General features: G+C 39.0%; 1 long non-coding RNA gene and 2 pseudogenes across 1 annotated transcript, besides 3 other annotated features; 1 reads left to right on the top strand and 2 right to left on the bottom strand.

Moving 5' to 3' along the window:
* Positions 1-34,984: 34,984 nt before the first annotated feature.
* On the bottom strand, positions 34,985-104,104 carry LOC107984373 (uncharacterized). Its single transcript, XR_001748081.2, has 3 exons — positions 103,978-104,104; positions 37,526-37,655; positions 34,985-35,783 (listed from the first exon to the last, which is right to left on the bottom strand). It is a non-coding gene; the product is annotated as an uncharacterized LOC107984373 (long non-coding RNA).
* Positions 119,176-119,754: an enhancer, noted in NCBI's record as "H3K27ac-H3K4me1 hESC enhancer chr11:127282086-127282664 (GRCh37/hg19 assembly coordinates)". NCBI's record gives its function as "activates a minimal SCP1, AML or CMV promoter by ChIP-STARR-seq in naive H9 embryonic stem cells {active_cell/tissue: H9 hESC(naive)}" and the evidence as "EXISTENCE:reporter gene assay evidence [ECO:0000049][PMID:30033119]".
* Positions 120,027-120,527: an enhancer, noted in NCBI's record as "H3K4me1 hESC enhancer chr11:127281313-127281813 (GRCh37/hg19 assembly coordinates)". NCBI's record gives its function as "activates a minimal SCP1, AML or CMV promoter by ChIP-STARR-seq in naive H9 embryonic stem cells {active_cell/tissue: H9 hESC(naive)}" and the evidence as "EXISTENCE:reporter gene assay evidence [ECO:0000049][PMID:30033119]".
* RN7SKP279 (RN7SK pseudogene 279) lies at positions 123,797-124,094 on the bottom strand (annotated as a pseudogene).
* RN7SKP121 (RN7SK pseudogene 121) lies at positions 125,613-125,917 on the top strand (annotated as a pseudogene).
* Positions 138,912-139,470: an enhancer, noted in NCBI's record as "OCT4-NANOG hESC enhancer chr11:127262370-127262928 (GRCh37/hg19 assembly coordinates)". NCBI's record gives its function as "activates a minimal SCP1, AML or CMV promoter by ChIP-STARR-seq in primed H9 embryonic stem cells {active_cell/tissue: H9 hESC(primed)}" and the evidence as "EXISTENCE:reporter gene assay evidence [ECO:0000049][PMID:30033119]".

The following is a 144,179-nucleotide window of genomic DNA, read 5'->3' as shown; positions in this document are numbered from 1 at the left end:
TAGATTGACTGGTTGTGAATTGATACATATTTGGAGCATGAGAGAGAGAACAAGAAAAAGAGAGTAAGAGTGAGATAGAAAGTTTGCACCAAGAAGCAGGGGAGGAATGTACTTAAACAAAATGTTAAAAACAGTTCTCTTAGATAGATTTATTGATTATTTTTATTTTCATTTGTTTTCATGTGGACTGCCTGTACATTTTCTTTGCCCATTTTTCTTTTGGCATGTCTGTCTTTTTTTCTACTTAATTATGAGGGCTTTTGAAATTCTAGAAATTTTCCTTTGTCATGCGTGCTGCTTACATTTTTTTCTGAGTCTGTCATTTGTTTATACTAGTTGTTTCTATTCTGAAGTTTTTAATTTTTATTATATTAAATTATATCGGTCTTTTCCATTATGGAAGATTTTTAAAGTACATCACTGATTATTATTTTCAGTTTCATATACAGATGCCATGACTCAACTATTCTATAAGTGCTGTGTAGGAATGTGGTATGCCTTCTTCTTCCCCTGTGCCTTTTAGGATGTCCTTGACACATATTGAATTCGTCACCCAATAACAAGCTGTGAAGTCGAATAGCTGGCTTGAAACTGAGGAGATGACAGTTGCAAGCAACAAGTGAAACATTAGCAAAAGCACTGGCTTCCTGTCCACAAATGCCTAAGTGGACAGGAGAAAACAATGCACAGGAAAATTAGCTGGTTTCTTTTCTGATAGCATTTTTATTTTTATTTATTCTGTCTGCTTTTTCCTGAAATGCTCATCAATTCTTAAGGAAGGCTTCTGTTATATATATGCACACACACATTTGCAGAAATGTAAAATAAGTAGTACTCACAATTAGTTTCTGAGTAACTGTTAATTCACACAGATGTAGGGGGCAGGTTTCCTACAGCTGCATGTAATTGAGTTCAGTTCATCACCAGATCTCAAGGAATACTTTAATATTTTACCCGCAAGCAACATTTTCGATGGCAATGACTTCTCCAGATTTACAAAGTCTAGAATGCAAAACCCCTTGTTGAGAGCTTTGACACTTATCCTGCCAGGTGTAGTTGATAAAGATTACTTGAAAGGTGATGCAAATTAAATCTCCATTGCAGTTATTTCTGCAATGATGTTTTACCATTACATGGTACAATGTTCTTCTTATGACATGCTCATGCACATAATTTTACCGGGTCCTTCAATATCCCTTTGAGACAGTAAGGCGGTTTTTATTTTCCTCATTTATCAAGTGAGACAAAAGAGAGTCAGAGTCATTACATGACTTGTCCCATTATATCTGTCAAATATTTATTGAGCATATACAATAGGAAGACTGAGTTGACCATCCTGAGTTACAGTCCCAGAGAGCAAAGCGCTTACCACTACCAATTAGAGATGTGATCATTATGCAAATCACTCTATTAGATGGCAGAGCAAGGGTAGCTTTTATGAGAAGTATAAACATCCCACGATGTTCATCATGAAGGGAGAATTTGAGCATGTGGTTTGGAATCATAAAATGCCAGGCTGAATACGTAGGTGATGGGATGGTCTGTGCAACAAACCACCATGGCACACGTTTACCAACGTAACAAACCTGCATGTCCTGCACGTGTACCTCAGAACTTAAAATAAATGTTGAAGAAAAAAAATTATGTTGGATAACAATTTTACATATCTAAACCTCAGTTGCTTCATCTATAAAATGAAGCTTCAATGGGTTGTCAACAAAACATCTTAGAGTCTGAATATTTTTGTTTGCAATCTGCCACCACTGCTTACCAGCTCTATAATCTTTATTATGTTACTGAACCTTTCTATACTTTGGTTTTCTTTCTCAGTACATAGGAATAATAGTACCAAGTCATAGATATTTTGTGAATATTAATGACATAAAGCTTTACAGTTCCTGTTGCCTAGTAAATTCTCAGTGTATATTAGTTGCCATCATTATTACAGTACTAATAATAGAATGTTGGAAACTGAAAAAAGTGGGGGGTCTTGATTGACAATATGACATTGAATAGATTTGAACTGTGGGTTGGATTATGATTGACAGAGGGTGGGGAAAAGGCACAACTTGAAATGAAGCGTGTGCTGAAGAATACCAAGTTATCCTCTGTAGTGTGACATATATTTATGGCAGGTTAATAGAGGGGCAATTAGTCTGGAGAATTGTGATGCCCTTTGAATGGTAGTTTAGAAGTTTGTAGTTAATTTGGTAGCCATTTAGAGACCCCTAGCACGTTGTCATCAACAGTTGATTTTGCCAGACTTTGAAATATTTGTCAGTCTGATTGGTGTAAAATTGTATATTGTGGTTTTAATTTGTTTTTTCTTTATTACCAATGAGATTGTAATTTTTTTTTGAGATGGAGTCTCGCTGGTATCCCTAAAACCTATCACTGTTTCTTTGTGTGCATAATCGTTTAATAAATATTTGTTGAATAAATGAGTAAATATATGAATGACTGAAATGAGCTCCAGGTACACATATCAAAGGTACTTTTAACACGCATGTGTAGAGACCATGTGCTTACCGTCTAAGCCAAAGAGGTAACTTCGGTGATGACCCTCTCAGGCTGAGGGAGATGTAACTGTGAAAGACCCATCTGAGACATTCTCTTAGGGGGAAAACTTTTAATCACACTATACAGGCAACCACCTCTACTAGATATATGAAGAGATGGCCCTTTCCAGAAATGAGCATTTTAACCCAGGGCGCAAGGATCACATGATTGAAAGAGAATTACGAACCAGCTGTTTTAGCATGAATTGATTCTAGCCCAGCAATGCCAGTCCTTAGCAAGAGGGTCTGCTATTTCAAATGGATTCCTCAGCTTTTCCCTTTCCTTAGTGCCTAAAAGTACCTCAGAGGAGGGAACCTGTTTTCAAATATAGGTTTTATTATTATACATGTTTGCCCAGGTCAACAGATGAAGATGATTGCCATTGAAAAAAAAAAATTTGTTATTGTCCCAGATCCCAAGAGAAGGGAGTAGACGATGCTACTGGTAGCCTCACGGGAAGCACTGGGGTTGATAATAAGGCAGAGGGAGAGGGGAAAATGATGGCTAGGAGGCTTCCTTGTGGCTTCCACAGAAAGAAACCATGAGGCAGGGTGAACAGGCTCAGGATTGGCCAATTTGAATAAATTCAGCAGGCTCTGGGGCACAGGGAGTGTCCCTAGTTGTCTGGTACTTTAAAATCTACTATACACTGGACCTTGAACTAGTTGCCTATCAAATCTTTTCAAGAACTTGGATGTTATAGTATCATAAACAAGTACTCTAGATTGTCTCAGACATTTTCAATAGTGGGAAAGCATAGAAATAGTCTGTGAGATCCAAAGGCAGAACAAGGACCAAGGGGTGAAGATTATGGGAAGACAGAACTCAGCCCTACATATATGGAAGTCATCGCACAAATAGAACTATTCAAAATGGAACCTCATGTCACGTGACCTAAAGAAGCCATCATGAGATGTGCTAATTCTATTGCCTGACATTCAGTTGAGAGAATTATTGCCCTGGCTAGATTTTTAAATATAGTGACCCCTAGGGTCTCTATTGTCTTTAAGCTTTCTAAACAATTTCACATTCAAAAAAGCCTTGACAATTCGAGGCAATTGGAAAATATAATTTGGCTGAATGCTGAATGACTGGGAGTTAAAGTCAATTTTTGGCAAAAACTTATACTGATGAACTTCTAGGATATAGGAAAAACATAAAAATGTTGTCTCTCTTTCCCCTCCCCCAAAATTAGATGATACAAGGAAGATATCCTGAAATTTAATATTGACAAAGTAGTCTTCTCAAATGGAGGCGCCAATTCAGTTTAACGTTTCTGCCAAATAAAAATTTTAAAGTTAGAATTATATTCAAGATTTAAGTTACAGCTAATGCTCCCCTAAACATTTTACTGAATAGTATGGTAACCTCACCCCTTCTCTACACCAATTTCTTATATTCTACATGTTTGATTAAATTACTGATTAGAAGTATAGTGTGTTAGAAGGAAATTTTAAATGATTAAGTATGCACAGCCTGCCCTTGCTAAACCCAAACTGAAGAAATTTAAAATTTTAACATGTTTTAATGATTCTAAGAACATTTGCCAAGTTAACATTTCTACTTCATATTGCATCATTATTTTTAAGGATTAATCTTATTAAAATACAAATTTATCTTCCACCATGAATGTCCATAGCTTAATAAGTGAAAGTATGCAATTTTACCACAATTCATTTCATATTCATGGTGAAATTATATTATTTCTTTGGAATAATTGCCTATTGGTCTAATGTACCTGAATTTTTCCGCATGCATAGCAACCTCCTAGCTTATCCCCAGAGGAAAAATATTTTTTTCTTAACTACCATCATTTGTCCTTAAAATCAGCAGTCTGTGTACATTATATATGGTAATCCATTACCTCCACTTATCATCTTAATGCTCTCGGTTCCCTAGAAAAATGTCTGATCCATAAGAGGTACCAATAAATATGTAGTGAATGTCAAGTAGCCACAATCTTTGTCTCATTTGGTAGATCTCAAAGGTCAAGGGGGGAAGAACTTAAACCCAAAAGATGTGGAAATTTATTTCATTCATTTATTTCACTATGTGTGATTACCACTCGATTCCCTGGCAGTAATGTCTCCACATCATCAGCCCAGACTGGACAAGAAAAGGGGCAGTGGGGCAAAATTGAGGGATAGTTCTGTCTTCTAAACTGGAAGCCAACATCAGAATGCAGGCCACCATGACTGAGAAGGCAGAGCCCATCTGACATCTCAGGGCCCTCTTTATGTAAGCTGTCATCCACTCCAGGGCTACCTTTACCTCTTGTGGGACTCAGATTAACTTCAACAAGGACAAGATCATAAAGATCAGTCTGGCTTAAGCTTAATCTTTTTTTTTTTTACTTTCATGTTGCCTCCCTGGACTTCATGGAATTTAAGTCAATGGATTTTTTTTCAACTAAACTTCAAAATGAGCATTCAGAACATGACTTGTAATAATAACTATTTCCACCATAATGTTTAACCACTTCCTTTTAGTTTTAATCTCCTTTCACTATCACAATAGCCACATCATACAATAAGGTAGGGAGAACATAAGAAAGATAAAAAGCTGCATTTTGAACTCAGAGATGTTTTTCCTCAGATTTTTCAACCTATCATCACCTTCTTGGATCTTAGCATCTTGAGACCATGTACCCAGAAATACTGATATAGGCCAGGATTTTCAGCTTCTCATTTCACTGATGCTGTGGTTTGGGGCCTCTACACAACGACCACAATCAATGGACTACACACATATTGAAATTACAGTGATTGCAAATATTGAATGGGAGAACATGAAGGAAAAATATTCTAACTACAAACTGATAAAGTATGAGATTGGTTTTGTTTATTTGGTAAACAAATGCATGAGTCTTCAGTAATATTTTTGAAGAAATATTAATGAGAGTATCTTTGATTCCAGACACCTGTCTTATAATTACAAATCCTGTATTAGATCCTAAATGATTATCTAAAGTACCATGATCAGATAAAAGTAAGAAAAAAATGATGAACTAAAGGACCCTTAATAGTCAAAGCCAAGAGTTTACAGTAAGAGCAACAAGAGCTATGTAGGATAAGGAGCCAAGTAACAACTAAACTGCCTTTGAATAGAAAAAATGGGCTTAAATAGCAAAAGAACAACAAATGTTACCACATGACTTTTTGCTGTCTACAGTGGCTTTCTTTTCTATTTATTTATTTGTTTATTTATTTATTTTCAGCAGTTTCTCAAGAAGCCTCTGACATTGACAGGTCAATGTCAATTTATCATCAATTCTTTGATGATGATGTGAATGATGACAATAAAAATAAAGATACTGATGATGACCCCTATCACAATGTATGTTAAACACTGTAGTAAATCATAAATATTCCAGGCCACCTGGATTTTCCTCCCCTGGAGGGCTAATGTCATAAGCTGAAATTATTAGCATGTACAGTGTAGTTTTCAAATTCTCTTGGACCTATCTCCTATATGTGAATACAGCGTAAAGCTTCAGATATATAGTCAGTCTCTCCTCAAAATATATATTTACATTTGAATATGCATATATATAAGCTGTATACGCAAAAATAAAAAAAGAATATACCACTTCTACAAGCATTACATAATTTATGCTTTAGAGAAACAATGTAAGGCAAATATTTTAATCACCATGTTATATACAAAAAAACAAAGACTCAAGCAGTGTTGACTGACTTTCAAAGACTAGAGGTAGTCTCCAGTAACAGCAGTCAAATAGAGGTATCTGTTGTCAAGTCCTGTTCCATCTAAGAGGCAGATAGTTTTTAAAAAGGTCAGGTTTTATCACTATAAGCTTCCCCAGGTAGATGGCCAAGTTATAGCACTAGTTTGTCAGGAAATTCTATCCATATAGAGTTGATCAAGCTCTCACCCTAGAGCTGAAAATAGAATATCATTGTAAAGCAAATATTTAAACGTGTGACCAAGGCAGCCTCAGTTTTTTTCTCACCTGTAGATATAATAATACCCATTTAATAAATTCATGGTGAGAATAATATATACAACGACTGATGTGATGATGAGGGGTGTAGAAGGCTTCGTATAATGCCTTATATTTTGCAAATAATCATTAAAGTTTAAACACAATTACTTTTATTATTGTTAATGTGATTCAAAGGGTACATCTTGTGCCAACACTGCAGAGAATTTGTGATGTACCCTAGAATGAAAGCAAGATTTTGCTTTTACCTCTTAGGGTTAATACGGATGACATGGGAGGAAAGTGGGCACTAATTCTCCTTAACTTACTATGAGTTGCTACATAGCCAAGAAGACAAGACCCTGCAGTGTGTGTTGTAAAAATAGGCATAACCTCAGATACAGAAGTGCCACAGGCTGAAAAAAGAGGGGCTAATTTTTTCATATAAAAAGATGCAGGATAGATATCTAGAAGAAGAGAAGAACTGACACATTTATGGGTGCTCTGTGACACAGGCTGCATTTAGCCCCTCTGCTGCCTTGTGCCAGTTGATTAAGGCTGGGAACATTTTCCCAAGTTGTGTGAGAGAAGCACAGCTGTCGTGTTCAGGAACTTGAGCAAGAAACGTATGCTTCCTGCCAAGCTTTCACTGGGTACAAGCTCAAAGCTTCACAAAACAGAATGGTTTTAAAAATGATTGGAAGGATTCATTCTCGCAGACAGATGGAAAGTATCAGAGATGAGGGAAGTGTGCTTGTGTGTGCAGCATATATGTGTATATGTGTGTGTGCACACCCACGCTCAAAAAATGCATTTGGTGAGGAGGCTGTCAATAAAACTTGGAAAATTTATTAAGAGCATTGAGCTTCTGTTACCACGTTGTGTTTTCTCGCAAACTAATTTTGTTTTAGGGAACAATAATCACAATCAATTTCCTATGAACCTGAATGGCTGCAGACTAAGAATTTTCCCTGGCCTTGACATACATACATACATACACACACACACACACACACACACACACACACATATACACACATATATATATATATGATAATACTTTGTAAAACCTGTTTCAAAAGCTTAAAACACTCTCATACACAAACACAAAAAGTACACAGACATACAATTTTGCCAGCCTGTCATTATAAACCCAAAAATGGCATACCCACTCAGCTCTAAGATATTAGAAAACTTCCCAGAAAAAGTAAAAACCAGACATGATTTTTTTTTTCCCCTAGATCCAGCTATTCTTTGGATACTTTATTCTCACCCCCCATGTGGGAGAATTATACCAGTCAAGGTAACGACGGCAACAGTCAATCCTAGAGTTGCTGTGTTGGCTGCAGTCTAGGCAATAACCAACTGTCTCATTGCCTCTTTGACTGTTAGCAATTATAGGAGCAATTGATGAAGGTTTTATATGCTCCATGTGACCATTATAATTAAGGCACGTTTTAAGGTATACTTTAAGTCTTTCATTTTTCTGGAACCTTAAAGCTAACTTAACAAAATATTCGTGTTGGTGGAGTCAGGAATTATAAATATACATGTGATCTCAGGATCAGAGGATCACCCTTGGAATAATTTTTCTTGGCTGCCTGTTGGATACCAGATCATCAGTGACTGCACTGCAGTGACAAGATGGCAGTACTTGTTACCAGGTTAATAAAGCTGCAAAAAGCTGAGGCCCAGGTTTATTAATGCTTATAAGCATTATTTCTATGACAATAATCCTTTTGCCTATAAAGAAATAAGTATCACTAGTGCAAATAAAATTAGAATGGTCACTTTAGCTTTCAGGAAAAGTAATAAGATGAAGATCTTTGGGGAAAAGGAATATGATCTTTGGGGAAAAGGAATATTTCAGATTCTAAGATTTGGACCTAATCCCATAACACTAGGACAAAGACATAGGCAAGAAGTCATTCTTTATAAATGATTTATTGTCTTTGATGGTAGGAATATTCCTCGATCTAGAAATGGGAAACACGAAGCTCTCTAAACTCTGCAATCGAAAGCTCTGGAGAGCTTACTTAGAAACAGAGCCAAACCAGACGAAGATTGAGTAGTACTAACGCTGCAAGCCAGCATTTTCCAAGATTATTCCCTCATTAGATTAAGATGCTCATCTTCCTTCTCTATATGCCTAGCAGACAAAACGGTGAAGTATTTTTCATAAAAATAATATCTTTTGGAACCTCTACATTTTTAAAACACAATATTCAACACTTAAAATGAAATTACCAGGCATATGGATCAACAGAACCAAATAATTGATAAATGAGAGAAAAAAAGATAAAATAGAACACAAGTTAGCCTCATTTTAAGGTTAGCAGAAAAGACTTTCAAGTAACTCTATGTAATTTATTTTTAAAATAGAAAAATAGTTGAATAGGTAGATGAACACATAGAAATTTAAATAGAGCACTGAAACATTAAAATATTTAAAAATTAAAAATAAAGAAAACTAATGTTAGAAATCAAGAACGTAGAGATTTTTGCTTCTTTCTTTGTTTTGGATGGGAGGAGTAATGACTATAAATATTATTTTAAAAAACAAGCACCAGGCCAGATTTAGCCTATGCACTATAGCTAGCCAGTTCCAATAATACATTTTAAAATAAACCAAATTATGATTATCTTAGTAGATGCAGATAAAATATTTGATTACATTTAAGTTAAAAACTATTAGCAAAGAGGCAGGACTTCCAGAATAGCAGAATAAGAAATTCAGCAAACCATCTCCCCAGCAAACAAACCAAAAAAAAACACCCAAACTGAAAATTATTAAAAAGCAAAACAAAAACAATCATTCCAAATATTTCTGGAACTGTCTTAAGATCGGCATGCAGGAAATAAAGAACTTTCACTTAAGAAAATCTACTAAATCTCAGTAAGACAGTGATAGTGTTATTGAGGCACGACATATTTCCCCACTCCCTACTCAGCTCTGTGTTGTGGAAGCTCTATCCTGAGTTCCTACTTCATAGAAGTGTGGCCAAGAAGATGGAGGCTCCCTCTTTCCCCAGCTCCCAGTCTGAAGATATGGTTTCACCTCAGAAGGAACAGGCTCCCAGTGTTTGCCCCCCTCCAGCCCCATGTCGATGAAGCTCTATTCTGAGCGGACATTTAGAGAGGGCCAATTTCCTTTCTCCCACACAGATCCTACTCAGAGACGAAGCTTTAAGACATGTGCTGCAGGCCAGGAATACGGGGGTTTGAATCACCCTAAACCCAGCTAATTCGTAGGGGGAATTCCATGCCAGGAGGATCAAGATGAAAGGACAGGCATTCTTGCCATCCCCATCCAATGCCCACTCACAGAGTATAGGTGTCACTCTGGGGAAAACAAATACTCACCCCAGCTCTGATGCAGTGTTGCTGAGGGTCTGCCCACCAGGAAGGCAGCCCAGAAGGATGAAGAAGTCAGCTCAGGACCGACAGTATTTGGAACAGAGTATGGAGGACTCCAAGCCAAAGAGCATTGTAGTAACAATGGAGAACTTGTGGAGGGCATTTAAGAAGAGGCTGGTATCACTTAAACAAAATGGCAAAGCATCCAGGAGTTTATTAAGGAGGACCGTGGAAAAAGATAATCAAGAAGAGCCCTTGGAATTTTAGTCAACTCTGAGATTCAGGAAGGCTGAATTCACTCAGAAGCAATCAGAGGAGATGGGGCAGACTTACATGGAGTGGATGCTTAACTAGCATAAGAAGTCTAAACACAGCTCCTGACCAAACACTCACTGGACAGTAAGCTACTCTGACTCAGAGGAGATTCCTAGGAAGCCAGGCATAAACATAAAATGACACTTACTCTTGGCAGTGGGGAATTACGTGACTGTGTTATGTTGTGCCACTTCAGAAGTGAGTAGAGAAAGAATTTAAAACTATGAGTTGCTGGTTGATCATGTGGCAAAAAGTGTAAACACCCTGAACTGTGAAACAACCTCTAAGTCTCCCACATATTCAATGAGAAACGGTAGAAATATAATATGCTAAGGAAGCTTAAACACAACCTTTGAACAATAACTGAACCAGAGGCAACCCCTTGGTATCCAGAGTAAGATAAAACAAAGGAGGGAAATCTGACTACAGGAACCAGAGAGTGCCCATTACGGGAGGAGGGGAAACAGAATTAAAAGAAATAACTAACCAAATCACTAAACAAACTAAAAAATGGCCAAACAAAAACAATAATAATATACCCGAAGGAGAGGTGTGAGAATCAGTATACATATTTGCCATGATATATTATTTAAAATATCCAGTTTTCACCAAAAACTGGGACGTGCAAAGTAACAGAAAAGTATAATGCATACAGAGGGAAAACTAGTAGGCAAAGAAAATACCTTTGAAGGAACACAAATGATAAACATTGGGAGATAAAGACTTTAAATTGGATATTATAAATATGTTCAAAGAACTAAAGAAATCAGTCGAGCACAGTGGCTCATGCCTGTAATCCCAGCACTCTGGGAGACTGAGGCAGGAGAATTGCTTGAGGCCAGGAATTTGAGACCAGCCATGGCAACATAATGAGATCCTGCCTCTATACAACATGCAAAAGTGAGCTGGGTGTGGTGGCACATGCCTGTAGTCCTAGCTGCTCAGGAATCTGAGGTGGGAGGATTACTTGAGCCCAGGAGTTCAAGGCTGCAGTGAACTATGATTGTGCCATTGCACTCCAGCCTGAGTAACAGAGCAACATCCTGTCTCAAAGAAAAAGAAGAACTAAAAGATTCTGTACATATAGAATTAAAGAAATATGCAAAAATTAATCATCAAATATAAAATATCAGTAAAGAAGAAATTATTGAAAAGAACCAAATGGAAATTCTGCAGTTGAAAGGGCTACATTCAAAATGAAACAACTCACTAGAGAGGTGAATAGATTTGAGCTGACAGAAAAAATCATCAGTAAACTCGAAGATAGAGCAGTAGATATTATACAATTTAATAACAGAAATAAAAATAACAAAAAAAATTAACAGAGCCTTGAAAAAAATCAATTAATTAAATAGTTGGGGAGAGATTTTTATGATCATTGACAGGAAGACTCACAATGTTAAGATACTAGTTTTTCCCAAATTGATCCATAGTTTTAACACAATTCAAATAAAAACTCCAGTGTTATTTTGGTATATTGACAAAGTGCTTTTATAGTTTATATGGAGAGGCAAAAATCACAGAAAAGTCAACACAATGGTAACAAAAAGGACAAATTTGGAAGACCATTACTACTTGACTTCAAGACTTACTATAAAGCTATAGTAATCAAGAAAGTGTGATACTGGTAAAAAAAAAAATAGATAATAGATCATTGGAACAGAATAGAGAATTCAAAAGTATACCCATACAAATAATAGTCAACTGATCTTTGACAAAGAAACAAAAGCAATTAATAGAAAAATAATAGTCTTCTCAACAACTGATTCGGAACAACTGGACATCCACATGCCAAATAAATAAATAAATAAATGTAGACACAGACCTTATAACCCGCACAAAAAATAACTCATAATGGATTACAGATATAAGGGTTAAATGCAAAACTATGTAACTCTTAGAAAAGAGCATAGGCGAAAATCAAGATGACCTAGGGCATAGCAATGATTTTTAGACACAATCCATGAAAGAAATAATTAATAAATTGGATTTTGTTAAAATCTACAGTTCTTCTCTATAAAGGACACTGCTAAGTGAATAAGAAGGCAAGCCACAGACTGGGAGAAAACATTTGCAAAAGACATATCTCATAGAAATAATTGTTATCTAAAATATTTGTTATCTAAAATATACAATAAACTCTTAAAACTCTACAATAAGGAAATAAACAACTCAATTGAAAAATGGGCAAAAGACCTCAACAAACACTTTACCAAAGAAGACATATTTATGGAAAATAAGTATCTAAAACGATGTTTAACATACTATGTCATTTTAAAAATTTCAAATTAAAACAATAAGATATCATTATAGATAATGATTCTTCTGCCATTCTGCGAATGGTAGAAAGCCTCAAATCCAAAACACTGACAACAACGAATGCTGGTGAGAATGTGGAGCAATGGGAATTCTCATTCATTGCTACTGGGAATGCAAAATGGTACAGGAACAAAACCAAACATGCCCTTACCATAAGACCCAGCAATCATTATCCCTGGCATCTGCACAAATGAGTTGAAAACACAGAAATTTGCACTGGGATGTCCACAGCAGTTTTATTCATAATTGTCAAAACTTGGAAGCAACCAAGGTGGCCTTGAGTAGGTGAATGGGTAAACTTTGGTACATCCAGACTGTGGACTAGTATCTGGTGCTAAAAGTAAATGAGCTGTCAGACCATGAAAAAACTGGAGAAATGTTAACTTCATATTACTAAGTGAAAGAAGCTAATCTGAAAAGACTACATACTGTATGTCTCCAACTGGAGATAGTAAAAACGGCAAAACCATGGAGATAGTAAAAATATCAGTTGTTGTCAGGCACTACTTGAGAGAAAGGGATGAATTGAGTGGAGCCAGATAATTTTTAGTGCAGTGATATTATTCGGTATGATACTATAATTGTAGCTACATGCTATATATTCTTGTCAAATCCCATAAAATGTAAAATAGGAAGGAACCCTAATGTAAACTATGAAATTTGGGTGATAATAATATGTTGATGTAGGTTTATGAATTATAACAAATGTACCACTTTGGTGCATGATGCTGATGATGAGAAAGGCTATGTGTGTGGCAGGGGAAAGGGGTATATGAAATCATCTGCACTTTCTCTTCAATTTTGTCAGGAACCTTGAACTTCTCTAACATATAAAATCTATATTTAAAAAAATAAAGGAGCCCTATTGAAATGTGGGTTAAATGTACATCAACATACACATAATAGGAGTTTCAGCAGTAAAAGACAAAAAGTGACAGAAAACATATTTGAAAAAACAACAGATAAAACTACCTAGATTTGATTTAAAAAAATTAACTTGTGCATTCAAAAATCTCAAATAACTTCAATCAGGATAACTGGAAAGAAATTCACATCCACATACACACATTATAGTCAAACGATAAAAACCAAAGGTACAGAGAATGTCTTAAAAGGTGTAAGAGAAAAAATGACACATTATGTACAATGAGAACTCCAAAAGATTAATAGCTAATTTCTCACCAGAAATAAATAAGGCCACAAGACACTGGGTTGACATAGTCAAAATACTGAAAGTAAAAAACCTGTCCACCAAGAATTTTATGTTTAGCAAAATTATCTCTTTAAAGTTATGGTAAGATAAAGACCCCCCTTGGGTAAACTAAAACTAAGAGAACTTATTGGTACTAGACCTGTCTTACAAAAATTTTGAAAAACATTCTTCAAACTGAAAGTAAGTTGATGCCAGAGAGTAATTCAAATGCACATAATAAAACAAATAGTTACAGCAAATACTTACGTAGATAATTACTAAAGACAATATAAATCCTCATTCATTTCTCTTTCTATGGTTGACTGATTTAAAAAACAATATATTGCATTTCTCTATATTGTTAGGACTATGATATACAGGAAGGTACTGTGTTCAATAATGTCAGCATAAAGGAGGTGGGTGGGAACAAAGTTGTACTGGAATAAGTCTACAGGAGGAAATGAAGAGGATCAGAAAGAATAAAAAAGGCTAATGTAATAAATTATATAAATTTTACTTGATCTCTTTTATTTGCTCAGCCTTTTAAAGCATACATAAGATTGTATACAATAATAATTAAAACAAAAGATTGTATTTGTAACATGTGTACACCTAATATGTATAAAAATGATAGAACAAATATATGTATAATAGAACAAAGGAGAAAGAATGGAGCTATATAGAAGTAGAATTTGTAGACATCATTGGGAATATATATAAATATTAAATTGATTATGATAAATTAAGAACAATTCTGAAAGTTTGACAGAAATTGTTAAGAAAATGACTCAAAAATAATCTAAAAATCATTAAAGGAATTAAAATGTTACACTAGAAAATATCCAATTAATAAAAAAGATGACAATAGTGCAGGATCAGAGGAACAAAAAGGCATCTAACTTATAAAAAACAAAATATAAAATCCAGAGGCAAATCAAACCATATCAACAACAAAATCAAATGTAAACGAATTAAATAATTCAATCAAAATTCTGACATTGTCATATTGGACTAAAAACAAAAACAGAATTAAAGTTGTTAAAATGACCATACTACCCAAAACAGTCTACAAATTCAATACAATTCTGATCAAAATACGAATGACAGTCATCACAGAAATAGAAAAAATCATCCTAAAATTTGTATGAAACCACAAAAGACCTTGAATAGCCAAAGAAATACAAAGAAAAAAGAACAAAGGTAAAGGCATCACATTACCTAACTTCAAAATATATTACTAAGTTATGGAAATAAAAACAGCACAGTATTGATATGAAAACATACATATGTAGACCATTGGAACACAATAGAGAACCCATAAATACATCTATGCATTTACATCCAACTGATTTTCAATAACATTGCCAAGAACCTATATTGAGGAAAAGACACCCTCTTCGAAAAATTATGCTGGGAAAACTGGATATTTACATGCAGAAAAATGAAACTAGACTCCTATCTCTCACCATATACAAAAATCTATTCATGATGGATTAAATATATAAGGTTAAGACCTGAAATTTTGAAAAGAAAGAAAACAGGGGAAACACCTTAAGACATTGGTCTACACAAAGATTTTATGGCTAGACTTCAAAGGCACAGTCAATAGAAACAAAAAATAGACAAATGGGACTATATTAAAACATTTCAGCATAGCAAAAAAAAAAAAAAAATCAGTAGAGTGAAGACGCAACCTGTAGGAGGGTGTAAAATATTTGTGAACTATCCATTCAACAAAAAACAAATATCCAGAATATGCAAGAAATTCAAACAACTCAACAGAAAAAAAAAATCCCACTGAAAAGTGAGCAAATAATCTAAGTAGACATTTTTCAAAAGAAGAGATACAAATGCCTAAAAGATATATTTAAAAATGCTCAACATTTAAGCTTATCATCAGGGAAATGAAAATGCTCCACATTTGATATGCTAATCATCGGGGAAATGAAAATCAAAACCAAAATGAGATAACATTTCTCCCCAATTAGAATGGCTATTATCAATAAGACAAAAAATAACAAATGCTGATGAGAATGTGGAGAACAGGAAGCTCTTACACACTTTTGTTGATAATGTAAATTAGTACAGCCATTATGGGAAAACAGTTTGCAGATTTCTTTAAAAACTATAAATTGCACTAACATATGATGTAGCAATCCCACTCTTGGGTATTTATTTAAAGAAAAGAAAATTAAGATTTGAAGGAATACCTGCACCTAATGTTTATTGCAGCAATATTCACAATAGCCAAGGTAAAGAATTAACCTAAGTGTCCACCAGTGAACAAATAGATAAAGAAAATGTGGTATATATACAAAATGAAATTCTATTCAACCATAAGGAAGAATGAAATCATGTCATTTATAGCAACATGGAGGGGACTGGAAGTCATTATGTTACATGAAATAAGACAGCCACAAAAAGAAAAATATTGCATGTTCTTACTCCTATGTGGGAGCTAATAGTTTTTCTCATGGAGGTTGAAAATAGAATGATAGTTACCAGAATATGGGAAGGGTGAGAGGCAGAGTAAAGAAAGGTTGGTGAATTGGCACAAACATACAATTAGAAGGAATAAGTTCTAATATTGGATAGCACAGTAGGGTGACTATAGTTAACAATAATGTATATTTCACAATAGCTAGAAGAGATTTGAAATGTTCCTAACACAAAAGAATAATAAATGTAAGGTGATGGATATCCTACATCACCTGCTTTGATAATTATGCATGTATCAAAATATCACATATACCCCACAAACATGCATAATTATTATGTATCAATTGATCAATCAACACATTCTTTAAAAAAATCCAACTGTATACAAGAGACACAATTCAGAATCAAAACTACAAATGAAAAGTACAATAATGAGAAAAATAAATTATTAAAAAAACAAATAGAGTAGCTAGCAGATGGGGAAGCAAAATAAACTGTAAACCAAAAACTTTTAGACATAAAGTAGGACCTTTTATGGTAATAAGAAGAGTTAATTCATTAATAACATTAACATTATTAACATAAATGCATTTATTAACAAAATTTAACAATAATAGTTGGGGACTTTAAAACCTCAATTTCAAAAATGGATAGAGCAATGAGGCATAAGATAAACAAGGAAAAAAAATGAACAACATTAAAAACAAACCAGACTGAATAGACATCTACACAACTCTCCACATCAAAACAGCAAGCAGAATACGCATTCTTTTTTTTTTTTTTTTTTTTTTTTTTGAGACGGAGTCTGGCTCTGTCGCCCAGACTGGAGCGCAGTGGCTTGATCTCAGCTCACTGCAAGCTCCGCCTCCCGGGTTCACGCCATTCTCCTGCCTCAGCCTCCAGAGTAGCTGGGACTACAGGGGCCCGCCACCACTCCCGGCTATTTTTTTTTATTAGAGACGGGGTTTCACCGTGTTAGACAGGATGGTCTCGATCTCCTGACCTCGTGATCCACCCGCCTCGGCCTCCCAAAGTGCTGGGATTACAGGCGTGAGCCACCGCGCCCAGCCCAGAATACGCATTCTTTTTAAGCACACAGAGAACATTATCCAGTTTAGATTATATGCTAGACCAAAAATAGAAGCCTCAATATATTTAAAAGAATTAAATTTATGGTATATTTTCCGATGACAATGAAATGAAGTGGATTAAATTAGAAATCAATAACAGGGAGATATCTGGGAAATTTACAAATATGTAGAAGGTAAACACCACACTCCTAAATAACCAATAAGTTAAAGAAAAGTTTGCAAATGTAATTAGAAAATACTTTGAGATAAAGAAAAACATATTTACAACATACCAAAAGTGCATTAAATGCTACTAAAATAGTGTTCACCAGGAAACTTATAGCTGTAAACATTTCTATTAAGAAACCAAAAGATTTCAAATCAATAAACTAAGTTTATACCATAAGAAAATTGGAAAGTGCAAACAAAACCCAAAGGAAGAAGTAGAAAGGAAATAACAATGAGTGAAAATAAATAAATGAAATAAAGTATAGAAAAACAATAGAGCAAATCAATAAAGCCAAAGACTAAATTTTTGAAAATGTTGTGAAACCTGACAAATTGTATCTAGACTGACCAAGAAAAAAGAGATTTAGTTACTAAAATCAAGAATGAAAGACGAAACATCAATTAACAAACACAGAATTACACACATTCACACACACACATATATATATATATATGAATACTGTAAATACTATGAATAACTGTATGCCACTAAGTGAAATGGACAAATCCCGTGGATAATAAATTACTGAAACTGACTCAAGAAAAAATCAGAAAATATAAATTTACATAACAAATAAGATGAGATTAATAATTTCAAAACTTCCTATAAATAAAAAACAAGGCCTCGATGTTTTCACTGCTGACTGAATTCTATCAAGCAGTCAAAAACTTAGAACCAATTGCTCTGAAACACTTAAAATATAGAGCAGGAAGGGACACATCACAGATTATTCTATAAGGCTTGTATTATCCTGATAATTAGACAAAAACATCAACAAGAAGACTACAAATCAATATCTCTTATGAGCATGACCAAGAAAATCATAACGAACATTAAAAAAACAAATTTAGGAAAATAAAAAGAAAGTATTGAAAGTATTATACACCTTAACCAAGTGAGATTTATCCCAGGAATGAGAGCTTAGTTTAATACCTAAAAATCAATTAATCATAGTAGTGGAATAATGAACAAAAGCTATATAGTCTCTCAAACAATGCAGAAAAAGCATTTGAGAAATCCAATACTTATTTATAATTAAAATATTCAGCAAAATAGAAATGGGAAAGAACTTGCTCAAGTAGTTTGACGGCATCTATGAAAAACAGACGAAGTTAATATCATACTTAATATTAAAAGACAATGCTTTATCTTTCTCATTGAAAATATTATGCTAATTGAAATAAGCCAATCACAAAAAAGCATGATTGCCACCTCTATTCAATATCAATACTGGAGTTTCTAGCCAGGGCAATTAGGCAAGAAAAAAGATAAACAGCACCAGACCGAAAAGGGAAAAATAACATGATCTTATGTACAGAAAATCATAATGAATCCACCAAAAACTCTATTAAAACTGAAAAGCAAGTTCAGCTAGATTTCAGACAATGAGACCAAAATAAAAAGTCAGTTGTGTTGCTTTAAACTAGAAGTGAATATTCTGAAGATAAATTTAAGAAAATAATCTGTTTACATAACTTCAAACAGAGTGAAATACTTAAATATAAATTTAACAGAGGAACTGAAAGATTTTTACACTAAAAATACAACACATGGTCAAAAGAATGTAAGGAAGGTTTGAATGAATGGAAAAGCATCCCATGTTCACAGGTTAGAAGACTTACTATTGTTACCAATAATAGACAGAGCCAAATCATGAGTGAACTACCATTTGCAATTGCTACAAAGAGAATAAAATACCTAGGAATACAACTTACAAGGGATCTGAAGGACTGCTTCCAGGAGAACTACAAACCACTGCTCAAGGAAATGAGAGGGCACAAACAAATGGAAAAACATTCCATGCTCATGGATAGGAAGAATCAATAGCGTGAAAATGGCCATACTGCACAAAGTAATTTATAGATTCAATGCTATCCCCATCAAGCTACCGTTGATTTTCTTCACAGAATTAGAAAAAACTCCTTTAAATTTCATATGGAACCAAAAAAGAGCTCTTATAGCCAAGACAATCCTAAGCAAAAAGAACAAAGCTGGAGGCATCACGCTACCTGACTTCAAACTATACTATAAGGCCACAGTAACCAAAACAGCATAATACTGGTACCAAAACAGATATGTAGACCAATGGAACAGAACAGAGGCCTCAGAAATAACATCACACATCGACAACCATCTGATCTTTGACAAATCTAACAAAAACAAGCAATGAGGAAAGGATTCCCTCTTTAATAAATGGTGTTGGGAAAACTGGCTAGCCATATGCAGTAAACTGAAACTGGACCCCTTCCTTACACTTTATACAAAAATTAACTCAAGATGGATTAAAGACCTAAACCTAAGACCTAAAACCATAAAAACCCTAGAGGAAAATCTAGGCAAGGACATGAGCATTGGCAAAGTTTTCATGACTAAAACACCAAAAGCAATGGCAACAAAAGCCAAAATTGACAAATGAGATCCAACTAAACTAAAGAGCTTCTGCACAGCAAAAGAAACTAGCATCAGAGTGAATAGGCAACCTACAGAATGGGAGAAAAGTTTTGCAATCTGTTCTTCTGACAAAAGTCTAATATCCAGAATCTACAAGGAACTTAAGCAAAATTACAAGAAAAAACAACCCCATCAAAAAGTGGGTGAAGGATATGAACAGACACTTCTCGAAAGAAGACATATGAAAGCAAACATATGAAAAAAGGCTCATCATCACTGGTCATTAGAGAAATGCAAATTAAAACCACAATGAGATACCACCTCATGCCAGTTAGAATGGCAATCATTAAAAAGTCAGGAAACAACAGATGCTAGAGAGAATGTGGAGAAATAAGAATGCTTTTACACTGTGGTCTGGAGTGTAAATTAGTTCAACCATTGTGGAAGACAGTGTGAAAATTCCTCAAGGATCTAGAACCAGAAATACAATTTGAACCAGCAATCCCATTACTGGGTATATACCCAAAGGATTATAAATCATTCTACTATAAAGACATGTGCACACATATGTTTATTGCAGCACTGTTCACAATAGCAAAGACTTGGAACCAACCCAAATGCCCATCAAAGATAGACTGGATAAAGAAAATGTGTCACATATACACCATGGAATACTATGCAGCCATAAAAAAGGATGAGTTCATGTCCTTTGCAGGGACATGGATGAAGCTGGAAACCATCATTCTCAGCAAACTAACACAGGAACAGAAAACCAAACACACATGTTCTCACTCATAAGTGGGAGTTAAACAATGAGAGTACATCGACACATGGAGGGGAATATCACACACTGGGGCCTGTAGGGGGGTATGGGGCCAGAAGAGAGATAGCACTGGGAGAAATACCTAATGTAGATGATGGGTTGATGGGTGCAGCAAACCATCATGGCACATGTATACCTATGTAACAAACCTGCACATTCTGCACACGTATCCCAGAACTTAAAGTAAAACAAAAAATATGACAATAATTCCCAAATTGAATTATGGATTTAATGTAATGCCTATTAAAGCCTAGCAGGCTTCTTTGCAGAAATTGACAAACTGATCCTATTATTTGTATGAGAATGCAAGGAATCCACAATATCCAAAACAATCTTGGAAAAGAACAAAGTTCAAAGACTCATACTTCCCAATTTCAGAGTTTGCTATAAAGCTATAGTAATCAGGCATTGTGGCAACTAGCAAAAAGATAGGCATATAGATCAGTAAAATAGAATTGAGAATCCAGAAATAAACCATTACATCTACAATTAGTTTTCCACAAAGGTGGAATGAATAGTATCTCCAACCAATGGTGCTGAGAAAACTGTAAATCCACAGAAAACAATGGACATGTACACTTAACTCACAATATATACAGAAATTAATTTCAAATGAATAAAAGGACTTAAGACCTAAAACTATACAACTATTAGAAGAAAGCATTCATTTCCTTGGGTTAGGCGGTAGTCTTAATACGACACTAAAAGCACAGCAAATGAAAGAAAAAAATAGATGAATTGGACTGAACTGCATAAAAATTAAAAACACTTGTTCTGCAAATGATATTATCAATAATGTGAAAAGACAATCCACAGAATTAGAGAAAATACTTTTAAGTTATACTTCTGATGAGGGACTTGTGTTCGTATATGTAAAAGACTCTTACAACTCAACTATTATTTTAAAAAACAGATTATCCAACTTTAAATTGGACAAATGATTTGCATAGACATTTCTACAAAAGGTATAAGCTAATGGCCAATAAACACATAAAACCATGCTAAAATTATTAGTAATTAGGGAAATGCAAATCAAAACCTTGATGAGATACCACTTTATAACCATTGATATGACTACTTAAAAAGGCAGGCAAAAACAAGTGTTTGTAAGGATATGGAAAAATTTGAATCCTCATCTATTGCTGTTGGAGATGGTTGGCAATTTTTCAAAATGTTAAACATATAGTTATCATATGACCCAGGTATTTTACTCATAAGTATATACCTGAGAAAAAAATATACACACAAATATGCTTACAAAAATGTTCACAGAATTTATTAAATGTGGAAATAATCCATATGTCCATCAATTCATGAATATGTAACCAAAATGTGGTATATTCATCCAAATGAATATTGTTCAACAATATAAATAAATCAAGTACAGCTACATGCCACAACTGGATGAACCTTGAAAACATTCTGCTAATTGAAATAAACCAGTCACCAACCACCACATGTTGTTATAATTTCACAGGCAAATTTATAAAGACGGAAGATAGATTGGTTGTTGCCTCCGACTGGGGTGAGAGGGGCATATATGTAGTTACTGCTAGTGGGTAGAGGTTTTCTTTAGAGGCGATAAAAATGTTCCATAATTAGATTGTGATGACGGTTGCACAACTCTGACAATATACTAAAAGTCATTGAATCCTACAGTTTAAATTGGTGAATTGTATGGTACGTACATTGTATCCCAACTAAGAGCAAGAAAAGAGTCACAATCTCTTCTAGCCTAACCATGAAAGTTACATTATTTTAAATTTGCCATATTCTATTGGTGAGAAGCAGGTTAGCAGGTCAGCCTGCATTAAAGGGCAGGAGATTACACAAAAGTGTAAATTCCAGAAGGCAGGGATCACTGTGGCCATGTTAGAAATCTGCCCACTACAAAAAGCTTTCCTTTTGATATCAGAGAAAAATGTAATAATTATCATGATCACTACTGCTATTTGACACTTTACTGGTGGTGTTACCAACAATTAAATATGACATTCCCCAAAAATGGTATAAGGATAGATCTGAAAGAACAAATCTCTCATTATTTGTAAATGAAATGAATGTGCAGATAGAAAATGCACAAATACCTGCAGATAAAAAATTATAATAAAAAAGCAAAATAAAATTGCTACAAATTAGTATGAAGAAATTTATTATATTCCTATATGATTTAGTTTGAAGATGAAATTCTAGTATATTGTATAAAGAAATGGCAAAATATATAAAGTATTATTAATAAATCTATACAGAAAAAAATATGAAAAATTTTAATAAAAAATTCGCCCAGGCATGGTGGCTTACATCTGTAATCCCAGCACTTTGGGAGGCCGAGGCATGCAAATCACCTGAGGTCAAGAGTTCCAGGCCAGCCTGGCCAACATGGTGAAACCCCATCTCTACTAAAAGTACAAAAAACTTAGCAGGGCACGGTGGCGGGCGCCTGTAATCCCAGCTACTCGGGAGGCTGAGGCAGGAGAATCGCTTGAATTCGGGAGGTGGAGGCTGCAGTGAGCCGAGTTCGTGCCACTGCACTCCAGTCTGGGTGACAGAGCAAGACTCCATCTCAAAAAAAAAAAAAAAGATAGCATGGTATTGGTGGAAAAGTAGACAGATAAATGAATGGAACAGAACAGAAAGCCCAGAAAGTGACTTACTTTCTGATAGAGTTGGTATTTAAGATCAGTAGGAAAGGATACACTTTAAAAAAAATGTTTCTAAAACAACTGGATAGCCTCGTCAAAGGAAGAAAGGAAGGAAAGAAGGGAGGAAGGGAAGAAGAAAGTGAAGCACTATCTCACATCATATATAAAAGAAATTTCCAGATACATTAAAGAAGTTAATATAAACATTAAAATTATAAAGATCTTACATGATAATACAGGAGAAAGTCTTCATTATCCTAAGATAGGAAAGAATACCTTCTGCTCATGAAAAGATACCATGAAGAAAGTGAACAAAAAAAAATAGACAAAGTGGAAGACTCTGTAATTTATACAACTGGCAAAGGGCATGCATACAGAATAGGGGAAAATATAGAAAATACGAAGTGAAATGAACAAAAGCTGTGAATGGGTGCTTCACAAAAGCAGAAATCCAAATGATTAATAAGCATTTGTAAAAAGTGTTTCATCTCATTAGTGATCAGAGAAATGCAAATAAACCACAATGAAGTACTACTAAACCACAGTGAGATACCACCAAATTGCCAAAAACTAAAACATCTTAGGGTTCCATGGAGTCCGTGAGAGAAGCCTGGCTCAAAATAATACATATAATATGATTCCAATCATATGGTTTGCAAAATGCAAGCCAAATACATATATAACTTTCTACATAAAAACATATACACATAATTTTGTAAGGGATGCATAAACAGATGGAATAAGATTTTAAAAGAGAAGCAGGAAATAGCTATCACTAAATCCAGGAAAGTGAGATTGTGTTCACAGAGGAGTACAATGAAAGAGACATACAAACAAAAGAAATAAAAATAAGTATTAGTTTTATAATTAAGTGTTAAACTAGGAATATGCTTTATTTTTCTGTACTATATTATTGATACCACAAAAGAAATTACAATAAATACTTAGAGACAAAATTTACCTCTTGTTGGAGGTAAAAGAGAGCATAGCATGGAGGAAGTTCCAGTGGCTACAATGATATCTGCAGTTTATACTTTTTAAGCTGGTGTCAGATACACATTTTTTCTTTTTAATATTATGTTACATCTTTTATATATGTTAGGTATATACTTTTAATGTGGAAATTATTTTATGATTAAAAATCCTAACCCAGAAAAATCGACTGCACAGTATTGTCTCTAGTGTTCAAGAGCCACTTAAAAATGTTCAGTTGTTATTTGAAATTGCAAGTTAAAAACGAATTGACTCTCTAAAGCAGGGGTGAGCAAACTACAGCCTGCAGGCCACATCTGGCCTGCTACCTGCTAAGAATGGCTGAGAGCTAAGAATGGGTTTTACACTCAAAAGAATAATATGTTATGACAATGAAAATTACATGAAGTTCAAATGTCAGTGTCTATAAATGAAGTTTTTTGCAACAGAGCCACAGATATATTGCTGTCTGCTTTCTCTACATCGGCATAATTGAGTAGTTGTGAAAGAGGTAGTAAAGTCCACAAAGCCAAAAATATTTACTACCTGGGCCTTTTCAGAAAAAGTTGGCCTACTCTGTTCTAAAATACTTTATGGTTGTCCCTTGCTTTCAGAAGCCAGAGGGATGAGTGGCTCCCCATGTGTTCAGCTGCCTGAGGAAGATGCTCTCCTGAGCTGGGGCAGCTTGCATGGAAATGAGCATCATCACCTACAACAGGGGCTGCTTTTGCAAATTACCTACAGCCTCCATCTCTTCATTCCACCCTCCACCAGGAGCCCTCACAAGGGCTGACAGGGAAGCTGGGAGCCCTCTCCAAGAGCACAGTAAATTTTGATTCCTGTAGGGGATGCTGCTATATGGAGCTTTGGGCTGAGTTGAGAACTGAGAAAAAGCCAAGGCTTCTAGGTTTGAATTGTAACTCTGTGGTTTATCAGTTATGAAATTACAGGAACTTTGTTTGTTTTTATGGTTTTTGGTTTCTTTTTCCACAAAAGGACTAAGACCCACTTTAAAGAATTTTTATGAGAATTAGGGATACAACATGCAAACTTTCTGCAAATAGTAGGCATTCAATTAAAAGAAGCTATTAGTATTCACAATTATCAATTCAGGAGGTATCAGCGCAAAAGAGAAAAATTCAAACTAGCCTCTGCGGTATTACTAGATTTCAACTCTAAGTCCTTAAAGACCTCAGGTGCCAGGAAATGGCACAAGAGTGTAATTAATTAATTCAGGAAGACAGGGCTGGGAAGTCCCCAGCCAGCTCTTTTATCATCCTAAGTGATTTACCAGCCCCTTATCTAGACTCTGGTCTGAATTCAGTTTTATAGGGCCCCTCCCAAGGCACTTAGGCACCTCTTACTCAAATATCTCAACTCACTTTACAATTTCAGGTGATCCTCATTGTATCTAGGGCACTAAGGTTAAGAGCCAAAGTCTCAGCAAGTTACCAAGAAAATAAAAGTCTTCGAAAATACATCACTGTGAAGAGAATTCCTCAGACAGAGGTTGACCTTTTAGGGCCATTCAGGAAGAAGGGCCGTTTCAACCTTAACTATAAAAGAAGATGAGAGTCCATGGCATTATCTGTTTATTCATATTAAAATACTTGATAATTAGGATAAAACATGGATATTTAAGAATGAGAATGACTGTAATTAAGATGACACTGAATTCAGCCTGCTTTCAATTTAACTAGGTATAAAATTAGATTATTAATGTATTGAAACATGACATAGCAAATTATCCCTGTTGCCAATTCTTGGAGTCTTACATTAGCTGGCTTATTTGAAAGGATTAGAAGTAAGTGAGAAAATTATTTCAACATTATGTCAAACAAAGCCGGACATCATGTAGAGAAAAATGAAAGGTCCTTATTTCTGGGGAGGTGACGGTGGATTAGGAGATAGAGTTGTAAGAGCCCCACCCACACACAAGGTGAAGAGCCTCCCAGAGAACCACAGTTGGAGGCTTGGACCACTGCCAACAGAGTTCTCCTTGCCAGATGTCTAGGAGTGGAGTCCAGACGTAAAGTCTGTGGAGATGCCTCTACATCTGTTCCTCCTGGGAGAAGCCTAGAATAAAAACACAGGCTCCCTTTGCACTTCTTACTCTTCATGGATGAAGGAAGAGCCGATGGCCTTTTCAGATACCTCAGAAGTCTCAGAGATAATAATGGTGAGAACAAGAGTCACAGCACTCATAGTGTCCAGGGGGTGTTGCTGTGCTGGGACTTGGGCTAGGTATTTCACAGGCAGTATCTCATCTAATCTACAAAACAACCTTATGGGAGCCTAAAAATGTTCCTGTTTACACATGAGGAAACTGAGGCTTGGTGAGGAGGAGTAAATTCCCCAGGGTTCCACACCAAGCAAGTGACAGTTCTGAACTCTGTCTCCAAAGCCCATGGTGTTTGTCTTTACACTATTGTTGCCCTCAGACCCTCCTCATGCACCTCCCTGATACACTCTCACTATCACCCTTGTGGTGGGCAATGGTTCCATTCCATAAATGCATGTCACTGCAATATAAGAATATCTGCAAGTCCTGGTTTGTTTTAGTTTCACCTGGTTTTTTGTTTTATTTCTTTTTATGATCTGCATCCACAACTGTCTGTGACACTGGCTATTTATTTCTCAGTTCTTGGAGATCATAGACTGTATTTACAGAACTTTCCTTATATACCATTTAGCTAAGTGTCACACACTAAGAGATCAAGAAAACATATTTTTCTGGTCAGAAGGATGTGCCTTTGCTCTATTCGATACCTAATTCTACTTCTCAGGGAGAAGGATAGAGAGTCCAGCCATTGTCCAACATGGAGTGCCTGCCCCTCAGATGATGTTACTCTGAGCAAGTCAAAGAATTTGGCTGTGTGACAGAAGAATAGGTGGCTTTCAACTTATTAGGAAACTGTACCCAAAAGACTCATCCCGTGTACCATAGCAGCCTAGACCTAGGATTGAGTTCTGGCTTGACCGCTTACTGCATTCCTAACTTCGATGGAGTTACCTAATCCGTCCAAGCCTCAGCATTCTCATTTGTAAAATACAGGTCCGCTGGTGATTTGACCGCTTGTTCTCCAGGCTGGGTCAAGATCAGCTGGACCACTCTTGCTGACCAGGCTCACTTTATCTCCTCTGGCACTGTGGAAGCCCTTTTGGTCCTGGACTACATTCTTCATCACTTCTGAGGTTTAGACTAAACACTTTCAATGGAGATGCAATGGGGACATCTCTCAGCCAGACTCAGCATCTCACTGGCAGGCCCCAAGCCTCTGAAATCAGCCACCTCTGCTCTTCCTGAAGAACATTCAGAAGCCCATAGAGGCTGACTCATGTCTTCTCTGCCTGAATGTGCCACATTTCCACTTTTGCTACTGATGCCCATGGTGCTTGTGAGATGACCCTGAGGAGTGGCTCCTCGTAGATGCACTTAAGGAAGGGGCATTTACTTCTTCATCTTTAACTCTCCCATCAACCTGCCTAACTCTACCCTTCCAGGATTTTCCCTAAAGCAGGAATACGAATCCTGAAACCCATGCTTCTCGGATGACTGCCTCTTCTGCCTCACATGTACTGTCTCAAAACTGGAAAGGCTTCCTTTTCTCTCCCTTCTTCATGGAGATAATCTTTCCTATAGCGCGTCCTCCTCGGCAAGAGGTGGCTCGTGCCTTAAGGTTCTCAAGGATCCAAAGGGCAGGATGGCTGTAGGGGAACAGGACTTGTGATTGGGAACATGGGGAAAATAAAACTTAGTATACATTTAATATCTTGACAATATTATTATCATCATGTACTTTTTCATCTAACAATCATGGTAATCCAATGAGGTAAGCATTATTCTCCTTTCACACAAAAATACTGAGGCCCAGGGAGACTCAGTCTCTTCTCTAGGTCACATAGCATTTGACCTCTGTTTTGCCTAAGTACAAAAACCTTGCTTTTAGCACTCCACAATCCCATCTCACACCACTGAAGATATCAAGCAGAGGACAAACACTCCCTTATCTTGTCTTATTCAGGTGGTTAAACTAGTTGTTAGAAATTTGAACTCAATGACCTCTGAGGTCTTTCTAAGGCTGAAATTCAATGTTTCTATATTTCTGATTCTCTGTTATGTGAGTTTACAGATTCCTGTGACTCTTTTCCCTTTTCCATCTTCTCTTCAAAGAATGTCTGAAAAGCCCAACAGAAGTGGATTAGGTCCCCTTTAAAACTCTCTGAAGGACCCTACAATCACATCATAGCAGCCACATAACTGTCCTGAGGGGAGGTTTTCTCCATAATTCACTCCATGCACTGGAGCTGGATAAGAGATACATAATTTATACAGGCAATTACACATCAATTGGTTATTAAAAGTGCCCTCATTGAGATGTACTGTATTGAGGACACAGAGATAAATCTGGTTCCCCAGGTAACCGGATCTAGCTCGCAGATGGAAGACAAATTTTCTGATTTGGGATTGGCATAACTTCTCCTGACCCTGCTGGTCTCTGCCTGCAGTGCGGTGCTCTGCCCGTGTGTGGGTGGGTGAAGGCGGGAGCAGCCGTGAGAAAGCCACAGTATCAATACTACTCTCGCAGTTTTCTCGGGGCTCTTTTCTCCTAGGAAAAATAATTATTTTTCTAATTAATTAAACATTCACTCAATCATTCATTCATTCATTAATCCATCTATTTAAATAATAAATAGTAATACTAACTACCGAGCTAGATGCTGGGGAGACATAAGAATGAAAACGGTGCTATTCCTCCCTTTGAAGAACTGACTGTTAGCGAGGAAAGACACAAGCAAACAAATAATTGCGAATATTTTGAAAAGTACAGAAGTGGAGTGAAATACAAATGAAAATGTGGTGGAGGGAGCCATTTGCTCTCTCCAGGGCAGCTAGAAAAGGCTTCACATAGGAGGTTAGAGATGAGCAAAGCCCTATGGTAATAAATGAAAGATCGCCACACAGATAGTGGAGAGGCAATCTAAAAAGAGGAACAAGGAGGTGCAAAAGAACAAAGTTTTACATCTAATTAAGGGTATAATGTATATCTGGAGGAAATAACTACAGGTATACCTTGGAGATACTGCAGGTTCAGTTCCAGACCACAGCAATAAAGCAAATGTCACAATAAAGCAAGTCACACAAATTGTTTGATTTCCTAGTGCATATAATAGTTACATTTATACTACATCATAGCATATTAAGTGTGCAACAGAATTATGTCTTAAAAATGATATATATATCTTAATTTAATAATACTTCACTGGTTTAAAATGCTAACAATCATCTGAGCCTTCAGTGAGTAGAAATCTTTTTGCTGGTGGAGGGTGATGCCTCTGTGTTGATGGTTGTTTACTGGTCAGGGTGGTGTTTGCTGAAGGTTAGGGTGGCTGTGGCAATTTCTTAAGATAAGACAATGAAGCTTGCCACATTGACTGATTCTCCCTTTCATGAAATATTTCTCTGTAGCATGTGATGGTGTTTGGTAGCATTTCACCCACAATAGAACTCTTTGAAAATTGGAGCCAATCCTTTCAAATCCTGCCACTGCTTTATCAACTAAGTTTGTATAATATTCTAAATCCTTTGTTGTCATTTCAACAATGTTCACAGACAGCATCTTCACCAGGAGTAGACTCCATCTCAAGAAATCACTCTCTTTGATCATCCATAAGAAGCAACTCCTCATCCACCAACATTTTATTATGAGATTGCAGCAATGCAGTCACATCTTCATGTCCCACTTCTAAAAGTCTCTCACTATTTACAACACATGTGCAGTTACTTCTTCCACTAACATCTTGAACCCTCAAAATTATCCATGAGAGTTGGAATCATTTTCTTCCAAACTCCTGTTAATGTTTATATTTTGACTTCCTCCCATTAATCATGAATGTTATGAATAGCATCTAGAATGGTGCATCTTTTCTAGAAGGTTTTCAGTTTACTTTTCCCAGATCCAACAGATGAATCACTATGTATGGCAGCTGTAGCTTTACAAAAAGCATCTTTTAAATATAAAGACTTGAAAGTCAAAATTACTCCTTGACCCATGGGCAACAGAATGAATGTATTAACAGACATGGAAACAATATTAATCTCCTCGTACATCTCCATTGAGCTCTTCAGAGACCAGGTGCATTGTCAATGAGCAGTAATAGTTTGAAAGGAATCTTTTTTTCTGAGAAGTAGATCTCAACAGTGAGCTAAAAATACTCAGTAAACCATGCTGTAAACATATGTGCTTTCATCCAGACTTTGTCGTTCCATTTATAGAGCACAGGAAGACTAGATTTACCATAATTCTTAAGAGCTCCAGACTTTTTTGAATGACAAAGGAACATTAGCTTTATTTTAAAGTCACCAGCCACATTAGCCCCTAACAAAAGAGTTGTTTTGTCTTTTGAAGGTTTGAAGACAGGCATTGGCTTCTCCTCTCTAGCTATGAAAGTCCTGGATGGCATGCGTATTAGTCCGTTCTGCTATAAAGAAATATCTGTGACTGGGTAATTTATAAAGAAAATAGTTTCAATTGGCTCATGGTTCTGCAGGCTGTACAGGAAGCATAGTGGCTTCTGCTTCTATGGAGACCCCAGGAAACTTACAGTCATGGTGGAGGGTCAAGGGGGAGCAGGCACGTCTTACGAGGCCAGAGGAGAAGAGGGAGACGGGGAGGTGCCACACACTTTTAAATGACCCAATCTCATGATAACTCACTTGCTCACTATCATGAGAACAACACTGAGGGGATGATGCCAAACCACTGGTGAGATCCTGCCCCCATGAGCCAATCATTTCACACCAGGCCCCACCTCCAACACTGGGAATTACAATTTGACATAAGATTTGGGTGGAGACACAGATCCAAACCATATCAGCATTGTCTTCCAATTAAAAGCTGTTTAATCTACATTGAAAAATCTGTTGTTTAGTATAGCCACCTTCATCAGTTATCTTAGCCAAATCCTCTAGACAACTTGCTACAGCTTCTACGTCAACACAAAACTACTACATCTTGTAATTTTACGTATGAAGATAGCTTCTTTTATTAAACCTCATAATCAACGTCTGCTCTCTCCAAACTTTTCCTGCAGCTTCCTCACCTCTGTCTATCTTCAGAGAGTTGAAGAGAGTTAGGGCTTTACTTTGTATTAGGCTTTGGTTTAAGGGAATGTGGTGGCTGGTTTGATCTTCCATCCAGACCACTCAAACTTTCTCCATATCAGCAATAAGGTTGTTTTGCTTTCTTATCATTTGTGTGTTCACTGAAGTAGCACTTTTAATTTCCTCCATGAACTTTTTCTTTGTATTTACAACTGGGATGTTTCTAGCAAGAAGCCTAGATTTTGGCCTATCTCCACTTTCAAAATGCCTTCCTCCCCACATTTAATCATTTCAGGGGTTTCCTTTAAAGTGAGAGATGTGGGACTCTTCCCTTAAACACTTAGAAGCCATTGTAAAGTTATTAATTGGCATAATTTTAATATTTTTATGTCTCAGGGAATAGGGAAACCTAAGCAGAGGGAGAGAGATGGGGAAAACGCAGATCAGTGAAGCAGTCAGAACACACATCACATTTATCAATTAAGTTCGCTGTCTAATATGGGACTGGTTTGTGGTGCCCCAAAACAATTACAACAGTAGCGTCAAAGATCACTGATCGCAGATCACCATAACAGATATGAGAATAATTAACAATTGTAAACATTGCAAAAATTACCAAACTGTGGCCCAGAGACACGAAGTGAGCACATGCTTTTGGAAAAATGGTGCCAACAGATTTGATAGACCCAAAGGTTGCCACAAACCTTCAATTTGTAAAAAATGCACAAGGTATGTGAAGTGCAATAGCGTAAATAATAAAATGAGGTCTACCTGTACAGAGGACATGCTGGTGCATTTATACCTCTTGGCAACAATAGGTGTAGAAAAATTTAGTAATTCTATTGCTAATGAACTGGATTCGCTGCACCAACATCTTCTGAGAAGGTTTTGTTGTTGTTGTTTTGTTTTGTTTTGTAAATACAGAAATCTTGATTTAGCAGGTCTAGGGCTGGACATATGAATCTATGTTTCAAAAATCTCTCTGAGTGATTCTTTTGAAAATGAGGCTAAGATAACACCTGAGAAAAAATGTGTTCATGTCTAGGCTGTTACCTTCCTAAGTCCTCTTTCATATACCTGGGCTGGACCCTTGAGGCCTTGTTTAGTCATCAACTCCCAAGCAATTTGCTTAATGTCATCTATCAATTGTATCCCCAGAAGAGCCTATGTTTTTCCACTTGTGTTTGAGATTCGGGAAGGTGCCCAGACATACTGACAGTCCTTTGGCACCAGCTCCCAGGGATATGGCAGCAGTGAATCTAGAGACCCAGGCATGCCAGAGGTGCAGAATAGCAGGATGCCTCTGCCTTCCCCATGTAAACCTGACCCAGAATTCCCATGATGGGGCTCAGGCATAAGACTGATGTATTCTATGCTTTGGGATTTAGGGGAACTTCTCTTCATTAAGCACAGCATGTGACGTTTAATAAAATGTTAGAAACTCTTCATTAAACAACCTGTGAACAAAATATATTGGCCACGTCCACACAAAGCAGTATTATAAGTCACTATGGAAAATACAGGTAGCTTTTATAATCTAATTGGAGAAGGAAGTACCCTACACACATGTGAATAGTAGCTGTAGTAAGTCAATAATCAAATGATAATATTTTTTACTTGCCTCTGATAAGATAGGTTAATGGCCTGGAAAGTAATATTTAGTGATGATATAGTTTCTTTGAGTACTCAGAAGTAAGAAACTGTTAAGAACTCACAAAAGAAACAATACTTACCCCCTAGGAGCTATTGCTGTGAAAAATGCGTCACTTTATAGCTTGTTTCCCCCTTGGTTTTATTGCCTATCAAAGTTAGAAGAGAAAAATTAACATTTGTAGAATGCTTATTATGTGACAAACAACAGGCTCACCACTTGTGGCATGTATTACTTTGTTTCAGTCTCTCAAAGATACAGTGAAGTTGGTACTTTTATCATTCGTTAGAGGTTGGGAGATACATGCACTTTGCCCAGGGTCACCAACCAGGTAGTCAGGGAAAGAGCTGCAATGACCCAGCTGGTATGCTTTCCATGACATTCTTCTCTCTCTATTAGTGGCTTCCTCGGATATTGTCATCCAGTACAGTTAAACTAGGTCGGTAGGGGGTTTGGAGAACCCCTGAAATTCTCTGCATTCATTCTGGGACAAGAAGAGAATGTAGATAAGATAGGAACTCTAGGCCGGGCACGGTGGCTTACATGTGTAATCCCAGCACTTTGGGAGGCCGAGGCAGGCGGATCACCTGAGGTCGGGAGTTTGAGACCAGCCTGACCAACATGGAGAAACCCCGTCTCTACTAAAAATACAAAATTAGCCGGGCACTACTAAAAATACAAAATTAGCCGGGCGTGGTGGCACATGCCTGTAATCCCAGCTGCTCAGGAGGCTGAGGCAGGAGAATTGCCTGAACTCAGGAGGCGGAGGTTGTGGTGAACCAATATCACATCGTTGCACTCCAGCCTGGGCAACAAGAGTGAAACTCCATCTCAAAAAAAAAAAAAAAAAAAGAAAGAAAGAAAGAAAAGGTAGGAACTCTACAACAAATTACTGGCTTGAATTCAAACTTTCTATAAATACTCATTTTGTTTGTTGTTTTTCACAATAAATATTGTACTTCCTACACTGTTTTAGAGGCTTGGGTTATAACAGGGAACAAAATATTTGAAAATCCCCCATCCTCATGGAATTTCCATTCTAGAAAGAGAACTAACACAATCCAACTAACACCATAAATGAGTAAATAATGTAACATATTAGAAGATCAAAGTGTTATGGAAAAAGAAATAGTGCTGACATCATAGCCAATCACAGCTCTGATCAGCTTCAGATAAGCAGAACTGCCACTTTGAACCAATTCAATTCCAAATGAAGGAAAAAGACACAGATATTGTAGTTCACCTGTTGCACTGTTCCTCAAATAAACACATATTTTTCATGTTTGAAATAGTAAAAATACTTCACAGGCCCTCTAAGGACCTTTATGAATGTGTAGGTTGGCTTTCCTTTATCTGTTGGTCTCCATTTTCTCTACCCTAATTAGTCATCAAAACTTAGGTACAAGAGAATCATAAATGAAATATGAAGAACCAAGAAAAAATAAAAAACCAAGAAGATGTGAAGAGTCAAGAGTGAGTGGGGCTAGGCTGTGCACAGTGGCTCTCGTCTGTAATCCCAGCACTTTGGGAGGCCGGGGTGGGCAGATCACCTGAAATCAGGAGTTTTTGAGACCAGCTTGAGCAACGTGGTGAAACCCCATCTCTACTAAAAATACAAAAAATTAGTTGGGTCTGGTGGCAGGCACCTGTAGTCCCAGCTACTCGGGAGGCTGAGGAAGGTGAATCTCTTGAACCCGGGAGGCAGAGGTTGCAGTGAGACGAGATTGTGCCACTGCACTCCAGCCTGGGCAACAGAGCAAGACTCAGTCTCAATAAAAAAAAAAAAAAAAAAAAAAATAGTGGATAGTGGGGCTCAAATGCATGCCTAAGGCAGGCTCCCTCCTTCACTAAAACTCTGTCCTCTACTCCCTTGACCAAGACTGAAAAATGAGTAAAATCTTATCCTGTGTGCAGAAGACGAAAGGAGGTGACTGTTCCAAGACACAGCACCCATACAGTGCACTCATCCAAGAAATCCAGTTTACTCTCAAGGATGTTTATTTTCCAGAAACAGTTGCCCCAGGAACCTCTGAAATTATAAAATCCTCAACCTTGAAATTAGAGTTAGTTCTAGTCACTGAGCTACTGAATCGGGGGCAGGCCTGACATTCTCACCAGCCCCTTTCGGTGAGTTGTGTGTGGGGAGTCTTTGGGCAGCAACAACCTTAATAGCAGAGATAGACTCAGAGAGGATCACAAAGATAAAGTGAATCTGATGAGTTTCTGGACATGAGGACTTTTCCTGGGGTCCTGAAAAGAAATTGAGCTGCATTTTCTTTCTTGGGCCAGAGAAGAATTTGCTCCTCTCTTTAACTCACCCCCACCTCTTCCAGAAACTGGTCTTATCTCTAGAGTATTTCTTTAAGGATACATAAGGAATATAGAATGAGACCTCAAAAACCTACATTCCATATGAAAGGAGATAAATAAGCTGATTTTTTTTCCTGAAAGTCTCTAGTGGTTGCAAAGGGACCCGATTAACAAGAGAAGGTAAATCAGAATAATTCAGTTTTCTCTTCCATTTCCCTGTGGCCATCCTCCCAGGACTGTTTGTCGCTAGGCATTTTTGAAGAGCAGGCTCCTCTTGGACTCTGATCCCTTTCATCCATCCCGGTGCTGGGCTAGGGATGCAAACCGTGGCAGGGGAGATGACAGACACGCATCACTGGTGCCGCTAATGCAGGAGGTGCAAGGCAACTGCAGGGCTGGGTGATGTGATTCACGGTGGCCTCTGTATCTGAGACCCCTGTCTCTCCTTCTCTCTGATGCTTTTTCATTTCTGCAACATTAATGGGAATGAATACAGTCATACTTTAAAATAAGATGTTTAAAAACTCCCTCTTCTGGAATGACTAACCGTTTCCTCTCCTACAGTCCATGGGTTCCAAGTTTTTCTCAAAGATCCTCTTCTTAATGGACTCATCCGCCCACTCTAGCTGGATCCTCCCAACCCTCTTCTTTTGACTGTCTAACATATTCGCCAGTGTCCACATTTCCATGTCACTCTTTCCTGGTTTTCAATGAGTCCTAAATTGATAACCAGGCTGCAGAAACAATTGAAGACTGGGAGTGCAGTAATTCTTCCGGCATCACCATTAAAATCTAAAACAAACAGTTTTCTACATAGTCAGGGTGCGTATAATGGGTACGGGGTAGGTATGTGTCGGGGAGACGGTAACTAATCATAAATAGTTTACTGGGTCTCACAAATGACCTCAGTTAGCACACATTCTTCAGGCAAATCTTGTAATATTTCTCTATCTTTCCTGTTTTCACTCTGTCTATAGCCAGCATTGATGATAAGATTTCCCTGATACCACATTCGATGAAGTCTTCAGTTCATCCTTGATACTTGCTGCACTGACATGTATTAACAAACAGCATCTCTGTTCTGTCTTTTGGAAATGTTCTTCCCCATCACAGTGCTCCCTGTATCCACCTTCCCCATCACAGTGCTCCCTGTATCCACCTTCCCCATCACAGTGCTCCCTGTATCCACCTTCCCCATCACAGTGCTCCCTGTATCCACCTTCCCCATCACAGTGCTCCCTATATCCACCTTCCCAGAGAGCCAGCAACCCTCATAGCACCCACAAGACTGGCCTGCAAGATCCAGCATCATTACTCCCCTCTGGACTTTCTCACCCACAATGCCCCATTTGCTCTTTCCCATCTCTAAGCAGTGGGACTCCACTGATGTGGGAAAAGGAGAAGGAAAGAGACCCAAGGCATTCAGGACAGGCTGATTCACCTACATGCTTTTCTCTCAAAGGCCACTCTCTAACTCCAAATATGCTTGGATAAATGAAAGCTATAGCAAGAGGTTTGGCTTTTTTGACCTTCATGCTTGAGAACCTACAAGAAAGGTGTTCATTAACTGGTACCCTTAAATCACTCCAAATGTGGCCTTCTGCTGGAGCCCCCATCACAAAGTGTAATTATTTATTGTGTCTTTAAAGATTCTTGTTACCTTCACTGTCTTCTCTTACTCTTTTGCCCTTGAGAGCTGAATTTGTTGGAAAAGAAAGAAACCCCACTTCAGGGGTGCAGTGGTTCCATATGAGTGTGAAGTTACATCAGAGACCCTGAGCAAAAACAACCCTATAAGTTTCCCGAAAAAGCATAAGAAAAACATTGCTATTTAAGACTTTCTGTGACTCAGGAAAGCTAGCAATTTTACCCTATATTTGCATAGTTATCATTTACAGGTATTTTCCTCTAATTAATTTGGTTTAATTTATTTCAGCCCATACAGGTATAAATGTTATCCACTTTATATATAAGGGAAACTGAGACTTTGAGAGGTAGAGTGATGTGCTTAAGGTCCCATACTGCTAGATGAGACCAGCTACAGAATTTGCAGAGTGTCTTGTTAAAAACAAATGAATAAATAAATCCAAGAATTTCAAGACGACAATAGCAGAGCATTAAACCAACTTGTAGTCCCTCTAAGCAGGGAGCCCATGTGACAATCACGACCCGGCTACTAGACAGACACGGAGCCAGGAATCACATGCAAACCTTTGAAGTCCAAGTCCATCTTTCTCATCACCCTCTGGCTGGATTAGGATTCAGTCCCTGGCTTTCCTCCATTCATGGCTGTGACATTGCCCATACACTGCTTAAGTGACATGGATCCCAGCTTCTCCTCCTATAAATCAAGGGATTAGAGAAAATTGTCACCGTAGTTTTATAATCTTTTCCCCCTAGATCCTTGAGCTCTAGTGGACAACTATCTCTACCATGATTCTGTGAATGAAGGAAAAAAAATTCATAAATAAATGTCCGTATTTTTAAATAGTCAATGTATCTTACATTAGTTTGAAATTCTCTATCTCATATCCAGCTCCTCCTCCTACTTGGGTTTATTCTATTCTTTAAGTCTGATTATTTGAAAAGGGAAAATAAAAGAAAGACAGACAAACAGAGAGAAACAGAGAAAGAGAGAGAAAGAAAAGAAGCCCTAAAGACGCTGGCTGTGCAGATGGCTCCAGACCTCCACTTCTACTCTATTATCAGCAGACTTCACTCCAGGGATGATACACTCTGCAATTTGTATGAGAAAGACACGTTTTTGAAACCATAGTGGTTATTATTGCAGAAGCTCCTGCCTCAAGCAGCCGTTTTAATGTTTTTCTCCCTGAAATCTGAACATATTCATCAAACTGTGTTGTGCTCCTGGACTCGCAATTAATCACGGCTCATTTCAAGCTTTGTTAATTAATACCAAGGCCAGGGACCCAGTGGAGGCCGCAAATTTAATCTGCAGTGTTTTAAAATTATTATAATCTGCTAAAGGAAGAGCTGTTGGATTTTAAATAGTTTTTAAAAAAATTTCAACACTGCATTGCCAAAAAATTAAAAGCGATTTATGATAATCTTGGTGAAGGAACCACCCTGAAATAGCATCTTTTTGTTATTGTTAGCTGACATCTGGCCAGCAGAGGGAGTAGAACTGAACTAGAGGCACCATGTTGCCGGAGCTACAGACTTAATAATGTAAAGATGGAGAAAGAAACCAAAAGGAGACCGACCATGAGGTATGTTCTGGCAATAACAGAATCAGCATGAGAGGGGAGGATTCCCAGTAGGATCTGGTGTGGTGAAACTAGGGTAAAATATATTTCTTTTTCTCACCTTGAACTACTAAATGGGAAGAATCTCTGAGTATGAACTCCACTTACTGAGAGAGAGGGCATTGCTAAACTAAAATGATTTCAAAGGGATGAGGAAATAGTTTGTCTGGAATTACACTCAATGGAGTGGTTTATCTCATTAGACTGAGATTACTGTTGTGTTTCATGCTTTGTTTTTGGGGGCTGCACTCCCCCCTAATCTGGAGGAAGGTACTCATCCATTTCTGATGAGTACTTTATTTCATGATCCGAACATCTGCAGCAGCACCATCCAGCCGTGATTTCTACATTGCTTCCTACCAGTGCTTCACATGTTAACTCAGTTGTTGAACATTTTGATTTTGAAATAAACCTCAAGAGGACCAATGATCTCAGGTTATTAATAGAACAACACCAAAATATTCCAGAAAAATATAAGAATTTGTGAGTAAATAAGTATTCATGTGTAAAGACCTTGAAGGAATGACTTTCTACAATGCTGAGCATGGTATACACAGCTTTCTAAAAACTGTCTCTGGTGGAACCTGCCTACATCACCTGCCCCACTTTCAGTCATTCCAAATTTCCTACATCCCAAACACCTTGATTTGTTCAGTCATCCCAAATACCTCACATGATGTTCCCTTAGCCTTGAATTCCATCAAGATTCTGTTCATACTTCAAGATCCACACAAAACTTACCTTTCCTCTGAGGATGTCCTCATTTCCTGCAAGAGTTCTTATTCAACAATTGCACATGTTTGTGTGCATATGTACGCCCACCCTTACCATGCTGCTTTCTAAATAATGTGTATATATTTTTCATTACAGGTACAGATACTTACAATACATTATATTAGATAATAAACAGATAAATAAAAAGGCATAAGGCTCTGCCTGCAGACTTTAAGTTGCTGGAGTGGTGCCATTGCCATTTCCTTCTTTTATATTCTCAGCCCCTAGGACGGTGCCTTTGATGTAGTAGGTGCTTGATACTTTTTTTGAATGAATCACTTACATGATTTACTAGAGGTCACTCTAGGTCTAGTCTTATTTTATAAAAAGGAAACTGAAGCACTAGCAGGGCAAATTGCTTGTGTAAAGTCACATAATTAATTATCAAACACATTTGGCATAATTCCAAGCCACAGAGTGCTCATTTCCTTAGGTAGACAGCCTCAAACAAATTCCTGTTCTTTAGAGCTGCATAATCTTCAAGAAACCACATAATTACAAGCAAGGCAGGACATGGGGGTGGGGCATAAAGAATACTGAAGTCATCTATAAGCGATATGCAGAGCCACAAATAGAGCCCACAGCTAATCAATTTGGGGGTGGAGTACAAATTAAGAGTGAGTATGAAACCAGTCCGATTGTCCCATACAACTAATATGTATGCTTTTTTTTAAGTAAACATAAAAATTGATTCTCCCTGGTCTTAAAAGTTGTAGCTTAGATTGTTTCATTTGAGTTCCTTCCTCAGGAAACCAACACTCAGCCAAAGGAGTGAAACTTACTAGATCACCACATCCAGACAATGAGACACCACACCCCTCATCCATCATGATGACTTCCTTACTCCCCTCTAATTCCTGTTTTCCCACGTCCCTGCTATATAAACCTCCCAATTTTATTGGTCAGAGGGATGAATTTGAGACTTTATCTCCATTTTCCTCAGCTGCAGCACCCTATTAAAGCCTTCTCTTTGATAACACTTGTTGTCTCAGTGATTGGCATTCTGCGCAGTGGGCAGCAGAGCCTATACTGAACTCTTGGTGTTTTGGTAATGAGTCTAGCTGGAGAGCTCTCACATAGGTTGAAAGCTCCAGGTCAGTGTTAATGAGTCCTGTCTCTGCCCACTCTTCTCCATTTTTGAGACCTAGGGAGAACAATTTAGAGATTCAGATTAAAAAAAAAATTAAAGCAATCTGAGGTATTATTTCCACAAGCAAATGCCCACAGATATTTCCCAGATGGGGAAATGGACCAGCTCATGTGGCCCATGACTATTCTTTTTAGTCTAAATCATGAAAGCAAACATTTGTTTGGGGCCAAGAGCAGAGGCTACTGCTCTAAGACAAAATTGTAATGCTTTCAAGGCCCTTGAGGGTAATATAAAAGTGAAGAGCTGAATGTGAGAAGGGAAAGATGCCAGAAACCTGAACTCAAGGGTAGATACACCTAGCCTTGCCTCAATGTCAAAGACACAGTGAGAACTTGAGGTGGGTGGTAAGCCTGCGAGCTGTCAGGTTGCAAGGGAACAGCACATGATGATGTGGCTCAATGTTGCTAGATATTTCTATTATACGAAAAAAAAAGCCAAAACCCAGATATGTGTGTGTCCTTTCTTGATTTTTTTAATACTCAACAGCTATTTCTCTGTGTGGATCAACTCAGAAAGAGACATGTCTTCAGGCTGTGAATCACAGAAGCATGGCCCCTGTCTGAAAGCTACACATTTCTCAAGGAATGCACTTTGCTATTGGGCCGAGGAAGAGAATCTCATTTCTAAGAAACTTTTTTGGGTGGCAGATGTTGGGGAGGAGGAGGGGGGATTTTATGCATTTTCCTTTGAGTAGTTTAGGTAGGAATTTATACAATTTCTTCTACATATTGTCAGGAAAAATAAAACCTCTGCCTCAGGAAAGTAGGCCAATTTATAAATGGTAGATTTTTGAAAAGATCTCAATTTAAAATTTTCTTTATTGTAGTCAAATGAATCACTTCTTTGTGGCTTCTAAGAGTCACAGAACACTGCAAGGTGGGAGTTGTCCACAGTGGGTAAATGGCCCGGGGTAGGCCAGTTCTGGTAATGTAGACAGCTGCTAGGTAGTCACTGGGAGAGGTCCTGCTTACTTTGAAGGAAGTCCTCTCTGTCCCAGAAGGTGCTAGGAGAAAGTGGTGGCAACAATGGTTCTGGACTGAGCAGCTGTCTCTGCAGAGGCCCCCTGCCTATTGGGCAGTCTTTAAACAATGGCTCCACTCCTACCCAGCATCTGGGCATGCAATCACTGCTGCTTCCAGCTCAGTGCTCTCCCACTGGAGAATCCTGACCTCCTTTCTCATCTTTTCTCCTATGTCTCACTTCCCACCCACTAACATAGAGACCTTGTGTTTTTGCTATTCATGGAGATGGGGGAAGGAAGCCCTTTCTCTCTTAAATGATTCTAGATATTTCCCTTAGAGCTACTTACAAAAAAGTAATGTTTATGCTTCTCAGACGCTATTTCATAGTACATGAAGGCTGAGCAATCCAAATACAAAAATTCAAAATCCATAATTTCCTAAAATCTGAAATTTTTCGTGCTGACATAACACACAAATAAAATGCTTTTTGGAGCATTACAAGTTTCAGGTTTTTGGATTTGGGATGCTCAACCAGTACATGTAATGCAAATATTCTGAAATCCCCCCCAAAATCCAAAATGCTTCTGGTCCCAAGTATTTGAGATAAAGGATACTCAACCTGTACTATACTATATATAATGGTATAATATTAGCATATAGTCTGCTTAATAGTTTGGGAATTTGGAAACTCCAAAGTCCCGAGATTCACAGGCTACTTTTTGCTATGTGCCCTGTCACAACCCCCCCTGAGCCATATCCAAACTTGATTATCTGCTAGAAATTATCTGCTTCCATGGGGAGGCAGGTAGAAGGAATGAGATAATCAGTAGAAAATAAAAATATGTATAATTATATTTTTAAAATATTGTCCTGGGAAGAAAAAAAAGAGAGGAAAAGGTAAACACCAGTTTCCTTCCTAAAATAAATTAGATCTATACCTTGGGTCTGGAGCTTCAATAATGGGCCCAGAGATTCTGCACTAAAACCAGAGCTTATCTGTCCCCCTGGACTAAGTGCAAAATCCTATGTACCCATGAGACCTGATAGCTGTCTGAGAGCTTCCCATTCTCTTCTCTGTCAGGCAGAACCAAGCACAGCACCCACCATGCAAATAAAAGGCCTCCAGAATTCACCTCTGCAAATCTCTAAACAAGGTTTTGATTGGGTCTGTCTGTAAATGTCCACAAAGGAGGCTGGTTCAAAGCAATTGAGATGAGGGAGGCGCAAAAGGGGTGGGAGTGGGGAAGAAAGGAAGCTGTGAGCCCAGGCCTCAGCAAAGGGCCTCTGTGGGTACACCTGATGAGGGCGACTGTTTTCTCATCCTAACTGGCTCCCTCCTCATGCAAAGGCCTTGTACAAATCCCACCTTCTCTTCTAAGCTTCTTTATTCCTGGAGTCTCATGCAGAGTCAGGAGAAAAAGCAACTGCTGTGTAAAGTAAACAGCAAGGCAGAAAGGAAGAGAGCACAGAGCAGTCAGCTTTTGAGGACACATTAAAGATTTCACCGAGCACCAGCAGTGCCCAGCATCACCCCTTTCAGTCCACAACGCCTCCATCTTCCCCCACCCAAATGGAGAGAAGTGTGTTAAGAGGCCTGAGAGCTCTGCATGTGAATTTCAACCTGTGATTTGAGGGTTAAATGAAGACCCCCCCAACGAACCCTCAAAATAGACTCCTACTGCCCAACTGATATGATTTACCAATGTCCCCACCCAAATTTCAAATTGTAGCTCCCATAATTCCCCTGTGTTGTGGGAGGGACTTGGTGGGAGGTAATTGAATCATGGGGGTGGGCCTTTCCCATGCTGTTCTCATGATAGTGAATAAGTCTCATGAGATCTGATGGTTTTATAAAGGGCAATTCCTCTGCACATGCTCCCTCTTGCCTGCCGCCATGTAAGACATACCTTTGCTCCTCATTTGCCTTCCGCCATGATTGAGAGGCCTCCCCAGCCATGTGGAACTGTGGGTCAGTTAAATCTCTTTCCTTTATAAATTACCCAGTCTCAGGTATGTCTGTATTTGCAGCGTGAGAACAGACTAATACACCAACAGAGAGTTTGCCCATAAGAAGGGCTTTGCTCTTGGATGAGGCGTCTGTCTCCATGGACCCCTGTTAATATGTAGACTGGCGTAGTCATCTGAGAGAGCCACATGCACACACATACATACATACACACGTACTCCACACATACACACATACCCAAAGATGTGGCTCTGTGTTTTGAGATTTTAAAAAAACAAATAAAAGACAGAAATTGCTTCTGCCTTCCAGAAGCTCACATCTCACTTAAAATCAAAATACATTTTGCAAGTGATATGTATTTGTATTTATAAAGTACACATCTTGTACTTTAAGGTTTTTTTTGTAATATGGCAGAAAAGATTCTGGATTTAGAATCAGAACACTTAAATCTACATTTCAGTTTTGCCCCTTTGCCAATAGGTGTGCAAACTTGGACAATTTCCTTAATCTCCCTAAACTTGTAGATGAGTCCTGAGTGGAGAATAGACACTCAATAAATTTTGGTTATTTTGTGATTTAGTATTATTATTGTCTTTATTAGTATTACTGTTATTATTATTAAGTGAGGAAAATAGTGCATTCTACACAGAGCCATGCAGCTCCTCAAGCATCCATCCACCACCACCAACCTGTCCCAACATCCACTTGTTTTCGCATTCACCACATCGTAATAGCTTCCTAACTGGATTCCAAGCTTCCAATCCCTTTTCCTTCCAACGAGTGCTGCATTCTCTTTCCAAAGTTTTATTTTTAAAGGAGAGATCTATTTGCCATGCCAATCTCCTCCTCAAACAACTCTAAAACCTACCTTACACCTATAGAACAAATTCTAACCTCAGTCAAAGGCTCTTGACAAAATGGTAATTTAATCTTCAAGGGGGAGGAGGAGCAGAGAGCAGGTAGGGCCATATTTAAGTTTAAGGTTTCACTTTTAAAACTTTGAAACTTTTTTTTATTATTTATACTCTAGAATAAAAGAAGACAGTGACCTAAATATGCCCAAAAGCATTTTCATACATTCATTCAATGGTTATTTATCGAGTAGCAACTGTGCCACATGCTGGAGGTACAGCAATGAAAGTGACAAAAGACGCCCTTTCTTTATGGAATGAACGTTCTACTGGGAAAGAGAGACATAAACATATAAATAAATAGATAAAGCAATAGTGAGTGATGCTAAACTCCAAGCTGAGGGCTCAGAGTCCTTCTGGAGGCAGAGAGTCAGGCACTGCCAAAGTACCCAAGTGGACACAGGTGATTAAATGTGTTTATCGCATTTTGCCATTATTTGTATTCCTTTCTCCTGTAGAATCAGTTCTAGGGTGCCTGAGCCGATCTGATTCTCTGAGACATAGTTCTACATGTGCATGTTGGATGTGTGTGTGTGTGTGTGTGTGTGTGTGTGTGTGTGTGCTGGTGGGAATGCATTCCTGAAAATGGGAACAATGGCTAAATCACAGCTGTCTGAGTCCTTATGGAGATACCTTATTTCTGACTCCCTACACTAGAAAAATTATGCTCCCTTTCTCTTCAAATGCTTCTGGCCATAGACTCAAAGGTCTCTTTGACTTTGGGAGTAGTAGCACCACACTACTCTAGATGTTAGATTCTGGAATTAATCCTTCCAACATAAAGTGTACCTATTGTGACTTGAGTGTCCATGCGCCTTCATATTTACAAATGCTGCCCTCACGTCTTCCTCCTGGCCCTACTCTGTTGCCTCATTAATCGGTATGACTAAACTTTATTTATTTATTTTAAAACGGAGTTTCGCTCTTGTTGCCCAGGCTGGAGTGCAATGGTATGATCTTGGTTCACCGCAACCTCTGCCTCCTGAGTTCAAGTGATTCTCTTGCCTCAGCCTCCCGAGTAGCTGGGATTACAGGCATGCATTACCATGCCTGGCAAATTTTGTATTTTTAGTAGAGACAGGGTTTCTCCATGTTGGTCAGGCTGGTCTTGAACTCTCGACTTCAGGTGATCCGCCCACCTCGGCCTCCCAAAATGCTGGGATTACAGGTATGAGCCACCATGATTGAACTTTTATACAGACATTTCTCTGATAGAATCCTCCTCGTATATTAGCCAAGTGAACTGATGTAATGGCACCTGGCTGTCCCTGGACAGTCCCCTCCCTCAGCCAAGTGGGCACAGGACTGCCTTCCTACCCTCTTCCCCAGTGACTTGCTGGAGGATTGTGACAAACTAATCGATCAACTACCATCACGTTGTCAGGATTTCAGTATTGCTTACTGCCTGGAATCTCAAAGCTGGTTCTTCGTCTGATTGAAATATTTATCTTGCTAGAAATTTCACACATATTAGCAATTTTAACTTTCAAAACCCCTACAAAGACACTATTACAGAGGGGGACAATGAGGTTCGATGTTGTTGAATGAATCGTCTAAAATATCATGCCTGGTAATGTTAAAAGGAATGGGATTTAAAACCATATTCATATGACAGAGCCATGATGTCATGGCTTTAGCTATTGAAGACTTCACAACGCAGGGGTAGAAAACAGGTTCCTCTCTCAGTGCCTGGGTGCTGAGCCCTGCTCTTTTGCTTTCCAGCTGTATAAACTTGGGTTCAGCAACAGTGGTCAGTGGTTAATTAGCCATTTCAAGTCTTGATTTTCCTACCTATAAAATAGGGATAACAATACCTGATTCATAAAGTTGACTGCCAAGTAAAATGTTCTGCAGAGTGTCTAGAGCATGCTATGGAGTACACAGAGCATATTTTAACGATGAGTAATGCCATTGTTATTGTTAGTATTGCCACTCCAACTCCCTGAGCTAGATTTTACAAAACAAATTAGACCTCCTTTTATATTAAGGTATCCTTAGCTGGAAGTCCCAGCGTGGCTCACTAAAATTTGGCAGAACTTGGAATCAGGCACTGGCCTAAACCAGGCATGCATATCACTTACTCAGACTTTGTAGAAGATGCTTAATGGGTAAACACCACTGTTTGTCCCAAGCTTCCCAACTTCACTGAGCACTCCTGATTGCTGTTATTTCCTTGAAACTGATATCTATCAGTTCTTTCTTTAAAAATTAATGTTTCTCCATCTCCTAAAATTTAAAAAATGTGAAATTTCACAGCCTTTTATTTCAATTTTCACAAAATGTACTCAATCTACCTCTCTAATCTTTATCTCATGACCATATTTACCCACCCACGCTATAAATGCATTATTAATTATTTGGGGAACATTTTGGGAACCTCTCCCCTAGCCTTTTCTGAAACACTGTCTTCCTCTGAGTGCCCTCACTCACCTCCCTTCTATATCTACCAAAGTCCACATCGTCATCCTTTAAGGCTCAACTTAAGTTTAAATTCTACCAAAATCTTTGCTAGAGCCCCATACCTGTCCCTAATTAATTGAGACAATGCGGAAAGGACACAATTTGCAGAGTACAGGGCCTGAGTCCAGCTCCAGGACAGCAGAAGCACAGTATCAACTGAATGCAATAGTTACCTTGGGCCATAGAGTGTTGCAAACTAGCCAATACTTAATCTGTTGCTTTCCCAACTCCTTCCAGGTATTTCCAGAGGTATAAACTGCAAAATGAGCCAGGCTTGTATTAAACCCAAAAGTTGGAAGGAATTATATTTGGAAGCAGTTGAGAAGAATATTTGATAAAATGTATTTCATTTTTTCAAACAGGAGGATATAAACCATGCAAAAATAAGCACTGGACGAATTACTTTCTGCGTGAAGTGGCATCCACACATACATGTTTCATTATGTTGGTAACTAACATCTTTTAATTCCAGGCTCCATAATGTGATTCTGTCCTGTGTAATTCTGAGGAAGACATTCCAAATGACTGAGCTTAGATTTCTCTCATAAAAGAATATCACTGTGTGTTGCATATGTTGTCTGTGCTGCTCACACTGCACTTATTATGAACTTTTTATACTGCAGACTTTTTTTTTTTTTTAGTCAGGGTCTCCTTTTGTCACCCAAGCCGACGTGCAGTGGTGTGATCACGGCTCACTGCAGCCTTGACCTCCCAGGATGAAGCAATCTCCCCACCTCAGCCTCTCAAGTAGCTGGGTCTACAGGTATGTGCAGTTATACTTGGTTAATATTTTTCATATATATATATATATATATATATATATACACACACATATATACACACATATATACATATATATGAAAATACATACATACATGTATATATACATGTATATATGTGTGTATATGTATATATGCGTGTATATATGATGTATATATCTGTGTGTGTATATATATATATGAAAAATATTAGCCAAGTATAACTTGGCACATATATAGGTGTGTATATATGTATATATATATGTGTGTGTATATATCTGTATATATGTATGTATGTGTGTGTGTGTGTATATATTTGGGAGAGTCGGGGCCTCTCATTGTTGCCTAGGCTGGTCTTGAACTCCTGGACTCAAGAGAGCCTCCCTCCTTTGCCTCGCAAAGTGCTAGGATTACAAGGGTGAGCCACCTCTCCCAGACTTATTTCAAACCTTTTTGCTCATGCCTAATCTTTTGTATTTGATTTTAAATTCCTGGAAGTCGAAACCCACGTCTTACTTATCTCTGTCAAGTCTCACAAGACCCATTAGAAAGTCTTACACACGGTAGCCACACAGGTAAGTTTTCTTGAATGACTGCTGCAAATTGAATAAATATATCATGAACTTTGGAGTTGTCTTATCTTAGGTTTGGTTTGACTGTTATCTGTAGTGATGAATAAATCTGCAACCCACTAATATTCTCTTATAGAATTGTTATGAAAATAAGCAGGATGAAGTTTTTACAACACAACTTTAGTGTCTTCCATAGAGTAGGTGAACCACTATAATAGATTTTATTTTAATTATATGTGACAGGATATATATTTTAATATATCATAGACATTTTCCTCCACTGTTCTCAGAAGTGAACTCTGGTATCAACATCTCAATTATTTTATTTTCCAGTCTTCTAAGAAGAGTCATGCTTTGTCACAATAACTCTTTTATAACTCTTTTGGGCTTTTTCTAGTAAAGAATTATGAAAGAAGGAGAAATGGAAGAGAAACAAATAGTACTTAAGCCACAACTGGGAGGCAAAGGGAAGGATGGGAGGATGCAGGAAGGGATGGAAGTGGATGGGTGTTGTAGTTTGGATGTCTGTCTTTCCACAAATCTCATGTTGAGATGTAATCCCCAGTTTTGGACGTGGAGCCTGTTGGGAGGTGTTTGAGTCACCGGGTCAGATCCCTCTTGGCTTGGTGCTGTACTCATGTTAGTGAGTGAGTTCTTGCAAGATCTGGTTGATTAAAAGTGTTTGGCTTCCCCAGCCACCTTTTCCTTCTCTTGCCATCTGACGCACCTGCTCCCGCTTCACCTTCCACCATGAGGCTCCTTGAGTCCTCCCCAGAAGCTGAGCAAATGCCAGGCCATCCTTGTATAGCCTGCAGAACTGTGAGCCAATTAAACCTCTTGATTTAATTGAACAGGATAAAAAATTTTAAATGATAAAACTTTAAAAATTACCCAGTCTCAGGTCTTCTTTTATAGCAATGCAAAAATGGCCTAACATAATGGGGGAGAAAAGGCAGTTCGGGAATTTTTTTTGTGGTCTCCGTATCCCCTAGTATTTATTAGTGTGGTCATTGTCCATATATTCCCTTCTAAGGCCTTGAGCTATTTTAAAATTACTTCTTTGGCCGGTTTGAGACTAGAGTCTGTAGGTCACGAATTTTTAAACACTGACAGACATGACTAAATGATAAATCCTACTAAATCCTTCAGTGTCCATAATGGGATCAAGAGTACACAGATGGAAAGAGGCAAACTAAAGCCATGCTTATTCTCTTAAATAAATGCTTCTCCATGGGCATACACACCCAAAACAGTGTGCCCTCTCCACCCACCATTGCAAGGACTGATGTGGAGTCTCGATGCAGGCTGGCACCGAGGAAAAAAACAGTAGAAGCATCTTCAAGATCCCAGCCTGTTACAAGAGTTTCTCATTGGTCAGTTTGGTCTATGTTTTAGGCTCCCACACTTTTCATCTTTAAAAATAAAGTCTGCTGACTCCTTGACCATTCTGTGAGGTCTTCAAAGGATAAAACATGTAAAGTGGAAAAAGACAGACAGCAGGATGGAAGAAGTATATTTTAGTCTCCTGAGAATTCAAGAGGTTGTTTTTTGTTGTTGTTGTTGTTTGTTTGTTTTTGTTTTTCAGACAAAGTTCCACAGATAGCCCAGGAGCCTGTGAGATAGTTTTATCTCTGTTCATTTATTTAACCAATGTTTGCTGAGATCATACTCTTAACAATTGCTAAGCTGAGTTGTAGGTACATTGTTACAGTGAATCTTCCAAATAAAGTTATGCGATAAGTCATATTGCCATCCCCATTTAAAGATAAAAAAACTGAGGCACTGAAAGAAGCGGGAACTTGTCTAAATCAAAGAGCTAGCAAGTGAAAAAGGTGTCTAATTGCAGTTCATGAGCTTTCACCCATGCAGTGTGGAAATGGTAATCGAGTATAACCCTAAATGTCTCAAAGAATGTCCATGGGGTTTGCCATAGGGTTGGATACTTAATTTGTAAGCCTCAGTGCAAAATGAAAATGCAGGGAACCTTTTTCATAAACTCTTAAGAATTTCAAGATAACAGCAACAGTGCATTAAGCCAAGAACGGAGCCCTTCCAAGTGTAGGATCCTGTGCAGCTTCAGGGTTCACAGCTCTGGCTTTCTGATTCAGTGGCCCAAAATACCATGGGATTAACTGCCTCAAGGACAAGATCCCTAATTATGAAGTTTCTGTTCTTTTTTATTTAATCTCCTTTTTTTTTTTTTTTTGTAGTGATTTGAATTGCATCCTTAAGTTGGAGGAAGCAGGGTTTGCCCAAATGCTAGACAGAGAAAAATTGGACCTGGTCTTATCAGCTAGAGAAAGCCAGGCTTTTGAAGTAATGACATTTATTTGAGCTTTGTGTAACATTCCCTTAAACAAGCTTTTTCTAAAGAGAAAAAAAGCAAAGTAACAAAAACAAAACAGAAAACACTCAGAGAAAGGGAAAAATGGAAGGCCTTCCTGATGAGAAGGATCAACCACTATGAACTATGCAGAATAAAAATAATTCTCTTGGCTGCCTAAGCTGGCCTGTGAACTGGACCAGCACAGCAATCTTCCAAAGCACATTCACTGCCTTCTGACGGCCATTATATTTGCTGAGATCTGAGCTCTAAAGATGATGTGTATCATTATATAAGTAACATATTTAATGCACAACGGTGCCGTGTTTTGAGCAGAGTCAGCCAGGCTGAGAGACTATTGTGCCAGTACTACACATTCTGTTGTATGTACTCATTTATTTTCTAAGGCATGTTCCTTGAGTACCTCATGCTGTGGCAATTCGAAGCTCTTACAAACTTTAAGGGACACGTATATTGTCTATGGCTGCCCACCACTACTGGCATTAAAACCGTAGTTGCTGCCATACCATAAGGCTTGCCCCTACCTGATTTATCAGAAGTCAGATTCGTTACTGAATCATGCCCACTTTCCCAAAGCATTCCAGAAGCTGAGAGTCTAGCCTGCCCAAGAAGTCCAAAGGAGCCATTGAAGTATAGATCTTAATACAGAAATCATCACTGAAATCAATAGGATTTGGCAGGTCCTATCATATATCAAAGAATGCAGAAAATAGGAAAGAAGTAGCGGTCACCCTCTGTGACTCTATACCATAGTTCATTCACCTGTCACTCAAGCTAGTCTTGGAGTCAGGAATTATTCTTGCCTTATTCCTGGAGTGACCGTATATTATGGGTTTTCTGGGATGGTCTCAATTTCAAATATTCTGGCCCGTTGTCTCCATAAGTGTACCTAGACTTATCAGACCTTGTGTCCTGATTTTTAGGTTGAGGAAATATGTTTTTTTTGTGCTTGTTTCTCATCATATTCATAGTGAAATTGAGCTGCGTAACCTTGCATGAGTTTCTTTCCCCTAGTTGGGACTCAAAATGTCTTACCTGAAATATGTTGGAAAAGCAAGAGGGCTGACTTGGTCCATTATATCTTTTTTTTTTTTCTTAAGAGAATACATTTTTAAGCAGTATCTTTTTTTTTTTTTTTTTTTTTTGAGACGGAGTCTCTTTCTGTCGCCCAGGCGGGAGTGCTGTGGCGCGATCTCCGCTCACTGCAAGCTCCGCCTTCCGGGTTCACGCCATTCTCCTGCCTCGGCCTCCCAAGTAGCTGGGACTACAGGCGCCCGCCACTGCGCCCGGCTAATTTTTTTTTTGTATTTTTTAGTAGAGACGGGGTTTCACCGTGGTCTCGATCTCCTGACCTCGTGATCCGCCCGCCTCGGCCTCCCAAAGTGCTGGGATTACAGGCGTGAGCCACCGCGCCCGGCCTAAACAGCATCTTATACACACGCACCATATGTAATACCGAGGAAAGTGAAGATGTTCTAGTTAAAGTACGTGACTCACCCACTCAAGCACCAGAGACAGGTGTCTCTTAAAGCATCTCCTTTGAAAGATCAGCTTCTGAAACATGCAGCTTGATAGTTTTTGGACTGATGATTTCTAAATCCCCTTTCAACTCTAACAAATGCCTTAGGACTCTGAAAGAGGAGCTGGGTGGTCAGAAATGGGCTAAGCTAGAGAAAAACATTGAAGTAAGCAGGCCCAGTCTTTCTGAGGCCTCTCATACACATTAGCTAATGAATATAAAATGTACCAAAGTGTTTCTGGTCCGTTTTCCAGTGCATTAAATCACTAGAGAAGTGACTTGTGGTTTACTTAAAGAAAAAAGGGAGTGTGAGTTAATGGAAAATCTGGTTTGGGTGTAAGAATATCTGGGTTCTATGCTTGGTTCTTTCACAAATCAGCTTGGCAAGTCATTTGACCTACCTGGATTTCCATTTTTGCAACTATAAAATTATTTGTTTGTAATATATAATCAGAGAGGTCTCTTCCACTTTCAAAAATCTAATGATTATATAACAAGATGCAAAAAATCTTATTAAGAGTTCAACCCCATTTCTAAACCTAAAGGGGGAAGAAAATATGTGTTTCCTTTTTTCTCATTTTCATCCCAACTCAGCTCTCAGCTCTGTTCCATTACTTTGTACATTCTGATTGCCCTTGCCTGAGGTTCAAGAGATATAAACAACAGTTTCACAGGAAAAAAAAAAAGAAACCAAAGTAATTCTATACTTGGTAAGAAAGCAAAGAGGACAAAGAGGAAAGAGCACAGGGCTTGTATTCAGATAAACATGGACTTTCACATTCACCGGCTGCTCAGAGAACAGGACTTTGATAGGGCTGATGATCTCTAAAGATCCTTCCTAATCTATAATCCTATTTAAAGTGTTCATAACTACAGATAAAGATAATTTATTAATATAAGGGCAATCTTTAAAACAGGTTCAGCAGCATTATTTTGTCCACACATCAGTGGAAAAACCCTAGATAGTCCCATTTTAATTGCCACTTGCGATACTCAGTGACAACTCAGTCTGGATTGTCTGAAATATTCAAGACCCAGAATCCATACTAGTACAGTAGCCTTGAATTGACTCAGCTCAATTCCCTCATGCTCTTCAACCCCACTGAATGGATATATTTCTGACACATATTCTTAACTAACAGACACTGGTGTTACCAACAAACCTATTCCTCAGGCAATTCTTATTCTTGCTAATGAGTGACAGAATCAAAGAAACAAATATGGAAGCTCAGAAACTGATGTGTAACTAAAGGATATATTTCCCCAAGGCCATCTGCTAACATGATGTACTTTAGGATCACTCACGAAATTTCTCATGGTTAGACGTAGCATTTTATACATAGAAAACACAGTGTTCCTGTACATATGGTAGTTTTTAAAAAGAAAAAGTTCCTTCAAATACTTCTGGGCCCTTTTGACTTCTTAGTTTGGCTATGAGATGGCACAACTAGACAAGTGATTCTAAAACATGAAATAAGAAAAGATAAGAAAATTAAAAATCAAACATAAGAAAATAAAGTGTTACAATTGGTAAAATGGAGATCATGGTTTGGTAGGTCTGGGGAAAAACCAAGAGGCTGCATTTCTGAGAAGCTCTGAGCTGATGCTGATCTTGTTGCTCTATAAACCCCACTTTGAATAGCAAGTCCCCCAAAAGTCGGCCAATTCTAAGATTATCATTATTATAAGGTATTTTGATATACAAGCTCTGTAACTAGACTGCCTGTGTTCAAATTCAAAAGCATACATTTACCATTGATGTAACCTGGGATGAGCTTCAAATTACCTGATTTCCCATGTGGTTATAAGGAAGACTTGAGTTTGTGTGTTGAGGGCATAGAGCACTGCCAGACACACAGTGCGGGCTCGATGTAGGTTAGTAGTTATTATTCTAAGGGTAGACCTTTAAATCTTCATTGAAATAGTGGGAGGTATCATGAGGTGTCTGGGAACCACAGTTGAGGAATACATGTTTATTTATGCTGCTTTATTTGGAAAATGATTTAAGGCAGCTGGCTGTTAATTGCTTTCAAGTATCCATATCCATAACAGCTGGCATGAATATAAATATATCAATGTAGACCAGAAAATAACTAGGAATATGTATATCCCAAAAGGTGGATCAAAGCCCAGGTAAAGATTAAACTGTTAATATTGTTGATTGGCTGATCTTAAAGTTAGATGATATTGATTAAATTGTTAGCTTATGAAATTAGCTTATTTTCTGAAATGTTTCATTCTTTGGATTCCAGTTAGGGTTAAGATTTGAGACTGCATTTCGTTTCAGGATAAACTGAGAAACAGACTGTGTGGATGTCTTCTGTTCCAGTCATTTAATTTTCTTATTATCAAAATCATATGATGAATTTTGGCAAGATTCTGTTACATATTTAATGGCAAAGAACTCCTATGGGAAAAAATATCCTGGATAAAAAAGCCAAAGGACCCTGAAAATATTATATTTGTGGAATGGGGATGTGGGTGGCTGAATTTAGGTTGTCTATGGGAGGTTTTGACTATGGGCAGGATTTCTGTGTAAGCAAAATGTTATGACTGTGGTTTCCCTGAAAAAAAAAAAAATGCAATTTATCTGAGGCAGCAGGACCTGGAGGCTAAAGCGTAAGCCTAGGAAGCACTAAATCCCTTTACCAATCCCAAACACTGATCTAAGACATGGTTACTTTTAAATCATTTCATCTCTCCAGTTCTCCATGTGCAAAGGAAGGATTAAAGGCACCCATTTCACCTCAGCAAAGCTCTGGCACAAATTAATTACAGTTTATAAATGGTTCCAGAGGACTATCACCAAGAAATGTATATGACAAGGGGATGTTTACACAACACACATGCCCCAGTTGGAACATAAGTAAATGCCATAGAAAATTGATGACAAATACCACAAGGCAAAGTATTTACTCAAGGAATGAGGTAGACGTGGTATAGTGCAGGAAGACAAAGGATAGTTTAATGCATTGGTAATACAAATGTCCTGCTTTAAAAAAAATGGTATGTAGAGTCCAGGTGCTGGAATACAGGCGCTACTTGTTAGAGTCTGTCATCTAAAACGATCGAATTAAATACAGTCACCAAATGTTATTCATTCATTCATTCATTTTCTCAGCAAAACTTTATTGAGAACCAGCCATAGACCACAAAGTCCAGTATGTGCCAGAAATTCCAAGTCAACCAGTACCTTTATTGCCTTTCACTTTAGAAGCCCAGAGGCCAGGGGTAGAGACAAACATTCAAAATGATGATCTCAAGAGGGTAACATAAGTGTTACAGTAGAATCATACACAAAGGTGCTATAAGAGCAAAGAAGAGATGCACCTGTTTTAATCAGACTCAGAATTGAGAGAAAGATTTCTGGAGATGATGTTTGGATTGAATTTGAAGGATGAATGACAGTTTGCCTGATTGAGTGAATTCAAGGTAGGAAAAATCTCTCAAACAGCCAAACTCAGCAACTGGCTGAGGTTCCACTTCCTCATGCTTATAAATGTATGGGGGTTCTCTCTTTAATAAGGAAGGTTAAGATTGGACTGGAAACCTTTCCATATGGGATATGAAGGGAGGTAACCTGGGTGTCAGAAGGTTTCAGAGGTTTTCAGGTTACAAATTTTGCAAAGCTCCCTTTGGGTTCCCTTGTCTACTTCTTCCCCAATCACAGAAGCTTGAGATTTTCCTCGTTTGCATATTAGTCATCGCCATTAGAGTCCACTTCAAAAAGAATTCTGTAGCTAAGGAAGTTTAAGAACCATAGCATAATGCTCAGAAACACCTTGCCCCAAGGAAAAAGTGGGCCGTCTATTTGAGCAAAGTGTTCCTGTCTTCAGCCTCTGTCCAGGTCAGAGCTCTCCTGATTCTCTTTAACTGCCCAGAATCTCTCTGAACTTCCCAACTTCGACTAGCTACACTGATGTCTATGCCCACCTCAATCCATCAGCAGACTACTCTATGTACCCAGGTATTTTCTTCCAAAGTTATACAATTCCACTTTTTGTTCAAACTTAATGATAAATTATGGTGTTAGCAAATGATGACAACTTCATACTGTAATCCTCTAAGAGGGCACATGTGCTTTGTTTTTCCAATTGTAAGTTTCACCTCAAAGAAGTGATAACATGGCATTTGAAGCGCGGGCATTTTCTGGGGGAATGTGACTTAAATTATATACTGAATTCAACCATCTCTTTATTCTGTAATGTCCTCTAGCTGTGGCTCCAAAGGCAGAGATGCACTGAGGCTTCTTTCTTGCTGCCAGCAGGTGCAGCATGTGGTCAAGGTGAGCACTCCTGCATCTTCCAGTCTACCACGGCCAGTGGGTCTTTCAAGTCTTGAATATCTTCCCTATCAGGAAATCACGTGTCATTCAGGAAGACACAGGGTTACAGGGAGGGGGGAAGAGCGGGGGCAAAAAGCAGGAAAGGGACACACTAAGAGAGGAACTAACACAACACCAGAGAAAAGAGACATTCAGGGAGGTTAGCAAATTGTCTGAATGCCTAGAAAGGAAGAGTACAAAAAATATAAGCTTACATCACTGGAAATCTCACTCCCCTAGAACAACGGAAGTGCTACACAGAAAAAGGAAGAGGGGAGAGGGGAAGAAAGGAGGTGGAGGATGGTGCGGGGAGAGAGAGAAAGAGAGAAGGTAACTTCCCCCACCAAACACCGCATTGCTTTTTACTTAACAGTTTAGGTCAGTTTCAACTAGGTCACAAGGATGTGTGTATCTTCAGAATAAAGTCTTTAATCGGCTGATGGATATGAAAAAATAAATTACTGTGGCAAAATGTAATAAACATTAAAGGGAAAATGATGAGGGTAATATAAGTACATTGATTTAACTAGGATGATATAGAGGAATTGTCTGTTTTATAGGTTTCTAGATGTCTATTAGTGGCTCTGTATTAAGGAATAGGGCTGTTCTCTTGATATACCTAAGAGCTGTCAGTAATTCCTATTTCACAGTCCACTGCTTCAATTCAGAAAGTGTGTCAGCCCTTGGTGACCCCATCCCGAAGGCACTGGAGGGTGACCAGCTGCCAAAGGTTTGTGTTCAGGCAGCTATTGGGTAAGCAGCTGTATTATTCAAAATTGAGCTGCATTTAAGGGGAGCCAATCACTTCAGCCACCTCCTCACTGCCCTGCCACCTTGCTGGACTGCAGTATCATTTGTTTTAATCACTCAGCATAGGACTCATTATGTCCTGATCTTTTCTGGAGAGAGTAACTTCCTTGATGGGTGGAAATGGTAATTGAGGACGTTTAGGGAGCAGGCGCCATGCCAGTCCCTGGGGGCATATGTCCCCTAGAGATAAGACATATTCCTAGGATAAAACAAAAGCCATGAGCTTCAGGTAGAATGTCACTTTCCCACTATGATAATGCACTGACCTATAAAAAGTGTCCTGCAGCTCCCCATGGCCCACTGAATTAAGCCCAAATTATCATCAGGAAAGGAAGGAGAAAGCATCGTTTCTGGTCACTTACAAGGCACCACATACCATGCTGGACACTTCCTGGTGTCGACTCCTTTAATACTCACATTAATGCTTTTTAAATAAGATGACATCCGTGACTCTCCCTGTCCAGACTAATGATGCCTTTTGCTCCTTTACACCTAAGTCTCTTTAATAATCTATTTCTTTCTCATTCCACTTACTCTGGCAAAGACTACCTGGCTGCTTTTCAAGCGTGTAGAGAGGGATGAAGCACTTGGAGCATCTGGACCTGGTTCAGCAGTGTCAGGCTGTGTGTCTTTGGTCCAGGCAAGCATCTTCTCTGAGTGCCAGTGACGTTCTCAGCAAAGGTGAGAATATTAGACTAAGGCAATTGTTTTCAACCAGGAGCAATTTTTGCCCCCAGGGAAACATTTAGCAGTGCCTGAAGATACATTTGTCTGTCATGAATGGTAAGAGGTAGGTGCTAAGGGCATTTAGTGGTAGAGGTCAGAGATGCTGTTAAACGTCCTACAATGCACAAGACAGTCCCCCACAATAAAGATGTATCCAGCCAAAAGTGTCAATAGTGCCAATGTTGAAAAGCCAAGGCTTTTCACCATGGCTTTTCCTGACCTCTCCCAGTGTACCATCTATTGCTTTCTCTATATTTCCCATGCTGGAGCCCAGTTGAACTACTTTCTGCCCCAACTTCATCCTAAAACAAGTGACCCCTTTCCTCCTCTCTAACACTAGGCCTAAGATGCCATCCTTCTCGCTCCACTGCTGAGACACTGGCTGTTCTTCAAGCCCTACCTTAAATGAAAGAAGGCTTTTCCTCCTCTCCCACTTTGGAACCACCTGGGACATCTCTGTCCCAAAATAAGTTGGTTTTTCAATTTCAGTCTGTTGTCGAAGATCTTCTTTTACTATTAATGGGGGCTATGATTTATTAAATTCCCATTATCTGTATGGCACTATGTTTTGTGAGATTGATTTTAAAAGGTATATCATTTAAAATCTTCACATAGCCATGCAAGATACTATCCTTGTTTTACAATGGGGGACCTGAAGCTCAGATATATTCCATAATTTGTGCAAGGCAACTTCTGAGTCACTGTTAATAAGTGGCCAATGATGGATTCAAAACAGATATGCCCGACTCTAAACCTAAAGATTTTTTTCCCACTATGCAGCAGAAACTCTTACTCTACCTATATTTTACAGTGAATATGGCCTCTTTAAACTTCTTAAAATAATCCAGCATCCAAGGTTATTGCTAGTGGGAACTGAGTATTGCTTGGTAGATAAGTAATCTCAGTATCCTATGCAAATCAGTCCAGTAGCTATAGGCCTAAGAGGTGAATTTGGGTGTAGGAGAAAAGTCAATTTAACCCCTTTCCTAGAGGGAGAAGTCATAGAAAATACTTCTGTGATTACAGCAAACTAATCATAGGGATTGCCAAATGGCTTCTGGCAGCAAGAAACTAGTTGAGGATGGAGAACTCTCTATATGTTAGTCATTTATTACCGCATAAACAATTACCTCTAAATGTGTGTGCCACATTTTCTGTGCATCTTGGAAGCAGCTGAGCTGGGCAGTTGCAGTCATCCACATGCTTGACTAGGGCTGCAGGACTTGTTTTCAAGGTGGCTCACTCACGTGATTGGTAAGCTGGCACAGGGGCTGACAGGAGGCCTCAGGTCTTTGTTGTGGGAGTCTCCCCACAGGACTGCTCGAGTGTCCTCATTACACGGCAGCTGACTTGCTCCAGAGTGAGTGATCCAGGAAAGAGTAAGGCAGAAGGCACAGTATATTTTCTGACCTAGCCTCAGAAGTCACGCATCCTCACTTCCACGCTATACCATGGGGTGAAAAGGCCAGCCATATTCAATGCGGGATGGGAATACACAAGGGCGTAAATCCTGGGAGGTGAGTCACACTGGGGCTGCACCATGACAGCATTATTTTAAAACAGTGCACCAAGAAGTTCAGTCACAGAAAAGATTCCCTAGACTGCCGTGCTCACACCTGGACTGGAGGGGACACCACTATGTGAGACTTTGATACTAGGGTAGTTCAAAGCTGGACTATTCCAGTGTCTGGACAGGATTTAGAGGAAGATACAAAGTTTGAATTTTATATCAGTTCTGGAATATAGGGGCTATTATAGTTCCAGGGAGTTGAAGGACAGAGTCATCAGAAAGATCCCTGGAACCTTCAACATGAATGGCCTAAGTAAAGAAAAGGCATTGCAAATAGAAAACAGGAACTACCAGCAGAAGTAAATATATACATTTACAACTACATGTCTATCATTCTTGTTTTCCTTCTAGAGATATACAAGAGGATTTTGGTCACATGTTTGCCTCTGACAGACAGGAGATTTTAAAGCAGACAGAAGCTACTATACAACCTACAGCTTCCATAAGACAGAAAGCAACAGGATTGCATTCCATAAGACAGGGAAGCCAGGATAGAGGGCCAGTTCTAGCAGACAGTTCATAGTTCCATGAAAAAATAAACAAACAAACAACAACAACAACAAAGAAACCAGAGAAATACTGGCTCCTTGTGAGACTTAATGTATTTTATAGAGTCCCATAACCATTGGGAAACTGAAGCCAAAAGTCTATCATCAGTCTTGCGCCCCCAGTGGAAAGGAAAGGGTATCTGAGTTCTGGGTAATATGACTAAGGCTGCCCAGTGGGTTTTCCTATCAATAGGCAGCGAATGTAAATAATACCAATAAAATGGTTAGCGTATATGTTGTATAGTATTTTCTATTAATTAAATTCCTTAATATAACCTTGTATTAGAAGCACTTTGCTCACTTTTCAGATGTCCCAAAGATCCTCATTCAGGGGTAATAGCTACTTGTAATATCCTGTGAAGCTAATTATTGTGGGAAACCCAGAAGAAAATAAACCTGAACAAAATGTTACAGTTAGTTATAATGTATACAGTTAGTATATAAGACTAGCGTTAGAATGTATAGTAATAGTCATGAGAGAAATAAAAGTCGAATAGAGGCAAAGTAGCTTCGTTAATAGTAGGGGCCCTGTAGATAGGACGCCTGAGTATGACTCATAAATCTATCTAGCCATGTAATTTGTTCATATTACAGGAGGTCTCCAACTTAAGAAAGATTTCATTTACAATGTTTCACCTTTACAATAGCATAAAACTGCCTCAGTTTCAATGAACTTTGAATTTTGATCTTTTCTAGATCTAGCGATACATGGTACGTGAGATATTCAATACTTTATTATAAAATACACTTTGTGTTAGATAATGTTGCCCAGCTATAGGCTAATGTAAGTGTTTGAGCACATTTAGCACAGGCTAAGCTAAGCTGTGATGTTTGCCAGGCCAGGTGTATTAAATGCATTTTCAACCTTCAATGGGCTATCAGGATGCAACCTCATTGTAAGTTGAGAAGCATCTGTATTTAATTTATCCGTGACTTGGTTTCTTCATCTAAAAAAAAATAACATTAATAGTACCTACCTCACAGGGTCATCAAGATCTTTCAATGAGCTACAGCTTCAAAGTGTTTTGACCGGTTCCAAGTTAATGGCATGCTTTTGATAGATATTTGTTATCACCAGATCAAAGTTCATTTATATTATTCGCAAAATATTAACTGTTTTCACATTTATTTTGCTTTAACTATTATAATAAGATATTAAAATAATGTATGGAAAATAAAGGTTTTAATGCAAGTAAGTGTTGGACTAGAGCGGCCATATTATATTCCAGAGAAAGTATACTCCACGTAGTTGGTGCCACATTAAAGCTGCACACTACCACTCCCTGGTGGCTGCATGGCTAAACTGTAGCTTTCTGGAAATCACCTCCTTTGAGGTTGAAAATGCATAATACAAACAAACAAAACCACACAGTAACAGGATGACACCTCTATGTGAGTCCAAATGGCCATTGTCCAAACTGCATAATTCTGTAAGAAACAGAGAAAGTAGAAGTACCATTTTTTTTTGCACTTTTAAAAATAATCTGAAGAGATTGGCAGTGAATTGGCCTAGTTCATCTGTGTTCAGATCTTTCAGGCTGTGCCCATCAGAAACCACCATCCCAAGTCTTTCTCAGAATAAACCAGGACCATGCATCTGTTAGGAACAGGCTATTTGATGCCGCTTATAAAAAATCAAGAGAAGAGCTTTTCTAGTTTCTTTGCCATGTCTTCAGTAGATTGAGTTACAACACTGAAAAAATGGGCAGCTATAACCCTCATTCCGCACAGTTTGTGCTTCCAGCCAGTCCCAGGCCTTAATATTAATAGATTTTCCACTCCAAGTGTTCTTACTTGAGTGACTGCAAGTTAAATTGATGAAAGGAAAGTAGCAATTACTACTCAGACATGTTCTTGTGGACCGCTATTGGTCTTCAATGCCTTTTTTTTTTCCCTAAGACTCTTAGTTGTCATTAACTTCTATCTTGCTAAAGAGTGAAGTAATGCTGAATAAAGATGTTGATAACAACAAAAAAAGAGCTCCTGGGGTTTGGGAAAATTCTTCCTCCACCGACCAACTCAGATTAAAACCGTATTCTTTAATGTGTTCCCTTGACTATCCTCAGAACTGTTGCTAAGCCCTGAACTCTCTCTCCCAACCATGGAAGATGAATCACCCATCCTTTATTCAACACTATGGAAACAGATAAACCAATTATCTACTGGCTCAATTGTGCTTATTCATCTTACCTCCCAAGGCAATTGTGTTTAATCAAGATGTAGATCAAAATCACCTGGGTGTTTGCAAACTAAGATTGCCCTGTTACTCCTACCCCCCAAAGATATACAAACTCAGAGCGTCTGAGTGGATCGCCCAAGAATGCACATTTTATAAAATGTGTCTAGGATTTTCTGAAACACAACCCTCCTTAAGGACTAATGATATCCCAGGTCGCCCTAGGGAAGAGCCTTGTTCCCAAAGGTCCTACAACAGGCAGCGTGTCTTCTCCTGCTCATCCACTGCATGTCTGCACAACGCTATGTCTCTACTTCTCAGCAGATGCAACTATTCCTAAGCCTTTCTCCTGCATTCCCTTTTTCAAATCCTTTTCTTTTCCTCCCAAACCAAAGTAATAGAGAGGCTACACTTCTCAGTACTGGGGCAGAATTGGACATCATAAAATCGTGTTTAAAAATGGAAGGCATAAATCACATGAATAGAGTAAGATGTATATGATCCAATTAAGGGGATACAGCTCTGGAATCACAGAATAACAAAGTACAAAACTCTTTTTTAAATAATTTAAGATTTCGAAGCCACCTTACTTAATAGCAGCAATTCTCAAAGTATGGTCTGTAGACCCTCGGGGGTGTCTGAGACCTTCTCAGGGGTCCATTGGAGCAAAACTATTTTTATAAAACACCAAAATGTTATTTGCCTCATTCATTATATTGACATTTGCACCAATAGTTAAAAGCAATGCTGGCACCTTAACAAGAATTGTGGCTCTGTCACTAAGCTGTACCAGTAGCCACTATATTTTCCACTGTCATACGCTGCAGAAATTTTCTAAAAAGCCAGTTTCACATCAGACTACTCTTAAAGAAGATGTAAAAATTATTAATTTTATTAAATCCTAATCCTTGATTACATATCTTGGTTTCTTTTTTTTTTAAGACTATGTTTGACAAAATGGAACGTACACACAAAAGAGTTCTGTTGCGTCACTGAAGCATGATGGCTTTCTTTAAAAAAAAGTGTTTATGCAATTGTTTGGGGTGTGTGTTGAACTAGCTGAGTTTTTCATGAAACACCATTTTTTCTTGAAAGAATGATGGGCAGGCTAACTATAGTTATTCAAACATGAGTATTTGACCAAGCCTGTCATATCATGTTTTCCAGTTTTATCATTGGCAACAAATACCATTGTACTGTTACAATTGGCAGTATTTGTTACCAATGATAAACCTGAAAAATTCAAAAGAAAATAGAATTTTGGAAAACTTTATCTTTCACCAGGAGCTTTAAACACCCACAATACTAGTGATTGTGACTTTTTTGATGTTTTATAATAAAATGTGCCGACATTTGGAAGATTTAAATGAATCAGAAAACCAGTATTTTTTAAATGACTAATATATGTCATTTAGGTTGTTATAGAACCATCTTTGGTAAGAGATTTTCTCAAAGTGCAAGACAGACCAGGCCCATGGATTTTAATGTAACATTATAAAACATTCATTGATTCATTTATTCATTCATTTCAGATTCATTCATTTTTTTTCAGATTCTACATCACAACTAATATTTAAGAAACTAAAACTTTTTGAACTTTGCTGTTCTATCAAAGAAGACCATCCACAATTAGCTAAAAGGCTATTAAAATACTCCTCCCTTTTCCAACGGTGTATTTTATGACTGAATGTAAAAGCAGATATGAGAATCCTGTTATCTTCTAGTAAGTTTGGTATTAAAGAGATTTCCAAAACTATAAATGTACTCTATTCTTTAAATGTATTCTATTTACCGATGTATCATTTAAAATATTACCCTCCAAAAGAAAGCATGTTATTTCAGACATGTTGTGATCAATACGGAATAGAGGCAACATCTTCCTTATTCTAAGATTCTGTTAGGATTTTTTTGACAGACATCTCAGCCTTTTTATTCATATTACTCTTATGACATTGGATATTTCTAAGCTTCTTGTTGTTTCTTTGTTTGTTTCACAAATCCCTAAGAAGCCTTATCGCACCCATGATGAATAAGTGAGATCGTATTTTTATGGTAAGCTTAAGTACCTAAAGCTTACCATATTTTATGGTAAGCTTAGGTACCTTAGGTACCTAAATCTAGTAAACATTATCTTGTTAGAGTTGACACACCAATATCACTTTAAGAAATCTCTTTGGATCTCAATTCTATCCATTCAACACATCGTGTAACTTTCTAGTGTGAAGTAGCCACAGATTCAATGTTTATCCAAGTCACTGATAAAATATTTAACAGGATAAGATCCTTTAATACTCCACTAAAACTTTTTCTCCTATATGAAAAGTTGAGGCAGAGTTATGGAAGTCCAGATATGCAGACCATTGGTAACAAATACTGTCAGTTGTAACAGTACAATGGTATTTGTTGCCAATGATAAAACTGGAAAACATGATAGGACAAGCTTGCCTCCTTCATTTTTTAAAAAAAGGTCAAATACTCAAGTTTAAATAACTGTAGTTAACCTCTCTATTATTCTTTCAAGAAAAAATGCTGTTTGAGAAACATCATTCTGGATTCACCAATGTAAATTTCTTAATTTTGAAAATCACAAACAAATACACTTATTTTCTGTTTTCCACATTCTCCCCATTCTCCAAAATTCCCGAAAGATTTCCAATCATGGTTACAGAAGATACAATATCCTTTCCATTAATTGCTCATTTGCTTGGGATGAAAGATAGGCATACACTTTCTTACAAACCCCTTCATAGGTTTTGTTTCCCCATTAAAATAATTGGGTCTGTCATCTTCAACAGGAAACTCATGATTTTTGTCAAAAAGTAGCATATCTGAGAATTAAAAGGGTTGTGAAGTTTTGTCAATGTTGAATATGAGAGCATTTTATGACAAGGTCCATTTTTTGTCAAGAGACCAAATGGGGCTGTGTCCCATTTCAATACCTTTTGTCTCCAAAGAAATGCCATTGTTTCCAATTCATTTTGCAATTTAGCATTTCTAGAATTTAGGTATGCCAACTCTATACTAATCACTAGTTATTTTCTTTATTTCTATTGTCTGTTCAGAGAGCTCCCTATGCATCAACACTGATTTCAAGTGCCTCTATTTTTGTTTTAACAGAATTTCTTGCAATTTTGTCTTCTGTCTCTTGCTATGAGATCATGTTTTGGTAGCTTCCTTCTCTCTAGAATACTCCTCTGATTCAGCCCAGATTTTCATTCTCTGGACATTAGGAGCATCAGGATGGCATGTTTACCCTCTCCCAAATTTCTATCCATTCCATGACACTAACAAATTTTTCTTGTTGGCATGCAGGTATGGCATACAGCCATACCATTTGCTGGTTCCTGTGTGCTACAGAAAATTACCAAAAATCTAACTGATTATTTAAGTTTCTTCCTGCCAGAGCATCATGTTTCTATGCTAGTTGAGTTGCTAGATTTAAAAATGCAGCATCCACTACTTCTGTCTGGGTGGGCAAGTTTTAATATATTCCCACAAATATACCCCTCTATTTCATTTTCTTTCTTTCTTTCTTTCTTTCTTTCTTTCTTTCTTTCTTTCTTTCTTTCTTTCTTTCTTTCTTCCTTCCTTTTTCTTTTTCTTTCTTCTTCCTTCCTTCCTTCCTTTCTCTCTCTCTCCCTTCCTTCCTTCATTTCTTTCTTTCTCTCTTCTTCTTCCTTCCTTCCTTCCTTTCTCTCTCTCTCTCTCTCTTCCTTCCTTCCTTCCTTCCTTCCTTTCTTTCTTATTTTGAGATGGACTCTCACTCTGTCGCCCAGGCTGGAGTGGCATGGCACCATCCTGGTTCACTTCACTGCAACCTCTGCCTCCCGGTTCAAGTGATTCTCCTGCCTCAGCCCCCTGAGTAGCTGGGATTACCAGGTGCATGCCGCCATGCCCGGCTAATTTGTCTTTGTTTTGTTGTTGTTGTTTGTTTGTTTTTGTATTTTTAGTAAAGACGGGGTTTCATCATGTTGGCCAGGTCTTAAAATCCTGACCTCAAGTGATCCATCCGCCTCGGCCTCCCAAAGTGCTGGGAGAACAGATGTGAGCCACAGCACCCGGCCTTATTCCCCTTTTATTCTTATTCTTATATTCTCACATCCATGAAGTCTCCATCGCCAGCTTCTTGCATTTTCAGGCAAGTATGTCTTTTTGGCATACGTAATCATAAAAAAGAAAAACTTTAGACAAATTAAATGTAACAGTTTAATTGAGGACATAATGATTTGCTAATCAGCCAGGTGCCCCTGACCCAGAGTAAGTTGGGGGCAACCCTGACACCGCCACCTGGTCAGAAAGAACTGATGGACAGAAAAAGGAAAGTGATGTACACAAAATAGAAGTCAGATACAGAAACAGCTGGATTGGTTATAGCTTGGTATTTGCCTTATTTGAACATGGCTTAAACAATTGGCTACCTGTGATTAGCCCAAAAGCAGATTACAATCTGCTGACATATCCAGTTAGGTTAAAGTTCACTATGTATGGAGAAATCTTTAGGCTGAACTTAAAATATGTGAGGAGGCAGCTTTAGGCTAAACTTTATTTAACATAACTAACTCTGACACCCCTACAAATAGCCTGTCTTCTGAATTTTTTTTTCATTTTTGGTCATATTTCTTTAGTCTTGGGTCCCTTGAGAAGTTTGTATTTTATCACCAGATGCCATAGGGTTCATTTTCCTTGTTACTGACCCAAACCCTCTGCATCTGCATCCAGGCACCTGAGTTCATGAGCACTGTTTTCCAACCCCCTTTCCATGCATGTGAACTGCCAGTTCCCCAATACTGCCCTTCACTTCTTTCTATCCTATATATTAATTGTTCTGTTTTGGACTATCTGCTAGTATTGGCAGTGACAAAAATATGGTGAGAGAGCAAGGAGGCCTTTTCAGCCTTATTAGGACCTTGTTGGACCTAAGAATAATTTTTCAGAATTTCCAGTTTAAAAACAAAAGTTAGGACTGGGGCTGGTGGGCATCATCAACATACTGTTAAAGGAATAGGGTTTAGGAGGGAGGGGGCAGGCATATGAGAGGGGGCTTTTGTTAATCCTTGCAAATATGGCTTTAAAAATTGGATATGTGGCTTACTAGAAACTGCATTCCCATCATTATTATAGCAATGTCTGTGTTAGAAGAGAACATTCCTCAGCATTTCATTAACATGAATCGGGCCTCTGTCACCAGGAATTGTAGGTGAACATCCCAGCATAGGCAATGCCGCGTCCAAAATGACCCATTCTTTCAGGCCCGTGGAGGGGCACAGCTGGCCTGTTATTGCAGCCTCTTATTACTGTTGTCATCACCATCAGCATCTCAAATTGACTAATTATTCAAAGTGTGTGAGGCACAAAGTAATGTTCCTGCCTGGAAGCTTGTGATATAACAGCACCACTGGCAGAAGTGTGTTTTCAGGGCCGACTTTTCTGGATGATAGAAATATCTCATGAAGGCAAGAAAATGTGTCGTGGTTATTAAAGGGGTTCCTAGTGATTCATCTCCTGAAGGTCCCCAATAACTTTTGAGACCCTGATATTTTTGCAAATTAGCAGCTGTGGCCTTTTCTGAGCTAGTGCCCAGCATGAAGCTTTCAATACCGTTACAATGCTATGCATTTGCCACTTGGATCAATACCATGGATTCCATTAAGCTCTGCTTGGCATCCTGTTTTCTACCTATCCTTGGTGACCTCCTTTCCCTGTTTCCATTTTCAAACCTCTGCAGGCAGTGTGCAAGAAAGCTATTAAGTGGCCTGAATCAGGGAGAATTTATGCAAGACTCACTCCTCATTCTCTGCTATGAGATTGGCAGCCAGAGTAAATGACACTATAGACTCACAGAAACGAGCCTGCATATAAGGTATCATTCCCTGTAATAAGAATAAGTAACTAGAGATAGTATTGTAAGGATAGAGCTCAGGGACTGACTTCAAGCTAGTGCCTCCCCATGTCCATCCATGGTGACAAACTCAAACAATTATTCTCGCTTTTTCTTTTCTCCTGAAAAATAATGATTGATAATTTTCCTTCATCCCTTCCTCCCTCCCTCCTTTCCTCTCCTTTCCTTTTCTATTGTCCTTTCTTTCTTTATTTTTCTCCTGATTGTTGTTCTTGTATGGGAGATGGACAGTAATCCACAGTAACTTTTGACCTTCTACTTAAAACTGTGAGACATCTCCCTAGAAAAAATTCATTTGTACATGTTTGTATGAAATTACAGGTGATTTTGAAACCTTCACATCCCTAGAGATTCAGTGGGCCCCAAGTTCTAGGGATGACCCTGTGGGATCCTCAGCATCTCACAATGGGGACAAGTCATATAATTCTAGAAGAGAGAGAATAGAAATATTTGCCAACTTTTTAAAAAAATAAGTTTCCTGAAGTACAATTTACATATGGCAAAATTCACCCTTTTAGGTGTACATTTCAAGAATAAGCACCATCATAAATAAAAAATAGAATATTTACAAACCCTGAAAAAAGTCCTTGTTTCCTGCTTCAATCAATCACCTCCCCTCACCTTTGTCCTTGACAACTACTGATCTTTGTTTTGTCTCCAGGGTTTTGTCTTTTCCAGAATGTCATATAAATTGACCAATATGGTATGTAGCCTTTTGTGTCTGACTTAATTAGTATTGCATAATTATTTTTTACCATTTCTAAGGGAAAATACATTAATAAAATACAGCAAAAGTTACTGTATGAATTTGCTGCCTGAGATGAACATGGGAGGTGATGTGTTGAGGTCAGTCCCTGAGGCTTATCATGAAGTTAATATAAGTAGGTGGCTATTTATTAAAAAGAATGATAATGTATACATGTTTTCTTATGTTTCAATAGTTCATTTCTTTTCTGTACTGAGAAGTATTCCATTGTAGGGATGTGTCACCTTTTATTAACTTTTTATTTCTTTAGTAATGACTTTTATTTTACCTTTATCATCCTCTTATTTTAGCTGAATACAGGCTCAAATAGAAGTGGGATAACCTTTGGCTTTTTTCAGAAGGAGGTCTTCCTCACTTTCCTTATATGCATGAAGTAGAAATGGCCTTGATTCAACTGATGTCTATTGAAAACTTATTAAAGGTTGATTGTTACACTAAGCATTTTTCTATTAATTCTATAAGCTTCCTGTGAAACAGAAGTTATTATTCTTATTTTGTTATCTGGGAGAACTTAGAGAGGTTAACTGATTCTCAAGGCATAGACTAGGGGCAGCACTCAAGTTATTTGACTCTAGATTCAGTTCTTTCTTGAGTTTTCAGAATCCCTCAACTAACTCTGATCATTGTCTTAGGATAGAGAAGAGGTGGAAGGGACAAAATCAGGACACACGTAGATAGACATGGTGATTTACCTGAAGTTTGCATAGAATCCCAACCAGCTTTTCCCTTCCTACCCATTCCTTGCTGCACTCCCTGCCATGCCAATTGGACTTCACCACAGCTCTTCTCAGCCACGAGCAGGATAAGTTGAATTATCCCTGGGGGTCACAAGCTCATATATTTCAGAAAAAAAAGCCAGAAGTTCCTAGAGAGAAAGAGATCCTTTCCTCTAAATCTAGTAGGGAAGACTTTCTTGGGCCCTCTCTAGTTCAAAGAGCATCGTCTTGAGCCAATTATTCAGCTCATTTAAGTCCTCAATGGGACACAATAGATCCCCGCTCTTTCTATTTTCCAAAACAGTAAGAGGTGGTGAGAGCAGGCAGGATTATGTCTCTGGAAATCAGTAGAGCTCAAGATAAAATACACCCCTTTCCCTCATTCTTGTGGCCTGAAGGTTAACATTCAACAACACTAGGGTCTAAGAAATTGCCGCCTTTGCCTGAATTAAATGAAATCTAATGAAACAGAAATCCAGGTCAGTGCAGTTCACTATCAAACCTTCTGCTCTGCTTTGCTGGCAGCTCTCCTTGCAATAATTAAACAGAAAGTCGTAGGCAGGCAGCAGTGAAATCCATTGCTAATCTTGCCCCTCATCAGCCTATCTTCCTAAATGTTCCTTAATTATGGTTTCTAAATGCTCTGCATTCCCTCTGCACCCAGGGTACCAAAATGAAGCTGACTGCTTCAGGGATGCCCAGTAACTAGGGGTGGAAGGTCTTCCAGGGCATGTCTTATCCAAAACATTAAAAATCAGAGATAAAATCCAATAAATGGAAAGACATGTGGGAAATGAGCAAGGAGATGAGGACAGAGAAGGTTGGGAGATGATTTGATTTTATTTTCTGGAGGATTTCACTTTAAGGATTCCGAAGGCATATCACTGGCTTTATCACAGCTTCTCCAACACACCAGGGAGTGAATGAAACAGCTGTCACATTTAAACACACACAGCGGTAATCCTCCACTGAGCACAATGCCAGGACAGAACAGAAAATCTATCAACACTTACAATGCATTCTATTTATTTAGCAACTCGTCCCCCTTTACCAAGAGTCCCATCTGTGAGGTTGAATCTGGGGCCCCATGCCACTGGTGGCTTTTTGTGGTTTGGAGGCTACGGAGGGGAGAGTGCAAGAAGTGGTCAGATTTACCAGGTGGGCATCTGAAGATGTTAAAATCACAGAACGTGGATTTTAGGACACTCAAATGTCTGTGGCAGAGTGGAGCCACAAACCTGTCACATCCAGAGGCAAAAGGCATGTGAGAATTGCCTCAAGCACCCCTGCTTCCACTTTCTTCTCTCTTGCAAGGTCTTCATTTAAAAGACCTGGATCTCCACGTATTCACCCATGAGCCTGGTCTCAGGGGATGCCTGCTGATCACACGGGACCTACTAAGGAAAACAAGGCTGCTTCGAGGGGCCATGGACAGCTGCCTGGCCGGGTATTGCTCAGATAGAATACTCTGGAGAGGGCCTCCAAAGTGCTTCCACATCAAATAGGATCTAAATTCTACTTATTAGAATAAGTAAATATTTACTTATTAGTTATGTACATTAAACAATGAGATTACACATGGTAGAACTAGAATTCTGTATGCAGTCTTCTTTTTTTTTTTTTTTTTTTTTGAGATGGAGTCTCACTCTGTCGCCCAGGCTGGAGTGCAGCGGTGCAATCTCGGCTCACTGCAAGCTCCGCCTCCCAGGTTCACGCCATTCTCCTGCCTCAGCCTCCCGAGTAGCTGGGACTACAGATGCCCACCACCACACCTGGCTAATTTTTTTTTTTTTTTTTTTTTTAGTAAAGACAGGGTTTCACCGTGTTAGCCAGGATGGTCTCAGTCTCCTGACCTCGTGATCCACCTGCCTCGGCCTCCCAAAGTGCTGGGATTACAGGCATGAGCCACTGCACCCGGCCTCCTGTATACAGTCTTCTATAAGGAAACTGAGGCCCGGAGAAGGTGTGGTTGTCCTGGAGCCACCTCAACTGCCCAGCTAAGGAGGATCAGAGGCAGAGCCAGAATGGAAGACCCCCAAGTCCTGGCTTCACAGTTGCTTCAAGGACTCTGCGAGTACTGGGATGAGTTAAATTTGGTGGCAAAATGGTTGTCCATAAGGGAATCTCGAATGGAAAAATGAAGCAGGGAGGGAGAATGTGAAGAAAAGACAAAAGACACAGATAAATCTACCATGATCTGCCTTGAAAACGCTCTCGGCTGATCACAGCTCTGGTCTCATGGAGACGTTCAAAGAACAAGTGTGGAAGTCAGGAAAGAGACATGAAGATTATTAAAGGACTGACAGACAGAGCTACCAGATTACAGTCTACACAGGAGGCTGCAGAGAGATCGGTCAAGTACTGGCTTTATAAACATGTTTAACTTAATTCAATTATATTAAAAGAAATGTAATTCACATAATGTTTTTGGCCTAGTTTGAGGGGGGTTTTATGCCAGCTACCATAGGGGTCACAGAGGTGAGTAGGTACAGTTCTCCTTTCAGTTTCTGGGGGAATTCAGGAAACAGATTCATAGTAAGTTGTGTACTCTGGGAGAAAGAGCAGCAGATTTGAACTTGGACAGAGGGAGATCCAAATCATAGCAGATTCTACTGTGTGATTGCAGGGAAGACCACCTCTGTTCCCTCCCCTTATGCATCACAGGGTGCTTGTGAAATGGAAAGGAGAAGACATAAGTAAAGAGGCATGCAAAGGCCTGTCTGTTAGCAAGGTTCAATAAAGACAAGCTTCCTTCCCCCCACAAATAGTGTACTGAAAGGCAAGAAAGGGCAGGGCATGGCGAGGGGAGTGGAATAATGAAGTTTGTTCTGGCTGACGCACAGGATTCATGAAATAGAGGGAGCTGGAGCAGAAGCAGGCTGGGAATAATACACACAGGGCCACACTAATGGTCCAGAAGCTGATTGCGTAGGTAATGGGGGAGCCGTAAGACAGATTCTGTTTAGGGCAATGATGATGGGAGAGTTGGGCTTTAGGTGAAGCAAGGGAACACCATTAAAGAGACTACTGTCCTAGTCCAAGTCAGATTTATGAATTCCTTGATAACTCTGATCTATCTTCCTTTGCTCTTCTTATTCTTTTCTCCTTAATACTAATTAGCTTTTGCCATACTATACTGTTTACATATCTGTAAAGTAAGTTTCATGAGAGCAGGAGTTTTTATTTTGTGTGCTGATAATCCAAGCACATAGAACATCACTTGGCAATGATAGGTGCACATTAAGTAAATGCTTCTTGGAATGAAAAGAAAGTGAATAGAATAAGGCAACCCCATGATCCCACACCTGAGGAGCTAAAAGATGGTGTCTACAGAGAGTTATAGAGGAAAGGCAGGGGAACAGCTTTGCTCAGCAAACTAACCAGCTTGTTTTCTGTTTCCTCTGAACAAAAGTGAGCCTGAATGCAATTGTGGAAGATTGGGGTTGAAGATTTTCCAGATCGAGTTTGTGCATGGTGCCTGATGGAACAGAGGGACCATAGCCAGCCTCTTCAATTGTTCAGATGCCAGGATGTGTGATATCAAGGGGCTTTTTGACATGTCTGGGAAACAGCAGGATCTAGTGGTTGAGCTGAGATGTGGCCCATCCTCCCAATGCCCAGTCTCCCCTGCTGAGCAGCTCTGAAAGGAGATGCAACTTGCCTCAGGTGCTCCCCACTGAGAACACCAGGCCCAGACTTTGTTGGCTGGGGTGCTGGGCTGGGCTGTGTCTGTCCCTGCATCTCAGGCTCCTCTCAGCACCCACCCCCATTAGCAGCTTTGGAAATGTGGAACACGTGGTAATCCTTAACTCCACTGTTTTGAAATGTCCCTGCAATGGCTATAATAATCATCTTACAAACAACCTAGAACAAGTTCTAATTGCTTTTAATGTTGTATTACAGCTGGGAGATGGGGAGAGCAAAGACATGCTGTCACAGGCCTGCTCTGATTATATGGTACCTCTGGGAGCATTTTCACGGAGGAAAAGGCAACAAGCTTATAGGATTTTTTTCTTCTTTTCAGGGAACCTGGCTTAGTGGTGGCCTCCCCACACCCAAGCAGTAAAAGGGAGAGCCTCCTGAGCCAGCAGAGAAACTTAAGCCTCCCAGTATTCTGGAAGCAATAAAGAATAATCTGATATACAAACAAAGGTGCCGTGAGGTATTCTCACTTCTCTTAACTACTGCTGGTGATGATGTTTGTGAGCCAGCTCTTTTTACCACTGAAAAAGTTCTTAACTGTTAATGACTCCCAGGTGAAGGCACCAACCCAAGACTGAGATGTTCTGAATAAATGAGGGAATAAATGAATGAGTAAGTGGATCACTGACTGAGCCAACTCCTATTGAGAGCCTAAAATGCATAAAGGTTTCACAAATGACTACAACTGTCCCTTCCTACAACTCCATAAGGCAGGTTCTAAAATCACCCCCGTTCTATGGATGAGGAACTGGTGCTCAGAGAAGTTAAGTGGACCTTGCCAAGGACAATAGGAAAACATCATGAGTAAGAGACTCAGGACTCACGCATCAAGACCCACATTGTTTCTGTTATGCTGTCTTACCTTCTTGAAAGCTCTGACTTGAGAAGATTGGTTCAGATTTTGTGCAACTGGTCATCCCTGGTGCAACCCAGAGACTGGCACTCAATTTCACTTCATGAGTCTCTTCTGTCCCCCTCAGATCATAGCACCGCTGTTTACACTTCAGCGCCAGCACCTCCTGCCTCCTCTTTGGGACACCTTTTCTTACCTTTGATGCTATGACAAGGGGGCTTTCCTCCCTGCCTCTAGCAGACTGTTTTGCTTTTCCCATTCTTTTCATAACTTTCCAAAGACACAAAATCACAGCTGTAAAAATGGCATGTTATAGCTATTGGTTGCTCACGTCTTTCAAAGGGCTTTCCCAATTATTTTTTCATTTCATCTTCACAACAGCCCTCTGTGGACCAGGAAGGCAGCTGTCATTACCCACCATTGCACGGTCAGGGAAACTGAGACCTCAAAAAGGGGAATCTCCCACGGGAGTCATAGGTAAGGTTGGTGACAGAGGCAAGACCTGCACTCAACTGCTTGACTACCAGGGCCAATGCTCTTTCACAAAGACACCACGACCAACATGGATAGAATGTGCCTCTAACTGCAGCTCCAGTTTATAGGGCTATTTGAGCAAAGGGGATGGAGTGAGGCCTCATTTGGAGAAGTGGAGATGAGGATGGGAGGATCTGGCAGAGCAGCGTGGCAGGTGTTGGTTAGATTCTCTGCACCTATGTATTCCTTCCATAGACAATTTTGTATCCCAGAAAAAATGAAATAAAATTATAATCCTAAAGCCATTCGTATATCTTCTTTGGAAAAAAAAATGTATATCCAGGTCCCTTGCCTATTTTTATTCAGATTATTTGGGGTTTTTTAATTTTAATTTTTTTATTTTTTGCTATTGAGTTGTATGAGTTTCTTATATATTTGGATATTAATTCTTAACAGGTATGTGGCCTGCAAATATTATTTTCCCATTCTGTAGGTTGCCTTTTCATTCTGTTGATTGTTTCCTTTGCTGCAAGGAAATTTTTAGTTTGATGTAGTCCCATTTGTTTATTTTTGCTTTCATTGCTTGTGCTTTTGGTGTCATATCTAAGATATCTAAGAAAGTATTGCCATGACCAATGTCTAGGAGGTTTTTTCTATGTTTCCTTCTAGGAATTTTACAGGAGATCATATGTTTAAATATTTAATCCATTTGAGTTAATTTTTGAATATGGTACAATTTTATTATTTTGCATGTGGGTATACAGTGTACCCAACACCATTTATTGAAGAGGCTGTCTTTTACCCATTGTGCATTTTGGCACCCTTGTCAAAGATAAGTTGAACATATATGCAGAAGTTTACTTCTAGCCATCTATTCAATTCTATTGGTCTATGTGCCTGTTTTTATGCCAGTACCACATTGTTTTGATTACTACAGCTTTTTAATATTGTTTTAGATCAGAAAGTGTGGTGATGTCACAATAGGTATATAAAAAGGTGCTCAACATCACTACACATTGGGGAAATGCAAATCAAAACCCTACTGAGATATCATGTCACACCTGTCAAAATAAGACTTAGCAATAGACAAGAGATAGCAAGTATTGGCAAGGATATGGAAAACAGGGAAACCGTATTTTGTTGAGGGAATGTAAATTAGTACAGCCACTATGGGAAACATAGGAGGTTCCTCAAAACAAAAAAATAAATGAAACTACTGTAGAATCCAGCAATCCCAACTTCTGGGTGTATACTCAAAGGGAATGAAATCAGTATCTCAAAGAGATATCTGTACTTCCCCATGCCCAAGATCATTGCAAAGATCACTGCAGCATTCTTCATAATAGCCAAGATATGAAAAACAATCTAGCTATCCATCCATGGAGAAATAGATAACGAAATTATGGTACACACACATGTACACACACAATGAAATATTATTTATCCTTAAAAAAACTCCTGTCATTTGCTACTACATGGATGAATGTGGTAGACATTATACCAAGTAAAATAAGCCAAGTACAGAAAAACAAGTACTGCATGGTCTCACTTATATGTGGAATCCAAAAAAAAAAAAAAAAACAAACAAAGAAAGTCGAACTCATAGAAGCAGAGAGTGACCTGGGGTTGCAAAGGGTCAAGAGTGGGGGAAATGAGGAGATGTTGGTCAAAGGGTACAAAGTTTTAGTTACAAGATGAATACGTTCTGGGGATCTAACTACAGCATGGTGATTATAGTTAATAACACTTCATTGTTTACTGAAAATTTGCTGAAAGAGTAGATTTTAAGTGTCCTCACCACACTCACACACAATAGTAACTAATTGTGATGATAGGTTAATTAGTTTGATTACGGTAAGAATTTTGCAATGTATATATATATATATATCAAATCATCATGTTGTACACCTTGAATATATACAATTTTTATTTGTTGATTATACTTCAACAAGGCTAGGGAGAAAAAAATCCTAAAATCTCTGAAGATAAAAACCACGCCACCAGAGTCCTGCCCGCTGCTTACCTGTATTTGAGAGGAGCATGAAGGGTTAACTTTGTGGGCAGCTAATAGAATTTGGCTCTCACAGTTTTCTGTACAGAATCCCTCCACAGAGACCATTTCCCCACCTGGATCCAGGTGTTCTGGGAGGTGTGCCCAGCATGTATGCCCAGGTGGGACTCACCTGCCTAAAGGCCAGGCTTCTCAGCCTCACAGACTGCACGGGGGCCTCCTGCTCCTTCTCTCTGTCTGGAAGCCATCTCATAAAGACAAAGCAGTAATTATTTACTCTGCTATTCACACAACATTAGCCATTCGCCTCCACTCTCCAAGCACTCTGCAGACATTAACCCCTTCAGATCCTGCCGCAAAACCAGATGGTGAGTGCAGGAAGCATTCATTAAACTAACAGTTCACTGAATGAGTCACACTCTATGCCCCACAATGTACAATCTGATACACTGAAGTGTGAAAGTCACTTGCTGCCAGTGTTTTGACAGGTTGCAGGGAACCACAAAAGCAGGCGAAAGATACCTAGCTGTAGTTACATATTTTATTCATTTATTCCATAAATATACGTTGTCTGCCTACTATGTGCCAGGCACATGTTTGTCAAAGGCTGGTATAGAGATTGACTCCCAGGTAAGGTACACAGCTACCATTTCCTTTTATAACTTATTATTCACCTATTTGAAACTTTAAAGTCATGATACAGTCCAGAGGATATTTGGAAATCAGATTGATAAAACAAACGCAATACATGGAAGAAAGACTATGTCTACAACTGACATGCATAATCTCAGACTTGCTGCAAAAAAAATACATAAATAAAAATGAGAACAAACAGCAAAAAAAAAAAATCCAACTCACTCATGTCAGTTGACACTTCCCACAGTGCACTGCAAAGTCAATTTGTGTAGTGACACTTCCCACAGTGCACTGCAAAGTCAATTTGTGTAGTGACACTTCCCACAGTGCACTGCAAAGTCAATTTGTGTAGACATGCTCAAAAGGGCTCCTTTCATTTGCAATGGTGAATTGTAGCACACTCCGTATTTCATTCATGTAATTAAGCTCACATGTCAAAACAATTACCTCTTCTCTAGATAGGGACTAGCAACGTATTTCTTTCCTTTTTAAGTTTCCTTTGAGTGATCAAGAACGCCTTTAGCAGAATGTGAGGACCTCATTTCAATTTGGCTTTCCCTTAAAAAGGCCACCATGTCATTCTATGCCTGGAGACCTCAGCGTCTGCAGTCTTATCCCACTGATATTGCACGAGGGGAGAACCAGTGTCAGCGACGTGCATGATGCCAGGTGTATGAGCTGTAGGACAGCAATTTGGCAAACAATCTAGGATAGCGTATGGAACAATCCTTTATAAATGAATACGTGCTGTTGGTGGCTGGAACGTAAAGGCATCTTGCAAGAGTATGGAATAAAAAAAAGCTGCCAAGTCAGGTTGAGGCGTTTTGACACAGGAGCTATGAATGCTACAACAATCTATGACCATAGAAAGCATCCTCCGCTCTAGGTGTGTGTTTGTTATAAATCACTCTGCTTCTTTCTTTTCTCCTACAGTTAATATATTTTCCTTCAGCAAATATATTTGCTGTGCATTACCAGCTATGTTCAGCTGTTAATATTTGTGTCTATAGTTAGCATTTTTATTCAGCTAATATTTTCATTCAGTGACACTCACCAAGCATCAGTTTGATTCTCATCATATTTGCTAGAAATGTTTTCTTCCATTAATGTGCATTTCTCCCTTTAAGGTTCTTATTTTCTAGGTATTTATAAGCTATAAGGTCTGTCAGCTTCAGCTAGCATTACAAGAAATTCTGATCACTTGCTGCAAAGTGCTCTGAGTTAGTGGCTCCTCCCCAGATGAAACATCTATCCGGGGCACAGTCTTTGGCATCTTTAAAATGGGAGTCATAAAGGTAAGAAGATAGGTGCGCCCAGTGCAGGACTTATTTGTAGCAGCTGAATGAAAGTATAAATGTTTAGGGTATTAAAGTTTTAAAAAAGGATGAACTAGAAACAATGGGATGGGAATTCCAGAGAAATAGATGTAATCGAACATGTAATAAGGAGAAAGGAAACTATTACAGGAAAGCTGTACAAAGATAGCATTTGCTGCCTTGGGAAATGGCAGGCTTTCTCTCACCAAAGACTTTAGAGAAGGGTGTCTCAACATTTTCACTGGGCCCCAACACAGAGTTTTAGATTCATTCTGCCTGGGGTAGGCCTAAAATTTTGCAGTGTTAAGGAGTTCTCAGGTGATGTTGTCAGATCTAGGGCCACACATGAGAATGACTGATGACAGACAGGCAAAGAAAGCAATGTCCCTCCTTCTACCTCTTCCTCCCCTGATGTTTTCTCTGCTTTTTTCTCTGGTGGATTTGTTTCTTCAGTGCCCTACGCCAAAGCCAGAGACCCAAAAAGTTGACATTGAGGTCCATGCTGAGACTGGTAGGGAGGGAGTTAGGTCTGAGTAGGGCAGGTCGTGAAGTAGGAAAGATGGACAGGACACAGGGGCATATTTGCAGCAATATGTAAGCAGAAGGAAAGGATTCCGATTTCTTTTATACCCTCTGCAAGCCCTGTGACATCTTTAAAATAAAATAAAATAAAAAATAAAAAAATAAAATAAAAAATAAAATAAAATAAAATAAAATAAAATACTTGTAGCCACATAAGATCCATTACTAGGTAACAATGCCTGCGCCTTATCCCTACTTTGCCTAGTGCTTTTCTCCGTGTTATGATATGAAGAATAAAAGCTCAGTGCAGTGCTGGCCCCACCCTCAATGCCGTCTATTATTAGGGCATTTCTCTAGCCCTTCTTTAAGCCCTCTTACTATTGAAGGTATTCCTGCTCCAGCTGGGTGTCTTACTGCGAACTTGGTAGAAGGCTTTCCCCGATTAGATGAGAGATGGCTGAGGAAGGCCTTGCCACTTTTAAGATTATTTGCTTCCATGCCAGGACAAAAACTCAGTGTATGAAGGAGGCAACTGCCAGGCTGTCAGTGGGGACCCAGGAAGTTGACTTAGAAATCCACACATTTATGGAGCTGCTGGGGTGACCAAATCTGGTTGACACAGGCAGAATCTTTGAACTCCGCTTCAAAATGCTTTGTATTATTGAAGCTTTCACACTCAATCTCTTTCTGTTTTTTGTACTTTCCACAATCGCTTCTTGGAGACTGGTCCTTGGACTACTGAAGTGAGAAGTTATCCCCAAAGCCAAGCTGGGATTCCGCCAAGCCCGGTCCATGGGAAACAACACGGTGCCAGATGGGAGTAAAGTGCAGCTCTGCTCCAGACGCGAGGCCTGAGAGAGGCCTTGTGCGAAATCCAGGGACTCACAAAAGAGAAGGCACAGAGCTGGTGGCCAGCTGCCTTCTGAAGGGTGCATTCTGGCATTCTGGCAAGTACAACTGCAGAACTCACCCTGGGCTCCGGATGACATTGAAAGCTGTCAGCCTCCAATTAGTTTCTGGCAGACTCTGCTTGGATTTGAGCTTCATGAGGGCACTGTCCCCCCTTTCTCACCAGTGTCCGACATCTCCAACTCTGCCCACAGCCAAGCCCCATCACCACACACCTATTGCAATTCTGCAGAGCCCTAGCTAAAATGATCATCCTTCCCCCAAAGTAGGAACTCAGGGATCTGTGATCCTCTTTCTCTTTTGAGCACCTGTTGCCCAGAAGAGGATGCCGATTGGTCATCTGGGAGGAGTAGCAAGAGTTATCTGGACATGGGCCCCTTGCCTGTCATTCTCAGACACTTGCTGGGGTTTAATGAAACTGGTGTGATTCTTCAGGCACTGCATCCCTTGGGTTTTTTCTTTGTGTTCTATTTTGCATTTCTCAGTTGGTTGACATCACTTAGCTGTCAAAATCATTTTTTTTTTTTGAGGCTGTTAGGAAATCTGTGTATGAAGCTTCTAGGTATATGCATTCTGTTTATCAGAGAAGAGCATATCTACTGGAGGTACCAGGAAGAATAGTTTTCAGCAAGAACTCCAAGGGAGGAGGGATGGAAAAATGGTTCTGAGGACAGCAGAGTGAGCTGGGAAAAACTTGCTTCTATTCAGGATGATACAAATCCCCAGATTTCATACAGTTCATTGAAGGAATATGGGGAGCAAACATGAACCTGAGATGAGAGCTGTCTCTTTCTTCCCAATTCTGATAGTGGTAGTCATTTAGGTTCATATATTTCAGCAAGCTGATTGTTTCCCATCTGTTGGGATTAAGGCATTTATTCTGATATAGTGGGAAAAGCATCTTTTGTGCACAAACTTCAGCATTGTTTAATCTTCAATTCTGATTCTGGCTGTACCACTTACTAGTTGAGTGATTTTGAGCAGGTCCTACTACCTCAGTGTGCCTCACTTTTCTCATCTGTTAAAGGGAGAAAATCATGCCTAACACCACAGGGTTCTTGAGGGGTAAGTGAAGCCACATGGTAAAATGACTCTATGTCTGCTAAAAACTTAAAAACTGTTGGATTCTTCCTGTCTGTCCTCTGCCTCTTTATTGCACAGGAGAAAGGAATTCACCCTCTATATATATGCTTCCCAGCTCACTGCCTTTTCCCCGGACTAAGAAAATGCATATCCTATGTCTATATCTGGTAGAAAAGCATTTGGCTACAAATAATGGAAAACCCAGTTTAGTGTCTTAAGCAAATAGAGATCTCATTTCCTCACATGGGAATCTGGATGAGGGTTTTGCTGGCATTGGCTCAGAAGCTCCACAGGTCAGGGCTGCTGTCTCTGTGATTCCTGTCATCTTTCCCCTATGGGGCAAGACTGTGATGGCATCTTCAAATGCAGCATTCACCTTCAGACGAAAGCAGAGCAGTGGTAGCTGTGCCTTTCCTTTTTACTGGGAGAGCTAAAAGCCTTCCTATTGCTGCCAGGAGACTTTTACTTGAATTTCATACATCAGAGCAGTGTTAAAGGACTAAGCCATCTCAAGCTGCAAGGGAGTCTGGGGGACATTGCTTTAATTTCCCCACTTCAGTATGGGAGGAGAAAAGGGAGAAGGAGGTTAGAAATGTAGTATCAACCAATAAACAGGGTCTGCCATAATGCCCAGCAGAAATGAAGTCTGTATTTTCTCTGGTCTAGTTCAGTATACCAGTATTGTCTTATACACCTATTTAGCACTGTATAGCTAAGTATATAGCCGCAAGTATAGGAGACTGGGAAGCTTCATGGAATCTAACTGCAACAAATATGATTATTGGTCATGGAAGGAGAAGCTACTGCCAAGAATAGAGGTTAATCATATTACACTAAAAGTGTCATCTGCTTTGCATTTCCCTCCCACTGGAGGGTCATCTCAGTAGCAGTAGTATTATGGGCTGAATGTTTGTGTCTCCCCAAAATGCACATGCTGAAATCTTAGCTCCTAAAGAAGGTGAGATTTTTGGCAGGTGATTTAGGTCTTGGGGTGGAGCCCTCATAAATGGGATTAATTTTCTTATAAAAGAGACCCCAGAGAGCTTTCTCTCACTGTTTCTGCCTTGTGAGGACACAGTGAGAAGACAGATAGCTGCCTGTGAAGCAGGAAGTGGACCCTCACCTGAAACCATCTCTGCTGGCTCCTTCACCTTGAACTTCCCAGCTTCCAGCACTGTGAGAAGTAAATGTTTATTGGTGAAGCCACCTAGTCTATGGCATTCTGTTATAGCAGACTAAACTGACCAAAACAAATAGCCAACATTTATTGCATTTTGACTACATGCAGACACTGTGCTTAGTGTTTTAAACACTAACAACACTTTAAGTGTTGTTTTAATTCCTCAAAACTAGACATCGATACCCACCTGAAGGAGTTTGAAACAGAGCCTTGCAAAGTGGGAGGCTAAACGAGAACGCAGAACACATATTAGAAAGACAGGCAGAGCATATTGAAGTAAATAAGCCTTGTAAATAATTGAGTGGTAAGGAGTTGAGGTGGGGTGGGGGTATAGCGGGAGGGAGAGCTGAGAGAGACAAGGGAGCAAGAGTACTAAATTCATATTAGACAAACCTCGGTTATAATTTAATTCTGCTATGTATTTCTATGGGCAAGGCACTTATTACCTATCCTCTCTGAACTTCTATGTCCTCATCAATAATAATAGTGCCTGTGTCATAAGGCTTCTGTAAACATAAATAATGATAGCAAATATTTGAATAGCACATTTTATGCTCTGTTCTAAACACTACAGACCAACACACACAGACACGCACACACACACATACCCACATACCACATACTCTCTACAAGGAACTTTTATCCTCACTTACAAACAAGAAAACTGGCATAAAGATTGTAATATCTCAGGAGTCAGGATCCATGGATCACACTATGCAATTACTATGCTACACTGGTGATATAAAATCGAATCTTTATGAAGCATGCCTGTAAAACATTGGCCCACACAGCACTCAGTAGGTGCTATCCTCTTTCTATCATCAGTTTTATCTCCGAGTGATCTTTGTGCAAATATCTTTATATTTGTGGTTCTCAAATATAAAGAGAATCCAGGGATGATCCCCCTCACCCTTCCCTGAGGGATATACATATATATATATATTTGAGATAGTCTCACTCTATTGTCCAGGTTGGAGTGCAGTTGTGTGATCTTGGCTCACTGCAACCTCCCTCTCCTGGGTTCAAGCGATTCTCATGCCTCAGCCTCCCGAGTAGCTGGGATTACAGGTGCCCACCGCCACCCCCAGCTAATTTTTGTATTTTTAATAGAGAAAGGGTTGGCCATGTTGGCCAGGCTGGTCTCGAACTCCTGACCTCAACTAATCTGCCCACCTCAACCTCCCAAAGTGCTAGGATTACAGGCGTGAGCCAAGGCACCTAGCCTACCTGATGGATATTTGGAAAGGTCTGGAGAAGTTTTTGGTTGACGCAGTGGGGAGGGGAGACGATTTGCATTCCTGGTGTCCAGTGAGTGGAGACCAGGGATTATCAGATGCTGCTAAACATCCGGCAATGCACAAGACAGCCCCCACAGCAAGGATTTATCCAACGCCAAAGGTCCGTAGTGCCAAGGCTGAGAAGCTGCTACGGACAAAGAACCATCTGCAGAGAGTGATCAGAATGACAGCCTCAGGAAGTAACCACGGCAAGAAGACTATAGGGAGTAATCTGAAAGGAGCAGGCTCCAGGCAGGCCGGACGGAGGCTGTCCCCTTAGGGTTGAGGGTGTGGCTAGAGAAGGAAATTGGAAATTGTGAGCAAAGTGCTCCGTGAAACTTACACTTTATGGGACAGGTTTATGCCTAAATTAAATGTATAGGAAAATATATGTTGTCCTTAGGCCTCAGCGTTGGCTTGTACTTTCTCATAAAATCCTTTTGTGTATGTTTGTAAACTTTAGGTAGCTTTAAAGGTAACTCTCTGAAATGGGTTGATCCTTTCTGACTCTTAAGCCTCAAGATTCTGGTACCCAGACTGGAAAAACCATGTAACTAACACTGCTTATAAGGCCCCCTTTAGCAAGGTGTTTTCAGTCTGAGTTTTCTATATGCTACAGACGACTTACAGTGGTCCTCACCAAAGAGGCAGTGATCCTGGAGGCTAGCCTGGAAACTATTTTTGGAGGTGGGAGCTGGGAAATACTAGATCTCTCTTTCTGCCTCTGACTTAGCCTTGACTTCCAGTACCTGACCCAATCTTAATTATAACAAGCACAACAATAGCAACTAACAGCATTGATGGAATGCTTACGTCCTGGACACTGTGATAGTCTTTATGTGAGATTGCTCATTTAATCTTCACAACCAATCTATTGGTAAGTACTATTATTATCTTTGTCTTACACACAGGGAAGTGAAACAGAGAGGTTAAATAACTTGCCCAAGATCACATTTGTGATATGCGTTAGAACCTTGATAGGAAATTGAACAATTCCAATTGCAGAAACCATGTTCTTAGACATAACTCTACATTCCCTCCCTCTGAACTTCTAAACTACTTCGTTAATTGGGGTGGTGCTGGGTATAGCACAGACATTTGTGGGGCTAGCTGCTCTTTCCAATGCCAATGACAAAGGCCCTCAAAGACTGGATCTGCATCAGCCCTGGGACCAATCAACAGTATTTTGTCTCTCAAGGACAGGATCATGTGATTAAGTATGAACGCCCGCCCCCTGCACCCACCCCCCGCCCAAACCTCATTTCCATCCATAACCAAACAATGAGTTGATCTCACCCTAGCTAATCCTTTAACATTCTTAACCTGTTCCACCTTTTGTGGGACTGAATTCCACAAGTTTGCTTCCTCCCGTGCACTACATTTTCCTTTTACTGCGAAATTGCCTCTTCATTGCTTCAAAGGAGGGCTCTAGTTCTTCTCCACCCAAGAAGCCGTGACAACAGTTCCCATATACCTATTTCTGTATCCTTCATGTATAACACGTTTCTTCTCATTGTCAATCTTTCTACCTCCTTGATCACTGAAGTGGCCCTTCTCTGACTGTACTCAATTCTGTTTCAGAAAATGCCTGAAGACCCAGAGGAAATGAGGAGCACTCAGTCAGTCAGCGTCACAGGCATCAGCTGCCTCTGTTTAATCAACTCCACCCCTCTTCAGGATGTTTTCACTAACACCTGCTGTAGGAAAGCATGGGGTCAGAAAAACTTGGAAGAATTGCATATGCTTCTACATCTATTTCTATAACAAAGAGAAGAAAAAGGTGGGAGATTATCTATGAGGACCTGAAACAGGGAGAGAATGAGACTTGGGGAAACCACTGCATATCTGTGTTCAGTTCTGGATTCTGATAACTGGGATTCTACCTTATTTCTCAAACCCAAGCCCGCCCCAGCTCCTCACCCAAACCTTGCATCTAGTTATAAAGGCTATTGGCTTTTTGCCTTTTGAGCACTGTACCTGATTCTGTGTTGCTACAACCTCCCTAACTGCCCTGTCTCTATGGGTCTGAGTCCTTACCTTGCTTAATTTTCAATTTCTTTTCTGGAGACTGAGTTCTTTCCTTAAACCACTGCTAAAGATTCTTTGCTTGGTCAAAACTCAGTCCATCTTCTGAAACTTCTTCTGGGTCCTCTGTGTACTTCCTTATAAAATCCAACTTTAACAAACAACCGAAGTCAGTTTAGTAACATCCCCCCACCCGCCTTTACAGATCATCCTCGGTACCTGCTCGGTTCCTCATTCTCCACCGCCCCCTACGTGACGTCTGGTCCCTCTGACCTATCTCCAGCAAGAATTCTGTTTGGTCAGCTTAGGCAGAACCCACCTACCTCACCTGTTTCCTCTTCATGATTTTCCACCTGCTGACCCCCACCCTGCTCCTTGGTTTTAAATTCCTCTCTGCCAATGTTACACTGGAGTTGAACCCAGTCTTTCTTTTCCATTTACAAAATCCCATTGCTGTCGTCCCTATACTTATCACAGTGATCCGGAATAAAGTCTGCCTTACTGTGCTTTAACAAATATCATTGAGTGTTTTTGTTTGTTTTTTGTTTTTTCTTTAACACCACATCTCATCGGCTGGAGAGGAGCAGGATGGTGCCAGGTACCAGAATTTCTCGCATGTTGACTTCTGAATGCTGCCCATTTCAGAAGTCCCTTATTGCAGGCTGAGACTCACTGTTAGCCAGCCCTAAGCCAGTTCTGCACTAGGCTTGTTACTGAGGCCTGGGCCAGAAGAATGCTCTGCTGTAGCCTGACCTTAGGGCACAGAGCTCTGTCTGCTGCACCGACCTTCTTCCCCCAGCAGCTGTCTCACCAAGTGGGTGGATCTGGCTTTAGGTCTCAAAACATCTGTTACCTACTCCCCTAAATAGACCAATCTCATCCATGTCCCGAGATTAGGTGAAAAAAAGGAATTTAAAACCCAGAGTAGTGAGGGGGACAGGGGTATTTTTTGGAGGTTTTGAAGAAAGCTCGGTGTCCATTTGGGGTTTGGTATATTCTTCTAACATTTTGGCCTGTATTCTATTGGCTTCTGTTGTATCTACATTTATTTTTGTGTCTGTAGCTTTCATTTGTATGAGGAGTGCATTCAGATCTAAAAATAACTATTTTTGGAGTGTGAAAGGCCCAGAGTTGGGCATAGAAGACAAAATGTGGAGGTCATGCTGTTAAACGAACCATAAACTCAAGGATAAGTAATTAATTATTAGCATGAAATTATTTTGTGTAGTTGTTATTGTTGCTTGAATCTTGAAAAAAGGCAAAGATTTTGAGCCACCTCACTCTATTTTTCAACAATTCTAATTGTTAGAAAGCTCACCTTTAATTTGTTGACATTTGCCTCCCTATAATTTTTCGTCATTGCTCCTACATCTGCTGGCTGAAATAACACAAAACAAATATACTACTAAGTCTCCAAGACAAAGTCTTCAAGTATTGGAAAATAAATCTTGATACCCTTAACGTGATTTTTTTTTTCCTTTCCAAATAAGATTTCCTTTCCTTGCCACATTCTAGTCATTAATATCATCCAATTAAAACCTCAGGGATGGATATGAAAGGGTATCTTTTGTCTTGTGGGAAAGCATTCCATTGATTTGTTTTGTTTTGTCTTCTTGCTAGTAAGCTGACATAATGAGGCTGGCGGAGTCAAGAAAGATGCTGAGTGTGGGTAGAGACCTGCTTAGAAGGAGGTAGGGAAATTCTGGGTGGTTCAACCTGAGTTGACAAGCTTGGGCCGTAACTCTCTGCACAATGTTAAAATTGGAATGTATCTAGTGGTCAGCAATATAGAATGTCTTATGGCAGGAAGGTCACCTGAGGGGCAAATTCTAAGTGGCAGGCCAGTGTGCCAGTTGATGGGGCTTTGAGAAGCAACAAGAGGTTCATACACACGTGTCTGGGTTTCCGGCATCTGATCTCCTCTAACAAAAGATACTTGGCAGAACATTAAATTAACAAAATAATATTAATAATGAAAAGAATAATAAAATGAATAACAACAAACAAGTATTGGGTCATTATGAGTTAGGCAATGAATGAAGCTATTACACGTTTTCACTTCTTTTAGATTCATAAGCACTGTAATAATTTACATTTTATAAAGGAGGAAATGGACACTTACAGAGATCAGCAAATCAGTATGAGTAGGATTCCATCTTAGTTTGTCTGACCTCCAATCCCTTAATCTTAACATTTGCACCATAGTGGTTTAGTCACTTTCCAGAATTTAGGACCTATCTCTGATTTTAAAAACCTGAAGTATTACATGAGTCAAGCAGACATGTTTAAAAGAAGGTAATCAAGGCAGAAGCTCAGTTCAAAAGATCAGAGCTAAGGCACGGGTACAACTGATGTCTGTGCAGATTACGAATTCTCCCTGTGTATCACTTCAGACCGCAGCCTTATCGACAGGGAAGAAGAGCTGAAGCGGATACACTTAGAATCCTGTTAGTGGTGGCAGGCCCCCCAGGCATAGCATGCCTTTGGTCAAGGCTGAGGTGTCTTGGGTGTATTACTTGCATCTGCCCAGATCAGAATTAAATCAGGAGCCCAAACGGTCTATCTGACTCTAAAGCCAAAGCACACCATTAGGCTGAGAGGCAGGAGCTGGCAGAGAGCAGATGAAAGGGAACAGGGCAGGGGGCTGACCTGCATTGGAATATGGACATCTAGGGCCAAAGCATCTTGATCTCCTGCCCTCCTATTTTCTCCTAAAAATAAGAGAATAGAGACTGCATCATGATGCTTCTCTCTGTCATCATTATCCTCAGGGGCATCTAGTTTTGCAGTTTTTTCTGGGCATTTTTCACTTTCTTCCACAAATTTCATTTTAAAGCTCTTTGGTCAGGTCAGTAACTCTCCTCCCACGTCTCCTGTAATATGAACACCGTATCTTGCCAGGAACTCTTTGTTCTGGAAAGCCATGGTCCAGAAAAACAAATCTTGCTTTGACACCATCTATACAGCCAGCTGTTCCCTACTCATATCTTACTTTCCCTGCCAAATTGACAGCTTCCAATTGGAAATGGAGTAGAAAAAGCAACACTTATTATCCAGTTATTTCCTTTTTTCAAATAATTTTATATCCTGAACTCCAAAATTATTAAAGATACATATATTCAGTTTTGCTCTGATTGCATCATTTAGTCTCATGTTAACCAGGAGAAAGGTAAAAGTCAACGAATTTTATGTGTTTTTGGAAAACTATCTATTTCTGATTCCCCGTGAATATCTACCCTGGAATCATGAGAAGCCTGCCATGCCACCCTTCCTTATAGTCATCCCTCTCTCCTGAATTATGGAGATTGACTATTCTAATTATTCTTTTCCTGTTGGGAGATAATAAAGAACACTGCCTTGGGCTAGTGTTTGTACATCATTTAAACCATCCTGTGAAGCACAGGGCATTTCTTCCCAAAGACTAAAGATCTTTATGCTTACCATTAAGTATGAAATAGTTCCATAAGGTAGTTCTTCTTAGTTCTTCTTCTTACTAAGGTTGAGATAGTAAGTGGGATGGAATATAAACGGATATGGAGAATGAGAGAAGGGAGTCTAATTTGATGACTATATAGATGTAGATATAGATATAAATATAGAGAAAGAAAAAGAGAGGGAGAAAAGAAACCCAGCTTGTTATCCTTAGAAGACAATCAAAAATCTAGCTTTGCTGGGAAACTTTTTATTAAACAATAGCCAGAAATCAAGCTTGGTTATAACGCATATCTATACATGACTTTTCAATCTTGCATGCTAGTTGACATGTGTAGACTTGGGGTGTGTGATAGCTTATGAGTACAAGACGTGCTTGATGGAAGTCATGTTTTATAAAGACTTTCTCAGGGATTATTTTAGTCTTTCAGGCAGCTATAACAAAATATCATAGACTAGGTAGCTTATAAACAACAAAACTTTATTCCTCACAGTTCTGGAGGCTGAGAAGTCCTAGATCAAGGTGCAAGCAGATTTGGAGCTAGGTAAGGGCATCTTCCTCATAGACAGCTGTCTTCTCACTATAACCTCACATGATGGAAGGGTGGAGGACTCTCTCTAGACCTCTTTCATAGGGGAACAAATCCCACTTATGAAGACTCCAACTTCATGACCCAATCCCCTCCCAAAGATGCCACCTCTTAAAGCCATTGCCTTGGGAATTAGGATTTCAACATACCAACTTTGAGGGAGGGACAAAAACATTCAGAGCACAGCAGAGATTATATGGGTTTAGGTTGCAAATCTAGCGAATGGATGGAAAGAAAGAAAATACAAGTAGTCATCATGCTACTTCAGTGAGACTTTGCATCTAGAACAGGAACTGGATACACAGTGTCAAGTAAAAGATGGGAGATGAAAAATGTGGCTTAGTGTTCATTACCTCTCAGTACCTATGGGAAGACATACAAAAAGGTATAGGAGGGCTTCTGTTTTACCTGGGAGCTCTCCCTCCATTTTCTCAATGGGAGAACAAAGACATTGAGGATGCAAACTCCCTTTGTAAACTCTAAGGTGATGAGAATACTATCCAGTTCTTGAGCCTCTGTGTTGAGCCCAGGGCTATAGTCAAACAAGCATATTACCAATTTCTTTTGGCAATGAAGGAAAGTTGTAATTATTCCTGTATTTAGTCTCTGATCTGTGTTCTGTTGACCTCCACTGATATCACAATGGAGGAAGGCTCTAGGTGCTTTCTGCTTTCCCAGAAATGAGGCATTGCATGTCGGCCCATCATACAAGGTATGTTTACTCTAAGCCATCATATCTGATGGGAATAAACCAGCATCTTACTGGGCTGTTTAATTCCCAAGAGTTGATTCCAAGTACTGGGGTCTCACTCTGGTTTATTCGTCCACAGCACACCAGAGCTGAACAAATGGACCAAAAGCTTCCGGAGCTTAGTAGGATTTATGAGCAATTACTGAAATTCTGAAGGCAGCATGTGCTGTAGGAGAACACCTTACTGAAGAATGCGAAGTTGCTGCAGAAGCTCCTGGAGATTGTGCTCTTCCCGTGTGAGCACTTGCGGTAGCTCAGGGAAGAGGCATGAAAAGGCCAGTCATTCACACGATCATCCACTCAGCTAAGGCTTCTGCTGTTTCGAGCCCCACTCTGAAAATTGGACATTTATTGTGTAATTTTTTGACACTTCAACTTATACCAGGTGGTTCCTAGAAAATACAAAATAAAAGTGCCTGGAAATCAGTTTCTTTTCTATGAGCTGCATTAGGTTTTGTTATTTTGTTTTGCTTTGTTTTAAGAGAAGCAGCCTCTTCTGTCAGGGAGACAGTGATACAAATGATTAAAAGCACAAGTCTTGTATAGTCAGTCAGACCTAAATTCTAATACTCTCTCAGTCAATATTCCAACTGGGGACACTGAATAAACAAATGAGTTGCTTAGCCTCAATTTCCCCATCTGTACAATGGAAATAGTGACTTCCAACTTTTGTAAACATTAAATGAAGTGATGTATGTAAATCACCTAGTACACTTGAACATAAAATTTGGCAGGTTTACCCACACAGGGACGAGAACTGCTGGACAACTGTGGACCTCCCTATTTTAGGAACTGCCATTGAAAATCCTTTACATATAGGAAAAAGTCCAGAATGTGGGTTCTCTGAGCCAAAAAGATATGAAAATAGAAAAGCAGAAGGAAGAATTGAGTGTGCAAACTCACCCATCTGTCAAGTTACTCCTTTCAAGGAGTGAAATGCGTAAAGTAAGAAAAAAAGACTAGAAGTAACGCTAATGGATGTGCCCTCCATTTCCTGCAAGGAAGGAATCATCAAGAGTAAGAAATAAGTGTCCATCCCAAATAATAATGTATATAAGTTGTTAGATAATTTTTCACTTAAGCATCATCCCTTTTTTTCCACATCATTACATTTTTTGTAAAGATTATTTCTAATGGATGCAGACAGTCTAACATGTGGATGATTTATATAGTCATTCCCCTACTATTGGACGTTTAATTTGTTTCTAGTGTTTTGCTGTGATAAACAACACTTTGCTCAATATCTTTACATATAAATCTTTGTCTGAATTTCTGATCATTTCCTTAGGATAAATTTGTATGAGTGGAATTACTATATTAAAAATGATTTTAGGATTCTCACTACATTTTGCGACATATGGCAAAAACAAAAGTACAAGTTACATTTTCAGTAGCAGTAAATGCAGTTGCTAGTCTCACAAGCTTTTTCCCAGAACTAAATGTTATTTTTTAAAAGAATAATGATTGTATTTGAAATAAGTATCCTATTGCCATTTAAATCTGTATTTGAGTTTGTAATTTTTTTCTTATGTTCAGCTATTAGCAATTTACCTTTTTTTTTTCTTTTGAGATAAATTCTCATTCTGTTGACCAGGCTAAAGGGCAATGGAACAATCTCAGCTGCCTATAGCCTCTGCCTCCTGGGATCAAGCAATCCTCCCACCTCAGTCTCAGGAGTAGCTGGGACTACAGACGCGTGTCACTACATCCAGCTAATTTTTGTATTTTTTATAAGGGTGGGATTTTGCCATGTTTCCCAGGCTGGTCTCGAACTCCTGGGCTCAAGCTATCCTCCTGCCTCAGCCTCCCAAAGTGCTGGGATTACAGGAGTGAGCCACAGAACCCAGTTGCAATTTATCTTTTATGTATGTGTATCCATGTCCTTTGCCCAAATATTTGAGTGCTGGGGTTTGAGTTTATTTGAGTTTATTATTACAAAAGTTTTGAATGTTATTAACTGGGATTTTGACAAGTAGAGAAGTCAGGATAGGGCAGTAATATCAAGCTTGCTAATGAAAACATTATGAGCAGAAGTATACTTATGGAAGACGTCAAGTAACATACAAGTATAACAGGTAGTTCAGCTGGATAAGTATCCATATGAGAATGCACTAAGAATTACGATTTTAAACGTGTTTGGAATCATAGTGCTTTTGAAATGTCACATTAAAAAACTGGAACTTCTTTCAATGATCGGTGAGAAAACACTAAAACTTCTCAAATTAGCTAATTCAGTGTTTTTATTTTGTTTTTTTATTTTTTTATTTTTTTAAAACTCTGGCTATATATTAAAGCTGAAAATACCAAGGCTCAAGTCCCAGTTTAAACCAATTATCTCAGAATCTTTAGGAATGGAGACTTGCACTGGTAAACCAGGAATGAAAACAAATGCTTGGCCCGGGCATGGTGGATCATGCCTGTAATCCCAGCACTTTGGGAGGCTGAGATGGGTGGATCACCTAAGGTCAGGAGTTTGAGACCAGCCTGGCCAACATTGTGAAACTCCATCTCTACTAAAAATACAAAAAATTAGCCAGGCATGGTGGTAGGCACCTGTAATCCCAGCTACTCTGGAGGCTGAAGCAGGAGAATCGCTTGAACCCTGGAGGCGGAGTTTGCAGTGAGCCGAGATCATGCCAATGAACTCCAGGCTGAGCAACCAGAACAAAACTCAAGAAAAGAAAAGAAAAAAGAAAAGAAGAGCTTGGAGGGATATTGTAGATCAAACCAAATCTACCTAACTAATAGCAGTCAGAGAAAGGGAAGAGAAAGAGAGGGGAGGAATGGAGGGGGATGAAAGGGAAGGGAAAGGGAGGGACAGAATAGAACAGAACAGAGATCGATTGAGAGAAAGAAGGAGAAACTATGAGAAGACGAAGTAGCTTAGGAAGGGAGTAGCAAGGGCCTGACTTAGGGCGATAGCAGTGGAAGGCAATGGAGGGAATGGATGCAAGAAGTCACGCAATAGACGATATGCTGATTTAGCCACAAGCTGAGAGAGATGAAGACAGGGGCAAAATTTGAGGTTTGAGGGAGACAAAATGCACAAATGAGTAGTCACAAAGATTTCTGTGAGGAGTTAATATGAAATTCATACAATGATTTTCAGGCCACAGTGAAAGCTAAAATAAGAATAGAAGAAAAGGAGAAGGAAAACTATCGAAGATGACACATAGATGTAGTACCTAGTACAATATCTAAGACACAGAGGTGCTTAATGAATATTTGTTTAAAACTAAAGAAAAAAAAGAGTAGTTGAGGACAGAGTCCCCTTTCAGTGGGTAGAAAGAAGAAGGCATAGAGCTGGGGGGAAAAAGGAATGATCAGAGGACACAAATGGGATGTTTTAAGTGTCAAAAAGACTGTGGGAGATGGAGTGTTTGTGTGACAGAAGTTGAGACAATTATCTTTCACTAGGACAGCAGCTGTACTTTGAAAGTGGGCTAAATGTTGGTAAATGAAGAAAAGGTGAGGAATCTGGGACAAGCATAGGCGACGCCCGGTAAAGAACAGAAAGAGAACTTAAGGGCAGAAAGGATGTCAGCATTTGATGTTTTGTTCTGTTTGGGGGTTAATTCTTATTATTTCTATAGGATAGGTGAGATGTAGTTATAGCTACATCAAAGGGGTAGAAGTTATTGAATAGGGACAGGAAAAATGGAACCTAGGATGGAGAAGTTTAATTGCTGTAACAATGTCAGGGAGAGGTTTGAGGGAAGAGGCCTCATTAGCAGAGGTGGAAGGGCGGTCATCAGAAAAAAGGCCCACCCCCTCCTCTGATACAGAAGAAAAGGAGGAGGATGGTTAAAAACAGGGAAACATCAACACTAAAAGAAGGGATTTGGAATCCCTGAGGATGGCTAAGGTTAAACTTCTCACTAAAATCAGAGGATGAGTTAGCTGAGAATGCTACCAGTAGAAGAAAGTTTGAAAGGTACTCAGTAGCACTGAAAGGAAATCATGAATAAGCAAGCTCCTTCCAGGCAATGGTGAAGACCAAATTAAGGTTAGATAGTACAAGGTTATAGGACTTCCAGGTGGCAAGATTTTAAAATATCTACAGTGTTCAACACCTTGAACTTGAAATGAGAGAAATAATAGAAAAGGCAACCAGTTGCGCTAGTTACCTACTGCTATGTAATAAATTTTCCCTAAAACTTAGCAGCTCAAAATGTCATACATATTGTCATGGCTTAAGTGGCTCTGCTACTTCAGCATCCTTCACAGGTTACAGTCAAAGTGTTGGCTGAGCTGTGGTCATCACAAAGCTTTCATTGGGGAGGAGATTCTATTTCCAAGCTCCTGTGAGTGTTTGCAGGATTCAGTTTCCCATGGGCTGGTAAGCTAAGGTCCTCTTTTCTTGGCTGGATATTGGCCAAAGGGTGCCCTCAGTTCCTTATTATGTGGTATCTCTGGCATGACAGCTTGCGTCATCTAAGTGTGCAACCCAATAAGACGAGGGAGCTGGCTAGCAACACAGAAGTTACAATCTCAACCTCTTCTTGTTACTAACTTGTTGACTTGTTACCGAATCATAGAAGTTGATTTTCCATCACATTCTCCTAATCCTATTGGTTAGAAGAAGTCACTAGGTCCAACCCACACTCAAAGGCAGGGGAATACTCAAGGGTATAAATACAGAGAGGCAGGATCACCAGGGCCGTCTCAGTGGCTGCCTATAAGATAAGGATTGCAGTAGTTATGAATTCACTAATATTCTAAGAGGTATCCAAGTTTATTTATTTACATTACTTCTCATCTTTTTTAAAAAAATTATACTCTCCATAAGGATTTTTTTTTAAACTAACTCTCTGGAGATTAAAAAAATGTATAGTCACATGCTGCATAACAACTTTCCATCAACAGTGGGCCACATACACAATGCTGATCCCATAAGATTATAAGGGAGCTGAAAAATTCCTATCACCTAGTGACGTTGTAGCCATCATAATATCATAGTGCAATACATTGCTTACGTGTTTGTGGTGATGCTGGTGTAAACACACTTACTGTGCTGTTGGTCATATAAATTATGTACAGTACCTAATACTCAATAATAATAATAAATGACTATGTTACCGACTTATGTATTTACTATACCATACTCTTATCATTATTTTAGAGTGTACTTCTACTTATAAAAAGCCAACTGTGAAACAGCCTCAGGCGGGGCCTTCAGGAGGTTTCCAGAAGAAGGCATTGTTATCACAGATGACAGCTCCATGGGCGTTACTGTCCCTGAAGACCTTCCACTGGGACAAGATGTGGAGGTGGAAGTCAGTGATACTGATGGTTCTGACCTTGTGTAGGTGTAGGCTAACATGTTTGTGTCTTGCTTTTTAACAAAAAGTTTAAGAAGTAAAAAAATAAAATAAAAAGTTTTAAAAATAAAAATAATCTTATAGAATAAGGATATACAGAAAGAAAATTATTTTTGTACGGCTATAGAATGTGTTCATGATTAAGCTAAATGTTATTTGAAAAATCAGGAAGTTAAATTAAAAGCTTATGAAGTAGAAAATGTTACAGTAAGCTAAGATTAATTTGTTATGGAAGAAATACAAATAATTATTTATAATTTTCGTATAGCCTAAGTGTATAGTGTTTACAAAGTCTACAATAGTGTACTGTAAAATATCCTAGGCCTTCACACTCACTCACAACTCACTCACTGACTCACCCAGAGCAACTTTCAGTCCTGCAAGCTCCATTCATGGTGAGTGCCCTATACAGGTGTAGTATTTTTTAACTTTTATATTATATTTTTACTGTACCTTTTTATGTTTAGATACATAAATACCATTATGTTAAAATGGCCTACAATATTCAGTACAGTAACATTCTGTACAGGTTTATAGCCTAAGAACAATAGCTATATCATATAGCCTAAGTGCGTATTGGGCTATACCATGTAGATTAGTGAGGTATACTCTACGATGTTTGCAAAACAATGAAATTGCCTAATGAGGCATTTCTCAGAATGTATTTCCTTTGTTAAGCAACATAAGACTATTTTTGTTTTGGTTTTGTTTTTGTGAGATGGAATCTCGCCCTCTCTCCTGGGCTGGGGTGCAAAGGCATGATCTCAGCATTCTGCAACCTCCACTTCCCAGGTTCAAACAATTCTCCTGCCTCAGCCTCCTGAGTAGCTAGGATTACAGGTGCGCATCACCATGCCTGGCTAATTTTTGTATTTTTAGTAGAGACAGGGTTTCACCATGTTGGTCAGGCTGGTCTCAAACTCCTGACTTCATGATCCACCCGCCTCAGCCTCCCAAAGTGCTGAGATTACAGGCACAAGCCACTGTACCCGGCCCACAAGACCGTTTTTGAAAGTAGGCTGGTATAGATACAAATATCAGGAAAAAAGGAACTTGGGTAAATAGAAAGGAATGAAGAAACGAAGAAAGACAGGAAAGAAAAAGGGAAAGTGATCATTTAAATGTTTGCTGAAGTGCCATTGTGAGTAAAGATGAGATTTGGAGTCTGTTGGTGTTGGTCCTGTAAGACTCAAGTCAAGATTAAGTGAAGATGAAGGAGGTGGAGAATGTGAGAGTTCTTGGGTGTCATGTTGGTGATCAGGATGAATGCCGACGCCATGGACTATAACAACAGCAAGTATAGAGGATCTACCTGTCCCAAGCACTGTGCTAAATGCTTCACACAAGAGTCACGATGACAATAATAATGGCCCTCAACTATATGATTAGCTTGTTTTAGGATGACATATTGATAGAATTTAATCCTCAAAGATAACGCTTTAATATTATGTTCATTACAAAAATGAGGAAATTAAAGATTTGAAAGTTGAAGTAACCCACTCAAGGTCACAAAGCTAGAAAGTGGCATAGTAATGATGGTAATCTGGATCTTAGTGTTATAAAACCCATTAATACTTTCAATTACCTTGCTGGAAGGCCCCAGTTGTTGAAAATAGGGTGGGAGGGAATCAAGAGTGTAGACCTAGAAGTCAAAGTATAAATTTAAAGAGAGCATATAGAGAGATGAGTGCATTTTAGAAGACAAAGAGGGAAGAAATTCAGGTGGCCTGATAAAAATGGTATATAGTTTTTTAAAATGTGAGACAGAGAGAGAGAGAGAGAGAGAGAGAGAGGGAGAGATGAGTGGCGAATAAGGATAAGAGAAGCACGGTGTCATTTTTTTTAATCTAGTGATTTGTTTAGCCTAATTTCAGCAGTTTAGGATGAATGGAGAAATAAAAGTTTTCATAGGGGAGAGAGGGAAAAATAAATCTCATGGGCCACAGTAAAGTAGAGGTGAGTTATAAACATTGTAACACCTGAGTGTTATAGTGTTCTGGAATATCCCTTTTGTGAAGATTTTGATGATGATAATTTACTCATGGATTAGTGAGGTCCTCAAGAGAGTTTTTCTTTTCGAAACTTGATATGCCTTGATGAAATTAAAGAAGAAGGAAAAGCATTAGTCTTTGATTTTATAATGCTTATAGTCTAAAGACTGGGGTGACCCTTTAATTTACTGACTAAACCTGGACACTTTTAGAGTGAAAGAGAGCACCTTTAATAATTTGCCGGGACAGCAGATACAGAATAGAACTGTTCCAAACAGACTATAATTTATGCTTATCCTATGAATGGAGATTATAGACAATAAATTAGTAAAGGAACAAATATATATGCAATTATAAGTTTATGAGTCCTTTAAAGGAAACAAAATTTATTTGAATAGGAAGATCACAGAAGGACTCTCTGTGGAGGTGATTAAACTAATACCTGAAGGACAAAAAGGAAAGACTCATGTGAAGAGGAAATAGCAGGGTAGTTTAATAAACCCTAAACTGAGATAGCTCAGGTAGTCCAAGGATCTGAATGGGGTGCAGTTTTGCTAAAGCACCCCTGCAAGGGGAATGGCAAGAGAGGAGGCTAGGAAAAGATCTCAGTGAGTAAGTAGGTCACACGGGATTTAATTCTAAGTGCAGTAGGAAGTTATTGAAAGTATTTATGTAGTCTAGTGAGATTATCCAACTTATGCTAAAAATGTGGATTGTGTGGTTGCTGTGTGAAAAGTATTCCACAGAAGGGCAAGAATGGCAATGAAGATTGAGACAAATGAACAGAGTCTACCTATCATCTGGAGGTGAAATGATCAGACCTGTTGATGGCTAAAGGCAGGGGTTGATGAAGAAAGGAATTAAAAATGCCTTCCAGTTTTCTGGAATGTGCCAGTGAATGGATAGCAGTGGCAATGTCTGAGATGAAGAAGTCTTTCAAACAGCAAGCCATCTAAGTAGGAACAATGAGAGCACTGATTCCAAGTTTAAGAATTAACTCAGCCAGGCACAGTGGCTCACACCTGTGATCCCAACATTTTGGGAGGCTGAGGCAGGAGGATCACCTGAGGTCAGGAATTCGAGATGAGCCTGGCCAACATGGTGAAATTCCGTCTCTACTAAAAATACAAAAATTAGCCAGATGTGGTGGTGCACACCTGTAATCCCAGCTACTCGGGAGGTTGAGGCAGGAGAATCGCTTGAACCAGGAGGCAGAGGTTGCAGTGAGCTGAGATTATGCCACCGCACTCCAGCCTGGGCAACAGAGTGAGACTCTGTCTCAAAAATCAAACAAACAAAAAAATCTCAGTTTCTCTCCACCAGTGTGAAAGTAGGAGCTCAAACGCCCACATTATCTGTTAGAATTCTTTGGTTGAAAGCAACAGAAATGGACTCAGTATAGTTTAGGCAAAGGCAATGCATGGGAAAGATAATGAGGACTCACAGAAGCAAGGGGAAACTGGAGACTCAGGCTTGGATGCAGGCAGAAGCCAAGGCACTTGTAAAGGCAGAAACCACAACTGATTAGAACCTAAACCTACTTCTGTAATGAATTGGAATGACAACCATTATCAATCTTTTTAAATCTCTGCTTAAGAAATTGTATTCAAGATGGTAGACTCCAACTGGCTTCATTTGTGTTGTGTGTCATCTTTTCATCAGACTGTAAACATGGGGAAAAGGTTAATTTCTCATATGAAGTGCGGAGAATGGTCATTGAGTAACCAAAATCAACATCTGACCTGTTTTGACCAACACAAGAGGCTGTTGGGAGTAGACATAAAACTGAAATTGCCAATGGTCCAGCAGCAATCATGAATCCACCCAACAAGTTGGGAAACTCTGAGATGGAAATGGAGTTAGGGGATCAGACTCTTCCCAAATTTTACTCAGAAGGGTACAATACAGGACAATAATAATGTTGCCCTCAATGTAAAGGAAAGAGTCATTTTCCACAAACCACTTTACTCTATGCTGATAGAAAAATAGCATAAATACTAGCATTCTTATAAGACATTTAATTTTGAATCTACATTTGATGATAATCCAGGAAAATTATTGAACCTGGGCCCTCCTCACTACATTGGGCTGATTTAGCGAATGATCTGTTAATGAGTTGTTAATCACTTATTCAAATTGGGAGGGTTGGGTGATTGAGCAGGTGCTGAACCTGGAGGAAGAATCTGCTGCAATAATACCTCGCAATTTCTATTTCTCTGAGGGAAGGCTCTTCTTGCTTGAATTCCTTATTTTTTTTCTTCCACTTTCTAGCAGAATCTCAAGCAAAATTGTCTCCTGATGTGTCCTGAAATTCTGGTGGCCAGAGTCTAGCCTTGAATGTTACATGTTGTTTGCTAATGCAGACAGTAATTATAGTACAGCAGCAGTTTGGCCATTTCAACTGAAAAGCCATATAACTTCAGAAAAGCAATTACTGATGTATCAATACATCTTCTGGCAACAACAAACTATAAAACTCTAAACAATTGTATGAAATTGTATAGTATATGAAAATATGTTTACAGGCACTATCTCATTTGATCAGATACAACAACCTCATGACATGAGAAGATGAGGAATTACTTTTCAGGTGATGCAATGGAGGATTAGAGGAGTTAAGAAACTTTGCCCAGGTCACTCAACTTGAAAGGAACAGAGCTGAATTTCAATCCAGATGTTATTGACTCCAAATTCTATGTACTCCGTGTGGGTCATGTTGTCTCTCCTAGAATCTGAAGTAAACATTTTAAAAGATAAGGAAATTGATGTAATTTATTTCACTCATGAACCATATAAATTTTGCTTCTAAATTAGTGTTCATTAAACTCTGGACAGGAGAACACTTCCTTCAGAAATACTTGGGAGGTTGGTTAACATGCAATTACAACAAAAACAAAAATTGACAAGTGGGACCTAATTAAACTAAAGAACTTCTGCACAGCAAAAGAAACTATCAACAGAGTAAACAGACAACCTACAGAATGGAAGAAAATATTCACAAACTATGCATCTGACAAAGTTCTACTATGCAGAATATATAAGGAACCTACACAATTCAACAAGCAAAAAACAAATCACCCATTAAAAAGCGGGCAAAGGACACAGACACTTCTCAAAAGAAGGCATATGCACAATGAACGAACATGAAAAAATGCTCATCATCACTAATCATCAGAGAAATGAAAATTAACACCACAATAAGATACCATCTCGCACCAGTCAGAATGACAATTATTAAAAAGTCTAAAAACAATAGATGATGGTGAGGCTGCAGAGAAAAAGGAAGGCTGATACACTGTTGGTGGGAGTGCAAATTAGTTCAACCACCGTGGAAAGCAGTTTGAAGATTTCTCAAAGAACTTAAAACAGAGCTACTATTGAACCCAGCAATCCTATCACTGGCTATATACCCAAAGGAAAAGAAATCATTATATCAGAAAGACAATGCATGCTTATGTTAATCGCTGCACTACCACAATAGCAAAGACATGGAATCAACCTGGGTGTGCATCAATGGTGGATTGGATAAAAAAAAAAAAGTGGTCTATATACACCATGGATTACTGCATGCAGCCATAAAACAGAATGAAATAATGTCTTTTGCAGCAACATGGATGCAGCTGGAGGCAATTATCCTAAGCGAATTAATGCAGGGACAGAAAACAAAATATCACATGTTCTCATTTATAAGTGGGAGCTAAACATTGAGCACACATGGTCATAAACATGGGAACAATAGACACTGGGGACCGCTAAGGAAGCGGGGGAAGACGGATTCAAAAACTACCTGTTGGGTACTATGCTCGTTACCTCGGTCCAACATACCCGTGTAATTGGGTACTATGCTCATTACCTCGGTCCAACATACCCGTGTAACCATCCTACGCATGTACCTCCTGTATCTAAAATAAAGAATTAAAATTATTAATGCAGATTTCTGCGCTCCATCCTGATCTATCAAACCAGAATCTCTGTGAGTAGGTTCCATGAATTTGTATTTTACACACTCCCCAAGTAGTGTTTATGTACACTAAAGTTTGACAGTTTTAGTCTCTCACTGATTTGCCTTACCTATTACTATGGCCAACACATTTAATAAGATTAATGACCTAACCTCTCTGCCTACAGTATATGAGAAGTATAACATTAGAAGATGAAATGGGAAAGAAAAGGAAAAGCTCTTTGAAGGTAGCACACGTATCAGGAGAGGTGATATTTGACAAACTGCTATTGAGAAATAGGAAAGAAACACTAAAAAATAGATGTAGACCTCTATTTACCTCAGCAAAACAAATCATAGAAATTACTTATGCCCATCCTGAGTCACAAAAAGAGTTTAAATTTTATTCAGTGCCCTTTTTCTGTTAATACCAGGAAAGGAATAATAAATGTTTAAAGGATTTTGAAAAACAACTTTAGATTAAAACTTATTCTGGCACTTGTGCAGATAATTTTTATGTTTGACAGCTCCTTGAAGTTTTGTTTTGTTTTGTTTTGTTTTGTTTTTTTGAACATTTGACTGTAAGTTAAATTACCAAGGCTCAAACCTCACCCCTGATGACAAGGGATTTTGTAAACATGGGCAAGTTTCTTAATCTCAGTTTGCTCACAACTGTGCAATGACAGAAGTTGTGAGGATGAAGTAAAATAATGAATGTGAGCCTCGTGCATATGGAAAAGCTCTGTATGAGTGTGAGGTATAATTATCGTCTGAATATTTTTGTATGACACTTTGTCTCTGATCATTCTGGATTAATAAGGCATCATTGCATTCTATTTAGCAGCTGGCATATGAATGCAGAATAACCTATTAAATAAATAGTGTTATGAGTCACATGAAACAATTCACCCACATATTCATGTTCCCGACCTCTGTTCCTAGTTGAAATTAGTGACCTGGTACTAAAACCCCTTCACTTACAAGTTTTCTTATTTTCAGGATGGGGCTGTGAGTTCTTACTAAGTGTCTGTCAAAAGTATGTCACAAGGATACTGGAGAATGTCTTGGAAAACTGAATTATTTGGTTATTCCTATTTTCTAGGTGTAAAATAGTATAAGGCATGAAAAATTATTTTCATTTAAGGGGGTGGTCATCAGAGATTGTAGGTGACCCCAGACTACTTGTATAATTACATTTTTTAATTAAACATTAAAATTCTTTAAAAAATCATTCCATTGAGAAGTTTTATGGAAGACTTTCAGTTGGGTTAAGTTGGGGAAATGATAAGACTGTGGTTGTTATTGTTTTGGTTATTTGCTTTACTCTTGTTTTTTGGTGTATTTTTCTTTTCCTGATTCAATTATTTTTCAAATTATTTGCCTGAAAGAATCTAACTAAGTCAGAGCGTTTAAAAAGATGAACAATATTTTGTAATCTTTTATTTTTCTGCTGAGGCCTAAATTTTCTCATTTTCTAGAGAAACAAAAAGGATGCTTGAGGCCTACTAAGCATCAATTTTTGTTTAAAAAAATGGAAAATTTTTAAATCAAGGTTAAAATGGGTAAACCTTTCACTGCAACAATATGTGTTGGTTTATTCCTTTTCTTAACTCCTTGTTGACAAATGAAATTCAAAGGAACAAGAGAGCCGCATTTTCTAATAAGCAATTTGTGTTTACAAATGCTTGTCTGATATACATTTGCCAGATTTATTAAACTCATGGTTTTAAGATACCAATTGGTTGAATTTTATTTTCCCCAAGGACCAGAAGGGAGAGATTCTTTTATTCTTTAATCATATCATCCAACAACATTCACATGAAACCATCTTGAAAATGTCTTTAATACTACAAGTATGAATATTTGATCCCAGCCAAGGAATTAAAATTTGCCTTTAAATTATTTTTCAGGACCATAGATTCCTTTTAGACAAATAGGAACCAGAATTCTAAGAGGTTAACCAAGATCCCCAAACAATACCACTTTAAAGTATGGAAAAGGGCTTGGATAAGGGACATTGTTCTCCTCAGTGTTCGAAAATTCTGCTAATCCCCATCCTTCAAAGATAAATGCATTCATTACAGTAATCGGAGAAAGGGACATAGTAAAATAAATGAAAGTTATTAAAGGAAGGGAGATGGATGGCAATTGAGGCAGCCGTTTGTTTTGCCACCACCAAATTCATTTCCAGAAAAAAAACCCTTATCAATTTCTAGGGAATGGTTTGTTCTGTCAAGGTGGATGCAGTGTTAATGTTCTTTACAGCTCTCTCAGAGCCAGTGCAGTGACACCAGTCTAAATAAGAGAAAAGGGAAGGCTTAATCACACTTGTCACTGACCAGTTATTAACATTTTCCTACAAGGGCATTAGAGGAAAAATTCTGAGAGGTCAATTTGTATTTCAAGAGTGGAGGCAAAAGAGAGAAAACTTACTTGAAAACAATGTGCTTATGGCAAGAGCAGGTGTGTTAAGTCCACTTCAAGTTGGCAGGCCTTTATTAAGAATCTTCTGTGTTACAGACAACATTCCAGGTCCTCTGTTATTCAAGGAGTTTATTGTCTAGTAGGAAAAACCGTAAAGAAAAAAAATAAATTCAACAAACATTTGTCAAAGCAATTTGAATAGACATATACACAAGCTACAAAGGAGGGATTGATGAATTCTTCCTGGAAAACTAAAAACAAGGAAAGGTTTGAGCTAGATGCTTGACTGTAGGAGAGAAAATGTCTCACAGGAGAGAGAAAGGGGAAGTTCCAGACAGAGAATATGCCTGAGCAAACACTCAGGGATTAAAAAGTAGCATGGTAAATTCTGGAATACATGGGTCCTATATTGATAAAGCATAACATTCCTGATGGAAGGAAAGAAGAGATTTGGGAACAAATGGCACCCTATTAAGCAGAACCTTGTGTTGGGAAGGCTGTAACAGGCATTTTAAGAGCAATTGTATGATCAAACTGACTTATGTAAAGTTTATTCAAGAAGTGTTTTAGAGCACGAGTTAAAAGGGATCAAGAGTGGAGACCTGGAGGCTGGTTAGGAGAATATGGCAAGATATGCAAATGAGAGATATGGTGATCTAAATTAAGACAGTAGAGGTATAATCAAGAATAGAAATAACGATAGATGTTGAGTGTATTTTTAATAATGTCTGGATTTTGACGTTGTTTTGACATAGGATAGGTGACTTATTAGATGTAGACTGATTGCCTACCTATTTCAAAGTGACCCCTGAATCAAAATCTGCTCTATTGTGTCAGCATCACATAATCCTGTGTAATCCCTTACTCTTCTCTCAGGCTCCCATTTACAAACCATTCTGCTGTACCCTCTGAAACTGTTCATACTGCTGTGTGTGTGTGTATGTGCCATATACTAACTACCTTCTTGTCTTGGTTGGCACTTCATCTCCCTTGATGCCTTTGTAAATGATACATGATTATTTTCTCACATCTATTTTAACTCTAGATAAAGAAGTACAGATACTGTCCTTCTGAATCCCAGTGGCATCTTTTTGCTCCCCCTATTAAAACTAAACTGCCTCCTTTGAAGTTTCTACACTTAGAGTGCACTGTTCTCTAAATATTACCTATTGACCTCCAATTTATTTCTCTTCAGTAATCAAGTAGTCTGTCCCATACACTTTCAGTCATTAAATATTCTATCCCATTCTCTTTATAGTCAACCCAGGCTCTGCCAGAATTCTAGCATCAACTCCCATTACCTCCAATTCCCCAAGAATGATTTATTGAACACTTTAGTTCACTTCTTTAGCCTCTTCACCTACAAATGATCCTCTCTAATCCACTCAAGTTTATTCCTTGAACTTGGTTATATGGTAGACTTCTCCACATTGCAAAATCAATCCCTAAGTCAAGCATCCACTTCTCTAATCAAAACTTGTTTCTTCCATTTTGCTTATTAAATTACTCCCATTTCAACCTTACAGTCATCTACACTCCACTCTTCACTTTTTATCTTAGGAATCCAGAATATGTCATTCAAGTAACACTGACTATAAAACCTAAACTCATTTTTTCTTCAATGTTTTGCCTCTTGTCTCTTTCAAACCCCTAACACTGAAAGACCCCAAGCAAATGTGTTCTCCATTCCTGCAACAGAGTTGCTGAGCACAAATAGAAAAAAAAGAAAAAAGAAAACACCCAACATTACAACCCCATGTTCAAGCCAAGATGAGTTCTCAACATTGACTATCAAGACTTCTGCTCCTCTATTCAACTCTTGCTCTCACTCTCCAAGTTTCTACCTCTGTTGCAAAGAGAAAATAGAAGCTAACAGAAAGGAACATTTTCGTCTTCCCATTCTCAGACATAATAATTTTCCATCCTCTAAAATCCTTCCTTTCTTCCTCTTCCGCTGCAGGATGAGGCTTGTCCAAGTTCCTGCAACATATGCTTCAATTCCATCCCTTCTGACCATCTGAAAAAATTAACCCTATTTTTAGCCCTTCTTTCTGCAACAGTTAACCTCTCCTCCTCGAATTCTTCCACTAACTTTTAATTAAGTTGAATTTACTCCAGTGTAAACAACAAATTAGAAACGAAATACAATAAAACCCTCTCTTGTCTCCAACACTTATCTCCAGCTACAGTGTTGCCTTTATCCTCCTCTTGAAAAACATATCAAAAAGATGTTTAAAATCCTTATATATAGTTTCTTCATGTCTCATCCAATCCTCAAGCCACTTCCATTTGACTATAATTCTAACCCTCAACCCTCCACTGAAACAGCTTGCACTAAGAAAACCAATGATCTTCAAGTTGTTAAATCCAAAGAAGAGTGCTCAGTCCTGCTCTTAATTGATCACAGTTTAAAAACAGAAACTCCTTCATCTTTAACTTCTGTGAAATCTGTGCTGTTTTTTCACCTACTCCTCTAGCTGTTTGATTTCTTTTTCCTTGGCACGTTCAGCTTACTTTTCTGGTACAGTAAATGTTAGAATTACCGAAGACTCAGTCAGAGGCTGGCTTTTCCTCTGAACGGTTCTTGTGTCTCCACACAAGGGGTTAGCCAGGTTTTTTTGTAAAGAGCCAAATTGTGAATATTTTAGGCTTTGTGGGACATACAGTCTCTGTTGCAACCACTCAAATCTACTGTTGTAGAATGAAAGCTGCCCCAGACAATATGTACATTGATAGGCATGGCTGTGTTCCAATGAAACTGTATTCACAAAATCAATCAGCATGCCCAATTTGTCCCAGGACATTTGCCGGACCCTGTTCTAGATAATATCTTCCATATCCATGGCTTTAATTTCTACCTAGAGATGAATCAAAAATCATCCATATCCATCCATGACTTCTCCCCTAAGTTTCAGACTGACAAGTGACATTTCCACTGGAACAAGTAAAAGACACCACAAACTCAACCAAAGTTCATATAATTAAAATAAGAGCCCACAAGGCACTTTACAAGGGCCCGCAAGGTCCTATACAATATGGACACCCACTCATTAATTTCAGACACGATTCCTACTATTCTCTCCCTCACTCACTCCATTCAATTCCCACAGCCTTCTTGCTGTTGCCTGGACATAAACATGTCAATCAAGCTTTTGCTCCAGGGTCTTTGTACTGGGTTTTCCCTCTGTCTGAATACTCCACCCTCAGATGTTCACATCACTAGCTAATTTACTTTCTTCAAATCTTTGCTTAAACATGACTTTCTCCATGAAGACTACTATAACTACACTATTTAACATTGTATCCTCCTCACTTTGATGGCTTCAATCCTTCTTATCCTTCTATATTTCTATTTCCATTGCAACCACTTTACAGGACACTATATGATTTACTTATTTATGGTACTTAATTTTTGTTGTCCACCTCCTATCACAAGAGTGTAAGCTCCAAGAGGACAGTGATGGTTTGTCTGTTGTTTTCGTTGATATATCTCAAGAGCCTAGACAAATGCCTGGTACTTGAGCTGACTTAATAAATATAATAAGAACGAACACCTAAAAGTATCTAAAGCCAAACTCACACTGCTCTCACTTCATATTCCCCATGTAACAAAAATAAAACAAATACAAACAAATACAATCAAAAACAAAACAACAAAAAACCTGGTCTTCTTCTAATGTTAGTCATTCTTGCCTTCACTTCCCATAGCCAGTCTTTCAAACATTCTTTTCATTTTGCACTAAAAAATTTTGGGGGGATTCATTCACGTCTTTTTTTCCCCCTGAATTTTTGTTCACTGCCCTGTCTAAGGAGCCACCACCTCTCACTTGAATTAATGAGATAGACTTCTAACTGGTCCTCTCATTTACTTCAGAATTTTTCCAAAGTCATTATCCATTCTGTAGCTAACTGTATAATTTTCAATATAGAACATTTTTAAATCTCTGTGCCCTCTCCATGCCACTCCTGCTTAAAACTAACCTTTAGTAGAGGGGCAGAGCAAGACGGGTGAATAGTAGCTGCCACCAATCATCCCTACCCACCCCCCAGAAACCAAATTTTAACAACTAACTACATACAAAAAAGTACCATAATAAGAATCAAAAATCAGATACTAGTTTGGCCACACTGGGGTAGAGCACCAAGCAGGCGTTTTGGGTCCCCACATCTAAGTAGACTCTTGGATAGCATTTCTGGACATGCCCTGGGCCAAAGGAGAGCCCACTGCCCTGAAGGGTGAGTCTCAGGCCCACCACCATTCACCACAAGCTGACTGAAGAGCCCTTGAGCTTTATGTGAACATTGGTGGTGGTCTGCCAGAACTCCCCATGGGCCTGTGGTGGTGGCCACCAGGATAGGTTTCTCTGCATATGGAAAGGGGAGGGAAGATCAGAGAAAACTTTTTCTTGTGGTTTGAGGCCAACTTAGCTGAAGTAGAATAGAACACTAGGTAGATTTCCAAGGTTTTTGACTCCAGTCCCTAGCTCCCAGATAGCAACTGTGGACCAACTTGGGGACTGAAGGAACTTGCTGCCCTGAAGGGAGGAGCCCTAGGACCTATAGTAAACATAGGTGGTAGCCAGGTAGTGGTTATGTGGGTTTTGAGTGAGATCCACTGCTGTGCTGGCTTCAGGCCTGACCCAGTACAATCTCAGTGCTGGTGGTCACAGTGGTACTTGCATCACTCCACCTCTAGCTCCAGGCAGCACAGCAGAGAGAAAGACTCCCTTTTTTAGGAAAAAATAAGGAAAGAGAACAAGATTCTCTGCCTGGTAATCCAGAGCATTTTTCTGGATTGGATATTATCCAAGACCATCAGGGTGGTAATTCTATGAGTCTACAAGAACTACAGTACTATTGGGCTTGGGTCTCAAGTCCCTTTGAATACGTGGAAAGCCTTCCCCAGAAAAACAGGTATAAATAAGCCCAGACTGTGAAGATTATAATAAATACCTTACTCTTCAAAGTCCAGACACAAACAAACCTCCACAAGCATCAAAATTATCCAGGAAAACATGACCTCACCAAATGAACTGAATAATACCAAGGGCCAAACCTGGAAACACAGAGATATGTCACCTTTCAGAGAGAGAATTCAAATTAGCTGCTTTGAGAAAAGAAACTCAAAGCAATTTAAGATAGCACATAGAAGGAACTCAGAATTTTATCAGATAAATTTAACAAAGAGATTGAAATAAAAAGAATCAAAGAAAAATTCTAGAATGAAAATATGCAACTAAAATACTGAAGAATGTATCAGACTCTCTTAACAGGAGAATTAATCAGGCAGAAGATAGAATTAGTGAGCTTGAAGACATGCTATTTGAAAATACACAGAAGGGACAAAAGAAAAAAAAAGAATAAAAAAGGATGAAGCCAACATACAAGATTTGGAAAATAGCCTCAAAAGGGCAAATCCGAGTTATTGGCTTTAAAGAGGAGACAGAGAAAGACATAGGGGTAGAAAGTTTATTCAAAGGGATAATATAAAAGGACTTCTAAAACCTAGAGAAAGATATCAATATTCAAATACAAAAAGATTATATAACACCAAGAAGATTGAGTCCAAAGAAGACTACCTCAAGTCATTTAAAAACCAAACTCCCAAAGGCAAAGGATAATGAAAAGATTAGAAAAGCTGCAAAAGAAAAGAAACAAATAACATACAAGTGTTCCAATAAGTTTGGCAGCAGACTTTTCAGTACAAACTTCATAGGCCAAGAGAGAGTAGCATGACAAATTTTAAGTGCTGAAGGGAAAAAGCTTTCACCCTAGAATAGTATATCTGGCAAAAATATCCTTCAAGCATGAAGAATAAATAAAGACTTTTTTAGACAAAAAAAAAAAGCTGAGAAATTTTATCAACATCAGGCCTCTCTTACCAAAAATGCTAAAGGAAGTTGTTCAGTCAGAAAAAATATGTAAATGGGCAATAAGAAATCATCTTGAAGGTACAAAACTCACTGGTAATAGTAAGCCCACAGAAAAACACAGAACATTATAAATTTGTATTTGTGGTGTATAAACTACTCTAATCTTAAGTAGAAAGACTAAGTTGATAAACCAATCAAAAATAATAACTACAACAACTTTTCAAGACATAGAGAATACAATAAGACATGAAGAGACAAAAAACAAGAAGTTGAAAAGTGGACTAACAGAGTTAAATTGTAAAGTTTTTATTAATTTTCTTTTAGCTGGTTTGTTTTTGCAACCAGTGTTAAGCTGTCATCAGTTCAAAATAATGGTTGTAAGTTAGTATTTGCAAGCCTCATGATAACCTCAAATCGAGAAACATACAGTGAATACACAAAAAATAAAATCATACTGCCAGAAAAAAATCACCTTCATTAAAAGGAAGACAGGAAGAAAGGAAAGAAGGAAGAGAAGACCACAAAACAATCAGAAAATAAATAACAAACTGGAGAGAGTAAGTCCTTACTTATGAATACTAGCACTGATTGCAAATGAAATAAACTCTCCAATCAAGACACAGAGTGCTTGAATGGATTAAAAAACAAAAAATACCCAATGATCTGTTGCCCACAAGAAACACACTTCACCTATAAAGATACATGTAGACTGATAAAAAGATGGAAAAAGATACTCCATGCCAATGGAAAATAAAAAGTACCAGGAGTAGCTATAATTATATCAGGCAGAATAGATTTTAAGACAAAAACTGTAAGAAGAAACAGGAAAGGGCATTTCATAATGATACAGTATTCAGTTTAGCAAGAAGATACAACAAGTATAAATATATATGCTCCCAAAGCCAGAGCACCTAGATAGATAATGCAAATATTATTCCAGCTAAAGAAAGGGATAGGCTTCAATACAATAATAGCTGGAGACTTCAACATTTCTCTTTTAGCATTGAACAGGTCTTCCAAACAGAAAATCAACAAAGAAACATCAGACTTAATCTCCACTATAGAACAAATTGACCCAATAGATATTTACAGAATATTTCACCCAACAGCCGCAGAACGCACATTCTTCTTCTCAGCACATGGATCATTCTAAAGGACAGACGTTATGTTAGGTAACAAAACAAGTCTTAAAACATTCAAAAAATTGAAATAATATCAAGCATCTTCTCTAACTGCAATAGAACAAAATTAGAAATCAATAACAAGAGGAATTTTGGAAGCTATACAAACACACAGAAATTAAACAATATGCTCCAGAACAACCACTGGGTCAATGAAAAAATTAAGAAGGTAATTGAAAAATTTCTTGAAACAAATGATAATAGAAACATAACATACCAAAACCTACGGGATACAGCAAAAGCAGTAGTGAGAGACGAAATTATAGCTATAAGTGCCTACATCAAAAAAAAAGAAAAACTTCAAATAAATAACCTAACAATTCATCTTAAAGAACTAGAAAAGAAAGAGGAAAGCAAACCCAGATTTAGTAGAAGAAAAAACATAATAAAGAACAAAGCAGAAATAAATGAAATTGAAATTAAAAATATATAAAAGAACAATGAAACAAAAAGCTGATTTTTTGAAAAGCTAAAGAAAATTGACAAACCTTTTGCCATAGTAACTTAAAAAAAGAGAGAGAAGATCCAGATAAATAAAATCAGAAATGAAAAAGGAGAAATTCCAACTGATACTGCAGAAATCCAAAGGGCTATTAGTGGCTGCTATGAGTAACTACATGCCAATAAATTGGAAAATCTAGAAGAAATTGACAAATTCCTAGATACATACAACTGACCAAGATTGAATCAGGAAGAAACTCAAAATCTGAACAGACCAATAACAAGTAACAAGATTGAGGCCATAATAAAAAGTTTCCCAGAAAAGAAAAACTGAAGACCTGATGGCTTCACTGCTGAATTCTACCAAACATTTAAAGAACTAATGCCAGTCCTTCTCAAACTATTTCAAAAAATAGAAGAGGGGCTACTTCCAAACTCATTCTACAAGGCCAGTATTACCCTCATACCAAAACCAGACAAAGACATATTATAAAGAGAAAACTACAAGCCAATATCTCTGATGAATACTCATCCAAAAATCCTCAACAAAATGCTAGCAAACTGAATTCAACAGTACATCAGAAAGATCGTTTATCATGACAAGTGGGATTTACCTCTGAGATGCAAGAATGGCTCAAAATATGCAAATCAGTCAACATGATACATCATATCAACAGAATGAAGAATAAAAACTATATGAGCATTTCAATTGATGCTGAAAAGGTATTTGATAAAATGCAATATCCTTTTATGATAAAAAAACTCAAAAAACTGGATATAGAGGGAATATACCTCAATATAATAAAAGCCATTTATATGACAGACCAACAGTTACTATCATACTGAATGGGAAAAAAATGAAAGCCTTTCCTCTGTGACCTGGAACACAACAAGGATGCCCACTTTCACCATTGTTATTCAACATAGTACTGGAAGTCCTAGATAGGGCAATTGGACAAGAAAAAAAAAGGCACAAAATTGGAAAGGAAGAAGTCAAGTTATCCTTGTTAACAGATGATATGATCTTATATTTGGAAAAACCTAAAGACTCTACCCAAACCATATTAGAATTGATAAACAAATTTAGTAAAGTTGCAGGACAAAAAATCAACATACAAACAAAAATCAGTAGCATTTCTATATGCCAACTCTGAGCAATCTGAAAAGGAAATTTAAAAAGTAATCCCATTTACAATAGCCACAAAAAGTTAAATACCTAGGAATTAACTTAGCCAGTGAAGTGAAAGATCTCTGCAATGAAAACTAAAAAACACTGATGAAAGAAATTGAAGAGGACGCCAAAAAAGGAAAGATATTCCATGATAATGGATTGGAAGAATCAATATCATTAAAATGGCCATACTACCCAAAGAAAATGTATCTATACATATAAACAATGTATCTATAAATATAGATACATTGCAATTCCTATCAAAATAACAATGACATTCTTCAAAGAAATAAAACAAATCCTAAAATTTATATAAAACCATAAAAGACCCAGAATAGCCAAAGCCATTCTGAGCAAAAAGACCAATACCAGAGGAAGGACATTCCTGACTTCAAATTATACCTCAGAGCTATAGTAACCCAAACAGCATGATACTGGCATAAAAACAGACGCATAGGCCAATGGAACTGAATAGAGAACCTAGAAACAAATCCATACACCTACAGTGAACTTGTTGTTGACAAAGGTGCAAAGAGCATACATTGAGGAAAATACAGTCTCTTCAATAAATTGTGCTGAGAAAACTGTATATCCTTATGCAGAAAAATGAAAGCAGACATCTATCTCTTGCCATATACAAAAATTCAATCAAAATGGATTAAAGACTTCAATCTAAGACCTCAAACTATGAAACTATTACATGAAAACACTGGAGAAATTTTCCAGGACATTAGCCCGGGCAAAAATTTCTTGAGTGATACCCGACAACTACAGGCAACCAAAGCAAAAATGGACAAATGGGATCACTTCAAGTTAAAAACCTTCTGCACAGCAAAGGAAATAATCAGCAAAATAAAGAGACAACCCACAGAACGGGAGAACATATTTGCAAACTACCTATCTGACAAGAAAATAGTAACCAGAATATATAAGGAGCTCAAACAACTCTATGGGAAAAAATTCTAATAATCTGATTTTAAAATGGGCAAAAGATCTGAATAGACATTTCTCAAAAGAAGACATGCAAACAGGCATATGAAAAGGTGCTCAACATCATTGATCATCAGAGAAACGCAAATCAGTACTACAATGGGGTATTATCTCACTCCAGTTAAAATGGCTTTTATCCAAAAGACAGGCATTAACAAGTGCTGGTGGATAGAAGAAAAGGGAACTCTTGTACACTGTTGGTGGGAATGTAAATTAGTACAATCACTATGGAAAACACGTTGGAGGTTCCTTTGAAAACTAAAAATAGAGCTCCATATGATCTCAAAATCCTACCCCTGGATATACCCAAAAGAAGAAAATCAGTATGTCAAAGAGATATCTGCACTCCTATGTTTGTTGCAGTACTGTTCACAATAGCCAAGCTTTGGAAGCAACCTGTGTTCATCAACAGAGGAGTGGATAAAGCAAATATGGTACATATGCACAATGGAGTACTATCCGGCCATAAAAAGAATGAGATCCTGTCATTTGCAACAACATGGGTGGAACTGATGGTCACTATGGTAAGTTAAGTAAGCCAGGCACAGAAAGACAAACCGCATATTCTCACTGATTTATGGGAGCTAAAAATCAAAACAATGAATCTCACAGACAGAGAGAGTAGAAGGATGGTTACCAGTGGCTGGGAGGGTACTGGGGAGTGAGGTGTGGGGGCAGGGAAGTAGGAATGGTTAATGGGTACCAAAAGTAGTTACAATGAATGAATAAGACTTAGCATTTGATCGCACAAAGTGTGACTATAGTCAATAATAATCTAATTGGGCATTTTAAAATAACGAAAAGAATATAATTTGATTGTTTGTAAAAAAAAAAAAAAAAAGGCTAAATTATTGAGGGGATGGATATCCCCACTTACCCAGATGTGATTATCACACATTGCGTGTCTGTATCAAAACATCTCATGTACCCCATAAATATATACACCTCCTATACCCACAAAAATTCAATATAATTTTTATTAAAAAAAAAAACAAACAAAAGAAACAACTAACCTTTAGGTAAAGCCCAAAGTCCTATTCTCCCCCTTACCACTCCTGCCATTTCTAGAACTCTCTCTATTCTTGCTACAATTGGGCTTATTTTTGTTCCTGGTCTTCACCACGACTCCTCTCTCCCTGGGGCCTTTGGACATAGTATTGCTTCTGCTTGGAATGTCAGTCACTTTGTCTAACTCTTACACTTCTCTTAGGCCTAACCAAATCATCAGTTTCTTAATAAAACCTTCCTTGACTTTTATAAGTCAATTACCAACATTAAGTGTTTTCATAGTGCACATTTATTTTTGATTTCTGTAGACTTGTGTGTCTCCTCCACAGAGGCAGCAAACTCTATGGGATCAGAAATGGTCTCTCTTTCTCTCTCTGTCTGTCACACACACACACACACGCACACACACACCCCAGTGTAATCTGAGACATTCACATAGTGGTTGGCACATAGTGGGTCTTCATAATGTAAGGAAACAGGGTGAGAAAAAAACCCAGATTTTACTTTTGAGTAGTGCGATCTCCAATTAAGTTAAGGAAAACAGAGAAGATAACGCATTTGAGTTATAATTTGTCAAGTTAGAGAAGCTCATCTATTTGATTATTTATTATTTGGTTATGTAGGTATGGAACTTGGGACAAGTCAAGTCCATGAATAGAGATTTTAGAATTCTGTTGGGATTCGATGATATTCCCTAAGAGTGGGCTGGATGATAAAGAAATCAGGAGATGGCACACCAGTTTGAATGGTTATCATTAAAAAGTCAGGAAACAACAGGTGCTGGAGAGGATGTGGAGAAATGGGAACACTTTTACACTGTTGGTGGGACTGTAAACTAGTTCAACCATTGTGAAAGACAGTCTGGCAATTCCTCAAGGATATAGAAATAGAAATACCATTCAACCCAGCCACCCCATTACTGGGTATATACCCAAAGGATTATAAATCATGCTGCTATAAAGACACATGTACACGTATGTTTATTGCGGCACTATTCACAATAGGAAAGACTTGGAACCAACCCAAATGTCCATCAATGATGGACTGGATTAAGAAAATGTGGCACATATACACCATGGAATACTATGCAGCCATAAAAAAGGATGAGTTCATGTCGTTTGCAGGACATGGATGAAGCTGGAAACCATCATTCTGAGCAAACTATCACAAGGACAGAAAACCAAACACCGCATGTTCTCACTCATAGGTGGGAATTGAACAATGAGAACACCTGGACACAGGGTGGGGAACATCACACACCAGGGCCTGTCATAGGGTTGGGGGAAGGGGGAGGGATAGCAATAGGAGATATACCTAATGTAAATGTCGAGTTAATGGGTGCAGCACACCAACATGGCACATGTATACATATGTAACAAACCTGCACGTTGTGTGCATCTACCCTAGAACTTAAAGTATAATAAGAAAAGAAATCAGGAGATGGAATTTTTATGAATTCCCTCATTTAGGAGTGGCAAAAATAAATGCTTCAGCCAAAAGGACTGAAAAGAAGGGGTTAAAGGAAGACCACAGATGGCAGAGGGTGTCAATAAGGGGAGGATGAAAGGAAATTATATTAAGTTGGAAGATACGGTAATATTGTCAAATGCTACAAATAGGTGATTTTCAATAAAGCCTGAAAAACGTAGAGAACATTTCAACAAAACTGTAAGACTAGAAGCCAGATTGCAGTAGGCTGAAAGCGAATGTAGTGAAAGAAGGGTGGGGGGTTGGGGGGTGGTTATGTACATAAGCATTTTAAGGGGCTTGACTGAGAAAGAAAAAAGAAGAAGCATGGTAGAATAAAAATAAGCATGAATTGGTTTAGTTTATTATACTATCTTTCCCAAGAGTATTTGCATTTTTAAAGAATGGTAAAAATAACACCAACCATCTTTGAAAATGTCATCACTTCTCATATACTGTGTTAAGCATGCTGTCCTTACCCTTGAAGGGAAGTATTATTATCCCAGTTTTGCAGATGAGGACACTAAGGAATTGGAAAGTTGTCTCTCAAAGTACACAGCTAATAAATGATGTACCAAGGATTCAACCCAAATCTGCCCAGCACAAATAGCTGTGTTTTGTTTTTTAATACTTAAAACCCTTAAAAAAATGTTTATCCAAATATCAGTTATCTACATGTTTTCTTCACTCTTTTGGCCTTAAATCCTCAACCATCTTTATCAATATTTACTTAATTTTTTTCAATAAATTTGCTTTTTTACTGTAGATTTGATTCATGTCCAAGGGATTTATCTGCATAAACAAAAACCCCTATCAATTGTACTTCATTGAATGCTCAATTTATTAAATATATATTTAATAATCTTTAAACAAGTTTATATAGACATGAATGGACACATATTATTAATATTTTCTTAAACAATTTAAGCCACATTTACAAATTTAGTGTGACTGATTCTTTTAGATGCTTTAAATACTTTAATAGCAAGTAAATTATACAAAAATATAGATATTATCTCTGTTCTGAAAAAACCACCATGCTTAGTCTAAAACCTATTCTAACTTATGAGTACCATGGTTTAGTTGATTTTCTCATTATTTATGGACTTTTTAAATACTTACTTAGCCTATAGTTATTGTGATACCTACCAAAGATTGTTAAACTTATTCAGATATTTCTCCAAGGTTGAAGATTTTACCAGACAAAAAGGATAAATAATATCATTTCAGACCAGCCAATATTACAAGACCTGGGTTATAAGTTAATGGCTTACTGGTCAGGATGTAACATGTGGTTGCTTTTTCCAAATATGACCCAACCTTAAGGCCTTACATCAGATTCAGCTTCCTTCTTATGTTTTAACTTCATTAATTATATCGATAAAGCCTTTGGACTCCATGTATTCTATTTAGCTTTGCGTATTTTTCCACTTGGGACCTTTCCACAGAATGATAGTCTCTTGGAGTCTTATTTACCTGGCATTGCTTGCTGTCCTGCAACCATAATATATCTATCTCCCATCATAATATATTTATTCATTTTGTTAACATTTTTTAAAACAAATGAATGCCTCACCAGCACCTAGTTAGAAGTGTCAGTTGGAGGTCGTATGTCATAGGTGATGTCAAATCCACTGCACATTTAGACTACTTTCAGAGGTAGAGGGTATTTGACTCATATGTTATCCTGAAACAAACTAAAATTTGGTAATAAGTTATAATTTTGCTTATTAACCAATAGACCCTTTATAACTGATAGTTTAACAAGATTTATATGACAAATTTTATAGATTTATTCTTAATGAGTTCTTGGTACAGTTCCTAATTTGCCTAGGACTATCTGACTTACTTCAAGTTTCCTGTATTTATGAATTTATATTTAAAAACATAAAAACAAGCACATATCTGTGCCTTGCAATTATGTACCTAAAAGAATAAATTACTCAGATATGATAGTATTTGTCAACCAATTAAACAAGTAAAATTAAACTATTTTCGATTTCATTTTTCTTTGGTATGAAACATTCTAGCTTTTCATAATTTTTGTAATTAACCATATTACTATTTCCTTTAATATCCAAATTATCATAACTTTCCCAGTAATGTTCTTTAAGCCAGTTTTTTTTGTTTATTATTACTGCTCTTGAACTTCTTAAAAATATACCTGCTTTCTGTCAATAATAGTCTTTTCTAGAGCTATATTGATTTTTTTTCTTGTCTCAAACTGTTTTCTATAAATCTTGATTCTTCTTTAATGGGGAACATTAGAAACCAAAACCAGGGTGCTAGGAGCGAACATAAATGTTAGTGATGGGCAAAGGCACTGTGGATGATGCTGGTTTATTTTAGAGTGAGAGCTAAAAGGGGTCATTCATGTCTTTCCTTTTTCTTCAGTTTGACATGATAATTAATGTCCTCTATTTTAGTAACAGCTAGGATTTTCATTACTATTACACCTATTATGTAGACAAATAATTTGCTTTTAAAATGAAACTTTGTATCAGTATTGTAAACAACTACCAATACTATTTGGCATATGTAAAAGAAAACACTAAAAATAAGTACAGTAATAGAGTTTAACAGTGCAGTTTGTAACACACACACACACACTCAACCAAAGATACATGTCTAGAATAGTGATTTTGATGGCAGTGGCGGGCCATCTGGAGCGGCTGCTGCCATCACGTTGGCTGCAGCCAGGAGGCACAGCCGGGGCTGCAAACTCCATGAAGCCAGCAGGAGCTGTGGACAAGCGGGAACCCCGTCCCTTCCCAGTCGGTGCAATAGCACCCTAGGTGCCCGTGCAGCTTCCCAAGCCATGGCTGCAGACCTGGGCATATCTGTGCACTAAGGACCCAGAAGCAGGCCAGAGCCCCACCCTCCCAGGCACAGCTGCAGCTGTCCAAACAGTGGTTACAGACCCGGGCCTCCTGCTCCATAAAGCAGACAGAAGCCAGGTAGAGCTACAGCCACCCAAACCTCGGCTGCAGACCCAGGCCTCCAACTCCAGGGAGCAGGCAGGAGCCCCGTCCTGCCAGTGCAGATGCAGCCACTCAAACCACAGCTGTGGACCCAGGAATCCCTGCACTGTTGGGGTCCAGGAAGTGCCCCTGCCCTCACAGGCTCAGAAGTTCCTGCTCTCACTGCCTGGATTCTCCCTGCTGTCAGTGCCCACTCCAATCTTGGAGCAAACTTGGGGCTGAACTTGGGTGCTGTTGCAGCCTGGCTGGGGGTGCACATGCTCAGGGCAGTGCCGCCTTGGGCCCCTCAGGACTTTGGGCACTGACGAGCATAGGAGGGAAGTTGAGAGGTGGGGCTGAGGGCTGCTCTGCACTGGCCTGCAGATGCCCCTTGGCACCTACAGCCTGGGCGCCATGAACAGCACAGACAGGCTCCTGGGCAGGAGGAGGTGGGTCCTCACTGAGGCCCCGCATTCAGGACAGGAAGGGCCTGAAGGCTGGGTGCCAGGCTGCCAGTTCCGTGGACAAGAGTAGGAACTTGTGATGCCTTTTTCGGGCCCACCCACGGCCACCCATGGACCAATTGGAGTGCACTTCCCCCGCTCTGGGACCCATAAAAGTCCCAGACTCAGCCAGAGCTGAGCAGACAATGAGATGACCAATGACCAATGCAGAGGGGAGCACCACACTCTAGGGCCTCCTCTCTCCTGAGAGCTGCAGACTATGGGACCACCTTCCTGCAGACAGGAGTCACCCACTCTAGGGCCTCCAATCTGCTGAGAGCTGCAGAGATGACAGAGAGACGATGGGAGGAGGTGACGGGATGACCTGCCTGCAGAGAGGAGCCACCCACTCTACGACTTCCTCTCTGCTGAGAGCTGTGCAGATGATGGGACAGCCAGCTGCAGAGAGGAGCTACCCTCTCTGCTGAGAGCTGACACTTGTCAGGGCAACTTGCCTAGCAGAGGAGCTACCCTCTCTTCTAGAAGCTGAACACTCATCAGGACACCCTGACTGCCGAAAGGAGCTGCCTCCTGCAGGTTTCCTCTCGGCTGTTCTATCACTCAATAAAGCTCCTCTTTGTCTTGCTCACCTTCCACTCACCTGCATACCTCATTCTTCCTGGTCACAGGACAAGAACTCAGGACCCAACAAATGGTGAGGCTAAAAGAGCTATAACACTAACAGGGCTGAGACATGCCTCTTGCTTGCCACCTTGCGGGCGAAGAGATGGAAAGAAGGGCTGTGGCCTTTCAGGGAGCCCAGACCTGGGAGCTCCTCAAGCCAAGGCTGTGCCTCCCTCCTTGGGGCCCTGTGGTTCCTGGCATCTCCATGTTCCCCAGTGCCAGCCATGGAAGCTGCTTGTGGTGCAACTGGTCTGACTCCAGCCTTGCAGAGAGCCAGTGTTCGTGCCAGCACCTGGAGCTGCCTGACCTACTGTAGCCAGTATGTCTGACTGTGTTCAGTGGCTGGACCCCACGCTTGCTCCTACACCCCTCACTGTTCCATGCCTGACTCACCCTTGGCAGGCATACGACCGAGGTTGGTAGCATGAGCCAAGCACAGCCTGCCAGCCTGAGTGGGAGAAACGAGCTCAGTGGGCCTCAGCAAAACTTGGGCAAAGGCGCCACCAGCCACAGAGGTTTCTGGCCGGAAAAGATCCCATAACAGTTTAAGGAGCTTTGAGGGGCCACTCCACAGTGAAACAATCACAACTGCTGACAATTATTTTTAAAACAACTATTTGAAGTCTCTGGAAATTGTTATAATGTCATGCAGCAAATGAGGAAACATTGATTCAAGAAAATCAACTAAATACTGATACAACAGGAGCTATGGCACTTGAACCATGACATGTTCCCTCTGCTCCCTTGGCCCAGATCAGCATGATGAAAGCCCCACTCTGTGGAGGGTTGCTAAGAAAACAGACTGCACTCTCCTACAACTCCCAATCAAAGGCTACAGTGCTTCTCTGGGAGGAGCAGCCTGCAGGCATTCCTCATTACCCATAACTTCCTGTTAAAGAGGCTAAATTCTAGATCAGTATGGCTAAGAGGTCAATAGCTCCCTTTCTCCTCCCAGCCCCCACCCATAGAGTGGAGGTTATGTGCCTAGGCATGGCCGTCAGAGAACTTGGGGTCCCAGATTCTCTTTGCCACAGCTTGCATGTCAGGAAGAGTTTCCATGCTGTCAGAGAAAAGCCCAGAAGAGCAGAGCAGAAGCTACTGCCTACATCCAGTACCGTGACTATAAAGCAAGGTGTCACTTTTGTATAAGCAGGTCACTGTGCCTGACCCCATCTCCAGATCAGTGGTGTAAAGATTTTGCCCAGGGAAAAAGGCAGGTCATAAGAACAGAAAATGTGAAACTTTCCCAAAGAAACAAACTTTATTTGAAACAGAGCATAGGAAAGTTCAAGCTTTGAAAACCATGGAGATTTTTGTGGTAAGTAGTTAAGAGAATGTTGGTAGCTCTATGAGAGCAATAAGATAAAGTAGAGTTCTGCTATTTTATTTCAGAGAGAACCAGGAAGAAACAACTAAGAAGAGCCCTTCTAGGTCAGAACTAAGCTCAAACACTGGCTTCAAAAAGTACCCCTGTACAGGGTCACAAGTTTAACTGGATAAAACTATGAAACCATTTATGCCCCGGCTATAGTCAAGAACAATAGAACAATTAACCAACAATTAGTGAAGCTAAAGCTGGATATAATGCCAGAAGAGGCAGAGTTTAACATGAAGAGAGACAGTGAAAGAAAGCCTGCTGAAACACTGTCATCCCAGGGTGACTGTGCGCATGCCCAAGGCTACACCCTCTAAAGAGTGACTTCAGAGGCTTCACACTATGAAAAAAAAATAGTTTAGCTAAACCACTAAGAAAATAAACAAGCAAACAACAACAGGAAGCCCTAGAAGGGAGGGAGCAGTATTTAGAGTTGCGAAATTATCTAAAAATGTCCAGTGAAACAAACAGAAAAGTATGACTTGTATATAAAAGCAGGCAACAGAAACCACCTTTGATGCTTTTGAAGGGGCTCAGATGTCAGACTTAACAAAGATTGAAAAAGAGTCTCCCTATATTTAAAAGGGTAAAAGGAAACCATGATTAAAGAAAAAAAAGAAGGTATGATGATAATCAGTAATCAAATAGGACTATAAATAGAGAGATATAAATAATTAAAATAAAAAAGAACCAAATGGAAATCCTGGATTTAAAAGTACAAAAACTGAAATAAAAATTTTACTAGAAAGGCTCAACAGTACATTTGAACTTGCAGAAGAAAGAATTGGCAAACTTGAAGATAAATATAAAATATATAATCTGAATAACAGAAAATGAATGAAGAAAATTAAGAGCCTCAGAGAAATAGATGATGACATAATGTGTACTAAAATACTTGTAACAGGATTAGTAGACATAGCTGAGTAAAAAAAGAAGGAGAAAAACATTCCAAAAATTTTCTAGAAAACGATGGCTGGAAACATCCTAAATTTGACAAAAAGTATTAATCTCCACATTTAAGAATATCAAGAGGCTGGGTATGGTGGCTCATGCCTGTAATCCCAGCACTTTGGGAGGCTGAGGCAGGCAAATCATAAGGTCAGGAGTTCAAGATCAGCCTGGCCAACATGGTGAAACCCTGTCTCTACTAAAAAATACAAAAAATTAGCTGAGTGTGGTGGTGCGCACCTGTAATCCCAGCTACTGGGGAGGCCAAGGCAGGAAAATCGCTTGAACCCAGGAGGCAGAGGTTGCAGTGAGCTGAGGTCGCGCCACTGCACTCCAACCTGGGTGAAAGAGCAAGACTCTGTCTCAAAAAAAAAAGAAAAGAATATCAAGAACTCCAGGTATATTACATGCAAAGTTATCAATATCCAAACATATTATAGTAAAAACACTGAAATAAAAAGACAAAAATCTTAGAAGCAGCAAGAAAGAAATGACTTGTCATGGACAAGGAAACCCTAATAAGATTAAGATCTTACTTTTCGTCAGAAACAATGTAGGCTAGAAAGCAGTTAATTATATATTCAAAATGTTGAAAGAAAAAATGTAAACCGAGAATCTTATAACCAGAAAAACAATTCTACAAAAGTTAAGGCATAATAAAGATATATCCAGATAAACACAAGCTGAGAGAATTCATTGCTAGCAGTACTAAAGGAAGTCCTTCAGGCTGAAAATGCAATTTTGCCAAGAAAGACCAACTCCAAAAAGTAAATGAACCAATATGGAAAAAAAAAAAGAGCACCAGAAAAATTTATTATGTAATTATAAAAAAGTATATTTCTTCTTTCTCCTCGATTTATAACTACAAATACTACAAAATAAAAGAACACCAGAAAAGTTAATTATGTAATTATTTAAAAAGTATATTTCTTCTCCTTTCTTCTCAATTTATACCTACAAATACTATAAAACAAAAAGCACCAGAAAAGTTAATTATGTAAGTATAAAAATTATAAAATTATATAAATGTATATTTCTTCTGCTTTCTTCTCAACTTACAGTATTTATAGCTATAAATTGAGAAGAAAGCAGAAGAAGTATACAAGATCTAAAATCAGGAACCTAATTTTCCAAATAAGGTACTGGTATAAGAAAAGCAAGCTAGCCTAAAACAAGCAGAGAAATGACATCATAAATGTTAGTATGAAAGTTAATGAAATACAGAAAGAAAAACAATAGTGAAAATCAACAAAAGCAAGAGTTGGTTGTTGAAAAAGATCAACAAAATTGACAAACTTTAGCTAGACTGACCAAGAAAAATAAGAAAGAAGACTTAAAATAATAAAATCAAGAATGAGAGCTTGTTTGGAAGTTGTAGCAGGGGAGCGCAGCTACTCTTAGACCCTTGACTGAAGACCAGTCCTCTTCTATCAAGGATGGTCATCCTTTTCCACTAAGCATGCAGCTTCAGAAGGGGCGGACATGGAGTGGTGAGGGGGACAGCTGCCTAGCCAACCGGATCAGCCAAAACAACCCTGGCGATCAATGGGGTGGCAAATGTCACAGCCACATCCCCCTCACATCCATAAAATCAAGAAAGAAAGAGAGATATTACTAGCAACCTCACTGAAATAAAAACTAAGAGATACTAAGAACAACTATATACCAACAAATTAGAAAACCTAGAGGAAATGTATAAATTCCTAGAAAGATACAAACTACAGAATCAACAGAAAATGTACATGGACCTGTATCAAAATTCTTTAGAGAGGTCAGAGAATGAGGCCTAAGGAACGATTATTGTATTTAGTGATCTAGAGATTACTCCTATGACTTTCTGGAATTTATCCCAGAAAAGTAAAATAAATTTAACAAGAAAATCAATTAATATGACATACTCTTTCAGTAGAAATAGAGAGAAATGACCCCCCAAATAGATGCTGAACTAAGTATTTGACAAACTTCAACACATATTCATGACAAAAACACTCAACCAACTACGATTAGAAGGAAACATTCTCAAACAGACAAAGGATATCTATGAAAAAAAAAGAAAACCCATAACTAACACCATACTTAATAGTGAAGAGACAGAATACTTTTCCCTCAAGTTCAGGACCAAGATAAGGATGCCTCCTCTTGCCAATTCTGTCCAACACAGTATTGGATCTTCTATTCAAGACAATTATGCAAAGAAAAGACATAAAATCATCCAGAGTAAAATTATTTCTATTTGCAGACAACATGATTTTGTATGCAGAAAATACTAAGGAATCCACTAAAAAGCTGTTACAACTAACATGCAAGTGCAGCAAGGTTGAAGGATGAAAGATCAATATACAAAAATCAACTGAATTTCTACACCCTTGCAATGAACAATACAAAAATGAAGTTTAGAAAACAGTTCTAATTATAATAGCATAAAATAGAATAAAACACTTAAAAATAATTTAATAGAAGGAGAAAAAAAATATGCTCTAAAGAGAAACCGCAAAACATTGGAAGGGATTACAGAAAACTTATATAAATGGAGACATTCAATTTTCATGGATGGGAAGATAATGTCGTAAAGATGGGAATGCTTCCAAAACTGATCTCCTCGCTTGAGCCTATGAGGTCAAGGCTGCAGTGAGCCATGTTCACATCACTACACTCTAGGCTTGGTGACAGAGCAAGATACTGTCTCAAAATAATAATAACAATAATCTTCAAATTAAATACAGTGTCAATCAAAAGTCCCACTGATTTCTTTACCAAAATTGACAAACTGATTTTAACATTTATATAAAAATGTAAGGGATCTCATTTTCTAAGAGCATAGGAAAAAGGTTTCCTACTCAGCCTGGACATCTGGGGATTCAGTGAAGACTTTCTTCTGGCAACAATTATTGAATTTAAAGCCATCATTCCTGTATGTGAGAGAGAGAGAGAGAGAGAGAGAGAGTGTGTGTGTGTGTGTGCATAAAAGAGAAAGTGAGAGAGAAGGAGAGAGGGACCACATCGTGGTGGGGTATTCCATAGAAAACTACATAAAATTCAGAAGTAATATAGAATCAGATGAAAAGTTAGCCAAGGTTCTAATAGAGTTAAATTACTCAAACTTGGATGTGAGGGTGATCTAGCTATAACATATGTCATCGCATTGATCACCAGGGTTGATTCCGCTGATCTGGCTGGCCAGGCAAAAGTCCCCTTGTCCCCTCACCGCTCCATGTGTGTCCCTCCTGAAGCTGCATGCGCACTTGAAGAGGACGACTATCCCTTGTAGAGGAGGACCATTCTTCAGTCAAGGGTATACGAATAGCTGTGCTCCTCTGCTCGAATCTGCAAACAAGCTCTCAAAATTAATCCTATGCCCACTCTAACTATTGATGGAATTGGGGTAAAAAACATGATGTGACCCAATTTACATTTTGCTTCTGAGTTTTGGTGGTTGGATTCTTTGGGGAGAATAGAAGCAGAGAGGAGAGAGAAGAGGAGGAAACTGAAGACAGTATAGATGATTAAGGGATTACTGCAATAATAAAGGCAAGAAATGATGACAATATTGGTGAAGCAAGCACTAGAGGGAGAGCAGATTCAAGAAAGATTGAGGAGGCTAAGAGAAAGTGTTATGATGTGTCTGTGAGGTGGGTGATATCGCGAGTGGTGGGTGAGAAGAGGGAGGAAGCAAGGATCAGGCCCCGATTTCCAACAGAATGACCCAGTAGTATCTGAACTAACAAGTGAGCTAGAGAATATTGGAGAAAGACTGAGTTTAGGAAAAGCTGCAACATTTTTGTTCTTGAAGATCAGGCACGTGTCTTTCTCATCTAGTAGCCCCAACATATATCACAGTACCAGTCAAATAGCTTACTAAACAAATTACAATAGTACTAGATTCCCAGACCCGCCATCCAAAGCCTCAAATTTCTGCTGTGCCAACACCCCAAAAGCCAAAAAGGAAACAGTTAGTGTTAGGGGGAAATGCGGGAAGCAGTAGCCAACATTCTACTGGTTTCTGAGCCTGCCTGGTATTCCATAAAATGAAGTGCTTGCCAAAGTTCATGGTGACAGAATTGCAGAGGAGAGAAGGATGCTATTGGAGTGGAAAAACAAGGCTGCTTTGCAGAATTTTGATTTACAGCCTCGGCTGTAAATGACAGTTGTTCCACTAACTTCCTTTTGCTAATGCAAGAACAGCTTTTGCAGTAATAACATATTTCAGCGTGAATGTCTTTTTAATAATCCTTAATTTGAGTCCTAATTCCCTTGATAGCCACTTTGAGGAGACAACTGCATTCCAAAAGTGACACTGCATGAGCGCATTTGAGGAAAGACCAACCATATGCACACACACACACACACACACACACACACGCAAGCACAGACACGATCAGAGAAAGATGTTACATGTATTTTAACACATTATCATATTTCTTAAATCCGATGACATCAAAGGATTACCCTGAACCTTTTAATAAGTAATCATTCCAAATTTCATAGGCATCAGCAACTAACAGTCAGAATCTGATCAGGACGGAGGTAAAAGATGAAGGTGCTGTGATAAAAAGAGCAATAATAAAGACAAAAAGAATAAGAATAAAGGCAAAAGCACAACTCATAATGTAGCCACAGAAGTCAGGGAAAGTCTACAGCAATGGGGATAGCTGAATATAGTTTATCATGGGATCCAGTATAATTTAGAAACATTTTTTTAAACCAGTGGAGAGAGCCAACAAGCTAAGTTGGGATCAATGAGTTGACATTGATGGGTCCGAGTAACAAAGCTGCCAAGAAAACATAACTGCCGACAAAGAAATATGTGTGTGCCCTCATCTTTCCCCTCCTGAGCCCTAGGTAGAACAAATTTATTTTTGTGTAATAGAAAATGGCTCACAGCAGCACCCTCACACTCCTCATCCATTCCCAACTGTCTTCCAGACTTCTCACCTGCAGTAATTCTTAACTCTTGCTCTGAGAACAGCTTCATGAGACCAGCCTTGCAATTTAGGTCACAAGGCTCAGAGGGGCTCAGACTTCATGCAAGAAACATCAGTAGTGCCGTGTGGTTGCACAGCACACTTCGCCTGGCCTGTTGTGTAGGAAGAAGAAAAGCCCATTCATTAATTAAGGGTAAACCAAAGATCCACCTATTGGTATCCATTATTATTTCTTGTTTTACCTTCCAGGCAGAGTCAAGTTTCCCCGTCATCACAGTTTTTTGCTTGTTTCTTTATCAGCCTACATTCTTCCTTTATTACACTTATCAGAATATTCTTGAACAATTACTTTTGTAGGTAATTTTCTGTTGTCTTTTTCCCGGACTGTGAGCTCCATGATAACAGGCACCGTGTCTGTCATATTCACTGACCGCTTCTCAGAATCTCAGCAACATGCAACAGGTATGTGTTTAGGGGTGGAGGGAGGAAGATAGAGATGAAAAAAGAGAGGTAGGAATAAGGAAGAAAAGGAAACAGAAAAGGAGAAAGAAAAGGACAACTCGTAGTTACTCATGAGCTGACTATACAGCTAAAACATTTCTCAGGTGTTTCGGTTCCATAAATTTTATAAACATTTGGGCCACATAACCCCCATCAGAGTTTTGCTTATATAAAAAAATAAATGGGCAAAGTACGATTCGGGTCCCACTTGTTCCAACATGTGCCTGCTACTGGCCTGCCGTTTTTGCGTCTATTATGGCAGAAGAGGGAATGGATAATCAATTCTATATTCTATGGAATTTCAGGCCCAAGGACCAACAATGCAAATATTTAACCAGAAACAAAAGCACAGCATGGTGAGCTGAAAAAAAAAATACAAAGTAAACACAAGTTTATTTGCCACAGTTACCTATCTTATTAATAATAAGAGGTCACAAACATCATGAAAATCTTTTAGCTTGAATAAAATAAACCAATTTTTTCTGCTTTCTAGTAATGCTACAAGTGCCAAAAATATTATGGTGGTCTCCTAAATGTATCCTCTCATTCTTTCAAATTTTCCAAAACACCTGAGTTCTACAGGACTGCCCAATAGAACTTTGTGCAATAATAAAAGTGTTCTTCACCTGCGCTGTCTCCAATGTGGTAGCACTAGCCACATGGGGCTACAGAGTACTTGAAATATGACTGGTGCTACCAAAAATTAAAATTTTATTTTATTTTATTTTATTCACTTACATTTACATTTAAATAGCCCCATGTGTCTAGTGATTACTGTGTTGGACAGCTCATGATAACACCAAAATGACTTGGCTAATGGGAAAGACTGGCCTCTGCTTCAAACTCTGTGACTTTCTGATTTTTATAACATTCTGAGTAGGCACTTATAGCAATGTCTGACTATACTGCAGCTGACAAGCCAATAACTGCAGATACATTAAGATATACAAATAAAACTTGGTGCCTCTTTTCCACAACCTGGATTGAAATGGGCATCTCTGGAGTCACCCCTTTGGTTTACACAACAAAGCATGGGGCCATTTTCTCCAAAATATCACATTAGAATACACATGACTTATGTGGAAAGAATCCTGTAACTATATGTGCTGGTGGGTGGAGGTGATACCAAATGTGAAAGACAGTCTTGGGCAAGATGAATCAGGGGAGATTTGGGAGGTTCTAATTGAGAGAAGTAAGATTGTTAGTTCACATTCTGAGTCTTGGAAAATCAGGACATGAGAGTGAATATATTAGTTTATGCCAGATTATACACTAGTGCCAGCTGGTTTGAATGCCACCACCAACACTATAGGCTGCCAACCCTTATCCTAGATCATGGGACACGTAGGGATAAATTTCCATGGATAGCTAATTCCAAAAGTGCAAAAAACTTTAGGAATTATCAGAAGATGCTAGTTATTGACATTTTCTCTCCCTTTTTTTCCTTTTTTACTCCCTCCCAATCTTTTACTTAATCGGTAATCATTTATTGGCTGTCTATCATGTTCCAGACACTGTAAGGAGCATTAGTTCTATGCTAGTTCTATATTAGTCTTAGACCTTAACCTTACGAAAGCCACATTATGTTGAAGAAGCAAACGAGTGACTTAAAAATCATTTAAAAAACCGGCTTTCAAAAATTATGGGCTTTTGCTTCATACGAATTTGAATGAACACATTGAATTGGGTCTAGAGACCACTATCACCAATCCCACTGCCCTCTCAGCACGCACACACACACATACACAACGATTTTTCATACACTAGTGAAAAAAAAAATCCCTGGAAAATGACATGGTGGGCTTTTTTCTTCTTCTTTTGCTTCATTTTTATACAAAATATCCATATGATGATTTTTCCTCACCTTTATTCTTCCAGACTTTCAAAGGCAACCACTGTTCAAAATTTCTAAGCCTTTTTATTAATTCACTTTGATTTTGCTTCAGATTTTACACTACTAAGGATACTAGGTCCTAGTCAATGGGATGAGATGGGAACCACACTAAGATCCTCATGCTGCTATCCAGGCTGGCAAGCTCTGCAGACACACACATTTGATAAAAGCATTAGCTTGGGCAATGGTATTATTGGGTTGTTGCCACTAATTTGGAGATGGGGGGATGTTATCCTGACACACTTCTATTCCGGAGAGACCCATAGATTTTATAATTGAGTGAGTTTAAAATGTGAAACAGATTGGCTTTGCTGGCAAGCTCCGAGCACAGGTGTGTTTATTTCTTCATGAAACAATGGTACTCCTACACAAAGCCCCAGGACCCCAGATGGATCCCCTGTTTCTCTCCACACAGCCTTTTCACCTGAATCACAGATGGAAACCACTGAACTCATTCCTTACTCCTCCTATTTTTCTCTTACACTCGCCTAATTACCCATAAATATTGCTGAGTTAGTTTTCAAGGACATATTTATATATTTTTAATCATATCTCTTAGTTTCCCAATAGAGCATACAAGATGTTTTAATAATCTGAGGCCTGATGTGAATGAATAGCTCCCTTCAGTAGTGAAAGTACAACCAGTTCTCTACAATTTCAGTTTATTGGAAGTACTAGCTTTGGTTTGGCTGACCTTGGCCCTGACCACCACATTATCTTTTCATAATATTTGCTTCCAATATACCATTGTAGTCCCCACCAAAAGCATTCCACTTTCCCAGATTTATCTATATTGAAATAAACAACCAAACTACCAAGTTGCCTCCTACTTATGACTTACAGTATTCATAACACAAGCCCTACTTACCTCAGGTCATAGAGAAGAATGTGACAAGAGGCTTTTGTTTCAAAGAACACATTATAGGTAAAGGCAAATATACAAATAATTGTAATACGTGGTGTTGCATACAATAATATAAGTGTGATAACAAAACTGGGATGTAGACCTGAGGAAGGAGAGTAACTCAGTTTGGAGAGTCAAGAAAGTTTCACAGTGATGGATCCTCCTTTGTAGAGTTTGATAGATACAGAGGTCCCAGGCACATGCAAAAGCAGGAAAGTATTCAAGGTAGAAAGAACATGAAGTTGCATGTTCACCACTATAGATAGGTACCAGAAACTAAATATTTACCGAGTACCCGTTAGGTGACAGGCATTTCACTAGGACTTTGAATATATTATTTACTTAGTTCCTACTGCAATGCACTGCAGAGCCATGCTTTTCCATATGACATGGGAGGGAACTGAGGCTTAGAGAGTGTCAATCACTGCCTAAAGTCACATAGCAAGAGTTGTGTCCAAATTTGAAACTGTGCCCAAAGACTATGTAATCTTTCCACTCTAAGTACTCTCTTGGCATATATTTTGTAAAATTTTCTCAGCTGATCCTGCTTCTCGGGAAACTAAATTCAGGACCAAATATCTTCCTTTGCTGTCCTCTGCCTTCATCCCAACACACATGTTTCTTTTCTGGTCATCGGAAAATAAGCACCAAATTCAGTTTCTTTTAGGAAATGACTACTCTTCAGACCTCCCTAGAGAAGCTCTGACATGCCCACAGTCCTTTCTGGTGGGATGTCACCTCTTATGGAGCTCTCTGTTTTCCTTTGCCATTCTTTCAAACTGTTCGGGAAACTGCTGGCAAAGTTATGCTAAGGATAAAGTTGAACGCTGCTTGACTTTCTTTAGGCTCTAGGCTCTGGAAGTCAGTCCAAAGTCAAGAAAGCCCACGGTGGCTTTCCTGGTCATTAGGTTTATCAACTCTCTGCATATAGTATACGCTCCATTAAAGGAGCTGCGTGGTATCTATCAGAGAAAAAGAACAACCGTCAGGATGACAGCAGCAGCCGCTCTGAAGATAACACTTCCTTGTGGGGGCAGGGTGGGGACAGGGACCAAGAACCTTACAAGTTAAGTCACTTTCTTGTTTCTGTATCTCTGCTCATTTCTCACACCAAAGTACAACTAGCAAAGGAAACACAAGGCAGTCAATGGATTCTAACTTGACACAAGATGCCAATTTTCTGACCTTCGTGGTGTTGCTCTTGGATCCTCTTCTTTCTGGAGATTAGACTGAGGTCTCCAGGTTAGCTCTGGTGATTTGGGCACTGTAATAATAAGACCAGGCTTGTGGGTTTGATGCCAGTGATGCCCATTCAGGGTGTTTTATCCCTTTCCATTCATTCCATGGCCATTCGTTGAACATTTACTAGGTGCCAGATCAAGTGCAAGGCAATAGACAACTGCAAAGGGGCCAGGCCGGGTGCGGTGGCTCATGCCTGTAATCCCAGCACTTTGAGAGGCAGAGGTGGACAAATCACTTGACGATAGGAGTTCTAGACCAGCCTGGCTAACATAGCGAAACCTCGTCTCTACTAAAAATACAAAAGTCAGCCAGTCATGGTAACGCATGGCTGTAATCCCAGGTACTTGGGAGGCTGAGACACGAGAATCGCTTGAACCCAGGAGGCAGAGGTTACAGTGAGCTGAGATCGCACCACTGCACTTCAGGCTGGGCGACAGAGCAAGACTTGGTCTCAAAAAAAAGCGGGGGGGAGGGGTGCTGTTCTTACTCAGAAGGAGCTCACAGCTTAATGAAACAGGACAATGACAGTAAAGTAACACAGATAGAATAAGTCATCAGAGGACGAATAATCCAAGTGCTTTGATGGCGGCCCAGAAGAGCAATCCTAGAACCTTGCCTGTTGTCAGGATATGGGAGTGTCCTCACAGGATGAATTAGTTATCCTGTGAAGAAACTATGGGCCTCACCAGCCTGCCAGAGGCTCTGGGGTCATGCACATATGCACGGAGATACATGCTGTAAAATATGATGTGGTCCTTCCATGAGACATGTATAAAAACCATCCTGGAGGAGCTGTGGATAATTCCACCACCCCTTGAGGTTACGGCCATGTCACAACCTGGGAATTTCAACTAAAAGTAGCTCCAAGTGAGTGAAAAGCTCCAAGGTAGACTTCAGCCTATGCCAGCAGTCCTTCTTGCAAATATCTATCAGGGTTAATGGGGTTAGTAAGGACCAGTGCAGGTCCCCAGCCTGATTCCTGGGGGCATTGAGGCCATAAAAACTATGACCGGCCACTGATACCATGGAGTGAGACAGTATCTACATGCCAATACCTACGAGATGAGAGAATGTGAATGGATCAATGTAAATCAACCACTCCTGAAACACACACACACGTTGTATATCATACAAATGCTAGGCACATAGCACTGTTCAGTAATATAGTATTAATCCTATTAAAAATGCTCTGGCAAAATTACCCTGTTGAATTTATATTTGGAATAAGGGTTCACACATTTAACAAATGAGGACACTGAGTCATATGGCATAGGAATGACTTCCACAGGGCTTTGTGGTAGTGCAGAAGTAAGGACCAAAATATTCTCAGTAAATAGGTGCCCCACTAGAGGGAAACCACAGTTCTATACTAGGCAGCAGGCTGATCTCTCTGGGATGGGAAGACAGGGGGGTCCTGAATCTGGATGTAGTCCTCTCTCTGCTTCTTACCAGCTGCGTGACCTGGTACAAGTTTACAGGATGTTCCCTCACCTCGATTCTTTACTTGTAAAATAGAAATAATAATTCTACTACCACAGGATGGTCATGAGGGTTAAATAAGAGATTGGGCATAAAGTATCTCAGATGACACATACAAATAAAAATATGCCAGTTTCTTCCCTCGTTTTGTTTTTATTTGAAAAAAATGTGTACCACTTCCCCGGTTCTGTAAACTTTGAGGTTAGGAGTGATAGATATTGTAGAAATCCAAAGTGATTATTTGAGCTCTCGCTTTATTCTGATACCCTGAAGATCTCTTTAGAAAAGCCCCAGCCGGTGATGGGGGATCTCATTAGGGATTTGCATTATCTTGCTCCTGCTAACCTCCAGTCCTCCAAAACATAGGAGGATTGCGCTGACACATGATATGTTATACAAACAGGCAGCTTGCATTCAGGCTAAAGATTAAACTGAACCTGCCTATAGCTAGTGTCTTTGTTTACAACTCCCGCATGTTAACCGTGGCGATTTAGCAAGCCTGGGTGCTGTAATTATTATTACCTGAAGCAAATAATATAGTCAGCACTTTATAAGAAATGCACGTTCCTCACCCTTCCTTTGGTTCTCAACGCAATGCCATTAATTATGATAAATTTTTCTGATATTTGTGTTACTGTGGTAGGTAATTTCTTAGGTATTCCTCTGCAATTTGGCATCAATCATTGTCCACTTAGCATAAATTAGGGCCGAGACTCCATGACTGAATTTCACCACTTACTAAGCCTCCTTCAGGGAAGCTAATTCCTTTCTTAAATATGTATTAAATTATTTTTAAGAGGAATTTTTTGTGTGTTTTTAGCAGTGGATGTTTTCAGGGTTTTAATTCTGTCATTTCAAATGCACAGAACTCACATGGGGATTTTTAGCCATTCTAGCTTTCAGCCCCATGAGAAGAATGCACCTCCTGGAAGAGCCCTGGAACTGTCATTTGCAGAGCCCTTCCAAATCCTTTTACACAATGCCAATTAATATATAACACCACCGTGTCTAATTGTCTATTGCCTTCTCCATATTTACAACTCATTTAATGAACCAGACAGGTTGATTTTTCAGTCATGGAAAATCTGTGAAAGTCCTGAAGTGTTGATTGCTTCCTTTTGGTGAACTTACATTCTGAGTCAGTCCAACCCAGTGTTTCCAGAATTGGTTCCTTCTGGTGGGTTCTTGGTCTCGTTGACTTCAAGAATGAAGCCACAGACCCTCACAGTGAGTGTTATAGTTCTTAAAGATGGTGTGTCCAGAGTTTGTTCCTTCAGATGTTTAGATGTGTCCAGAGTTTCTTCCTTCCGGTGTGTTCGTGGTCTCACTGACTTCAGGAGTGATGCCACAGACCTTTGCAGTGAGTGTTACAGTTCTTAACAGTGGCACGTCCAGAGTTGTTCCTTCCTCCCGGTGGTTTCGTGGTCTCGCTGACTTCAAGAATGAAGCTGCGGACCTTCGCAGTGCATGTTACAGCTCTTTAAGGTGGCGCATCCAGAGTTGTTTGCTCCTCCCAGTGAGTTCATGGTCTCCCTGACTTCAGGAGTGAAGCCGCAGACCTTCACAGTGAGTGTTACAGCTCTTAAAGGTAGTGTGGACCCAAAGAGTGAGCAGCAGCAAGCTTTATTGTGAAGGATGAAAGAACAAAGCTTCCACAGCATGGAAGGGGACCTGAGTAGGTTGCCACTGCTGGCTCAGGGTGGCCAGCTTTTATTCTGTTAATTGGTCCAACCCACCTCCTGCTGATTGGTCCATTTTACAGAGTCCTGATTGGTGCATTTACAAACCTTTAGCTAGACACAGAGCGCTGATTGGTGCATTTTTACAGAGTGATGATTGGTGCATTTTCAATCCTTTAGCTAGACACAGAGCACTGATTGGTGCATTTACAATCCTCTAGTTAGACAGAAAAGTTCTCCAATGCCCCACTCGACCCAGGCAGTCCAGCTGACTTCATCTTTCATCAGGAAGGAGAGGTATAGCGGTGACTCTCCATACAGCAGTCAGGTGACATGAGGAAACCAGGAAGAGCTTACTGAGGAAACATATCTAACCTCTTCTTCCTTCCCTCCCAGAGATTTAAAAAAAAAAACAAAAATTCAAGTTTTCCCTGGAAAACTGGTTGACAGCTCTCCACAGTAACATGGTCATACAGAGGAATCTCTTTGCTTATCTGAATTTGTACTTGAAGTTAGAGAAGTCTTATGGCTTCCATGATACAATGATTTATCAGTAAGCGTTGATAGAGCGATGTTCCAGAACTAAATAAGGCATTGCTGACACTAAGCAAGGGTGGGATATGCCCCACCAAGGAGCGTGCAGGCTGTTGTGCTGGGAGACTTATGCTCCTGAAACAGAATATGAAAATGACAATTCCCACAGCTCAGTTGCCTGCAAGTGAAAATAGCTTTTCTACTTAAAGAGAGACAGAAGAAACCATGGATCTGCAGAAATTAGTGAAGACTTTTAAGGAAGGTGAAATTTGAGCAGCAGCATGAAGAATTCTTGTTGGGGAAGCTCAGTTGGATGAGGTGGGTATTAGGAGGACCCATCAACATGAGAACCAGTAAGAAGGTGAGAAGAAGAATGGCTCATAAAGTGCTTCACGAGCCAGTGAGAAGGTCAGCCTACACTGGGGAAAAAGTCTGACAGGAGAGTATAATTCTGGATGGGTTTGCTGAAGACAAACCTAAAATATTCATGCTCTTTCAAACCTAGGACCTTAAAACAAACAAACAAAAATTACAATTTGAAGGAGAAGCAGTGAGAACTTCCCGTTATTAGATAAGACAGACACTCAGCCAGGCGTGGTGGCTCACGCCTGGAATCAGCACTTTGGGAGGCCGAGTTGGGTGGATCACGAGATCAAGAGATTGAGACCATCCTGGACAACTTAATGAAACCCCATCTCTATCAAAAATACAAAAAAATTAGCTGGGCGTGGTGGCACATGACTGTAATCCCAGCTACTCAGGAGGCTGAGGTAGGAGAATCACTTGAACCCGGGAAGTGGAGGTTGCAGTGAGCCAACATCGCGCCATTGCACTCCAGACTGGGCGACAAGAGAGAAATTCCGTCTCAAAAAAAAAAAAAAAAAAAACCAGAGAGAGATACTCTACTTACCGCCCCATAGAAATACATATCTCACAACTAGAAAGCCTTAAAAAGCCCTGGCTATTTAGCAAGGGAAAACAAAAGACCACTAGACATTAAGGTTACAAAACTCAAACTTCTTATCTTACAGATAAACCTGGGCTCTGTGCCCTTCAGTGACTCATTAAGCTCAGATAGTCTGTTAGTGGCTGAGAAAAAACTCTTTCCTCACCCTCGATTCAAGGCTTTATTTATTTCTCTTTTCAATACCCTCCACTCACTCCAACCTGTTCTTTTCTTTAGGAAGGAAATCCTTCCTAGATATTGTTTACCGAGGTTGTCTCTCACCTAAAAATCCTTCTTCGCTAATGTCACCTCCTTAAAAATGCTTTGCTGATTGTGGGACCAGTCATGATATCTCCCTCTCTTCTAAACTCATGGAGCTCACCACCTATTGCTCCCATGGCTCTTGTTCTAGTCAAGGCTTGTTCTTAGTTGTTGGTGTACTTATGTTCTAGATTATACATCTGTATTAATCTGCTTTCACACTGCTAGTAAAGACATACCCAAGACTGGGCAATTTACAAGAGAATGAGGTTTAATTAGACTCACAGTTCCATGTGGCTGGGGAGGCCTCACAATCATGGCAGAAGGCAAGGAGGAGCAAATCACATCTTACATGGATTGTGGCAGGCAAAGAGAGAAAGAGTTTGTGCAGGGGAACTCCTCTTTTTTAAAATTATCAGATCTCGTGTGACCCATTCACTCTATCACAAGAACAGCTCAGGAAGGACCCACCCTCATAATTCAATCACCTCTCACCAGGTTCCTCCCATAACATGTGGAAGCTGTGGGAGTTACAATTCAAGATGTGATCTGGGTGGGGACACAACAAAACCATATCAACATCTCTCTAGGATGAGAACCTCACGTTGTTCATCTTGGTATCCCCTGTTGGCTTTGCACAATGTCTTCACATAATAGGCTCCCTAAATACTCAGTGAATTTGTTGAAGTATAGTACCAAATGTATTGCTAGCTACTAGATCCAAGGTACTTGAGCCACAACTAAAACGGCAAAGTATAAAATATAGCTAAGGTTGATGCCTCTAAAATGCATTTCAGAGCATTTCCTAGGATATGCATCCCAAAACAATAAAAACTGTTGTCATTGTTATTGCCTACAATGTGCTAGGTACTCATTGTGACTCAGAACATTGCAAATGTATTAGTATTCTACCTAGAAAGGAGCTCCCATTTGAGACAAGATATCCTCCCCTCTATACAACCTCTGTGAAATGCTGGCAGGTCTGATGGATTTGCCAAGATAAGCTGGCTTTGGTGGGAACTGAAACAATTTGTCAAACTCTAAGGAGTTGTGAGCATGAACATATATGGCAGAGAAAGTTTAATGTTTCCTGGGAAGTGATTCCAGAACTTTTAGCCAAGACCAGGCAAACCAGAAAGGAAATAGCCCAAGGACACTGAAGTGGGCAACACAAATCCCCGTGCAATTGGCTCTGGTTAAAGGTTGACAGCAGGGAAGATTGACATCCTTGATTTGTAGGCAGTGAAAGTGCCAGGTTCCCATAGAAATGGGCCCCAGCCTCAAATTAAAACAGCTATTTATAGGAATGAAAGGGGAATTGAATCCACAAACCACCAATCCAGCCCGTGGCCTCTCTTCTGAAGCTTCAAGTGTTTGGGGAAAATGTTTGCTGAGTCAACAAGTAAAGTGAATCGGAGAATTGTGTGTTACAGCAATGCCCACTGGTGAACAGATATGGTCCTAGGGCCTCTGTCTTCAAGGAGACTGTCAACTACAACAGGGGCTGAGATCATGGATAAAGGAATAACATATGAATTAATGTGAGAATTCACTGGGAAGAAAGGGCAAATTGGAATTGATCTACATGATCTGGAGAAGAGTTCGAGGGTGAAGATGGGCTGAATACAGAGGGAGGGAGATATGAGGCCTGGAACTGCTACAAGTGATTATCTGCCCATTGTGAGCACCTAGACTTAAATCTGTATTACCTAGCATTGTGATAGGGATTCATCAACATCTTTGCCCAATCCTCCTTAGGTTATTACTATGGTTGGAAATGCCAGGATGGTTTATTAATATGCCTCTATTGAACTGTCAGTGAAAGTCATAACAACAGGTCATATTTATCAGCTCTATTTAGAACAAATATTCTAAACTTTTTCCACCTTGTTTTGTTTAATCCTCATATAAGTGCCAAGAAGTAGAAAATAGTGTTATGAGAAAACTGAGACCAGAGAGGTTAGACAGCCTGGTTGAAGTCTCATAGTAAATAAGGCAGCTGGGAGCCTAAGCAAGCCAGTCTTCTCCAGAGCTGAGACCCCTAAAGTTGTACAGCAGAGCTCCAAGGGCCAGGACCACCAAGGGCTGCTACAGTAGCTGAAGATGTGTGTATGGCAGGCACACCTACTGAGACTTATTCACACAAATCTAATCCAATATGGTAATCAGCACTTCACTCTCCATGCAAAGACCAAGCTTCTTTTCTCCCCAGCCTGTCTGTGGCAGGGGATCTTCCTGTCATGTAGAAAGGCAGCGTAGCTCACTGCTTCTGCTGCCTTTGTTTATGTCTCTCACTCACTACTGTTGTTTTCAACTCTGCTGGGGGCTGATGAGGGGAACAGAAAGAAGAGAGGAATGCTAAACTTGTGCATAGAAAAGTGCTTATCTCTCAGTGGCTCACACTAGTAATCCCAGCACTCTGGGAGGCCAAGGAAGGCGGATTGCCTGAGCTCAGGAGTTCCTGACCAGCCTGGGCAACATGGTGAAACCCTGTCTCTACTAAAATACAAAAAATTAGCCAGATGTGGCGGCGTGTGCCTGTAGTCCCAGCTATTCGGGAGGCTGAGGCTGAAGAATTGCTTGAACCCAGGAGGCGCAGCTTGTAGTGAGCTGAGATCAGCCACTGCACTCCAGCCTGGGCGACAGAGCAAGACTCTGTCTCAAAAAAAAAAAAGAAAGAAAAAGAAAAAGAAAAAGAAAAAAAAGAAAAGTGCTTATCTCATGGAACTATCTTAAGGCGTTGATTCTATAGTCTTGGGATGTTTTCTGGGGTTCTGAGAGTGTCTCCTGCAGAGCCCCTACAAGGCAATTTTCATATGGAGGACCATACATTCTGCTCCTTGTTGGTAGAGTCATCAGTTCACCCCACACAGACTTTTTCTATGGGGATCTGCACTCCTTCAAAGTCTACTAGGAAAGAATTTTAATGCCCCCAAGCTGGCTCTTATTCTATGGGGCTACCGCCTGGCTCATAACCCCAGTGAAGTAGCTGTGGTCTCCTTTTTCCTAAGCAGCTCGTAAGCCCTCCTCTGGTGCCCTCTTGATTTTCTAAGTGTGAATCAGATGAGGGCCCACCGTATCCCACAACTGCCAAAATCATACAGGAAGTTTTGCAAGAGACCTCTGGGCATGGGCCAACAGGACTCCCATGGCGCGCTCAGAAATTCCTTTTACAAAAACCTCCTAAATATTTGACTCCTTTCTAGCGGCTCTGCGGGTAAGGAAAATTCAAGAGTCACACAAAGAAATCCTAATTGGCAAATGCTCCACAGTGAGCGGGCATCTCATTTTGGAATTTCAAATTGATTGTATCTTTATGCTTCAGTCAAAAGTTCTAATTCAATATCCGCATTTACTGAGCACAAATCATGAGCCAGGTACTTCTTATAAGTCTTCTAGATATGTTATCTAAAGTATGCTTCAAAATAATTCCATGAAGAAGGCGAAACCAATATCCATATTTTAAAGAAAAGGAACCTGAGACCTTGATTCTAAACTCAGTTCAGTACAAAGTCTAAGCTCATAACTATCTCAAGCAAAGGACCTGGACATATTCAAAAGTAGTCTATTTTGTTATTGGCACCATTTTACTATGAAGCTCATTCAAATTTGTCTTTCCTGCCTCCCAACTCCATTAAAATAACTTTGTTGAAGGTAATCAGGGTACTCCCTGTTGCCAGATCTTAGCATTTGACACAGTATGAGCACTTCTGTCATCTTGAACCACTTTCCTCCCTAGGATTCCAAGACAACACACTCTTCTGATTTGCCTTCCACCCCACTGGCTGCACCTTCTCAGTTGCCCCTTTGACAGTTCTCCACCTGACCTCTAAATGTTGAAATGTCCTAGAGCTCAGTCTTGAGCCCTTTTCCTTTTGTGAATTACATATTCTCCCTAGGCACTCTTATTCAGTGTGATGCCTTTAGAAACCATTGCTACGGTGATGACTGCCCTATCTAAATCTCTCAGGCTGACCTAAGTACCAAACTTGTATATTTCCACTTGGAAATATTCATAGACATATCAAACAAAATCTGTCCAATGTGGAGCTGATGATAACCTTTTCCTATCCAAACATCTTTTTTCTGTCTTCTTTCTTTCCATTTTTCCCATTTAATAAAATGGCATCACAGTGCATCAAGCCAAATACCATTGTTACATTGCACATAAATATACTGTGCCCTCATTCTCCACCTTTCTTCCATCATCAAATTCCATTGGTTTTGCTTTCAAAATATATGTCAGATACTTTTAATCCTCTCCAACTTTATGGCCATCACTCTAGTCTGAGCTACCCTTGCTTCTGCAGATTATGGTGACAGACGTCAAATAATCTCCCTGTTCTAGCGTTACGACATCTGCTCACAGGCAGCCAACGTCATCTCTTAGAATTGTGAATCAGAGTGCATTACTCCCTAGATTAAACTCTGTCAACACTATCCTATGGCATTTCAAATACTGTCCACACTCAGTTTTATAGCCTACTTCTTTCTTCTTATCTCAAATTTCTTCTTGTCTCTAACTATGCTTCAATTCCACTGCCTTCCCTTTATTTCTGAGCAGCTCTGGAAATTTGCATTTGCCATGCACTTGAAACACCCTTCCTCCAGCTTTTTGCAGCAGGGCTGGTCCCTTCTTCAAATATCAGCTCAGGGAGCACCTTCTCCCAAAGGCCATTGCTGTTTTATTTGAAATGACTTTTTTCAGTTACTCTCCAGCTCATTGATCTCTTTGTGGCCATCATAATCTTATCACAATCTATAAATAGTCTGCTTATGTGTAAATCTGTTTAATTGTTGGTCTCCATGTCGGTAAATAAGGTTTAGGGGAATAGGGATCTTGTCTATCTTTTTCATTATTATATTCATGTAACTTCTCATATGCTAACTAATCAACAAATATGTTTGCTTGAGTGAATGAATGAGTGAATGAATAAATGATGTATAGATAGATGGAATATACCACAGAGCAGGTAACATATGACATTCCTGATTAGAATCTGACAAAAATGAATAGCCCATGAAACATTAAATAGAAATATTGACCCTGTTTTCAACTGATCCCCAATTTTTCTACAAACTGTGCCCCCCCTTCCCCTTTAGAAGCTGAAGCCACAGCACTCTTTCTAGCTAGTGTTCTGGAAGGAGCAACAGAGCAGAGTACTCTGGGCATCTGATGAGCCTGAGGCAGCCCAGGGGAATGGCAGTTGGAGGAAAGTACTACTTCCATCAGAACAAAAGTCTCCAGTAAGGCTTCAGGTTCCTGAACGATGACAGCACCGAAGGCTCCACTTGGAAGATTTTAATCCGAGAAAAATGGCTCTAATGCATAACCTGCTGTGGGGATATTTATTTGGGAGCAGATTGAGCTTAAGTCAAATACTCTGCATGTACAAATCCAGTTGATTAATACATAGCCACAGAATTTTGCTTTTTCTCTGCAATACACTCAGTAAAATGAATGGCTTTTATTATTCTGCTTATTATTTTTTATCAGCAAAAGTTAAAAAAAAAACGTGATTTCTCCCATCCCACCCAAGCTGTAAAATGAGAGTGGCAGTGTGATTATACACTGCTGGAAAGAGATGCAATTGTAGAGAATTATAAATCATATTCTTTTGTTTGGTTGGCATTTTTTGTTTATTTGTTTCTAATGCAAAGAGCAGGAGATTTACCATAATTTGCGTTCTATAACCTGCCGTACATGTGACAGGAGAAAAAAAAATCTATTAGCAAAAATATATTTTGCCTTTCTAGACCAAAAGCAAAATAGCACCGGGTTGAAATACTCATCTGTTTCTTCTCCTAGGGCTTATTCCTTTTAGTGACAGCCCTCCACCTTTAAAAAACAAACAGACAAACCACAACTCTTGGGGATTTTCTCAAGAATAGATTGGTCAAAATACAAAGCTTTGTCTTCTGGTCTACCCTTTGCAGATCATTAATAACTGCAGTGATGCCCTTCTTTCTAAGGAGGAGAATTATTTCTCTTAGGTTTTGTTTGTTAAAAAAAAATGTGAAGGACTAAGTGTATTTTGTACAGATTCTGAGAGTAGAACAATATGCTGGGAAGTACTTCTGCAGCATTATGTGCACCCAAGGTAGGAATACTAGGTAAGGGCTAATTCTTCAAGTGGGTTTATGTATGCTTTACATTCTGAAACCACATCTCGTGCCAGTATTCAAGCATGTGAGGGAATAATGCATGAATGGTTGAGCAGGTTTTGTGATCATTTCCTTTATATCCACTTCAGAGCAAGCCAAGAGGCTATATATTTAAATTTTAGTATAAAATCTTTAAGCTACACAATTGGAAAGTCTTTGAACCTCTAAAGTTAATAAGACATGAGACACTGTTCCTAAGGAGGTCTTAATGTTATAATCTATCCCAAGGAGTTTCAGTTTTGTGTTATCTATCCAATGACATGCTCAAAGCAGATATAAAATGAGTCAACCAACATGTCACTTTGTGTGTCATTTATGCATTTATATACAAGGAAGTACTGAGATACATACATATGTAAGTGGTGAAGATACTCATAATAAAAGAATGGTCAAAATGGGATACAGATACTTGAGATTTTTTATGGCAAAATAAGTTTCAGTCATGTGTGATATGATACATACATTTGACAGAATAAAAACCAGGAAAAGATAGGGTGTGTTGGTTCTAAAGAAGCCAATATTAAGCATGATGTCCAACCCGAGATCTGAGATCAGAGGTATGCAGAGGAAGAAAGGGGGGTTGGCATAAGAAGTCAAGTACTAAAAGTTCTCTAGGAACTAACATGAGTTAAGCAGGAGAGCTTTTGCTACAAAAGAGGAGCTGAGGGTAAATAACCAGGAAAATACCAAAAGAATCTGCTGAGGGTAGAAAAACAATTTTTTGTGCAATCCAGTATAATCTTCCTGAGATCTGTTCTCCATCCTAGAGCTGTACTCACATAGGCTGTAGCTCTATGGCATCCTCGAAGCACCACCTGCATGCTGACAGTTTTCCAGGACAGGTTAATTGCTGGGTTGATATGAGTTTGGTTAAATCAGGAGGAGATGGTGTTTTAGTGAATACACACACACACATGCAGACTCACCAGCACTTAACTTCAAAAATTTTATTAATGCCATGTTGTTCTGCTAATCCATTGTCATATAATAAAGCAAGTGAAAATGTACTATTTTTATTATGCTTATTGAATCGATGCATATGAAATTTGGACAGTGTGCAGCAAGGATGGCTTGTGCAGTTGCATGGTGTCTGGGGACTCAACTGGAAAAATTCAAGGCCTGGGTGGTTTGTTGTCTGGGGCT

The sequence above is a fragment of the Homo sapiens genome, chromosome 11, assembly GCF_000001405.40.
Source record: "Homo sapiens chromosome 11, GRCh38.p14 Primary Assembly".
Taxonomy (NCBI): domain Eukaryota; kingdom Metazoa; phylum Chordata; class Mammalia; order Primates; family Hominidae; genus Homo; species Homo sapiens.
The sequence above is the reverse complement of the archived record's forward strand: the minus strand, read 5'-3'. Positions and strand labels throughout refer to the sequence as shown.